The sequence below is a fragment of the Myiozetetes cayanensis genome, unplaced genomic scaffold, assembly GCF_022539395.1.
Source record: "Myiozetetes cayanensis isolate MyiCay16 unplaced genomic scaffold, myiCay2020 scf4, whole genome shotgun sequence".
Taxonomy (NCBI): domain Eukaryota; kingdom Metazoa; phylum Chordata; class Aves; order Passeriformes; family Tyrannidae; genus Myiozetetes; species Myiozetetes cayanensis.
The window spans coordinates 35,306,987-35,451,165 of record NW_026087631.1 but is presented as its reverse complement, the minus strand read 5'-3'; the positions used below and the strand labels follow the sequence as shown (position 1 = coordinate 35,451,165).

The 144,179-nt window shown below is 39.7% G+C and overlaps 2 protein-coding genes and 1 long non-coding RNA gene across 4 annotated transcripts in view; 2 read left to right on the top strand and 1 right to left on the bottom strand.

Annotated features, from left to right (window-relative positions):
* Positions 1-17,788: 17,788 nt before the first annotated feature.
* Positions 17,789-20,004, bottom strand: LOC126647493 (uncharacterized). The gene is made up of 2 exons (XR_007630618.1): positions 18,576-20,004; positions 17,789-18,144 (listed from the first exon to the last, which is right to left on the bottom strand). It is a non-coding gene; the product is annotated as an uncharacterized LOC126647493 (long non-coding RNA).
* Positions 20,005-24,662: 4,658 nt separating this feature from the next.
* On the top strand, positions 24,663-114,459 carry DAPK1 (death associated protein kinase 1). Its single transcript, XM_050329691.1, has 26 exons — positions 24,663-24,710; positions 25,125-25,271; positions 64,458-64,679; positions 75,312-75,450; positions 77,309-77,438; positions 77,720-77,768; positions 77,909-77,935; positions 78,358-78,510; positions 78,658-78,703; positions 80,408-80,497; positions 80,907-80,999; positions 82,509-82,628; positions 83,727-83,825; positions 84,635-84,733; positions 85,872-85,970; positions 87,378-87,575; positions 89,689-89,886; positions 91,516-91,614; positions 99,258-99,335; positions 101,437-101,659; positions 103,908-104,096; positions 105,908-106,105; positions 108,364-108,502; positions 109,761-109,881; positions 111,284-111,472; positions 112,070-114,459. The coding sequence occupies exons 2-26, from the start codon at positions 25,210-25,212 to the stop codon at positions 113,300-113,302; spliced, it is 4,293 nt and encodes a 1,430-aa protein (XP_050185648.1). The 5' UTR covers positions 24,663-24,710; positions 25,125-25,209; the 3' UTR covers positions 113,303-114,459.
* Positions 114,460-139,892: 25,433 nt separating this feature from the next.
* The window catches only part of CTSL (cathepsin L), a 5,232-nt gene continuing 945 nt past the window's right edge, over positions 139,893-144,179 (top strand). Inside the window, exons 1-8 of one of the 2 annotated variants that reach the window (XM_050329780.1) lie at positions 139,893-140,035; positions 140,373-140,508; positions 140,857-140,979; positions 141,063-141,218; positions 141,561-141,785; positions 143,375-143,543; positions 143,742-143,899; positions 143,950-144,179. The exon at positions 143,950-144,179 is cut by the window's right edge and continues 492 nt beyond it. In XM_050329780.1, coding sequence (XP_050185737.1) covers positions 140,383-140,508; positions 140,857-140,979; positions 141,063-141,218; positions 141,561-141,785; positions 143,375-143,543; positions 143,742-143,863 — 921 coding nt within the window. In that variant the 5' untranslated portion in view covers positions 139,893-140,035; positions 140,373-140,382 and the 3' untranslated portion in view covers positions 143,864-143,899; positions 143,950-144,179. The remainder of the gene's footprint in view (positions 140,036-140,372; positions 140,509-140,856; positions 140,980-141,062; positions 141,219-141,560; positions 141,786-143,374; positions 143,544-143,741; positions 143,900-143,949) is intronic. The other variant, XM_050329779.1, reaches the window with a different exon arrangement.

The following is a 144,179-nucleotide window of genomic DNA, read 5'->3' as shown; positions in this document are numbered from 1 at the left end:
GACAGGAGACAGTGATAAATACAGAAAGAATTCTTGGAAGAGAAGGATGTCAATGCTAGGAGTGCTGGTCCTGTCCTATGCAATAACATGCTACGTTTGTGGGCATACATTGCTGTACCAGTGGTATCTTATGCAGACATAAGCTGCTGACATACTTCTCGTGTGGAGAGTAAACTTACCTCTTGAAATTCTGTGAGAGTAAGAAAAGTGTCTCTGTCTGCTTTAATTGTGTATCTGAAAACAAGCTGATCATCTCTTTGATGACAGTACAGGATATTGTTTCCAGGAGGAAGAAAATAAAATATCTTGCCTATTTTCAAAATTGAAGGTGTGTGATAAAAAGGAATTACAAAAAACTCTAAATGAACCCCATTCCACTGTCACTTTTTGGAAAATACACCTGTATAGGAAATTTACCATCATTCTAATTGCGGAAAACTGTTTTTCTGGAGTGATAAAAAAATAAGCATGTTTTATGGGGAAAAGATGCTAACAGCTTCACTTATCTCAACAGAAAAAGAAAGTACATTGTCTCTCAAATATTTCACTTTTTGCTGCCAAACTGTGCTGAAAAATCTCAGTGGACAATACTTGAACCTATATAAAATGCCCCTAATAACAAATTTTAAAAACTGTGACTTGTGCTTTCCTGTATATATGTGGCACTCATTTTCTTAAAAAACAGAAATAAATAAGTATGCCTAAATACTGTCTCATATACAGTACTATTCCATTTCAAGTGTGACAATGAGTGTGCCAGAATTTAAGTATTTACTTAATTTGATAGGAGTATTGACTATGAATGCACAACATAGAAAACAGAAATAACATTTGGCTGAGTAACTCATTCTTTCTGAAAAGAAAAAGGATTAAACAATAAGTCAGAAGAGAAAATAAATTATCTAAATGTAAATTAACTCTGCCTCAGTCTCTTTTAAGTTTTAGAAACAAGTTTGACACAATTAATTGAATATTCATTCTCCAAAGCAAGGATCTGTGAAGGGATTGAAAGGATGCATGTCAATGAACACTAATGGAATTCCAGGCATCTTGTCTGATAGAAACTGATAATCCTGCCATCTTCAACGGCAGGGTTACATACAGAGCCAGAGTTGCACCACTGGCACCTTCTAATAACAGCCAAAATGAATGGCAAGGGATCAAATAACCTCCATCTGCAGTAGAGGGGCCTGAAAGTGAGGAAGAGTGTGGCTGGTGTCTTTCATGCTTGCAACAAGAAGCCTTAAGGCTGGTGGTTGTACAGACTCTTTGTCTCAAAAAAGAATGAGTGGAGGGTTGATTCTCCACATTATTTTCTTCCCTCCAGCAAAAAGGAATGTCCACAAGACAGATAGGGACCAAAGGGCTCATTCTGTCCAGGCAGCAAGAACTGTTTATTGTGAGCAGACAGAAGAAGGTAGAGTGAGTAGAAAAATACAGTAGGTTTAGATAGAAATAACTCTTCCTTGGTTGACAGAGTACTTAAAAACATGGGATTAGGAGTATTGCGGTCTCCTAATCTTTTGCATTTTTCTCATTTTTTAATGCATAAAGGTTAGAACATTGTTTTTTTAAAAGCAAATCCTCCATCTCCTGTGAGCTCTGATTCAGGCTAAGTTTCAGAATCTTACTAGTAATACGATTTTCTGAATTAAAACAGTATAAAATAAATCTGTATTTATATAAGAGTTTTCCACTTTTACATTAGGCTTATTAATTAAATGCTCAATTTGCCTAATGTGGCAATTATAGGGCAATAATTCACCACTTAGTAGGGACTGACCTGCCTTTATCCTTATGTTTCCTTTCTATTCATCCACTCTGACTTCCACTCAGGAAAAAGTGTTAAAACTATCTAATTTCATGTACCCATTTTCTTCAAATTAAATATTTATGTAATGAAATGCATAGAAATACAGTATTTGAAAATTTAGCTACTCAAAAATAACACTCAGTATCTTTAGGAAGAGCCCAGATAAGCACATAATAACAACTGACAATAACTATCTAGGTGATTGCTTTAATCTACTAAATAGTCATTCTATTCTGACAGTAGGCAGAATATTGTATCCATTGATTTTCAGTATGTAAAAGTATGTCTGAAGTTACTTGAATTGAATCTTGTTTCACTTTGAACTAATTCTGTCATTTTGGTAGAGCCTTGCTTTAGGTTTGGAAACAAATATTCAGTATGACATTATAGATTAAATAGTAACACAGTAGTTGCCATTTCATAATAGTCCAATAACTGTTTTCTGACTTTTGTATCAATAGTATTGTAGGGACTGTTTTGGACTTATATTCATTTTTCATGTGTTTTTTCTACTTTAGGAACAGTCAAACAGCATTAGCATGTACCTTTTCTTAACACTGCACATCAAGACAGAGAAGAAAATAACAGCTCTGAATCTCGAAGATAAATCCTCAGTCAAGAAGGTCGGGGACTTGTCCTGGACAGTTTCTCTATATATTTTGTTATCCATGTATCTTTTTTTGTGCCTGTTAATTCTGTAGTGGGACCCATAACCACCTTGCACAGCAGAGATCATTTACTAAGAGACTGAAACTTTCTGAAAGCTGCTCATATACCCAGCCTTAAAACTATTGTCAGGTTTCTACTCACAAAAGAAGATTTTCTCTCTTGTCATTGGCAAGACCTATGAGGAAAGGTAACATTAGCTACACTGCTGTGCTTTGCTTTCTGGGCACTGGACATGCAGGGCAGCAACCTTGCTCTTTGAGGCAGATACTTCTATCCCTTCCGTCCACAGAGACTCAGAAGTGCCTTTTTGCAAGCATCAAGGAAAACACACAGGCCGAACTTTTCACAGGGGTTTTCACTAACCAAGCAGTGCAGCTCTGATGGTCAGGGTTAACCACAGATAATCAAATACTGAATAATTTGCAAAATGCAAGTCTTGACCCACCTTAATTTGTGTCCTGAGCTACTAAACAAGAACACATTCAGAGTTCTTTTAGAAACAGGGAACAGTTTTTCCTAAAAGACATGCCTCAGTTTATCAGAAGATCTTAGAACACGGTAAGGAGACGGGGGTTTTGCCTCTGTACATAAAAGACCTGCATTTGATGCTATGCTTTACATTCTTTCAGACCCGTACAAGGACAGTGGGTTCTGAGGGTTTTTTTCTTATGAAAGAAAGCACAAATTCAACATCAGGCTTTAAGCCATGACAATTTTTGAAACATACTGTAAATTGCAACAACAAAAAAGATAATGCCTGTTCCTTCTGCAAACCTGAGTTCAAATCTCTCCCTAGGCTACAAGCAAACACAAACATGTGACTGATCCTGTTTTTCCTCTTTTGCACACATCGCAGGAGCTGTTGCAAACCAGCATGACTTGCAACTTCTATTAAAGCAACCAAATGATAGAAAGGAATGGCAGTTTGTTAAGGGTAAGATGCAGCTGTAGTGAAATGCCTGGAAATGGGAAAGTGAGTGGGCAAGGAGAGTGGAGCTACAGTGGGAGTGATGTAGAAAGTAGGTGTGTGTTTTTTGCCTTTCATAGGAAACATTTGGTCCTTTTCATCAGTTAATGATCAATTTTGTATAGCTTGTATTTTTTAATCCTTCAGTCAACATCCAAACCTGAACAATCTGTGCTGACAGCAAATGCTGCAAGCTCTTTTGAATTACAGGAGTTACAGAGAATTTCCTTTGAATTTCTGCCTGGTAGCATTTAACTTCTGGAAACATGAAGTCATGTGACCTTTCTGCATCTAGACACTAAAACAAACTTGTTAGCAGTTTGCCTGAGAGCACTGGTGTTTTACCTTGCTTCCTTATATCCTGGGCAAAGATTAAGACTTGTCTGGCCATCTGAAAGGTACATATGCATCAAAGCAGATGTGCACTGCTTTATAAGTGACTGTAGCGTATTAATAAAAATAAAGGGGAAAAGCTGCTAGATTCTGTACTCTGTAATTTATTTGACTTTTGGTTTCGTGTTCTGGAAAGAACTAAACCTGGGAACTTTTAGGCCTGATAGCACCTGAAATACATAGGAATGGGAATCTGGAACCCACCAGAGCAAAATAGTTCTAAAGAATAATAAATGGTATTTGCTAAGGAGTAAATGGTACTTCATGGGAAGTTTAGAGGGAAGAAAAAAATGAGCAATTTAGCCATTTGTCCACCACCAAAACTTTCTCAAAATTTTATATTCACCAGTGGAGAGCAGTCTGATCTCATTGAAATGGCTCTTCTCCTTACTTCTTTAATCCACCACGGTGGATTAAATGCTACTAGAAATATGTTTCATTCCTTTATAATGTTAAGTTTCCTTGTAAATAATCCCCACAAGTGTGGTATACAATGGTGAACAACAGAGATCCTTAGGTTCAGAAAGTAAAATGTCTTAGTAACACAAAAAGAGCAAGTCTGAAGACCAGGTTGTGCCTTTCCCATTGGTGCCACTTTTTTCTCTTTCGTATAAAAATGAAAAGCAACTTCAGGATTGCATCTTGTGTCAATAGCTAATGGTGAAGACAGAATATGATAAATATTTTCTTTAACAAGCTGTTATCCTGGACCAAGTAAACAAATCTGATAGTCTAACACTAAGAACTCAGAAGAAACAAATGAGAGCGGGATGACACACTTCATGGAGAAATTTTTCATATTGCACATTGCACAATCTCATCAAGACATATTTGGAGGATAGTTTCTTGGAAGTAAAACCAGCTCATGGTAGTCCCTTGAGCTGGACGGCAGTCATGTGCCCCAGACCAGCACTGACAAACCTTTGTTAGCCTGAAGGCCAGTGCCATGTCCAAACACGTTAATTGGGGATCTTTCCTTACCCTGCTATTAGGTCTTCAGACTGTGTTGCCACTTAGTGTATTTAACCTGGAAAAATATATAAATAACTCATTCATGGAACACAGCAGCATCTAGCAATACTCAAATGTATGTCTGGAAATGGTCAAGCCAGGTTGGATGTGGTTTTGAGCAACCTGGTGTAGTGGGAGGTGTCTCTGCCCATGGCAGGGATTGAAACTAAGTGTACTTTAAGGTCTCTTTCAACCCAAACCATTCTCGAATCTATGATACAGAGAGATGTAGAGGTCCTGGAGAGAGGGAAGGAATACAAAGATGGTTAGGTAACTAGAGCGTCTCTCTTCTGAGGGAGCTGGGCCTGTTCAGCCTCAAGAAGAGACAACAGAGAGAGTATCTCCTCAATATCTATAATTGTCTGAAGGGAGGGTGCCAAGATGATGGAGCCAGGCTCTTCTCAGTGGTGCCAAGCAATAGGACAATAGGCAACAAGCAGAAACTGATGCATAGGAAATTCCACCTGGACATGAGGAAGAACTTCTTTACTGTGCCATTGACTGCACACTGGAACAAGTTCCACAGAAAGGTTGTGAAATTTCCCTCACTGGAGATATTCAAGAATTGCCTGGACGCAATCCTGTGCCATGTGCTCCAGGAAAACCCTGCTTGAGCAGGGAGGTTGGACCGGATGACCCACTATGGTCCCATCCAACCTGTTCCATTCTGTGATTCTATGATATACAGGGTGTTGAACAAACCTCTAAACGAAATTGATAGATCCCACTGTCACTACAGCCTGAACAAGATTGTTTTCTGGTTCTCAGTGTTATTTTCCATTGTACACATTTAAATAGATCTCATGATACTCTGTAGCAGAGGTGTAGGCACTCCTTAATCACTGATAATTTCCTCAGCAGGAAGCAAAGCTTTTTTGGCATACAGAGTTATCAATGTTTACACAGTCATTCAATTTAATTATTGACCATGACAGCATTTCTTTCAAGACATTACCTTTCTTAGATGGACTTCCCTTCTCCAGCAGGATGATGTTATGCTGTGCATTAAGAGGCATTCTACTAATCTGGAACATAGGACTTCTTGAGTTTGGATAGTGAGAGGCTAATGAATGGCCCATTGCTTCTTAAGGCTTCAGAGTTCTTTTCACCTCCTTAGAAGAAAATGTATGTCTTAAACACCTCCATGTAGGAGTATTCCATTGCCCTTTTCTACCTCTCTGCTTCCTGTATCACACAGTTTTCTTAAGTTCTTTTTAACCCAGAAGGGTACAGTGCCATCCCCTGTGATTCTGTTAAGTTCAGATCTATCACAAGACAACAGAGTGTAGGACGTTTGCTGTAAATAGAAAGGCACTGAGTTCACTGCTAGTGAATAATTGCAGTTGTAAGGTATTTGTCCCAAAACAACAACTAAGATTAGCTTTCACAGGAGGGAAGAGCAGGGTGACTCACCACTAAAAGGCAAAGGTACTAATAAAGGCAACTTTAGCAGCCCTGAAATGCAGCTTCCTCAGTGAGAAATGTTCTCTCATGCTGGGGCAGAAGTATAGAACCTAACATAACCTAGCTCATTTGGAAGTGAAGTGCATCTCCCAGTCTGAGTTGCACAGAAAGTAGAAGAAAATACAGTGTAGAAAGTGTAGTCTAACTGAAGAGAGAAGAAAGCAAGAGTTGCGTGTTGGACTAAATGATCTCAATTGCATAACAGCTACACATGGTGGTGGTTCCCCCTCACTTTTGAGTACCCCAAATCAAATGATGAAAAGATTCAAGACTAACTACAAGGAGAGGTGCTGTCTTACTGCAGCCCTACGACCCCTACATCAGGAGTATTTTATCAGCGTACCTTCTCTAACAGGCTAACAGGCCTCATAGACTTCCAGGTTTGGAAACAGGCAACAACTATAGTCTCCTCCTGGACAAGAAAGACCTTTCCAGCTCCATTCTTTCTGCTCCTTCACCCTGCCTAATGAGTGAAAGGAAGACATTTGTTTTGGTGAGGCAAGCCTTGTCAACTCTTTTTGTAAGTGTTGAAACAAAATTAATTATTTCTCTTAGTATAGCCATTATCTACACTCTAGAGCAGCCAGTCACAACAGTCAAGAAGGTCAAATGTTTGAGTAGGAAAGAACTGAAAATGGACATTACTATCCTCCTTTGCTTACAGGAGGTCCACTGGGTCCTTTTAAGACCTGTGTAGGAGGCTTTGATGAGAAGCATGATGGTTAAAGGAGTCAAGAGGTAAACTGTAACAACTATGGGTACAACTTCTGTTATCTCATTCTTTTATTCAGGAACTATATGAAAAGGCCTTCTCTCCTTTATGGTCTCCAAATGAGACCATGTTGCAGAAACATCAGACGTAATCTCCTATGTTAAGAACATGGTATTAATCATTGATCTTTTCTATTCTTCTATTGGAGGCCCCAAATTCATTCTTTTATGAATGGTCACATGAAAATCTGATGCTCCATGTTTTGATTAATCTGCAAATAGTGAACTGAGGTTGCTCTTTTACAACAGAGGTTGTATCCTTTACATCTAAGGCAAGAGATTCTCCAAAAACTCTTTTGCTGTAAAAACATATATAACATGTATAACACATATATAACATATATAACCACAATGGAAATCTGCCTCATTTGATAGATTTGTTTTTGTTACTGACTTCCTGGATACTATCTACTTTATTCATGAGGCATCAATTTTTTTCCATGGCCTCATCATCATTATAAACACCTGTTTTTCTCATTCCCATTTATCTATCAGTGACATTGCTGCTGTGTTTCCCTTTAGATCCATAAAGAGCCAGGTGCTACAGTGTGCCCTCATTCTGTGATCAAGGACACCAGCTTCCTATGAGGCAAATAGGTTTCCACGAGCTGTAAACAGATTACACCTTCAGAGTGACTGATAAATGTCAGGAAGAAGAAAGGTCAGGTGTCTGGTACTGCAAGGTCACTCTAATGATCTCTGTTAACAGAGGAAATCAGAGATCATGAATTCATCATTGTGTTCTAGAAATAATGTCTGAAAAGCAGAATTAAAATAGGAAAGGGCTCAACATGCTTTGCATTAGGATTTTCACAGAAAATTCAGACAGATGCAGTCAGTGTACCTACTGATCTCTAGGATTACTGAAAAGAGGATCACAGGCCAAGGCTCCAAGTTCCTTGTTCCCAGATTTGATAGACCAAGAGCACTTCATAACTGATGGTCTAAGGCTAGAGGAAGAAAGCACAGGGCTGTACTAGGAAGCAGCTCTGGCCCTGGTCTGTGGGACCAGGCAGTGCACTGAGGCCTCGCTGCCTGAGACAGAGCCCAGGTACTGGGAAGTGGTCAAGGCAGAAGGAGCCTCTAGCAATCAAAAGTAGGAGGGTACAGGACAGGAAACCAAGCCAGATGAAGAAATACACAGGAAACAAACTGGATGAAAAGGAGATAAAAACAATATACTACAGAAATAAAAGAACAAATTTAAAAATAAGAGTTACACAGCATTAGACTATAGGTAGCGCACCTGTAATTCCAGAGCGAAGAAATCCCAGTGGAGTCATCAAGGGCACACTTGCTCCATGGAAGATGTCTATCACCTCTACCATTTCCTCAGGGTGCCCCTACCTTGTTGAGAACCAATAAAGATAGTTCAGACTGTAAGGAACTGTGACTTACATGCCACAACACTCTAAAATATTTAATAAATGTAATTGATATAGCAGATATAAAAGATACCCCCATGCAGATAAAACTGCATGAGAAAAATGTGTATTTTACCAGTTTCACATTGGGGTGAAGGGGAAAGAACTGCTAAAAAATCTAGAGCAATGACCACACCAGAATGCTCAACAGCAAAGTATGTTAGCATTTCCCTGGAATCAAAACACTTGGTTCAGGCACAATCACAGCATCTGACCTCTCTGTTAACAACAAAAATGAAAGTGTGAAGTGTGGACGTGGCTTGTACACTGTAGAATGTCAGGCCTAATGTTTAACTACCTGTAGCCCAGCTGGCCTGAAATCCTGGAAGTGAGGTTAATGTATGTACATGTGGAGCCACCACCTATCTCAGCACAAGAATGCACAGGGAAATCTTTCTTGTAGCACTGACAAGGACATTTACATTTCTTTCCAGGTTCTGCAGTTATGATCTGAAATACTTTTTTTCCCCTAGAATGATATTTTAGGTCTGATCTTCATCTTTACTCTCCATTTCTGGTTTTCTGTGGTGTTGCTCTACCTTCTGCAGTATTGAATTTAGGTTATTGTCAAAAGGTGCATTTTGAATCAAGATTACAAACATTCAGGCTCCTGGCAAATACACAACATTCTTCATCCAGACCCTGAGACTTTTTCTGTATCTACAGCACCTTTTGCCTGGTAAGGTGAGAAAGCTTTTAGGTTACCACTAGCTTTGTCTTTGCAGTAGCATCTATGTTGCCACATGTCAGAATCAGTAACTTCAATTTTAAAAGGCTCTACTCTCTCATGAAAATTTATAAGGTATTTAAAACATTATCTTTTATTTTACAAAATATTTACAAAAATTTCATTTTACAAAGTTTTATTTAACAAATGTTTTATTTTCCAAAAGTCAGTATATGTTTATTGCCCTACGCAGAACTCGAAGATTTTAATGTATGTTCTTGCTTTCCAGGCCAATACTGCCTAAACACAGAGGCTTTAAGAACTGGTGTCCTGCTTCTAGCCCAGATCAGCAGGATGGGGTGTGGCCAAGCCACATTACTGTTTCCAGTTAATTGTTGTTTTCAGTATATTGTTGTTTCCAGTAAATTGTTCTTATCTCAACCCATGATTTTCACCATTTTGTGCCTCCACGTCCCAGCTTCATCCCTAGATCAGGAAGGGAGAAGGGGACTGCAGGGGAGTGAGTGAGTAACTTCTGGTTTGGAACAGTCTTCGTGGGGGCAATGAATTAAGAAGTACTATCCCTAAACCACAACAGGTGGTTATTTTACACTTTGAACAAAAGCATGAACTAATACCAATGATAGCAGAGAAATTAAATAAATAGAAATTTATGGCTACTCCGTCTTGCCCTGCTTGTTGTCCTCTCCACGAAATAGTTGATATTGTGGTAGATTATTGTTTCATAGGGACTTATTAATGAAAGCATTTTCTCTTGCACAGAAGTTTCAGGGCCAAATGGAAACAGCTGGTTGACCGAAAGTTTTAAGACCAAGGACTCTACAGGGGCACTACAATTATTCTTCTATACAGCACTGTCTTCCTGTGTTGCTACATAAGACCAAATTCCAGCATCACCTTCTCTGTGTTTACCTGCCAAAGAGAGGGTAAAAAAAGCCTCACTATGCCAATATCACCCCTTTGCTTGCTTGGTAGTACTGATTTAAAGTCACATCTCTGTTCCCTAATCCTACTGCACTTGGGAGGGAGGAAGTGAAGCTCAGTGAGGAGTGTGTAGAAGTGAGGTTCCCTTCTCCAACCTGAGAAGCAAGACATGAGCATAAACAAAGGAAATAGCTCACTGTCAGGTGCTGAAGGAATTTACCTTCTCCTGAATTACATTCTCCTAAGTGGTGAATGCAGTGTGATCTGGTGAGCACAAAGAGGAAGAGTAGCCACATAGCATTACTGTGTGCAAACACAGTAATTCCTTAAATTCCTTCACATTCTTAGGAGAGCACATTTGGGAAGTAGTTTTAAGCAGTATTTCTTTATCTTCTGTACCATTGCAAAACTAAGCCTTTTCATTATTAAAACTCTGTGGGTGCTAATGGCTGTACAGACACCTCACACAAAGTGGTTCCCACCACGAAGAGCTGCCCCATGGCTCATGCTGAAGCTGGTGGGAACACTTCTGCAGTCTTTCTTTTCAGTGTGGTGAAGAAACCACTAGCAGTGGTTTTTATAAAACCAGTCTCAGAAACAAAGATCGTCACTCATGGATGTTGCTGTGATACTAGAATCTCACAGACCCCGGTCATTCTTGGGAGTGCAACCCCTGAACGTACACTAAGGTTTCCTTCTGCAGCCCACAGGTAGACACATTTCCAGCACTCACACCACAATATTTATTCAAACTCACCAATCTAACAGTATGTTCATTTGCTGAACCTTGAAAAAAGTCAATGCTGAAGTAGCATAGCTACACCTTATAATGTGGGTCATACCACTGATTTGGAGTGAAAGATTAGAGTGAACATCCATCCTATTTTTCCTCTTTCTACCAGGGTAAAGCCATAATGCCACACCCACCCACTCCTTCCCTACTTTCCCCCTCCCCATTACAGTGGTGCTGCTGGGTGAGTGCACAACCATAATTCAGGTTTTGTTTTGTGGTGCCAGAAAAATGACACTTATGTTAGGTAGACTAAATGATAATTTCTAATAGTCCAATAAAATGATAGTGCTTCCTCATGTTTAGAGTCTGCCTCCAGTCCAGCATTTAGGGGAAATTCCTATGGAGTTTAATAGGTAAGGACAAACTTTCTATAGAATGCTTAGAACAACCCAGAGAGCACTGCAACAGGGATGTAATTCTCCATTCATAGTTATTAGATGCTAAATTTCTATGGAATCTTACTGATTTTTTTTCCTTGTGCAATTCAATAAGACTTTTCCTGTGCCTTTACTGCAGCCTACACAGATACAAGGCAGAGTAAATCTGTATTGTTTAACAGGAAGTAAAATTGCTACTGTTCTGTTACATGTAAAGTGGGAGGTCTCTGCTGCATAAATTCCAAGCATTTGATACTCAACAAAAATCAGTTCATACTAAACACAGCTGGTTTCAAAGAAATATCATTATAAGTTAGGCTTAAGTAACAGCAACCTAGAAGTACTCCATGGTATTCACAGAGGTCTCTCTAATAACTATCAGCCTTGGTTAGTATTAAAAAAAAAAAAAAAAAAAAAGACAACTCTGAAAAAAACAGTGTGAAGTTAATGTACAAACACATAGGAGAGCCATGCCCATTTTAAGCTCCATTAGCAACACAAAGGGATAGAAGCTGATACTCCACTTGAGACTAGCAGCAGTGCCAAGGCTTCCTCACATCAGAGGGGTCTGGGGCTCATGCCAGAGGGCCTGCCAGCAGAAAAACTGGTAGTGATGTTGTGAGAACATGAAGAGCAAATAAATTTTAAAAGCAGATACCAGGCCAAAAAAGCACATGAGATTGTCCCTGTTCTTTGTGCAGCAAGAACTCCGAGACCAATATGCATTTCTTCTCTGTCGTGGAAATGTAATTCAGTCTCTCTCCATCCAGATACAACAGTTGCAACTACTGTGAGCATTAATTATGTGGTGGAATCTTTGTCTGCTGGACAGAGTCCTGTGGTTGAAAATTCATAATTTATAGGCAAGACACTTTAAGAGAGAGTAAAAATTGGTTTCGGAAAAATTTCTCAGCAGCACTGATCCTTACCGATGGTTTTTCCAGTCGAAGACTGCCAGAACTCAATACGCCCTAAGAAGACTTCCCTCTTTGTCCTATCTTCTAATCTCAGGCCACCCCACACATGCTAGGGTTTGTTTGCAGCCTTTTTTGAGAACAAAGATGAGGACGTGGGTGCTCCAGAGCCATTTGAGTAAGGTCAATGCCAAACACAGCTTCCTATATACAACACAGGTCCCCAGCCAGCTTTCCAAAATGGTCCAAAGGTGAGCGGTGACTGGCAATTTGATTTGCTATATATGAAAGGTAAATATAGTGAAAATATGGTACATCGTTATTTCAGCACCTTACAGCCTGGTAGGTGCTTCTAAATTGAATTTTAAACAGAACAGCATCCTTTCTTTTCCTATTGGCACATTGGAGGAAAAAACCCTTAGGATCCCATTGCTGTGTTTAGCTTTGTCTTCTCTCAGATTGAGTCCCTGCTTCTCATTTGTTTCTTTTCTGTTTCTTGTTTTGATTTTGAGTTTGTTTTGTTTGTGTTTTATACAAACTAGTCACATAGAGAGAAACTGCTTTGTTTGATTCAATGTTTCTTGCTGTGGGCATGCTACCTTTCTTCACTAAATCTGTATTTTGAACTATCAATATTATTGATGTTCCCAGACGTTTTTGTGCATGGAGTTCAGGGTATCTCACAACAGCAGATATCTCTTTTTCAAGTTCTATGTAAGAAAAAAGATGTGGAAAAAGATAATTTTCATATCATACGAAAACCAGATATTGCAAAATACATAATCAATATAATGAAAAAATATAATTATGCCTGGCGTAGAGCTAAAATAGTCTAAACATGAGTGTGCAATGGAAATTAACATCATATCTGAGCAAAGAAACAGCAAATGTGATTCCCATAGTGCAGACATTAGGAAAATGGTGGGATGAAGCCTAAAATTATGAAATGAAGATGTCTTCAAGGGAAAACAGGGAGCAGATCTCCAGTGCAGGATAATCCTTGGCTCATCTAGCTAGTAGCTCACAATGCTCATTCAAACCCTGAAGAGGGAAAGAACTCGTCACTCTTCCTTGTACCAGCAGCTTGTCTCCAGCAGACACAGAGTGGTGAACCCAGGGTTTTGGCAGGCAATTCCGGCACAGAGCCATGCAGTATTCATCTGGCCTTCTGACAAAAGGCTTTACTTCTTCCTGTAGAGGGTTGATTACCACTGCTTCTTCATTTAATGTTACTGCAAAGCTTTAACCTTTCTCACACAAAAAATGTAGAAAATTGCCTTCCCAAGCACCTATTCACCAGACCAAGGTGCTGCAATTCCTGAAGTGAAATGCTGCTGCCAGAGTGTCTTGTAATGACCATCAAAAGCTACTTCAGTAGCTTTAAGCAAAAGTAATTTCTTTTACAAAGGAAACAAAAAAAAATGTTCCAACCTTCATCTATATAAAATAGAAAATGGTGCAGGTTCAATCCTGACCTCAGGTAAGTTTTGTTAAATCTGAAGGAGCACTTCAATGGCTGTAAAAGGAATGTAAACTGCAAGTGGTCTGTAGCCTGAACAGGGTTTTTACTGGGACTTCACACCAAGTCAATAAAGCTAACACAACAATATTTTATTTCATTTAAGAAAAATGTCAGTGGCCACAAACATTTATTTTTCATACTCACAAATATTTCAGTAACAATACACTTGAATAAAATACAAGCAAAGACAAGAAAAGGTTTGTTAGAAATCTGATTTCTGCTTTTGTGATAATTTTGTATTGAACCCCATTAAAAAAAAAAAAAGAAAGAAAAATATCTCCTTTGTTGCCATAGCAATAGATTCCCAGGGTGAAATTATATCATACTGCCTTTCTTCTAGGTTTCTGCTATGTGCAATCACCACCCACTCTCGTTCATTACAGTCAATAATCAGCAAAACCTCCCCACCCCCAGCCTCTATTCATCTGCATGTTTTGGGGTGGAGGATGTAATAGTTATTGTTTTGACAGGTGTAGAGAAGCCAAGTGAATTCTCAGTGTGCTGAGGAAGCACAGGATGTGCTGCCTGAAATGTTTCCAGTCCGGTCCCCTCTGACAATGCCTGTGAGCACCCTTCCATCTGCAGTTCCCATCTCTTCTGCACAAGCACTAACTGCTGGTGTCAGCTCTACAGCACTGCACTGTGTCTGCTTGGAGGGGTGGGAACAAGAACCTACGCTAGCCTAGCACTGCCAAAGCAATGTCAAATTTGAAGTAGAACCCTGATTTTCTTACGTAAAGTGCTACTGCATTAACTCAGTGTGTCACCTCTCCCTTGCACCACAGCAGCTTCAAAATTGACACCTCCATAGCAGATCAGCAGGCCAAGCAGAGCTTACAGAACACATACCACAGTCTGAACACTGGAACACAATGTAATCTAACTTAACAGGCTTGTACCGGGGTGGGTGAAATAATAAATCCTGGCTTTCATGCAATTATTCTGAAAGAATGTGCAGTTACCACTCTCACAATAAGTATTTAGCCCTGCATTTAGCTTGATGGATATTTCTCCAAGGTTGGATTCACACATGCTTTTTTAACACTAAATGCACAAGTATAGTAAGAGGTAAAGAATTAATTCATGTCAAATATCTGACCTTGTTTAAGGTACCCTGATTCCATTACTTTTGGGGGACCAAACCAGATTATCATATTGATACACACCAGTTGAAGAACTAGCTCTGGATAACTTTCTGACATTTAATATTACAGAATAGTTTTCAATTCATTTGAAATAGAGGTTAGTGTTCTCTAGGGTTTCTTCATATTCTCACTACTCATAAAAAGCAATGTATCTGCAGATTTACCAAGAGCATTGAAGGGAGATAATTTTTCTCCTTCCTCCTCCTCCAATTTCAGTGCTTTTCCATTACCACTGTTTTTACTCCAGAGTCAGAGGTCCTGGATGTATAGCTGAGCCACCAATCCACCCACTTCCCTCACTTGGATTCAGGACTGCCTCTCCCCTTGAGCAATATTCACAAGATTTTAATAATAATTTCTTATATTTAATCTGAATCTCCTGGTATGTCTTTGTTGTTTCTTTCATGTATCCTGACTATATTTTTCTCTCATTGGACAGCTTGTAAAATACTTTTGTTTTCTAACTATTTGTAGGTTCTGATTAAAAAAAAAAAAGTGCTTTGAAAGTGCTTTGTATAGCATTATGCTTTAGGTCTTTGCAACAGCATGATAGCTGAAGGTCAAAAAAAAAAACAAAACAACTGCATGACAGAACTTGCTCCTTGCCTGTCAGTAAAATTAGTTGCTAAATATAGTTTCAGGTATAAGATACATCATTGTTAATGCATGTCTTTGTTAATTCAGGAATATGATATTTTAAATGCCTATTTCCCATTTAGTAATTCTCTGTAGATACAGTGATATCTATTTAATTAATATGCATATAAATAAAGTATGATTTTTGTAATGTGTTTAGGAATGAAACATGTCTGAGAATAGTAAAATAACATTCTGTATTTTAATAGTGGGCCCGTGCTGCTCCCTATGTCTTGAAGTCACAAGTGTGGCTTTGAAAAGGAGTCTCTTTATTTAAACACATGAGTAAGAATTTCACCCATCATTTATCAGGATGCTGCTTGCTCCGATGCTCACCCAGCAGAGTGATTGCAAACTCTCCAGCCTGTAAGCAGTGTTTTACTCCACCAGATTAGGAGTTTACAATGTTATGTCTAGCATCTAGACCTCCACATCTGCTTGGTGAATCTCAACTATATTTTCCTGAAAGAAGTTTCCCTCCTAATGGGAGACTGACAATCAAAAATAAACAATATATTGCTTTTTGTAATACATCAGTAAACCCACTTGTCACACTTGTTCTGTTTATAGCTCACAAGCCTCTAGGATATTTGGAGAAGGAAGGTCCTTGACTCAGGATGTAAAATTCTACAGGGACAGTTGAATGTGTAGGTATATGACCCCTGCTTTTCCTTTGAAAATTGCACAGAAAGAAAACAATCACTAATACATAGAACAAATAACCCATCATCCTAGAAGCTGAACTCATTAAGTCACTTGTTCAGCTTTATCTGTGAGACAACAATAAAGCAGTTTAAGGGATAGAACACTAAATTAATTGAAGAGATGCTGGGAAGAATTAATGAAACTAAGAAAAATGGTTTCTGCCCTCCTTTTAACACACCCTGAATCACATGACATGGAAGTGCTCACTATTGGCCCTCAACAAAAGTGCACTCTGTCTTACTTTAGAAATTATTGTTTTATGCCAGAGTGCTGCCTCCACCGTTTTCACTCCCAGCTTACCCCTAGCAAAGAGGTGCTGTCAGGTAAACTGTCATGACCCTCTGATCCTACACAGGTTGTTGTAGCCATTCATAGCAAGGTCAGACATACTTAGGTTGTGTTACCTTGAACTAACAGTGCAGCTAGGGGAAATAAAGTGGATGGGGAGGGTCAGGGAAACAAAATGCAGGAGATGATGGCTAAGCATCACAGCCAGCACTCTTAATGCCACATAAACTTAGAGATCAAACTCAGAAATTGGAATTTTATTAGGACAGATTTTTTTTCTATACCATAGGTAACTTAACTGACTGGATTACAGTACTTAAGCAATATGCAGCATCTCTTAATCAGCTCACCAAGGTTATGTGTCATTTACATAATATTTACATATTTTTTTTACATATCCTTTTGCTTGATGAATCCACCAGTTTAAAAAGTTGTGTTGTGTTTCTGCCTAGCTGTCTGCATGGCGCGCACACACACACACACACACACAAGCATTCTGCAGGATCAGAGTGTGTCGTGGGCAGTATCTTGGCAAAGGAATCACACACAAAGGAAACTGAGTGCAAACTTTCAATTTCTCTCATCAGAAATTACAGCACAATTGTTTCATTACCTGCTGTAAGCCAGATAGGCAGATGGAATGTATGGGCATGAAGCATGCCAAACATAATTACTTTATCTGCCTAACATCTAAATGACAATTCCATGCAACTCCTGTTTGTTTTAGATTCAAGCTTATAGTTGTTTTGTTTTCAGAAATGCCCAAATACACTGAGGAAATGCTGCAAAACAGTTGAACATACACCTTTTTTTTTATATGCCACTTATTTCACACATAGGCATTTCATGAATAGATGGAGAGTGCCACTCTTTAACACTCCACCTATAGCTAGTCAGGTGCCAGGCAGCTGATACATTCAGCCCATTTCATGATTTTTAAACGGTTGCCCGTGGTTCCCCAGTATATTGAGGAACCTGGATCATATACTCCAACTAAAGAAATCTCCCACACTTTTACCTTTAAATATCACCTGCTATATCTGTTCTGTTAAGTCTTCCATTATGAGCTATTCTCCAACAAAAATTGTGACAGGGACACCCAGGCACCAGTGTGAAGATAGAGTTTTGGATCTGTGTACGTATTTAGAGATTCCCTTGGCAAATGTTCTTTCAAAACAGAAGACATAATAATGTCTTCTAGTTGTAGTAACGAGGTATTTAATGTGGACTCCACAGCAGTATATCTGTCATGCCACACCTCCTGAGACAAGAAAAGTCTGGGGCGGCATGAAAAGCATTAATTTAATTAAAAGCATTAATGGCTTTACATCCAGATTTTCACAGTGCATTCTCAAAGAAAAGAAACATCATCATGTAGGTGTCTTGGCTCATAGAAGCTGACAGAGGCACTCTTAGAGTCTAACTGGAATAAGAAGTTAAGTGCTAGAATAACATCTTTTTCAGTCATCATCACTTATTTCGAGTCCAATACTGTGCAAATTAGACAGATCCTACAGACATGCATGTACGCTTTAGTCACATTTGGCTGACATGGAAAACAAAAATACTTCCTACCATTAAATACCGTCCATGGTTTTGGAGTTAAACCTCATATGCAGCCTTCACTTCCAATGCCTTATCTGTAAAAGGATTAGATTAAATACTAGTCAGCATTTGTTTCTCAGGATAAGGTTATAACAGCCATATTAGCGTACTATGCCAAAGGAATTTGAACCCACAGGTGGCTTCGGCAGGCAGTGAACCAAGGCCAAGTGTCAGCAAGCACGTTTTGCTTCTAACAGCTAACATCAGCAGGAAAGTGGTGAGAGAGGTTTGGCTGATTACAGCACCAAAAGATACTGCCACAGGCATTATCCTACCAACCTTCTCTGCCCTCCACGTGGCTTTCTCTAAAGCTGGTTCTCATCTCTGATGAGAGCACTGAGTACCTGTTCAGTATCTACTAGCATAATTACTTAACACCTTACTGTTATGGAGGTGTAGCAAAGGATAATTAAAGGAAACAATGTTAGCAAAGCATTCGGGAGAGTCATTAAATAAATTTAATTACCTTTCTTAACTTTTTTCTTCTGTACATATATACTTTGACAGTTTTCTTTGCCTTATGACTGGGACTGTAGAGCCTTCCTTAGAAAAATAAAAAAAAATATATAGGCTTAAAGATAGAACAGCAAGTGCTACCCCATGCTGTCATCCCTTACCCCTGGATACCTACTGATCTGAGTAAATATGTTTTTGTTGTATCATATATTACTGATAGACCTAATGAACCTCTACATTTCAAAGCTGAGTGGTAGGAAATACAGTGCATATTGCGCAAAAGCTAATGCAAAGCTTATTGTTTTATCATAGCAAATGTTATAAAACATTATTATTATACATGCATATCACAATATTGAGATGTCAACCAAGTTCAAGGTTTATAGTGCAATATACTGTACAAATATATCCTTCAATTTCCCTGTAAAATTCTTGAAGTAGCATGGGAATTATGAAGGATTTCCAGCAAGAACTTTCTTGATTTCTTTCTAATGCGGGTATAGAATATTCTTTGGTTTGACTGAAGAAAATTTACCAAACATGCAGTTACATATTTGATTGGTTTTGTTTTTGTATGAAAACGAACACTTTGAGCTCAGAATTAAAAAGTCAAAAAACCAAAGAACTTACTCGTGGTACTTCAGAACATATATTTTTGCCTCACAGAATATGTAATCCTATATGCAACAAAAAGATATACTATTAAAAGTAATATTTTAACTAAATGAAACAAAATATACATTTACCTTACTGAAATTACACATTAACACAATATTTGTCAAAATGTTTTGACTTGAAGTAAACCTTCTTTTCAGAAGTAAACAGTTCTGCCAAAAATGTAATCATTTGCAGTTTGTTTTCTATTAAATAAACATACAATAACACAAAGACCAAATCTACATGGGAAAATTATTATAAGTCAAATAAATGTAATTGCTATTTAACCCTGATTTTCTTTAGTGATTATTCTTGGGTCATTTGTCAGAGGCTTTCATAATCATAGTTTGGCTTCAGGAAAACACCCATCCACTGTAGACTTGAATCTTCCCTTTTCCATTGACAACTTGCATATTCCAGCGGAGAAGAGCTTCCCTGTGGAGGCAGCAGAAGGAATGGCATACATCTGCATAACCCAGACTCTGTGAGTGCTTTTGCCCATTACTCCAGACTTAGGCTTAGTTTCAGAAAGATGTTTGAACACATGCATTTAAGTAGTCAAGTAATTAATCTACTATTCACTGGTTCAAGATAAGCATTCAATTAATTGACTTGCCAAATACAGGCTTCACTGGGTTATGTACATGGGGTCCTGTACAATAAACAAATTAATTGACAGATCCTAGATTAGCTGTCAGTTTCGTGGGAGATGAAACACCTTTTCTCTTTTCTTCTTCTTTTCTCTTTTCTCTTTTCTCCTTTTCTTTTCTCCTTTTCTTTTCTTTTTTCTCTTTTCTCTCTTTTCTTTTCTTTTCTTTTCTTTTCTTTTCTTTTCTTTTCTTTTCTTTTCTTTTCTTTTCTTTTCTTTTCTTTTCTTTTCTTTTTTCTTTTTTCTTTTCTTTTCTTTTTTCTTTTTTTCTTTTCTTTTCTTTTTCTTTTCTCCTTTTCTTTTTTTTCTTTTCTCCTTTTCTTTTCTTTTCTTTTCTTTTCTTTTCTTTTCTTTTCTTTTCTTTTCTTTTCTTTTCTTTTCTTTTCTTTTCTTTTCTTTTCTCTTTTTCTTTTCTTTTTCTTTTCTTTTTTCTTTTCTTTTTTTTCTTTTCTTTTTCTTTTCTCCTTTTCTTTTCTTTTCTTTTTTCTTTTCTCTTTTCTTTTCTTTTCTTTTCTTTTCTTTTTCTTTTCTCCTTTTCTTTTCTTTTCTTTTCTTTTCTTTTCTTTTTCTTTTTCTTTTTCTTTTTCTTTTTCTTTTTCTTTTCTTTTCTTTTCTTTTCTTTTTCTTTTCTTTTCTTTTCTTTCTCTTTTCTTTTCTTTTTCTTTTTCTTTTTCTTTTCTTCTTTTCTTTTTCTTTTCTTTTCTTTTCTTTTCTTTTTCTTTTCTTTTCTTTTCTTTTCTTTTCTTTTCTTTTCTTTTCTTTTCTTTTCTTTTCTTTTCTTTTCTTTTCTCCTTTTCTTTTCTTTTTTCTTTTCTTTTTTCTTTTCTCCTTTTCTTTTTTTCTTTTCTTTTCTTTTTCTTTTTCTTTTCTTTTCTTTTCTTTTCTTTTCTTTTCTTTTCTTTTCTTTTCTTTTCTTTTCTTTTCTTTTCTTTTCTTTTCTTTTCTTTTTTCTTTTTTTCTTTTCTTTTCTTTTCTTTTCTTTTCTTTTCTTTTCTTTTCTTTTCTTTTCTTTTCTTTTCTTTTCTTTTTTCTTTTCTTTTTCTTTTCTCCTTTTCTTTTCTTTTCTTTTTTCTTTTCTTCTCTTTTCTTTTTTCTTTTTTTCTTTTCTTTTCTTTTTCCTTTTCTTCTCTTTTCTTTTCTTTTTTTTTTCTTTTCTCCTTTTCTTTCTTTTCTCCTTTTCTTTTCTTTTCTTTAAATTTTTTTTAGTGATGAACTGACACAAATACCTAGAGAAAAAAAGAAGCACTAATTATTCTGAGATGTTTTCATAAGAGTGATGTTGATAATTTTCTATGAACTTGACTTCTATGTGTCTTCCAAAATACAGCAATCCAATGAGTTTTTGCAATTTTAAACAAATTAATGTTTTGTTTATTGATTGAAAGGCTAGGAAATTATTTTCCTAGCCTGCAAAATTTACTCTCCACCACTTAGTTGAGTCTAGTTACAGTGCTAAAAGTATTGCCTTGTGAAGCCACAGGTCCTACCTTTTCAGTAGCTTCAGGTCTTTGTGAGAGAACTGATGTATTCAGTCTACTCTCTGAGGGATGCCAGACCTAATCACAGAAGTCACCGGCACATCTGGAGCTCCTTTTGTAGGAAAAGTGCTTTGAGTTTGCCAAAATTGAATGGCTCTGTGACACTAACAGTCATCTTCCAATTCTGGTGTCATCTCTGGTGTCTCTGATGGACAAGGAAGAGCAACTTTCAGAGGCAGTAACTAGACTGCATTGTGAGAAATTAAAATAGGAATGAAAAACCTACGAATCAGCACAGAGAACATCACACAGAACCCAGGAAACTGCTTCTATAGTCACGTAGAAAACAAATGCTGGTCTCTTAAAGAGAAAACCATACACAGAAGAAATAATAACCAGCCTAAGTAATTTATATTTGTTGCCATATTACTGTCTTACATTATCAGGAGAGACATCTTACCTGGATGTCAGAAACTAATCAGACAATGATTTTGAAAAGATTTATCCTGAAAAAATACCCTTAGTATTCCTCCTTGTCTGTTAACTTCAGATAGAAAAGGCTGTGAAGACTCAGGAGAAAAATGGATGAAAAGTGCTAGAATCACTTGACTTGAAGAAACAATGTAGCTTTCTTTTCACTTAACACTGGTTGAGGATACAGATACTCTCTGCAGATTTGAATTTTTTGTAATATTTACTAATGAACAAAATGCTTTTCTACACAGAAAAATGTGTATGAGCCACTTGGCGTAATAAGCTGACAAGCATAAATCACTCCTTGGAAAACACATCGTCGTTATTAGTCTTGCTCCTGAGCCTCTTTCACGCTGAAATAATCAGTATCACTCTTAATTTACAATGATGTAAGTAAGGAGTTAATCTTACTTTTATTATTTCTCTTCTATTAAAATAAGCAAAAAATACACATGAGCTTGAAATCCTGGAACCATGAAATCATGGAGATTTTGCTACTGAGTTTATTAGGGTTGGATTTCATCCATTGTACTATTAAACATGTAAGAGTAAACCACAACCACAATTGTTGTATTACATTGGACAGAAATTTAAAATTATTTATCCCATTTACTACATGTATAATACAGTATAATTCTCATGAAAGTTGATAAGCATTTTGATGGCATAGCAATAGCGCTGGGTTTTCACCTAGGCTAAGTGTTCTCAGACTGCAAGATGAGTGCCAACAGGAATCAGCAAGCACTTCAAAATCATACACAATGAGCTGAGTATTCCTCTGAAGAAACAGGAACAGTGCTTCATCTGGCAAACCTCTGCTTTTGTACCTGTGTGTACCATGGCATGGACATGCCATTGTGGCTGTCTTCATTGGAGTGGGCCATGACTCCTCCTCATGCATACAAAACAGTGGTGTGTCCTGTTGCTGCTGCCATAAGAGTATTCGAACATAACTCTCAGATCCACTCAAGGGCCTGAACAACAGAATTCAGGCATCCCAGACCTAGATGGACAGGTGACAGCTGCAAGATTTCCCCCTCCAGATACGGTTATTAAATAAAAGGGAAAAGAGAAACATTTTAAGCAATTCATTTTTCTGTTGTTCCTTTGCATCTTGGTAATTATCTCAGTTATAGTGTATTGATTCCAATGTGCAACTGCTTTACTTGAATCAATAGCAAAATTTCATTTGCTTCAGTTGCTTCAGAAGCAGGCTTGGGACATAAGGAGTAATACTGAATTGCATGTATGAGCAATCTTGCAATGCAAAATACATATAAGGTAAAGAATGTTTTAATCTTGATGAGGTCAGGACCACCATAAAACATACCAAAACAAAGTGAGAAACATCTGAAGATCAAGCAAGGCTGGAGTGCTGCAAATTCCATGGACTGGCTACAGTGGTTGTCCTCATTTTCAACAAAGGAACAATCTCCAAAACCAAAATGAACTTCTGAACGTGTATCCAGTGTTTGTTAAAAGCCTCGAGCTGTGTTGAAAATCTGACAGCCTAAAGTGAGTAATGACTTTAAAAACCTGTTAGAAATAAAAATGTAGAAGATGGGCTAAAGGAAAGGCAGAGTATCACACTCCTGCGTGTCTGGCTGTGAACGAAAGAGGGGCGTATAGTTCTTGATCTAAACTCAGCCTGAGGAGATGCCACTGTACTGCCCTCTTTGCAGGTGGCTTTATGTAACTTCACATCTAGCAATCCACCCAAATACTTTCCATTTTACAGATGACCTCAGTGGAGGCAAAAAAAAAATTTTGATGCTTGCCCAGGGTCATACTGTGACTCACTCAGAAAATACTGGGGATTCTGTGCTTGTTGCCCTGTACCTGCAGAAGGCCAGGTTCTCTGTAGAGCTAAGTCAAGTAAGTGTAAAATCATGAGTTCATCCTAACTTTTCACCTCAGATGAGCAATTCTTTTTTTGAGAGACTCAAGAGTTCAGGTGGAATTTAAAAGCTGCCCAGTTACCTGACATCATGTATTCTTTTGAGACTGAATAAAATGGATGGGAGGGAAATAGAGCAACTAGGAAAAAAATTGTCTCCAGAATGTAATCAGTAGTCAAAGCTACAACTTGGCATGGGTCCACTACACTACAGAAAACATCATGCACCGAGAAAGCTGAGCCGGAGCAGCAGTAGCAGCACATGTGACGACAGGAAACATTAACAAAAGCCAAATATAAGGTGTAACACTCTGCAGGAGAGTTGAATGTATCTTGTAAAAAAAAAAAAAAAAAAAAGTATCTTAAAAAAAGAGAAAAGGCTCATTATTGTGGCCTGGTAAGCCAATACCTGCAAACGGCACGTAAGCGTTCGCTTTCTGAGGTGCCCGAGCGGCGGCAGCGGCCGGGCCGCTCGGAGTGCCCTGCGCGAGTGCCTGTGCCAGCCTGCGCTGCCCTGCTGAGCTCGCTACTGCTGGCGATGGCCCGGTGGCTCCGGACGGGGCGGGAGGCGGGAGCGCTCTTGCGGTACAGCGTGGTGGCGGCAGCGGGAGGGCGGATAGCAGCGGCCGCCAGCCCCACGGCTGCCCCCGGGTGCCTCGGGCTGCGGGAGGGCGCGGCCGGCGGGCGCGCACACAATGGCCGTGGCGGGAGCCGCCCTCAGAGCCGCGCTGGGCGGGTCCTGCCGAGGCAGGCTCCCCGGGCCGTGCCGGGCGGGACGGGCGCCGGGCAGCGGGGCGGGCGCACCTGGCCGGGGCGCCCGGCGGCGGCGGCGGGGCAGGGCCGGGAGGCCGCGGCGAGGGGCGGGGGCGGCTCCTCATTGGCCGCGCTCGGAGCCGCGAGCTGCCTGCGCGCCGGCCGGGAGCGGCCGCGGCGCTGTCGCCGCTTCCCAGGTGGCGGAGCGGCGGGAGCCGCGGCAGGAGCGGCGAGAGGGTGAGCGGGAGGCGCCGCGGGAGGGGGGAGCCAGTGCCGCCAGCCCCAGCCCGGGGGCGCCCAGGGGACCCACCGCCTCGCCGAGGGTCAGGTGCGGGGATGCCCGGAGGGGGGACCTTCCCCTGCAGGCCCCGCAGCACGTCCCGGTTGACCGGGCAACGGAGCCACGGAGGAATGCGGCCGGCGGGCGGGCGGCTGGGCGCCGGCGGCCGCCGCAGCAGCTGGGCGGCTGCCGCTACTGGGGAAGGGGCGGGGGCGGGGAGACCGCTTTCTTCTCCCGGCACTCGGGCAGGGGCAGGGGAGGCGCCCTCCGCCCCGCGGGTGCCGCTTCCTCCGGGGGTAGGGAGGGCGGGGAGCGCCTTCAGTGCCGGGAGGCTCCGCGGGCAGGGCGTTCACCTCCGCGCTGCTCCGCAGGGCGCGCAGCCGAGCGCGGGGCGGCTCCGGGGCACTGGTGATGAGGGCGCCGAGCAGAGGCTGAAGCCAGCGGCGGGCGGCGACCATGACGGTGTTCCGGCAGGAAAACCTGGAGGAGCACTACGAGACGGGCGAGGACCTCGGCAGGTGGGTGCGGGCGGGAGAGCCGTGGCCGCTGATCGCGGCCGGGCGAGGGGCGAGGGCGGGCGCGCCCCTGCACTGCCTCCACGTCTCCTGAGATGCTGCTAAGGTGCCCGAAAACGCGAAATGGAGTGGGATTTGAAGTTACCGCGTGTTTCCTTTTTTAATACGGGTCCGATGAGATTTTTGGACCTGGACAGTTCCTAACCGATACCTTCTAAGCTTGATGCCCGCCGGGTGCTGTGCGGCACGTCCGGGCGTCCCTGCTGCCGCCGGGCAGCCGTGGCAGTGCGAGATTTGGTGCTATACACGCAGGTGACTGGAAACATGTTGGCTTTGAAGGAGTGAAGTTTGCATTGTTAGTAGTATGAAGGACGCCGTGTGTATTGCATGTTGGGTTTTGCTTTAATAACAGGATTAAAGAAGTGAGAGAAGCTCTGTATTTCATCGATAGTACTGTGGCAAAGACCACTGTCTGGGCATCACTGTTGGAGCTAGAAGTCAGATCACGGGATGTAGCAGAGCGCTGCAGATGCAGAGCTACCTGCTTGAACCTTGATTCTTGAATGCTGTGTGGCTGTGAGCTCCTCCGAGCTCACACTGTTAGTCGTCCCTTGCGTTTTTCGGAGCTTTCCATGTTTTAAACTATTACTTTAACACCGAATTGTGCTACATGCGAGTTCTTTTCATCTTCATTCCCCCATCTCTAAAAGGGAATCCAGTGAAGTTCTAAAACACCAGTATGGCAGAATCCTTTTCTAGTGTTCACCTTGGTGATTTCCAAGCTCAGGATCAGTGTTTAATTTAACATAGGGCATTCAGTGCACACGGGGCACATGCTCCCGTGTCTTCCTGTTCATATCTTTCCCGTGAAAGGTCCACTCCTAGCAAATGGTGTGAACAAGGTGCTTGAATAGGCAGGAACTTAAAAATACATTTCTTAAAGAACTCCTAAAAAAACCTCAAAAACCCAACCCAAATCCCCCCCCCCAAAACGCAGCCCCACCAAGACCGCAAACAACCAAAAAACCCCTCACACTGTAAGAAAGTTAATTGAACTGTAATTAAAATAAACTTGGTCTCATTTTTGTGCAAGCTTGTTGATGTGACTTGATGAATGTGTACTTTTATTTTCACAATAGTGTTCTGGGTTGACATTTTCATACACCTAGAATAACAGGCTGTGTTGGACAGTGAAGTCTTATTAACTTATTTTATAACTTGATGGATGTGTTGTGATGCTAAAGCATAAATTTGTATTGTGTAGTCTAAACATTTTTTTGTGGAGGCACCCAGAATTGTTTTATTTACCTTCCAGTCTTTTTTATAAGAACATATAGTGTTCCAAAATTCAGGTTTAGGATTCTGGACTCTTAGAAATAAAACCATTGTTGTGCTTACAGGTGCTGATTTATAGAAGTAAATAAAGACACAGATATATCATGGGTTTTTAAGGTTCTTCAGGGGAAAGACAATGTCACTATTCAAGTTTAGAAAGTGTAAAAAAAATACTTCTCTTGTATTTATTTTAAAGAGAAAGCATCAATGCAGAGTTTGGTCTCCAGTACGTATTTATGACACAGAACAATTGCCCTTAGGCCAATTACATAAGAAATGTTTAAATTTGTGGAGTTTTTTTCCAATGCCTGGAGACCAGGCATTTCATTTTTACAGTATGCAAATTGCAAACACTGAAAATGTTAGGTAGTAAAAGAACAACAAAAAAACAAAACACACAGAGTGTTTCAAATTGGTAGAGTATTAGGTAATGGTGCTGACTTTAAAACTGGTATATTAATATGATACAGACTGGGTATTACAGCACTAATCATTCATCCTAATGCTATTTAAGCTGGGCATGCAGTCTAAAAATGTAATATTTTACAACTTTTAAAGAATGTTAAAGTCTACTCTAGTTTTTACTTGCAAAAGAGTAAAGAAATCTAAGAACCTCATCAATTTTATCTACTTTTGTAAGAAAATACCAGTGGATGGCAAAACATTCTGAAATGTTTGAGAGGGTTTTTGCTTTAAAAATGGAATACAGTTATTTAAAAGGGCCAAAGCTTTCACTTCAACATCATTTTGGGAGACCAGGACTATTCCACTGTTTTTAACTTCTTTTTGAACCTAAATTTCTAGAGTTGCACAAAATACTTTTTTGTAAATCTGTCATTTTCCATTCCTCCTTTATGCCTCAGGTAGATTTTTGACTGTTAGATTTGCATATAAATGTAGTTGCCCTTAGGCTCAAAACTTAGAAAACAGTGAATATTAAAAACACCTTTGACTTTAAAATTTCCTGTATTCACTTGGGAACCCAAATTGTAATTTAATGCTTGAGCTAAGCAACGATGAAAGATTCATTTAGCAAAATCAAGCTATTTTCCCCTTCTTATGGAAGAATTGTTTTATTTTCCTCTTACTTAGCTGCAGGCATGCAGCAAACAAGGTGAATAAATTAACAGGTGACTTTTTATTGACAAAGTTGGGTTCAAATAAAAGGATCCTGAAGTTCCTAGGCTACCTTGCCTTTTGAGAGAGCTCAGTGAAGATGCAAATACTCAGGTATTTTAATAATTTTCACTCTTTTCCCTTGTAAATTTTTCAAGTCTTTATTACATTTTAATACTTCTTACATAGACTAAAAAAACCCATTTGAATAAGAAAGGTGTTTTGAAGAAAGCAAATGGGTTATGTAAGTGAAACTCTTGATTGAAAGTTATAAAGGAGGTTTAAGTATCACTTAGCATAAAATTTAGAGTTGTTGGAAACAAGGAGAAGAGATGATGATGTGTCTGGGCTATAAAAAAAGCATTTTCTACTTTTTTGGTATTTTGCAGTGCTTTTGCAGAAGAAGCAATAAACAGTCCTTGTCCTTTTACCAAACCGTTTGAGTTTAATTCCATTCTTTGGTTTGTTTTCTGTGCCTGGGGAGAGTAAGAAAAAAGAAACTTAGGATGGTGAATGCTGACAGGATCGCCCTTATTTATTTTTCTTGCCCATGTGTGATTTTTTTCCAGCATGTTTGTGGCTGTTCATGTTGGTTTGTCTTAAACTTTTGTACAAAAGCAGTCTTGTGAGACTTATGGATCCAGTGCTGTCTTTAGAACATGTAAGAAAATTGTGCTCTTGATCAGTGTATGGTACATTGCATACACTTTTTTTTTCCATCTTATAAATTTGAAATTATTGCTTGGATTGGTCAGATGCAGGCTATCTACAGATGTGTTTTGTAATCATCCTACCATGAAATTTCAAGCAGTGATAAATGTTATCATGGAAAGGCAAAAACATTACTAAAGCTATTTTGTCATTTTAATTCTGCCTGCAGTTGCAGGTGGAGTGACTGCATTTTAAATACCCTGCTGCAGTGCTTTTACTTCAGTCTGCCCAAAAGGCAGGAGTTCAAGTTGATCAGTTTTAATAACCTCACCACGGTGAGAATGCAAGTAAAGATCTTGAAACCACACCAAACTATTAAAAATATGGGGTTTTTTATTTTGTGTGAACTGGTCTTGAGAATTCATACAGTATTGTGAGAAATGTGATGTTGCTTAAATAATTTTAGGGAGAGGTACCCAATCAAAGCTATGGTATAAATATATACTGTGTTTGTCTATGTGGATTGAAAGGATTTAGTTCCTGTTTTTACAGACAGCTCCTTCTTTCTTCAGCCCTTACCACCACACTTTCTTTTTAGTTGTTTTCTTTTAAACTTTCATGTGCTTTCTAAAAGAGGTGCAGACTGTTGAAATTAAGTTTTGTAATTTAAGAATGGTATTTGCATTTCACTGTGATTTGTAATTTTTAGATTCGTGTTGATTCAGAAAGTAGGAAGAGGTATCTAACAGTTTTGAAGGTCGAGGTTGTTTGGACCTGTTGGACTCACTAGGGAAACACTTGCAACTTGTAGAATGAAAGCTACAATGAATCTTGCCATTTTTGGAGACCGCTTGCTTCTACTTGGATACCTTACTTAACAGGAGTTAGTAGTAAAAAGCAGTGAGTTAACCCTGCTATCTAATGGACCTAGTTGCTTTATCAGTTATGAGAGAAAAATGCATAGAAGATGTTGCTGAAGATGTTGATAGGAGAGAACAAAGCTGTGTGCAAATGTTTGTTTACATTCTGGAAAATGTTCTTTTATGTTTCAGAGTTGAGTGAAAAGGGATTTTTTTTTTAATTTTTTTTCCTAAATGCTGGAAAATTATTCCCATAGTAAGCAGGGAGCATATATGCTGAACATGCATACTTACGTGCATATATATATACACACATCTATGTTTATGCATGTATTATTTTTAATTCTTCACATACCAGTTCTCAATAACAGTGCTTTTTACAACTGTGGAGGCTGTCCGTCATCTATCCAAACACTGTAACTTAACTACATTGCAGTTCTCTATTGGGAGGAAAGTAAAAACATCGGGGGAGAGGGAACCAAACAAATTGAATGACAACTAGAATCTGACCTTCATGGCACTTTTCAGGCTTGACAACCTAAGCTAATCTTGCTAACTAGCCAATGTACTAAAATTATGTGAGTATTGTCAGGCATGTATTAACCTTTCTTCTCATACAGCAGTAGAATGGTGAAGCTCTGTAGAAGCAGAAGGTGCACACCTTTGCGGTGCCATTTCCTGTGTTATTCGTACAGACACAGTGATAAATACTGCAAGTGTGTGATTCACTGTTTTTATAACTACTTTGTGCAAATTCCAGTAGAACATGATAATTAATTAAATGAGTTTTGCAGGGACAAGGACCTGGAAAGGAACCCTAAAGATGTTGGCCACAAAGCTGCTGTTTGACTGGGAAACATGATTGGTTGATGTCCTTGTGTGCTCTTTTGTTTTTATTTGGAGAATTGAAAATTGTGAAATTCAAATTACAGTAAACAATAAATTCAAATTACTATAATGTTTATGAACCACATACATGTTTTATCAGTCTTGTTAACTCTCAGGGGAGAAGTTGGTTGTTCTGTGCTTGTCTTGTGCAATTCCTAGCCGTGGTGGTTGCATGGGTACTGAAAAGGAAGGTTTCTTAGCTGGAAAGCATGTTGGAAAAAAGAGGCATCTCAAGTCACTTTACCTCCCTCAAAATACCTTCTTTTCAAAAATGCGTGATAACCTAAAAGCTGGTGATGGCACAGGCTGCAATAGACTACTCACCATACAGTGCCAGTGGTGACAATTGCTGCCTTATAAAATGTGTCGAGAGGCTTGCTTCATGAAAAGCGTAAGAAGTGCTGATGCTTTTTTGGGTATAACTTGGTCCTGCTTACCTTATTTCTCACTCTGAGAGAGAATAATGACTGTTTTGTACGTCTTTTAAAACACGGTGTAATAAAAACTACAGCTTGCTGATTATTCTGTGCTTTCCATTTAAATGCACAAATCTTTGTAAATCTAAACTCATCAGGAAGCAGATAAAAATGCTCGTCTGATTTTTCTTCTGGCCAGGCTCAGTGATCAGTACCAGAGTAGGAATGTTAGGGGTGTGTTGAAACTTTGATTCAGTCTTTTCAGGCTGGGTTTTTTTTGGTGTTTGGTTTTTTTCCTCCCTATTATCTTCCTTTACGATATTTGAGTATGTTAGTTTCTCTGCTGGAGCTGTGCATACCAAACAGAAGTTGACCACTTTAGCCTAGGGAAAGGGAGGCTGACACTGTGCTTTCATGAGAGCTTTGTGCCAAGCTCAGGCAGCACTGTCAGTGGCTGAAAGGACCAGTATCACTTTCCTCTCCTCTGTGTTTCTGTGTAGGTTGGGTTTTTTTGATGTACTGCTGCTGTCGAAGGGAAGAAAAAACCCACCTTGTATTTAATTTATGGCAGCAGTACACTCTCAGATCAACTGAAACCACTGTGAAATCTCAGCCTGCTTGTAGTTGTGATTGCCTCCATAAATCTACCTCAAGTTAAATATTGCAGGAGGGACAGACATAAAGAGTCACTTTACTACAAAGGCAGAAGAACATAAACCGACAACAAGGAAGTTTAAGCTGGAAATTAGGAGAACTATGGGTGGTGCAATAGTTCTGTAATCTTCACAAATGGTTGTTGCAATTAGTCAGAGGTATTCAAATGTGTACCAAGTTTTTGAAGGACATTGCATATATCTTGCACAACTAGCCTAATGTCCAGGTGTCTTTTTGGTTTTAACTGACTTGGTTAGCAAACCTGTGCAACCTGAAGAAAAGTTGCCAGTTAAAGTGGTGGCTCAGTAGCTTGTTTGCTGGATGATTGTGGCTTGTGTAGGAGCTCTGTCTCAAATAAAACTGTTATTTCTCAAACTGTATTTTGACCCCCACACAGGAAGGTAGGTGATACAAAGGAGGATTATCCACCAAACCTGAAAAGCCTTGATTGACTGACCATGCAGTATATTAAATCTTACTTAACCATCATGAGTTCATGGCTAAGACAGCTGACAACTGAGAAAAGTATGGACAAAACCTAAAGATCTTCAAACCTGAACTGTTTTGTTGCATGTCTTCCTTATGCAGGGAACTTTGGCATAACATAAATGGTGTAAATTTAGCAGAAGTGGGTAGAGAGGCCTGTGCCAAGGAGTTTAATGCAATTGATGTTGTTAAACTGTGACATCTCATCATCTAGGAGGTGGTACAGTAAGAGCAGAGCCTGCATATTTTGGTCAATTGCTCGTTGACAATCCTGTTAGTTTTGGTGCAGTTATGGGACAGATTGTGAATTGACAGCCAGAGATGAATTGTAGGAGCGGGTATCTTGCCATATCCTGGTGCAAATCTTGCTGCATCCTTCTTTACGTGAGGCTTGCATCTCTTGACCCTCCATTGCTGCTGTTCCATTCTAAAGTGAAGAAGGCTAACAAGATGGTGAAACTATGGGGAGAAACTTCCTAAGAAAGAAGACTTAAGACTTCAGTACATTTAACCTTGCACCACTAAGCTTGGAGTGATATGATTTTTTTAACATACTGGAAGAATTAAAATGGTTGGTGAAACAAAGAAACTTTATAAACTAGATGTATATTTACAGTGTTGTAGTGGGTTTCTGTGGCTGGGTTTTGGTAGCAGGGGGGCTACAAGGGTGGCTTCTGTTAGAAGCTGCTAGAAGCTTCCCCTGTCCAATGGAGCTGATGCCAGTCGGCTCCAGGATGGACTTCCTGCTGCTGGCCAAGGCCGAGTCAATCAGGAGCAAAAGTAACACCTTTGTGATAACATATTTCATCATGGCTAGGCTTCCTGAAGGAAGATTTGAGAGGGGCTCTACCCATGCTTGCTACAAGCGCACTGACAGACGATTGTTGTGCAGAAGAAATTCCAGCCAGGGAAGAGAGGAGTGAGAACATGTGAACAACAATGCAGACACCAAGGTCAGTGCAGAAGGAGGGGCAGGAGGTGCTCCAGGTGCCATAGCTCAGGCCCTGCAGCCCGTGGGGCAGACTGTGGTGGGACAACTGTGCCCCTGCAGCCCATGGAGGAACTTCGGGGTGCAGAGACCCCCATGCAGCTCCATACTGGAGCAGGTGGATGCATGAAGGAGGCTGTGACCCCGTGGGAAGCCCAGGATGGAGTGGGGTCCTGCTGGAGACCTGCAGCCCATGGAGAGGGAAGCCCACGCTGGAGAAGGTTTCTCCCGAGTAGAACTTGTGGCCCCTGTGGGGGACCTACAGTAGAGCAGCTCATTCATGAAGGACTGCACCCCATGGGACAGCAGTTTAGGAAGAACTGCTGCCTGAGGGATGGGCTCAAGCTGGAGAGGTCTATCAAGGAGTGTCTCCTGTGGGAGGGACCCCACAGGAGCAGGGGAAGGACTCCTCTCCCTGACCAGTGGCAGAAATAACCCCCATTCCCATCCTCCTGCACTGCTGGGGGAGAGGAGGGAGAACATGGAAGGTGGGAAGGGTTGGGGGGAAGGTGTTTTTAAGACTGTTTTATTTCTCACTCTTTGGCTCTTATCCTGTTAGTAATAAATTTAAGTACTATCCCCATTTTGAGTCTGTTTTGCTCATGAAAGTAATCACCATGAAGGGTGACCTCTCTTAGCTGTTATCTCAACCTGTGAATCCTTAGCTGTTTTTTCTCTCTCCTCTGTCCAGTTGCAGAGGGACAGTGAGAGAGTGGCTTGAGTGGGTACCTGGTATCCGGCCAGGCTCAACCCACTACAACTGTTTGCAGAAGGTTCTGCAGGCTGGAAATTGAAAGGCTGCTTGCCTCAAGTTGATTCAAGGATAGTGGCCTTAGGGACTTGTTGAAATAAAATAAGTGTGAATGGGGAACCTAAACTGAATCAAGACTGAGTTTGTAAAATTAGAGGGAAGAATGATATTGTTCTGGAGAAGGAGAAAGCTGATAAGGATACAGTCATTGTGGATATCTTGAATCAGTTTTAACTCTTTCAGAGTTTCCACGCATATTGTAGGCCTTGAAGATGTTGTCCTGTTGTACTGAAAGTGCTATACTTCTGGTGTGTTGGAGCTTGGTGGGTTTTTTTGGTTATGGTGAATGTCTTGTAATAGGTGCTTTTCACCCAAATCCAGAATAGTTCACATTGTTTTAGATTGCTCTAAAACACTACACTGATTAATCCACATGATGGTCTGCAATCTTATTCTTTTGGTTTGACATGTTTTATTTCCTTCCCCTCATTCCCTCCTGTTGGAGCAAGCTAATGTGCCAGACAATTTCCTCTTCAAGAGGCAATACTACTGAGGAGGAAGCATCGTTGCATGGCTGCAACGATGTGTACGCCTTGACCAGCAGCAGGGTCCCTGCATTGTGGTGGGCCACTCTGCTAGAGCAAAGTCTTCTCCAATACCATCTGCTTGCAGGTGCAAATCTCTTTGTTATGAAGCTTAGATGGTCTTGCTTGTTTTTAACTGAAAGAAAATAGCCTGAAAGAAGAATAGCCTACTGGATGGTCACAAACATAAGAGGACATATCCAAAGCTTTGGAGAGTTCACAGTCAGTGTAAATTATAACTGTACATTAAGTGGATATTTTGCTGAATTATGCATAGGAGTGAGCTTTTGGAAAGGAATTAAATTGCTTGGGGTAGTAGCATTCTCTCTGTGCAATTCTTGCTGCTAAAAGCCTGTAACTGAACTGATGTGCTAAAAAAAAATTTATTTCCACTGTTACTTTATTTGTGAGCAATTAATACTATGTTTCTAAGTTTTCACAAGTTACTTGAGGAACCTTGCTTTCTGTCTGGGATGTAACTTGGCTTCTGCACTCTTGTACCTTTCCTCAGTCTTCTCTAAAGTATCAGTAAGTGGTTATTTTAAGACTTGAGGTACTGGGTGGGTGTGCCTGTAGAAGTGTTCACTTAGACTACCTGCTTATGAGCTATGAGAACTGATAAGCAGAGAGACATTTTTCCCAGGTCGCATAGTCTGTTGGGCCCTATCGTGTTTTGAAGTTGTTACTGTTACATGACAGAGAAAAGCTATTCATTTTCTAAAGTCTGGTGAGTTTTAACTGTCTCATGATTATAGAGAAGTGCTATGGATCCTCTCATCTCTTCTTTCCTATCTTTTTCTGATGTTTTTAGACTCATTGACTGTTGAAGAGCTGTCTGTAGCTTAAGAGGATTGGACTTCATTGCTGAGATAGTACTTTGTAATCCTGTATTTTTAAATGAGACTAAGAGGGCCAATGCTTAAAACTTAAAATCATGTGTACTCTTGGTGGTGTCTGTTATTTGGTACCCTCCTTACTTTGCCCAGCTATATAGTTATAACTGGGTGGAGCTAACTTTTATGTTAATTGACAATGTTATATTCTATCCTGGCATGATTTACAGTTAAGTTATTCTACCAAGTATAATGCATTTTGAGGTGTGGGTTTTCCCCTTTTTCCACAGGGGAAAATAGTACTAGTGGGTATGTTACTTGGGTCCAACAACTTTGAGGCTGAGAACTCAGCACTTACAATAACTTCATCAACAAAACTGGCAGTTTATTATTTTATAAGAAAAAAAAAAGTTCATGGGAGTCTTGAATTGTAACAAATTTTAACTTTCTTTCAATACCTTTCTTCCTGCTGACGCAGACTCCTTTATTGGGACACTTGGCTCCTGTTACCTTTAATGAGGGTGATGTAGTTGTAATCTCAGAGACAGATATTTCATTTTGTCTCTTCAGCTTGCTTTATCTTTTGAGAGTTTTAAATTGGTTTGGGGTTGGTTTTGTTGTTTTTGTTTGGTTGTTTTTGTTGTTGTTGTTTTGGGTTTTTTTATGGTGGGGAGGTGTTTTGTTATGGTTTTTTTTCCCCTTCATACATAGACTTCAAACACTTTGGTATGGGAGTTTGAACTCTGTTGGTATACTGTATGTCTGGCAGTATTTTCTCATCTCCATGAGCAGGGCCATCTGGATAGAATTGCCATTGATTCCATGGGAAACAAAAGCGCATCAGGGAATAGGTTAGTTCCTTGTGTATCACCTTTTCTCCTTGCTTTTTATTTGAGAGGGCCTTCTGATACTATTTAATTCACATTCTTGTCTAAAAGAAGGATCTCTTTTCCTGGTTTTGTTGCTAGTTATAACATTAATTGAAAAACAAATCGTTCCAGACTCTATCTTACAAAATTGGTCTAATTCTGCTGCCCCTTTTGTCCCTCTAGAGAGAAACCTTTACATTACTGTTTCTTCCAAGGGTGTGTTAGTTCCTGGTCAGTGCTGCCCTAGCTGCCTGCCAGCCCACCTGGTTGTTTTTAGGGTAGCTAAGCTAGCCTAATGTAAGGGTCAGTGAGTGGGATGGTCCTGTTCCTCACCTGCTGAGCTGCATTCTCTTGCTGCTTCTCCACTGCTAGTGCTGGCACCATCCTGAGTGCAGCCTGGAAGTAGGAGGAGATTACAGACTGAGCTCTCTGAACTGGGTCACCATGGGCATGTCAGGCAAGGCTCAGTGCCAGCTGCCAGTATAGGAGTGCACAACCAGCGGGATGGGGAAGCCTTTGTTTGGGGTAGATGCTGGCTCAGCCTACTGTAGCACACTGTGTGCTCTACCTCAGTGCCATGCAGGTGTGACTGGCTGAGACCTCATGGAAGAGCCACTCTGAAATGGGAAGCAAAACCTGACAGGGATTAACCCTGGACAACAAGACTGGTTACAGCACAGTCTGAGTATGTTTTCCTGTGGCAGCAGCCGTAGGGTAGCCAGACAAGCGCTCCTTTGCACAGCTGTCATAGGAACAACTAAGTGCCCAAGCTTGTATATGGGAGTGAATAGTTGTGAATGAAAGCTGAAGATCTGGGGAAGCAGACAATTTGGCTTTAAATAGCAGCTCCTAAAATGTATATGGACAGTTACTAAGGCACTTGGTGTGAGATTTGTGTTTGTGACAAAAACTGCTTTGTTTGTAATGCTGTGTCGTCTTAAAAAGCTGCCCTTAAGTCAAGAAAAAGGAGTATTTTCATCAGTGGTTTAAATTATATGTTTATAGTGTGGTGAGTTTCTTATGTATTTAACTAACATCGGATTAATAATTGAAGGAGAAAACCTAGAATTTTTCTACCCAAAAAATTATTCCACCATCTTCTGTGGAGCATAAGTTTGAGGTTGTTTGTTTCTACTTGTGCACTCATACTGAAGCGTTAGTAATACCTGTGAATTTTACAGTGGTTCTTTGTACATGGAAGACATAGAAAGTAATGAAATACTGTGAAATCTGTTCCACACCTTTAATTTGTACCATTTCTTGGGAAAGCTGAGTCATAATCTGTTTGGGGCTTTGCAATCCATCCTTACTTCTGCTTTCAGTGATTAGGTTTCACCCTTTTTTCTGTTAGGTGTTTGAATGTTACATACCCTGTGACTTAAAACATTAAATGATTTTTCAAGTATACAGAAAAAGCAGCATTTTCTTACATTAACATTGTTTAATGTATCTAACAGGTGCAGCTGTGCTGCAAATGTCATGCATTTGTGTGTTTTTATATGTGGCCATTCAACGTATCTTCTCGAGTCAAAATCTGAGTAGGAATGCTGCTTATAGACATAATGTTATTGCTTGTTAAGATCATAGGTCATGTGCTATAAAACAGGGAGTTTCTGAAGGGGTGAAATAAATCACCTTTTCATTATGATAAAAAAGTGGATCGTGTAAGTGAGAACTGATAAGCATTGTCGCTAGAGTCTTCCTCCTCAAGCTGAAGGACAAATACGCACTCAGGCATGCTTCAGAACCCATTGCTAAAATGAGAAGCGTGAAACTCAAAACACTGTTTATGAAATAGCAGCCAGAACAATCTTTAGCATCACCAAAATCAAATGTTTGTTCTGCTCATATGTTTTAATTTTCACCCCAGGCTCCTGTTTAAAATCTTATGAGCAAGTGATGACTGAGCTTTTATATTCAGTTTTGAGTCAGATGTATGTCACACGTGTCTTTTAACATTTAGCTAGATTAGCTTATGATTTAATGTTAATTGCTGAGCTGGTTTAAAAATTTAATGAAAAGTCCAAAAGAAGGGAAAAATTAATAACTAAAGAGCAGTAGAAGCATGAAGACTCTACCTCTGGTATTAAATACTTGTATATCGTGTCCTTTATTTATATGGATGTGTACATAGGCTTTGATTCTTTAAGTACCTATATGTGTACATGTAATTTTTAATACTATACATGGCAGTAAGTGTGGTGCTTTTGCTGTTTATAAGTGCAAATACTCTGCTTTTCATATTATAAGATTATTTCTGAAAAGGTTTTAGCAGATGTACATGTATTTAGAACAAAGAGGTTTCTACAAGCTCTAGCCCAGGCATTGTTAATAGGAAATGGCTGACATCCAACTGCCTTGGAAGTTTTACAGCCATACACATTCCCCCAGCTTATACATTAAATACCACTACATTTCAGCACAGACATCACATTGGTATTTTAAACTACCGTGTCTACATGTAGATTTCTGTCAGAAGTATTTTCTAAAGTACTGTCTAGCTCTTTGCATTCTGTGGTTTGATAATCGCTTAAGTGCTTGTAGTTAAGGCATTTGAGGCATGAGACCGTCTCACATTTTTACTTTTTTGTGGTGTTTACCATCCCCAAATTTTACCAGAATCATACGTGTGTGTTTAGACTGAGTTCACTCTCATACTGGTTGTGTTCATCTTGTATTTGTCATGTCATCACATTCAGTGAATTATTTTTGTTCTCACTGTTACTGCAAAGGAGCAGCTTCTAAGTCCTCTATAACAGGTCAGTTATTTTTGCCTTTTAATGATGCACATGTCAAAGATTAGTGTCCATTGAGAGAGAACCACAAAGTATCAAGATTCAGTCAGTCTAACACTACATTGCTTTTTGTGAACTGTGAGAGAGACAGTATGGATGTGAAAGTGTGGTTTAGCACAGCTATTGTTGACACATTAGGAAGCTAAGAACTCTTGAGCTTTGCAGTATGGCTTAATCTCATACAAAAAGAAAAATTAAAAAAAGTCTGAACTTACCATGGAGAAGGCTGTTTAAAAACTCCCAGGCTTTCAATCTGTCTGTGTGATAGCTGTGCATTTATCTGACATTGAATTATATTAGACAAATTTTAAGAGTGAAACATAATCATATGGTAAAATGAATTCTCAATAAGGAACTGTGAAAAATATTTTATTTACTCAGCAGTGAGAAGTTTTACAGCTCCTAAAATGCAGAAGTCACAGTATTTCGTTATTATGCTTTTGCTTACAGAGGAATAACCAGCAATTTGGTTTTTTCATTTTCCCTGTTAATGTAATTGCTGTTCCTGCTAGGCAATAGCTGGATTGGAGAGCAGAAAAATACTGTCTGACCAATGTTCAGTCTTTTGTATAAAGTTTCAGTGACGTTGATAACTTGCATTTCTTGTCTTGTCTCCTGGCACGGTGGCAAGCATGCATGTCTGGTGTTACCCAGATTGTACAAGAGTATTGCTGGGTAGATAATATGAAACTGAAGACAGAGCTGAATTGTTTATATACATGCAGGAAGAAGGGCAGGTTTTGTCTATGCCTGTCAGTGTTTGCCTCTCACCCACCTATTCTAACCATTCAAAGCACTAGAAAAAGCAGGAAAGAGAATTTAGTCTTTGTTGGGCTACGTTCAGAAAAATAATTCAGTCAACTTCTTATAGCAATCTGTAAAGCTCTTAGTATGCCTCTGTTTTGTATCTGCGGTAATTCATGGGTTTCCAGGAGGACAGAATCATCAAACCTTCAGGAATGCTTCCAGCTTTTTCAGTGTGCCTTTTTTTCTGAACATCTGCTGCCAACATAGACCCAGAGTACTTTTCACATTAAAATTTGCATTCCAAAACCCAAATGTGAATATAAGAAAAAGAATCTGACATCAGAATTCCAGCTTATGCAAGAGAATCCATTCTTAAAAAAAGAATTACAGAACTCTGTAAAAGCATGTAATCTCTTTGTTCTGGTTAACAGAAATGAAAATATACTTATTTACCTGATGTCTAAGCCACATCAATCTGTTGACAAAAGTGTAATTTAGAATGAACAAGACAGTACTGGTGAGCCCATTGATGTGCTTTTTGTTTCTGTATACAGCTTGTAACTTGGAAAAACACTTTTCGTACACAGATGCCAGTTTTTCAGTGCCAAGAATGTTCCTTTCATACACTAAAGTTCTAACAGCAGTGTACCTCCTCTTTCTGGTAAGGGTTTTATATGTGCTTGAGAGTTAAATCCTTCTACTTCTTTTCTGCTTCATCTCCTACCCCACATACTTTCATTCCTTGACCTTCAGTTGCGCTAAACTAATTTTCAAGAGCACAGTTTGACCTAATTGCTTAGCAGAGTATGATCATGGAGAAATCTCATATATTGTCTGATAACCCTGTGGTCATAACTTCTTTAAAGTCATGTGCTCCTTTGAAAGAAGACCGCATTGACGGGAGGGAGGGCTGTGTGCTGGTGCTGTCTGTGGAGGATTTAGCTGCTGCAAGACTTCTCCTTTCTTTTTCTTTCATTGTCTGAAGTACCATTGTCAGTGCTACCTTTTCTTCTTGAAAACCCATATCCTTCATGCTTCATAGCACTTCAGAAAGACAGAAGCTCTTGAATCTGTGCTTGATTGAATCATGAATCCATGCCTTCCCCAAATAAAATTTACCTAGGTGAGTGTTTCTGCACATCGTTCCTTAGAAGGCTTATGTTCAGGGGTAGTGTACATTTGAAATACTCTGATTTGGAAGCAGGTAACTAATAAGAGACTAGAAGACAAAATAAAGCAGGAGACACAATGACAGCTGTTAGCCCCCTGGTTCTAAAAATCTTCAAAGCACGGCAGGAAGCAAATGTGGGGGGAATGTGATTGGCTTATGCCAGCAGTGCCCTCCTTACCTGCACCTCGCTGCAAACCTTCAGGCAGCGTTTCAATACTGGTGGTACTTTCCTACTAATTTATCAGAGCCATCTCTAAAAAAACTGAAGCTGTATGCTGGTGCAAAGTGAATCCTTCACCTGTGTTACCTACTGTTCATTACAGTCATGAATGTGGAGCTACATTGTGAAGACTCTCTTCTGGTTTAAGCTGTGTATAATAGTAACATAAATGAGAGTCAAGTGAAAAAAAATGTTTTCTCTGGCTCCTTTGTAAAGCAGATGGAAATTACTTTCGAGTTCCTTGTATATGTCTATCTGTACTAAAACAAGTCCCAAATTAAGTGGGGGTGCAGGACTTTTTCAAGCTTATGGAGTAGCCTAGTGACAGGAAAAATAATTGGCTAAAACAAGACCTTCACTGTCAAATTGAAGTGTTTAAGGATTATTGAAGATGATGATCTGCAAAGTACGGTAAAATGAAGAACATAGTTTTTTCCTAGCTTCTATTGGATTCATTAGCTAGATGAAATAATTGTAAGTCAGTAATTTTTTTATTTTTCTTAAGCAATGATTGTACCTCTGTGGGAGATTATCGTTGTGTAAATCCTCCTGATTTCAAAGAAGGAGCTTTAGATTGTGTTGAATTGTATTTGAATTTAGCAGTTAGTACTATCCTTTATGCTGTCATCATGCCTGTGTTTTGCTGAGAAAAAGAAAGCTGAGGTGGGATAACTCTTCTGACTGTCACTTTCAGTTGAAAATTAGTACGGAAACTATACTGATTTTTTTTGCTTGTGAGTTCCAGTATTAGCCAATTTTTCTGTCTTTTTTTGTAACTTCCTTGGAGATTAGAAGGTGACTGCATTTTTGAGTGTCATATGTGTACTCCGTGCCATGTGTTGTCAAGATTATCTTTTCAAATTAATATTATTCACTTTGTGCAATTCTTTTAGTCTCTAATTTGTTCTGTACAGTTTTACAGCCCACAGCTCTTAACCATATAACCTAAAGTACTTCTGTAGCACGTGTTTTAGAGGTAAGGATAATATAATTTAGAGGGAGCTTACTCACTTCTTTTCTTAAAAATAAGGGTGGAGGGGAAGAGGAAAAAGACTGTGCCCATTTGTGGAGGCATACAGGATGTATGGTTTTTGTGTTTTTGTGCTTGTTTTTTCTTCCATTTTTACCTCATGGGCTGTGCTGTAATTGACATGTTTTGAGAGGTCTTGTGTTTAGTCAGCTGCATTAAATTACTTAATAATAAAGTTCTGTTCCTTCACTCAATTCTCTTGTTCATTTCAGGGGTGACTATGAATTTTTAAAAGACTTTTAAGATGTTTCATTTGAAAACAACTTTCTTCTGTCTACTAAGTAATGTTTTCTTTAATAATGCTCATGTTCTGGTGCTCCTTCATACATTCTGTTAAACAGCTGACACAGAGAAAAAAGAGGTTTTTTGAAACAGTTTGCAGCTTGACCTGAAGCACTTCAAAAATCAAGATAACATAATGTGATGCTCATTGAACTGAGAACTGAATCTATGCTTTAGGGGAAATGATGAGCTGTATGGATATGGTTACTGTTACCCTGTTGGTGGTTATAAAGTGTGTGTGAGTGGGTTACAGGTACCTACATAGAAATGGTAGTTAATACACACTTATCATATGCACCATGTAGCCTTATGGTGGCATAAGAGTAGGTTTATTCTAGTTTTACAATATATATTTGTAATGGCTTTGTCCTTGTGCCCTGTAGAACAGGGTGCTTAGTTTAGCAAAAGTGAAGAAGAGCTGCAAGTTTCAGATGCTGCCTCTGGGGTTCTGGTCTTCACCTTATCTTTTCAATAGCTTCCCCATATTTCAGATTTGCACAGGGTGAGACTGGTTAATCTTCGTAAAGCTCAGACCAGGTTGTTGAGTACATTTGACAGCTTGCTTATATGTGTAGCTTTGTTTAAATCAATTGTGTTCTACCCATTGTTCTCCTTTCTCTTTCTTCCTCCTTGTACTAAGTATCAGTTGTTTCTGTATGCCACCAGAAGAAACACATCACTGCCTTCTGGTCTGTCTTGGATGTTGTCTTTGCTTATATTTGCTTTTTGTCCTTTACACTTTGGCAGCTATTCAATCTCAACACAATATTCACTTCCTGCTGCCTGTTGGATATTTTCCTTGACTTTATCTCCAAGTGTCAAAATGCACCATGCTGTCATTAATCACTCAAAACACAGACAGAAGTTGGGATTCAGGATGCTTATAGTTATGAAAGGTTGGAAACCTCTTCAGTATTTTAGTCTGAAAGCATCTCCTTTGCCTGTGATATGCTCTCAGGCTGTCTTTGTCCAGCATCCTGACTGTATTATCTGCCTCAGAAAGTTGTCTTCTGTGATAACAAGCTCACTTTGCTACACCGTGAATTCTTGTCAGTTGCTTTTTGTGGTTGCTTTTTTCTAAAAGCAGTCATAAATGTTTTTACCCAAAAGTTATTTGTAATATTTATTAAAAACAAAACAAAACAAACAAACAAACTTCATCTTTCAAATCAGTCACAAAACAATGGTGAGGCTGGGATCATTAGAATCAGAAGACATCTCACAGTGAATTCTTATATCTGTATTAATTTAAACATTGCTAATTATTAATATTCATCTTGGTTATTCATATGTAACTGTGATGGAAAATTTAATTTCTCAGTAGCCATTTAGAATTTTCATTCTGAAAATTGGAAGGTAACTTTTTTTAAATAGAGTAGCAAGATATTCAGGCAAGAATTAATTTAAATATCAAGATTTTTCACATGCATATGCTTTTGAGAGGTTTTTAAAGGTTAGTGTACTGTCTCTTCCTTGCCATTTGCAATAGCTGCATTGCTTTTAACCAATGTAGCTTTATGTGTTTAGGATGAGCATTCCATTTCTTATTTAGTTAAAGGAGGTCATAAACTCTGAATCTGAATGAAGAACTATTTCAGAAATGGGGCTATAAAGTGTCCTTTTTATCTGTTCATAATGAAACAACAGTTGAGTTAATCACTTTTTTGTTTGGAGACACCAAAGTTGGTCTTTCATACAACTTCATTGTTGTCTGTACAAGCCTTCCTGCGGAAGTTCCCAACCATCCAAGCTGCACATCAATACTTTCCTGGGATAATGATGACATAGTAAAGGAACGTCTTTATTCTGTTATGCATTTCTATTGGATTGTAAGCTATAGGGACATTTGTGGGTTTTGACCATTCTGCTCACTTGAAATGGCCTCTACAACTATTGCAAGGTGGCTCCTTTGCTTGTTTTCTGTGGAATTTGAGTGTAGCTTGTCAACAGTGAAAACTGATGAAAATATTTGGAGTTAACTTTGCACTTTTCAACATAGATGGTTTGGTATTTCTTCTGGAAAGTAGAGTAACAAAGTGTAATCTTTTCAGTTCTGTCTTCTCAACTTCATAATTCAGGGAATAAATTTTCTGGCTTGTTTTGCGTATTCTCTCTGTCTTAAATCAGTGAGCTTATATTTAAGTTTAGGTGATCCATCTCTGTAACTGCCCTGTATAAAAATCGAATTTAATATTTCCTAAATAGTACCCCAAATGTAGCAAGTAACTGTAATTTATTTCAGTTTTGTTTCTTAACCTGAAGTAATTAATTTTCTGAGGTTGGAAGAAACTGAGCACTGTGGAAAAGTACCCCCAGGTATGTCCTAGTAAATCTCTCCTCAGTTACACTGTAATGCATGGCAAATAGCCTTATCTTTGTCTTTGGTGGAAATCTTAAAGGAATTGAATGTTCAGAAAATTATGCTGTATAAGATTGGAGGCAGCCAGGGCTGAAGTGATCATGCACTGGTGGAGTTTGCGGTCCTGAGAGATATGGGTCAGGTAAGCAGTAAAGTTAGGACCCTGAACTTCAGAAAAGCAAACTGCCCTTTCTTCAGGGAGATTGTCTATGGGATCCTGTGAGAGACCACCCTCAGGAGCAGGGGAGTAGAACAGAGCTGGTAGATCTTTAAGGAAGTCTTACAGAGAGCACAAGTGCTAGAAACTCCCAGGAGCAACAAGTCAGACAAGGAAACCAAGAGACAGACTTGGCTGAGTAGGGACATGCTGGTCAAACTAAGCTGGTCAAACAAGTGGTTGACCTGGGAAAGGCATAGAGATGAAGTTTGGTTGTGTAGGGATAGGGTGAGGATGGCCAAGGTGTCCCTCCCTGATAAACCGTGCTGGAAAACTGGTAACAATGAATGAGGAGAAGGCTGAGTTCACTCAACAGCTTTTTTGCCTCAGCCTTCAGTGGCAACTACTCTTCCTAAACCTCTCAAGTAGATGAGCAGCAGGATGAAGGCTGAGGGAGCAAAGTACCTCCCACTGTAAGTAAAGATCAGATTCTGGACCACCTGAGGAACCTACATGTACAAAAGTCTATAGGACCTGATGAGATGCATCCCAGAGTCTTGAGTGTCACTTGTGCTCATGTAATTGCAGCGCCCCTGTACTTACAGTGATGAGAATGCTGCGTTTGTGCTTGGGTAGTGCAAGTGGTTGGCACCTACAGCCTGAGCAGGGCATATTATCGTTCACGTTGGTGCTGCTTCAAGGCCTTCTGTCACCTAGTTTGATCATATTATGTTCCCATGTCTGATAAACTCTCTTCTTTTAGCACCATGGTGAAATGGTTGTGTGCGGGGGTGGTCTACAGCTGCATGGTAACTTCTCTTTTCCCATGTGTTGCGTCTTCCAGAGGGACTGGACTGCTGAGGAACCTTTGCTGGGTGGAGTTTATACTCACTGTGAAGTCAGTTTGTATTTGCATTCCTGACATAGGTTATGTTTGGCTCTTTGCAGCAATGCCTGTACTTACCCTGTTCATTCTCAAGGAGAAGCCTGGACCTACACACATATTGGGATTTCATCTTGTTTACTCTGAAGTTATTTGATGCAAAGTTTGAAAAAAAACTTTCTCTGATGCTGAAGTTTTTTGTTTGGTTTGTTTTTTTTTTAATTTCATGCTTTGAGAAAGCTTTCAAAAAGAGCAATAAATATCTTCAGTTGTACCTAGTGAGTGTATTGAGAATGGAAGTGAATTTAAACCTGAAAGCTGTTTATAAAAGAGCTGAGACTCGCTGTTGTTGTTGCCAAGATAATGAAAATTGATTCAGAAGCTTTTGTGACTTTTTGGGTGTAACTGTACAGCTTCAGTCAGGAAGATGTTGAGGGATTCCCTGTTCCATTTGACACATTTTTATGTCAAGCCTACAAGCTGACTTTTGACTGCCAACCTTGCAGTAGTTACTGTGCTTCTGTGTCAGCTGAGCTCAGCTTCCTTTTTCTGTCACCACCAACACACTATCACTTCTGCCAGCAAGGCAGTCTTATGGTTACACTTGAGTAACACCTGTGCAAACTGATTAATTACTAGAAAAAATTCACTGGTGTCACTCTAGGAAACAGGAAGAGAGCAATCTTTTTTTGTTTTGCCTCAAAACTCATTTTCCTTCTGCTACCTTGTCAGCATTCAGCCATGGTGAAGCTGAGAGGACAAAGCAGCTCTTGCTGTGAATATCAAAACCATCTGACCTAGGAGGGAAAGGGGACTTTGACATGTGACTGTTGCTCTGCAGATGCAAACTTGGTTGCTACCCCATTTTCTGGACAGGCTGCTAAGATCATGAGTGTCTGTTACGGTATGCTTTCAGTATATAAAAGGATGCAGAAGTTTTAATGTTGTTTAAAGTGAGCATGCTTCCAAAATGGCTTTGTAACTCTTTGTGTAAAACCTTTCTTCTTCCCAAGGTTCCTTTAGTCTTACCTATACCTTTGGAATGTCTAAGAGAAAGCTGAGAGCTCACCTATTGGTTGTTAACCCCTTATTGTCACTGGTTGGTTGTGAGACCTCCTGGACTCCCGATAGTCATCTTGTAATCCCCCCAAGAGCTATTTAGGTTGTTACCCAGAACAATAAACTCTCTCTGCCTTCTCTCCCTGCCTGCTTGCTGCTGCTGTGTCCTGTGGTCTCTGTGGGGGCCATGGGACACCACATGGAGGGGGAGGGGGAGGGAGCACTGCTCTCCTCCAGAGCTAGAGGTAAAAGGAAAGCCTCTAGACTGGAGTTCCCCTCCCTGTCCACCCTCAACGTTCATCAAATATCTTCCATCATTTTTTTTGTGACTGCCAAGAAGTATACAGTTGCTCACACTTGGTCAGAATGTTGTACTCTACAAGTTGCCACGACAGCCAGTCCATCCTGAATGCTATTTGCATACCAGCACATTGGCCTTCCTAACACGTTGTGAGGAGCTTCACTTCCAAGTGCAAGGCAGTCAAGGGCAGTGTAAGAAACCAAGATGTTCTGAAAGCCTGATCTTACTTTCTTTGGGTAAATGGGATTTGGTTTTTGGCTCTATACTCTGAAACTACATAGCAATAAAGACATTGCCCCTGCTCCGGGAGGTGGCACCTGGCACCAAGGGCCATGGTCTCAATAGGGTGGCAGTGCCTGTGGAGTGCTACCCTGCTGGACACTTGGCTCTTGCTGGCCAAATGCTTTGTTGCATTCCTTGGTGCCTGCTGGACTCTCAGCAGTTGCCCCAGCAGGAGGGAGTGATCCAGAGGTGGTACTGACCCCATCTACAAGCTGTCTCCCTTCTATTAGCAGAGGGGCTTGCCTCAAGACTCCCAAGTCTGTCAGGGGTGGTCTGTAAGCAGGCTTCACCAGCTCCTCATGAGTGCAGGAAAGAAACAATGATTTCTGGCATCCAGTGTTTCAGAACTTGGTGAAACTGACTGAGCAACTAAAATAGTTTCCAAAATACAGTAGGGTAGAGGGATAGCAGGAGTCCAGTTTGACTTTTGCATGCTGAACAACTGAGAAGCAGAAATACATAATGGACTTAAAGCAAGTTACTGAGACGTTTTTAATAGGGAGGTAGCCCTCCTGAAAAACACCCTATGCTTCATGGAGCCATGTTTGAGTGTTGACTTCCTAAGGAGCAGCTACTGCTGCCTTCTGTGGCTCGGCATGATACCTTTATGGGAGGTAAAACAAGAAAATGCTACTTGTCCCACTCTGGCAGCACAGGTTTTCTTACCTGGGACAATTTTAAAGACCTCTTTCCCTAGAACAAAAAAGGACAATTAAAATTTGCTGTTCTTCATCAAACTATTTTGCAAAGTCATTTGTAGCAAATGCATTGCCACACTGGTCTCTTTCTCTATTGTAGTTCCTCATTGACATTTCCCTGTGTGAAAAGCCAAGAAGAGACCGCATCAGAGCAATTTTTCTTTGTCTGACACTTTAACATGAAAAAAGAACAAAAATGAAGCATATGGTTGGGGGAGAAGCACATTGTGCTGGCTTCCCTGAGACAATTTGTATTAGCCTGAAAAGCTGGTGGCTGACAATAGGAAACACAGGCTACTTACAGTTTCACGGGCAGAGGAGGTCCATGCAGAAAGCAGTTGAGAGGCATATGGTCATCTGAAAACATTGTTTTTATTAGAGATTTGTGCTTCTGTGAAAGAAGCAATAGCAGTCCCTGCTAAGAGAAACCTTGCTTCGGGTATTATTTCAAGTAATATAACTTATGCAGATAAATGGTGCTTTATGACAGAAAAAAGGGAAAGAAATGCATGAGAGGCATTTGTGTTCTTTAGGCAAAAATAAAGTGCCTTTGTGAACTGGATTTGTAAGAAAAAATGCAGCAAATATTAGTTACACCTGTGCTTGCACTGCTGGAGCTGTCATTTCTATTTGTTTCCTTTATCAAGAAGGCAAAAGATACAAGAAAATTTAAGGAGTTTTTGCTGTTTATGCAGACTTGAAAAGTCTGTATCTAGAAAGTCAAAGACCAAAGTAGGCTGTGGTTTGTGGAGTGAAATATTTCAGGATTGTCGTTCACTTATTTCTTTGTGCAGAAGTATGTAGTAACTACTACAACAAATATATCTTCCATAAGGCAGACTGTCAATTGTGGGCAAATTCTTTTTGTTGGAATACCATATAATACAGAAAAGCCTGACCAAACCTTTCCAAAACCACCTTCAATGCAGAGTTAAAATCAACCAAAAGGCCTTTGTACCCTTCCAGCATGTCAAGACTCCTCATGCCTAAGCCCATGACATCTGTTACAAAAAGAGTTAATGCTTTTAGGAAGTGAATTTCTGGTTATTTTTTGAGGAAGTCATGGCAGCAAAGAGGGTGCAATAAAATACCTCTTGAAGGATGGAGAGGGAACTGATGTGCAGAGAAGGTTCATTGGAAATACTGAAATGCCACTGAGTGACTGGTTCTGCTTTTTTTGTTTCCAGGGCCCTGCTCATCTTCAGTTTGGAGGTCCTTTGCTAGGGAGGTCCTAAGTAGAGGCAAGATGAGGAACTGAATTTAGAGACTCACTGGGGATGGCAGCAATGGGGAAGAAGCTCAGATCTCCTCCTTGCTTATATAAAACTCTAAAGAGCAGAGCACAGCTGAGGGATGGGCTTGTATACTGCTCTCTGGAGAGGTACTATGTTCTTGTTTGACAACTGTGATGAAAATACCAGCTTTCTGGAAAAATACACTTGTTGAAGCTCCATTTAGAAAGTAATTTATGAATTCAGAAATGGTTGCTTATTTTGGAGATGTGTTGAGACACTTCATTTCTCCACCAAGTGTTCCCAAGTTACCTCACTTGTTTTATCTCTGGTGTAGTTACATAGCCATAATATATAAAGCAAAAGGGTGGAGAGCGCCAAGGCCAGGTTATGTAAGACAGTTCCAATTCTGCAGTGCAAAAGTTTACAGAAGTGCCCCTTGATTCAAACTGTAATTTCCAAAGAGATTCCTGTACTTTGTACACTGCTTTTTTCTCAACCCTTGTAATGGGAAGAAGGAATTTCAATTGCAGTTTGCAGTGACTGTTAAGCTGATATCTACATTAGAATAAAATTGCATGGAATTTAGTTAAAAACAAACCTAGAAAAAATCCCTCTGTTTTGACACAGAAGCAGAATTTTAGGAAACTACTCTTTTTGGCAGTGCTGATATGGACTTGTAACTAATTTTTTTCCTTTTTTTAGTTGTATCTATCATCACTGTTAATATTTATTGAGCATCTTGCTTGCATTAAAAATCTGCATTGGTTATAACAGTCTCCAACCTTTCCTTCAATGTAATAGTTTTCATAGCTTTCATAGAAATCATTGAAGTAGGCATGTGGACTTTGAACTGCTTCAAAATACTGACTTCTGAAGTCAGAAATCAAGGTGGCGTTAGGTCAAAGCTTACACACAGGAGAGAGTTTCTGTGCACAGCATCCAGTTGCAGAAGTGAAGTGGTTTATACAAAGTATAAAACTAGAACATGACACCTCTAGAAATTACTTAATCCGTTTCTCTGCTATAAAAGAAAATCAACTCAACTGCCTATAAGTATAAAAAAAATTAATGGTATTCTCTCTATAGCTGATACGAAAAAGTCAGAGAAGAAACTCTCTATACTTGTTTTGTGTATAGAAAGCCAAAAAACACACACATTTATGTCAGTGCTGGGTGCATTGAAAAAAATCTCAGAGAATGCACCCGGAATCACACAGGTTTCATAACTTTATACAACTCTAATTACAGATTCAAGGATTATCTCACCTGTTTCACCTGCTTTCCACCCACTGTACACCACCTTTCGAATTGCTTTGGAAGTCATAAATCAACCCTGGTCCCAGGCATCAGTCTCTTTCTTGCTATGTTCTTCTCTTCACTCCTTGGTTCTGGCATGGTTTCCTGCCTTCTGGAACTAGTTCAAGTTCTAAACCTAGTCTTGTGGATTGCCTATTGCTGTTTTTTTCATGATGGATCAAAGTGCTTATAGGTAGAAAATGTGTTAAAAACCATGCAAGGAAAATTTGATGATTTTTGAGAGAAGGTACGTCCCACCAAGAATCTGGAACACTAATGAATGGAATCCCAAGAGATGGTGGTAGTGTTGCTATTTTATTTCAAGTAATGAAAGAGATCCAATAGATGAATAAGATGATGTTGCACCTATTTGTCATATTAATTTGATACAAGATTTTTAGTGGTCTGTTCTTGTTTCTCATTTAAGTTCTGAAAAAGTTAGCTAATCAACCCTCCAAAAACTTTATGTGTCCCCTCTTCTCAAATTCCATCTGGAAATCTAACTGGAAATCTCATTTGTGTTCCGCAAGGAGCACTTATGCAAATAAAATGCATGCTTAATCTGAGCTGATGTAATTATTCAGAAGTCATGCTCCAAATTTGCTGCCTCTAGTGCCATACAACTTTCAAATCCTACCAGAGGAAGAGAACACTGTTTTTAATGAAGTGAGCTGTTTTTGTCATCAGTGATTTTCATCCATTACTTTCACAAGTGCAGTGTGATTGTTATTGTAGCACAAAGTTCTAATACAACATATTTGTTGTATTTGTGTTAGACAAAACCAATATCAAAGTAATAACGAGCAGACATGTTCAGTTCAGCGTATTTTAAGATAAAGATTCATAGATTTAATTGCTATGTCACAGGCTCTATTTCCCCTGTAAGGAAGGAAGTTAGAGAGTTATGTTAGAGAGTTAGAGGAATTTGGGTAGAAATTGGTTTTGTAAAAAGAGAAATTAAAATGCTTGTCACTGTCTTTTCCTTCCTCCAGCTTTTAAATCTTTACTGTGCTCTCAGATTGGAGAGCATACAAATGCTACAGCCCTTTCTATCTTTGGAGTAACTTTTTAAAAAAATTTAAAGGCTCCAAGTTAGAGCTACGTGCATGCAGAAAGCCAAAGAAAAATTATTTTACTGTGTTTTTGAATAATTTTTTCCTTTTAATTCAGTTGTGGTGAGACTGTTGATACCAATAGAATAATTTGGTGCAGGAGAGAGAAGAGGTAAAAAATCTAAAGCAAACCTAAAGGAATTATATTTACATCTTGGATTATTGAATAGTGGATTGAATAGTGGATTATTATTAGAAAAGAGATGTGAAACTTTATACATAGTAAAATTTCTGTTGGCAAATACAGGAGCTTCAGATGGTTTGTACTTTAAATGGGGCAGTGCTTAAAATGCCTGGACCCAAATGCAAATGGGTAGGTAAATGTCCAAGAATTTCCTACTGAAATACTATTGCCTAAGGAACAGAATTATTTTTTTAATATACATGTGAGATGGGGAGGACATGGGGGAGGGAAAGGCAGATAGTTTCTGTATTGATACTTGTTATATAGCAAGATTTGTAGTTAATCCTTTTGGCAGTGTTCCAGATTGATGGGTAACTGTCTGATGTGCCATCTGCCACTTAACTGCTAAGTTAAACTTAGTGTTCTTTCATGCATGTATTTTTTTACTTTTTATTTATCCTTAAAGGACTTGCTACAAATGTCCTCCGGCTATCTAAATAAAAGAGAGTAAATAACTTAGAAAGTAGTAGATTTATATTTTTAATGAGGTAGGTAGAAGCTTCAAGTTATTAACTTAGTTTACTGTTTATTCCTTTTTCGTAGATTATAGTAAAGAATGTGTAAGACTGGGTGTATTAGCTTGGACATGCTATGAATCCATATGTCCACAGTTGAGAACTTAATAGGTTCTGAAGAATTGTTTTTGTCTACGTAATGAATTAACTCTACTGAGCGTTAAAGGTGCTGGGTAGGTGTCAGTGTCGTTTTTGAGGCAGTACTCTGATTAATCCAGATCAGAAGCATAATTGTCAGGGTGGTTTGGAGGTTTTTTCAAGTTATGTTTCTGATATACTTCGCCATTTTATTGTGAAAGTTAGCTAGGTAAGTTGGAAGGAAATGAAGTGTCATGCTCAGGCAGAAAGAGGGTGATTTGGAGAAGCATTTATCCTAGGGAGACTTTGTGGAGAGTACTGATTCGTTTCTTTAGATCTGAGTGCCTGGCTATCCCATTGGAGTCAGGTGAATGTGTAAGGATGGGGAAGAGCAGTAAAGAAGAGGGCAGGGGTGGAAGTAGTGAGGAGGAATTTGTAATTTTTTGCAAGTTTTGAACACAATGGCTTAAATGCCTAAATTTAGGTACAAGAGTCTTGCAAGTGCTGAGGCTGGAGGTAAAGGTAGAGATCATAAAAATCTGGAATTAAGAGGGCTGAGTGAGGGAAATAAATGCACTGGACTGACAGTGCTGAAAATCATGAGAAGGAAACCTTTCAGTTGTATTAAAAGAACACAGTGAATAGGATGAAGAGGGCTGAAGGTGGTAAACACCACAGATAAACAGCCTATGAAACCATTCAGCTTATTCAAAAGTTAGTGTTTAAAAAAAGGTGAAAGACAAATGAGTGGTATTTCATTAGCGTTGCAGAACTTTGACCAAGAGAGACTATTAACTGTCCAAAAAAAAAAAAAAGTGGTGCATATTTCACTCTGTCTCATCATTTTGTTACCACAGACCACCAGGTGAGAGAGAACAAGGCTGGTGTATCCAATGTCCTGTAACCAGGAAAACCAGTCACCACTGGAGCGAGAGTGAGTAGTAGAAGGTGGCATGCTCCAAACTGTTTTGGACTTGCCAGGTTTATTGCCCCTGCCATTATTCTAATCAAGAGGTGCAGTAAACTCATCACATGGTTGCAGCTGTATGCTTAAAGGAATAAAATACTTTATTCAAAGGTCTTCTTTGGAAAGCAGATACAGTATTACATTTAACAGATGGGAACTATTTCCGTGAATCTTCAAGTGCTTTCCAAAATAATTCCATTGTATTGGTGTGAAAAGAGAAATCTACCCAGAGAAATGGTTTGAAGACTTCTGAATGATTGCTTAAATCTTCTAATTTGTCCATTAGCATTGTCTTAGATATTTAGATAACATTTTGTGTGAGATTGTTATGTCATATCTTGATCATAAAGTAATGATTTCATGTGTGGGGTTTTTTTCATTTATTTCTCACATAAGTTGTATAGTTCCCTCTTTTATTGGCTATGAAAAAGAAAATTGTAAGGGTTATTTTTAATGTCCTAAGAAATTTGAAGACAACTTGGGAGAACAGAACTTAAATTCACTTTACAGTTATCTAAATTAAGGGCAATTGAGCCTTTGGAAGTTTTTGTTGCTCTTAGAAAAGTTGAAAAATCAATAAAAATGTTAAGCTCAATTTAAGACTAAGTAATTTATTATATAGAAGCACATGATTTAGACAGCATCTGAGGTTGAGCTTGAGGACTGTGCAGAGGCTTTAAGATGTATCTTTCTTGCAAAGTGTTTTCTTCTGAGAAGGCAGCTTCCAAAGGGCGTGGTGAAATATCTGTTACATTATTGAGTCATCTGCCAATTTGAGTTTACGGATATTAACTCTTTTAAAGTCTGAGGTAAACTTAGTTGTTTAATATTTTTAAACAATTATGAAATGCCTTCATAAGCCTTGACTGTCTCACAATTACATGCTTTGTGTGGCAGCTCAGTTTAGGTAATAAATATTTGTTGAGCTAATGTATATACAAAGATCCTTATTTGGTTTGTACAGAGCTTTCCATTCTTTGCTATAACTCCCATATTCTTCTTCCTCATTATTTTGAACAATGGTATCTTTAAAGAGAGATAAATTTGAGTTCAATGCAGATAAAGTCATCAGAGGTGATGTTCTTCATGGGATTTGTTTATATTACATTTGTGATACATATTTCTGGTTTAATGCTTGGTTGTAATTTATTCTCTTTACCTTTATTTTGGCAATTAAAATGGCCTTGAACATTAATAATGTTCATAGAATCACAGAATATGCTGAGTTGGAAGGCACCAAACCAGATCACAGAGTCCAACTCCTGGCCCTGCACAGTCATCCCAAGAATAACTCCATGTGCCCGAGAACATTGTCCAAATGCTTCTTGAGATCTGTCAGGCTTGGTGTTATGACCACTTCTCTGGGGAGCCTGTTCCAGTGCCTAATCACCCTCTGGGTGAGGAACTTCTTCCGTAATATTTTAATGGGTTTATGTGGCTGAGTTGTGATATCGGGGGAGGCTACAGAGGGGTGGCTTCTGTTAGAAGCTGCTAGAAACTTCCACTGTCCTATGAGGAGCCAATGATAGCCAGCTCCAGAAGGGATTTCCTGCTGCTGGCCAAGGGAGAGCCAATGAAGTGTGCAGAAGAAATTCCAGCCCAGAGAAAAGTAGAGGAGAACACGAGATAACACGCAGACTCCAAGGTCAGTGCAGCAGAGCAGGGGGGGGAGGAGGGGTCCAGGGACCCCCCTCTTCCCCTCCAGCAGGGGTGAGACTGAGAGCTGAGGCCCCTGCCACTGTGGAAGACTACCGGGGTGCAGAGACCCCCCCCGCAGCCCATGCTGGAGCAGGTGGATGTATAAAAGGAGGCTGTGACCCCTGGTGGGAGGCCTAAGGTGGAACGAGGTCCTGCAGGAGACCTGTGGCCCCCTGGAGAGAGAAACCCATGCTGGAGCAAGTTGTCCTGGATAGGACTTGTGGCCACGGCAGGGGGACCCACGTCACTAAAACTCAGGCCATGAAGGGCTGCACTCCCTTGAAGAAGTGACCCACAGCACTGCAGGTTGGGAAGAACTGTTGCCCGAGGGATAGACTCACACTGGGGAGGTCCATCAAGGACTGTCTCCTGAGGGAAGGGACCCCACAGAAGCAGGAGAAGGGACCCCACAGAAGAAGGGCTGTGGCCGCCTTGTAGCCCGTGGTGAAGACCATGGTGAAGCAAGTTGTCCCTTTGCAGCCCATAGAGGACCATCAGAGTGCAGAGAACCCCTGCAGCCCATGGAAAACAGCAACTGATCCCCCGTCCCTGTCCCCCTGCACCGCTGGTGGAGGAGGGGAGGAGGGAGGACATGCAAGAGAGAGGGGTGGAGTGGAAAGTGTTCTAAGACTGTTTTATTTCTCACTCTGTAGCTTTTATCCTTTTAGCAATAAATTGAAGTTCTATTCTCTATGTTGAGTCTGTTTTGCCTGTCAGCAAATGACTGTCTCCCAGTTCTTATCTCTGCTCAGAAATTCTTTAGCTGTTTTTTTTACCTCCTCTGTGGAGCAGCAGGGCCAGGGGGAATCAGTGTAGCAGCTTTTGGTGGGTATTTGACCCCGGCCAGGGTCAAAACCACCACAAATATGCAAACTAAATCTCCCCAAGGTCAGCTTCATGTTGTTTCCTTGAGTCCTATCACTGGTCACAAGAATGAAGAGATTGGTATTTGTCCCTCAGCTTCCTCTCATAAGGAAGTTGTAGACTGCAATGAGATCTCTCCTCAGTCTTCTCCAGGCTGAACAAACCACGTGACCTCAGCTGCTTTTCTTAAGGCTTCCCCTCCATACTCTTCACCATGCTTGAGGCCCTCCTTTGGATGCTCCCTAACAGCCCAATGTCTTTTTTATGTTGTGGTTGAACAACATTTACTTGTTCCTATGCTGTAATGGCAGGCTGAAGTACTATACTGTACTGACAGACTGAGAAAGTTGGGGCTGTTCAGGGTGGAGAAGAGAAAGCCCTGGAGGGACCTTTAGCAGCCTTTCAGTACCTGAAGGGGGCCTACAGGAAGGCTGGAGAGGGACAAGGTTATGTAATGAAGGACAAGAGTAGTGGCTTTAAGCTGAAAGAAGATAGGTTTAGATTAGATATCAGGAGGAAATTCTTTATTGTGAGGATGGTGAAGCACTGGAACAGGTTGTGCAGAGAAGCTGTGAATGCCCCTCACTGGAAGTGTTCAAGACAAGTTGGATGGGACTTTGAGCAAACCTGGTCTGGTGGAAGATGTCCCTGCCCACGGTAGGGAGGTTGAAACTATGTGATCTGTAAGCTCCCTTCCAACGCAAACCATTCCATGATTCTGTTAATGTGTGGTGCATTGTTACTCAAGTACTTATCTAAACATCCCTTTAAAGTGGTGAAGCAAACCACAGTTCAGTCATGTCTGATCAAATATGAAAGATGTGGACTACATAAGGAAAATACAAATGACGCAAATGGCCTCTGTTTCAAACAGAACTTATGCCACCATTCGTTCAAGTGTTTTCATAACTGTTTTCACATTGAGTTACATATTAAAGTATCTCTAACTTTTCATAATTCCTTCCACCCTTCTCCCCACTCCAAGATCATACTCCAAGTCTTAGGAATCACGTGGAGCAGAACTATTTGCAGCTCCATGGGGATAATAGGTGTAACCCAGTCAGAACACACTTCACTGAAATCCTGTTCAATTTTGAGCCCTGAATTGAAACAAAACCATCCTTAAAGGGAAAAAAATTTGAAGGTGCTCTCGTTGGATGAAAGAGAGGGCTGCACTCTCATCTGGTTACACAGCAGCTGTACTAGACAAGGGCTATGCATTAGCCTTCAGACAAAGTACATCAGCAGAATGCAAATATTGTAAGTTTTTTGACTCTTAATTTCTTTTTCAGGGTGCTATGTTTCTAATTAAAACCCTTTTCAAAGACAGAAACTCACCGCTTATGATAAAATAGATATCGTTTGTATAAAATAAACTAAAAACAAAATATAATCTCTTTGCTTATCCTGTTTTTACAACGCTCATTGCAATGTATAGGGAGATACTGTACATATTTATATGTACACAGAGAGTAGCTGAAACTTGTCCTTTGTTCCACTTCATGAAATTCAGTCTAATCGTCATGAGATTATATTTTTTCTAAGCTTCTTGTTTCTAAATGTGAACAGTTCTTCGGTCATCTGCTGTGGATGTTTATTGCCGAATTGCTGATACCTATGATCCACTTCCCATCATCTCTGCATGGTGGACTGTACTAGTTAATAAGTGCTTTTCACCTCAGCAAATGTATGCACAGATGTGTGCATGCACTCACGCTTCAACAGTTTAACTTGTTTGACATTTAACTATGTTGGAAACACTTTATTGTGATTCTCTGAGTAGAATAAGAAAATCCCAAGCAGATCAACCCCTTTCCTTTAGGTGAGCGTGTTGTGGAAGGCACATGGAAAGGAGTACAGGTGTACTTGGTCTTACTTAAAACATACAGGCACAATACAGTAGTTGTCTTTCTTCATCCCCTTTTCCATGAGCCAGGCAGAGCCATCTGATTAATCTGCTCATGATTAACAGTAATTAGTGTACTGGGGAGCTATGTTCAGTGAGATGTGTTCTTGACCCAATCTGTAAATGGATAAATGGTCTGTGCAGTGGGCCTTGGAAGTGGCTGTCACTTGTCTTTTTAAATGTGCGGCCCAGAAAGTGGCTTAATTCTATAATAAACATGAAAACACTCTGTAGCATAGTCTTCCATTCAGTGTTGGATACACATGCATACCTGTACACAGATGAAGTAGTAGTCTTCTGTCTTTTCATCTCTCTGTTTCCTTCCCCAACCACCTCCCCCCCCGCAATATAGTTATTTCCCTAAAATTTTTCATACACTACTTGTGGTAATATGAAGCACTTAAGAAATAAAAATAAACAGTAAACAGTGTGTATCTTTCTGAGATACCTTACTTAGATCTGTCATAAAATTTTTTATGATGCTCTTACATCCTTCCTTAGGGCTAGTGGCTCCTCTGGGTTTCTAGGAAAACAGTGAAGAAAATCACTTTTCTGCAAGCTAGAAAACATCTAGAGAAGTCTGTTAGCAGCCTAATGAAATTGCAGAAAACAGCAGAGCAACAGAGACCTCCAGTTTCATCAGTGTTATGTGCAGAGGTTGACAGCACAAGGGGATTTCTACGGGAGATAAATACATAGCGAAAAGGCATGATGAGTAACCAAACCACAAAAGTATGAGGGAAGAGCTTATAAAATGCTGGAGAAAAGAACACATGGGACAAATTGCCTGCTTCAGTGTGTCTGTTCTCAGCTGTGATAGTTTTCTTCTTAGTATCTAACAGTGATCTCTGTGGTACACCATCAGATTTCAGCTGGCTTATTCTCCTGCTTAATCACTCATATATCATTTGAGGACTATTTTCTCTTTAGCTTAAGTGCTGTATCATGTTTAACTCCTCTTTTGCCTATTTTTCTTTAGGACTGCATTTTTCATGTGTCTCCCAAAGTTGTTAAGTATTGTTATGCTATGGCCACTGTGCCCCTTCCTGTAACAAGATTTTATGTACAGCTGAAACAAGTTTATGGTGGTCTATAAGCTTTAGGTGCTTGCAGCTCTATCTTCTACCAGAAATACCATACTGTTCCTTTAAGTTACCAAGGGGTCAAGTACTTTGAGTGCTGCCAGTTGTACTCACTGCAGACTGTAAAAAAAGCATTTGTCCGCCATGAACACAAAGCAGACAGTTGCACTAGCAACTGAAAGTTGTATGTCTCTATGTCTGTGTCATCACTGAAAGAGTGAAATTGTTGCTTACATGGAAAGAAAAATATGTATATAAATAGACTAATCATCTGTTCAGCATCCATTTATCTTTCAGATACAGCTGTGATGTTCTAATCTTCATGTTCTTTGCCATTTCTTGCCAAAGCTCTCCAGTACTTGGAGAGCTGGCAGCTAAAGAATTCTTTTGGCATTCTCTCAGCTTCCATGCTAGACAATTAAGCATTGCAGGGCAAGGGGAGGAGCACAAAAATGGTGAGCACTGTACTCTGACTTTTGAACTTTCGGAGTCTAAACAAGTATGGTGGGAGCTTATCAGTTAGTCCTGCATTCATTCCCTATCTTCCTGTACTGTTAAGTTGGCTGCAAAATTAAAAATCTGATTTGGGAAAAGGGCCCTTACATTCCCTAACGTGTCCTCTGTGGGGAAAAGAAGAGATGTGCATACACACTTAGAGAAACTACCTGACGAGATACCTTGCTTTGGGTTTCTTTATCTGTCAATATAAATGGAAGTTCTTTTCTTCCAGGCGTAATCTTGGTAGCTAGCACTAAAGCTGCTATTCCATGAAACAGATTGTCTTCTGAGTGTGTTCTGCATGAAATGTAATTACTTCCCAGTTGCATTGCATGGAGTGCTCTATTAGTCTGTTAACCAAGACTTACCCCACTTTTGCAAGACCATAAAGATAGAGGAAGGAGGGGGAGAAGTTTGTTGCCAGTTTGACTTTGCAGCTGAACTGAAAATGCTATTTTGCTTGGTTTAGAAGGGACTTAATATAGCTATGACCCTTCACAGTTTGTGGAGAAACCTTCCTTTTCTTTGGATAAGACTTGGATACTGCTGCCTCACCAGCAAGTTTTGTGAAAGTTAACCTTATTAGTAGAAGTGGCTCATAAAATTTGTCATGAAATGACAAATGTACTGTCTTGGAGACAGTACATGGATAACAGTGGGGACTGTAGAGCTGACTGAGCCTGGGATGCTGCTGGGGCTGGAAATCCCCTGCTTGGTTGGCCTTCCCTGCAGCAGATCTCTGAGGAAAGACAAAAGTGTCCACAGTATGCTATTAAGTATTCTACTGGAGAAAACAAATCACTCTATGGTTGAGTTGCAATTGCTTTCACAGGCTAATCTAATAGTATTATGTAAATCTCTCTCTGTTGGATTAGTGTAATTTTAAAAAGAAAAGTAGTCAAACAAATAGTGAAAGCAGTTGGATCTGTATTTTCACAGTTGTGTAGTGAATACCAAATTTTTAAAATAGAAAAAAAAGGTGTCAGAAAAATACCAAGACATCTTACTACTCTGATAATGGCTTTTCTTTATTCCTATTTCCTGCTTCTGTTAAACTTTGTCTTTGGAATGCAGTCCTTAGAAGATGGCATGGAAAATTACCTCATTCTTGACCTGCTGTGGCAATAAATACTAGATAATTTGTCCTTGGGGATTACTTGAGCACCTCTTTGTCCAGCTTGGACCTCGTTCAGAGGGTTCTTGGGGCAAGAGTTTTACTCCTCACAGAAGGAACTAGCTGGGAAGAGCTGGTGCAGATGGCTGGGATTGGGAAGGAATACAGGTCTGCCACCCCCAATCACTGTGATCATCCTTGTGGAAAAAATGAAGGGACTTTTTTGTGTTTTCCCTTTGATTCTGAAACAACTTTCCTTATTTAAAACTCTCCTTAATTCATGCTAATGAGTAGTTGTTTTGTGATGCCACTAAGCCAGGACCAATAAAGGTAGACATATAAGGGCTTTGTTGGTGTTTCCATCCCCTAACTGCATAACTTCTGCATATACATATATGTATTGTAAGGAGCAGTGTGTGTAATCTTATGGTGTAAAAAGGATGCAGAAATGTCATGATTTGGTAATGGGTTAGTACTTGTTTTGAAGTGGGTCTGAATGTGGATGTGGAGGTATGCCAAATGTCCTAAAAAGAGTGGGTTTCAGATAGTAATTAAATGCTAGTTGAGTAAGAATTACAAGATCACAAAACAAATTACTGTTATTAGCAGAAGTATTTGTTCTCATGTCAAACTGTCGTCCTGCTTTGCTGCTTAACCTGATTCTGCCATGTGGGAAAAAATGATGTCAGATAATACTTTATGAAATGTGAATTTGTAATTTACTTTGGGGGAGGGGAAGGTTGTGGAGGGTACAGGGAGGTTGGGGGTTATTGTCTCCTTAAACAGTAATAATTTTTTTACTCTATACACTTTAAATCAAATCTACAAAAGCAAAGGAACTTAAAAAACTAAAGGGCTTTTCTGGCTTTGAAGATGCAGTATGAATGAATGCTGAATCTGAAACTGTAGGATCTGTGGGAGGATATTACTGGATATTCGATGAGTGTTAGACCATACAGAGCTGACTTATAACAGCTGCAGTTCTACAGGGAAAGCCTGGTAAATACCTTTGATTTACACATCCCCTCTGCTTTAAAAAAGGAGTTTAGAGAGAGTTGTAAAATGGTATGGCTTAGGGATCCCAGGCATGAAATAGCCCCTTTGATTGCAGCTTAAGTGTGATCTTTGTGTACAGCATTTAATAACGAACAACTAATTGTGCAATTAGGTGCTGAATACCACAACAACAACAATAAGAAGGTTATCTGGTGTATAACTGGCACTTACTCTAGATAATTGTTAGTTGATAACTTTCTTACAGTCTTGAGCAACGTCAAAGATTTTTGGAGCCTCACATCCTATAAATGGTGGATGAGACCAATCTATAAAGTCATGTGCTTTTACGTAACGTATTGGTCCTCTGATAATACTTCTATGTTGAATTGTGATAGATCAGGACATCCTTCAAACATCTTGTTGTGGATGGAGAAAAAAAGTAAAAGACTGAAAGATAAATTACATAGCTCAGAAGTGGAAAGAGATCTGCTTGTCTTATGTGGTCCCCTTTGTTTCAGTAGGTCAGCCTCATACTGTAACATCATAGTTGACCCATTGCCAAAATAAGATTAAACAGCCTTAGCCTTAAAGGCTTTGGAAGCATGAAGTGGCTTTGGGGAATGATGTAATTCAAATATGAATAATATTATGGAAAAATCATCATGTCAGTGAAACACAGACAACTCTTAATCTCCACCAACTTTTATAATTAAATCTTCTTGGATATCAAAATATGTTGTATGTTTGTGTAGTTCAGAGTTACCTTTTTACTTTTTTACTCCAGAGCTATTGTTAGAATTAATTTTGGGTTTAATATTTTGGGGTTTGTGGCTGCTGGATTTGTGTAATTTGCATTGTGGGGATTTGGGGGTTTTAGGGGCAGGGAAGTTTTTGATTTTGTGTTGGGGGGGTTCTTTTTTGGGGTTTTTTGGGTTTTTTTGGTTGGTTTTTCATAATGAGGCAGTGGCTTTTGCTAAACTTACAGGATAAGCATTGATAAGAAGGTAATTTGCCACTCAGCATTCAAGCCTATCGATGAGCAGAAATATTTTTCTTCCTCTGTCAGGCAGTTTAGACTTCTAGGCTAAAAGCTTGTCAGGTGGTCAAAAGACAAAGAGCAGCTTTTTTCTTCCTTGTGGTCTATGAGCTTCAGTAGCAGTTCAGAGTTGTGATGATGCCTGTGTCTGTCTACTGCCCAACTTTGTTGTTTCTCTGAAACTGTGAACTTTCTGCAGAGCTGGCTGCTTTTTAAATAAAGCTTTATATCTCTCTGGAGGTGCACCTACTGTGGGGACGAGTGTGAGAGAACCACTACTTTCTCACAGTAAGCAAGGGCCAGAAAGACTGTGTTTTCACTTCTGAGCAGCAGTGCAAATACCTCTATTCTGACTGACTATCCCACAGTGCAAAATTGCTCAGACCTTGGAGATCAAACCCAGAAGTGCTGTTGCAGGAAGATTTTTTGTGAAGTTGAATTGAACCAAGCAGAGAAGGCTGATGTATCTTAGGTTATCTTGTCTATCTCTTTGCTACCAGTTCAGGATGACACAGGTATTCCAGAGATCTATACCATCTCTGCCAGTCACCTATGAATGTCTTAGGTGTCTAAGAGCATCTCTAATAACACTAGCAGACCAAGTCTGGGCAAGTGAAGCAGGTCTTCCAGCCTACATGTGATAGAGAAGAGAATACAGTGTGGTCTAAAGCATGTTCTGTCCACTGCGGTTTGTAATAATGTGTGGATCCCTGTATGGTAAATCTGACCGTTGACAACTTTTTGCAGAATTGTTGGAGGGTGGAATTTAAGGCAGGGATTTTTATTATGCAACATAACATCATCTCAGGTTCATGAACTGATATCATTAAATAATGAATAATGAAACTTGAGTGGTGATGATAACATTGAAATAAAACCAAACCTCATCTTAAGACTGTTGACTGCTTCTCTTTGAGTTTACTTCCCACGGCTGCCTTCAAGGATTTCTCAACTGGTCGTGGCTACTCTAGAGTCCCTTTCTAGGAATTCATAGGGGTCAGCATAGTAATGATGTCATGAAATGTGTAGCTTAGAGGGATGTCCACTTGGCACTTCGTCATTATGTGATGCCCTTTTTGTATGTGATGCCTCTTCCTAGAGATCTCTCTGACAACTGTAATTAGTTAACCACTAATACAGCTTAGCTCCTCTTCCAGATGTAGGTTGCAATTATACATACCTAAAGTTGTTCAGGTAATAAAGCCTACTGGGGTCAGCTTTTACTTAACTGCTGTTCTAAATCTGCTTTAGAGAACAGCACTTCCTCAGTTAACAGGGTAGGCTAATCTAAGAAAATCTTCTCATTACTGTAATTCAGTAATTCTACCTTTTCTTTGTATGGTGAAAAAACCAAGAACAGAATTTCTAGAGAATCTTCAAAAAGGGATTAGGGAAACATAAGATCAAAACTCAGCAGTATTAGAAATCCTATTCTGGCTTTAGTTCAACATTAGATTCCTAGAGATTTCTGATCTAAATCAGTGTGTATGTTTAGCAACAGTAGGCATAGACGTCAGTGATAATAATCTGGAGTTAGAAGCTTCCTTGAGTTTCTTCTGTTTTGTAATAGGAACATAGGTTTTTGCTTCTCAGCATCTTGGTATTTTTCTTATCTTCAAACTCATTGTCCTTAACAACATGATGCAATAACTGTAATTATTGATATTACTGTATTTAGTCAGTGCTTTTGAAACTAAAAACCAAAACAGTGTCCTGAAATGCAATGTTGTTTTAAAAACTTTTTAAAAAACAAACTTGAGGATAGAATGAAGTGAATATTGACAGATCATACTGTAAGAAACTAAAATTGTAAGAAAGTAAGAACTGTCTGACTTGCAGCACACAAAAAAACCTCAACATGCATATGGAAGGAGAAATCCAGAAAATATTCTTTTGCCCAGTAATTCCCAGTGCAAACATTTGTCAAAAATCCAGTGATCCTTACAGATATTGTCTTTTACTTGCAGACATGCTGAAATGTGTACATTTGTGTGATACAAAAGCCATAAGTTAACTTTTCTGCCTCTTCTATGAGTTTTTTTAAGTATTACTCTAGATTGCATAAAAAGCAGTAATATACTTTAGTCAAGCAGAGTTAACAGCTAGTTTTCCCCACCACAGTAAACAGAGGCTGCTCTTAACTCTGAATTTTCTTTATCAAATATCCATTTTTTATATTTTTTTCTATTTTAGTGGGCAATTTGCTGTAGTGAAAAAATGCCGCGAGAAAAGCACTGGACAGCAGTTTGCAGCTAAATTCATCAAGAAAAGGAGAACGAAATCCAGCCGGCGTGGAGTAAGCCGGGAAGATATTGAGCGAGAAGTTGGCATACTAAAAGAGATTCGACATCCTAATGTGATTACGCTTCATGATGTTTATGAGAACAAAACAGATGTCATTCTTATTCTGGAACTGTAAGTAGCTTTTGAGACCTGTGGAGACATAGCAGCATATTTGTTTCTTTGGGTTTTTTTTTTTTTAAAACAGATACTTTGAAAATTGAGTGATTTAATGGAAGTTCTTTATTGCCCCAAAAGAAGATAGGTAATAGCCTTAGAATTCTTTATTTCTAAGTCAGTGTTGTAGCCTCCTGATTTGTACACATATTTTTCACTCTAAATGCACTACAAGGTTTAAAAAAGAAAAATCTATGTATTTAGGATTTTACTCTGCTTGTTACTTTAATCATTGTTGATGTTACGGATCCAGAAGAATACTCTGGAACTAAATAAACTAATTTGAAGGTAAGATCAGAAGGAAAGAGATTCTAAGTGGAGGTTAGTTTCACAAATTTTCCTGTGTTTCGTGTTGGTGGCCTCAGTGAATATTTTTTCTCTTTTTTTTAACCTACATTAAACAGAACAGAATTTTTCCAGTTCTGTCTTGTTGAAATGTGAACTGCACTTTCACACTGTTTTGTATTGTCTTAGTTCCCAATTTTACATCCAATGTCATTGCTAGATTGAGGTAAATATGTCTGGAGGGACTATTTCTGCATTTTTTCTGGCTTCCGGTTTCTCACAGACTGCGAGTGTAGACCCAAGCATTATTCACCTTTAAGAGTTTATGAATGCCTGCTGGTGGCATGTGCGTGTCTTTGCATAGGTTGAATGCCTGACATTGTATTATTGCCATGCTTGCCCTGTGTCAGTTAAGTATGGTTGAGAGTATTTTGTGCAAGCAAAATATTTGGTACCAGAGTCTTGGGCAGAACTTGTGTCTTTTCCTTGTTCATGTATTTTTTTGTTATGTAGGTTATGTTTTCCTGTTTATTAGCTTTGGTAAATGGTATTTCTACTTACCTTATAAAGATACTTCAGTGTTGCGTGCTTTCAGTAGCATGTTTGCAGTACAGATTTAAAAACAAAACTGGTATGTTCTTCTTTTCTATGGTATACACATCCAAGATACTGCATTTTTATGTTTATATAAACGCATTTTTGCACTTCTAGTTCAGCACATGATGGTTTGTTGTAATACTTAGAGTCTGGATTGGTTCTTCTAGTTCCAGAAGTATACAGTTCCATTAGTTTGTCCAATTTGAATACTTTAAAGTACTTTTTTAAAAGATAAATTATCCTGTATAAATTAGAAATTCTTTATATTCTTACTACTTTTGATATTTATTCAGAACTCCTTTAAATGTGTTGTGCATACACAGCAAAATTAACATGATGCTTCTTCCTCCCTCCAGCTGATACTAACTCTCTCATTCTTTTGGTCTATACCCTTATTGTCAGTGTATTATTCTGCAGCACTTTTCGCTCTATAATCTGTCCAGATGAGATCAGGCCAGTGTCTGTACTTGAAAGCCATGGGGAAGACTTGGTAATCGTGGACAGTGGAAAGAGTAATGGAACTGTTCCACCCTCCTCACTTTGTACGTGGAATAGGACCACTTTTGGCAGCAAGATTGCTGTGTGTGTCAGTGTGTACCCACTACTGTCTATTAAATAGAACATATTGCTTCTGACAACCAGTGTTAGTATTTCATGAGCTTGATGGCATGAAGATCAGCAAACTATTTACATTACAATTTAGCTAATTATTTTGCCTAGTTAACAATCCCTGTATCATTTCAGTTTGGAGATTTTTTTTTTTTCCACTTTTCCAAACTGCTTTGTGAGTCTTTCAAGTTGAAGAAGTGCTATTTTGGATTTCACAAAGGTAATACATTCATTTGTTTAGACGGTTGAAGAGGAAAAGATGAGGTTAGCAAACCTTTTGTAAACTGAACATACTAATTGCTACAAAGCTTTGTAGCTCTCAAAATCACTGTGATACTATGTAAAGCTATTGAAAAGACAAGACTGTCATTTTAATCTGAGGCTTAGACACTTAAATATGTAATCCCTTTTCTCTGATATTCTAAATTCGTATTTTGCTTAGGGATCTACCCTCTTGACAGTCTTTGTTCTTACGGAAGAATTTTGTACAAACAGAAATAAAGCTCAAAGCTCATTGAATAACCTGTTCTAAGAATCCATCCTAAGTGTCCATTTCCCCTTGTAATTAGAACATAGGATATTTTTGGGAATTGTGTTCCTTTCTGACTACAATATTGAAGCAGTATACCACATAGAGACACCATTTTGTGTAACTGAGTCACTGCGGCTGCCCTTTTCTTACCAGATGTCAACATGCATGGTCCCAGGACAACAGGGTCTGTGGGCTATTCACGACTGGTTTTAATTTCCTGCTTCAGCAAAAGGTTTGCTGTTTTGTGCACGGCCTTCAAATTTGTTCTGCCTTATTAATCTGCTGTTTCTCAGAGATGAGCAACTGACTGGACAAGGGGGAATGGCTTCAAAGTGAAAGCGGGTAGATTCAGATTGGATAATAGGAAGAAATACTTCACTGTGAGGGTGGTGAGGCACTGGAACCGGTTGCCCAGAGAACTATGGATGCCCCAACCCTGAAAGTGTTCAAGGCCAAGCTGGATGGGGCTTTGAGCAACCTAGTCTAGTAGAAGGTGTTCCTGCCAGTGGCAGGGGGTTTGGAGCTAGATGATCTTGAGGGTCCCTTCCAACCCAGGCTATTCTATGATTCTGTTCAAGGTCATGATTTACATGCAAAATATGTGGGCAGCTAGTTAATTATTGCAGTGGCAAGGTAGGTCCTCACAACACTGAATGCAAAGCAGAGCTACATATCAGAAATTATATCCACATAGGTGTTTGAAGGTTTTTCTTTCAACTACGTTATGTCAGGAAACTGATCTACCAAAAAAAACAAATTCTGTGGACCATTCAATTTCTGAAACTTTTAAAATCAAATCCTTCCTTAAAATATTCAGCAGTCCCACGCAAGGATGAGATATCCTTCAAGGACCTTACTTTACTTCATAATTCTGGGTCTTAGTGGCAGGTGTCTCCTTCTGTGATTTAGAAATAACCTTTGAAATTCCCACTCTGTGGACTATTTCATCGTCTTGAAAGGAATGTTATACATATTACATACAAACTGGAAGACACTGTATTTTCCTCATCTAACTTAAAACCTTAATAGTTTTCTTTTTTTTTGTTTTATCGCACAAGTAAATGAATTAGTAGTACTTTTTTCTGTCTGACTGCAGCAATTAAGAGTCTGTTATATGTTAGCAATACTTAGCTATTTCTAGTGAGCTCTGCTGAAACCATCATTTTATCAGTCTTCACAGACTAGAAAACAGATGTCTCTGAACAGTGATAATTATTTTCTCTCCTTAGGCATGTTTTGCACCTACTTGGTTCCCCTTTTCCTGGCCATAGATGCATAATTTCTCTCTTCAATTTTGTGTTCCCTTTCACTTTATTATGTCTTTATTTAGACTGCAGACCTGCGAAATATACTCAGTTGGTGGTGCCTTGTAGAGCCTTCATTATAGTTTCTTGATGCAACACAAAGAAAAAATGCTTTCATCCTAAATTATATAGTAATTCCTTAGAATGTGCAAAAGCGATACAGTTTTTCTTACCTTTTAAAATGGCTTGATAGCAATAACTGACTCCTTTCACTTGCACACTGTGGATGGAGTTAGGCATTCGTATTTTTCTCTCCAAAAACCATACCTTCGTTTCTGAATTTGAAATCTTAATTTAAAGGTGATTAGCTCTTGTAGCATGGTTTTGAGTGATGAGTATTTAAAAGTAAAAAAACAAAATAGAAACCTTTGAAAGCATTAACTCAGAAAGAGAGGAATAACATTAACTTACAAGTGATTGTGCATTAAATACTGGGATTTATGCTTTATTTAAAAACATTAACTTTCTTTAAAACTTAGTCCTGTGCATCCCAGTGTCCCAGAGAGTGTTTCCACTTCATTGGTACCTTCATAATATTAGCTAAAACAGAACAGTGCAAGGAGAGGATGATAGATCCCTGTATAAAAATTATGACAAAATCATGAGTTTCTCATTGAGTGAAGAGTAAATAAAAGCAAATATAATGATGAACTCTGAATTCCTCTTCTGTCTTATTAGGGTGTTAATTTAACCTGATACACTTATACGCTGGAGGACAGTAATAATTTGTTTTCCACAGAAGCTTGAAGTCTTCATAGTGTTTCTTTAATTTTTAGTTGTCTTTTGATAGACATAACTCTTAGATTTTTGTTAATTTTACCTATAAGTAAATAAGAAAGTTGTTTTCAAGTGGCTTTGCACTAAAATTTGAGAGGAAGATTAAATATTTGTTGCTTTCTGGGATGTATCAGCAGATTAGCAAACTCTGTGACACTAATTTGTAGATCTTGTGTCACCATTAGATTTCAAAATTCTGAATTCCAAGCCCACAGGCAGATGTTCAGGGGACATGTAGAAAGATAAAAACAAAGGCTTGACAGGGCTGAAAAGAGCCGGTGTGACTATGCCACACAGTGAGCACAGAGAGGAGAGAATTGGTTTCTGTGCTCTGCAGTCCCTGTGCAAAAGGCTCTTGTGTACTAAACCGGAATGCTCTTCATACATTAAATTTAAATGTTGTAGATGGCATCAAAATACTAAGGCACTCTGCTGGGCCAAAGTGTCAGTAACCATGTGCTTTATCCAGATTAAGGGTACTAAAGAAACTTCAGTGATGGAAACCTAAATACCACTTGTGTTTGGTGCGGGAAATATTTACAGGATCATTCAGTCTCCCCCTTAGAGGGATTTAACTGCTTAAATCATAGTTCAGGTTTTGGTGCCTATATTCTGGCTAGCCATGTTTCTTATGCACTATAATTGAAGAATATAGGCCCACTAAAGAGAGGATTTAATGACAGTTAGTGTCTCTAATAGACGCTGGACAAATAAAAATGACAAAGTGTAGTGATGCTGTAGTATTCCTTCTTTACCTTCATCCTGGATAAAGAAAAATTGAAGTGCAATGTTTTTCAGCCAGTAGGTAATATGAAAAAGCAACCCTTATTGTGTTCCTTTAAAACATTTGGTACACTCTGTACTTCTGAGGAGTGGATTGATAACTGCACAATTCATGAAGTGAAATTAAGTGCCTGTAAAACCCCTTATCCTTACATAAAACAGTAATAGTAATATATGAGTCTAGTCTTGGCCTGACAACTTCAATTTCAAAATAATATAAAGAGTCATACAAGACACATTTGATCACAGAATCTATGGGGAAGACATTTCTTTTAGAAGTTGACAGAAGAAATGCTTGGACTAGAGAAAAATGTGGATAATTTATCAAATTGAATCTGCTTTAAAAATGGAAAAAACTGATGGAATTTTTCTTTAACTTAGTTTATGTTGTTTTGAAATCTTAAGCAAGATAAATGTTTTTTCAAGGGGTTTGGGCCTAGATTTTGGGGCTTGTTTGTGGATTTTTAAATTCATTAGAAATCCTTAGATAATCATTAATTATAATTTAAGGTGCTATTACATTAAAGCAATGTGATCATAGCATATGACTGAGTCATTATGAGGTGACCATGCTAAATTTGAAGGTTAATTGTTTCCAAGTTCCCCAAGCAGGTTTCCATAATTACTTCCTCTGAGATCTGGTGATCAGTTCTATTTCATAGTTAAGAAAGCCTGGCAGCTTGCAAAAGCACTGTCCAGAAATCGTTTTTCTATGGGTGTGATGTATTTTCTTTCCCAGAGGGAGATATGTGGGTTGCAGTCACATCTGTCATCCTTCCTTTTGGGAAGGCTGGGAAATGCTTTTACCACTACTGCATTTTTTAAAAAAGAATGTAGTTGACCGAAAGCTTTAATTTACTTGTCTCATTTCAGGAAAACTAGCACTTCTGCCTAGAAGTACAAGTGAAATAACACATACCGGCTTTGCTCTTAGTGAAAATGTTTATACAAAATATTTCTAAAAACATGTGCTCTGCTACTTGAAAAGATTATAAGAGGTAGTCATGTTATAAACATGAAAATAGATTTACTTAGCCTTTCTGACTTTCTCTGTTGTAACATGGTCAATAATGTAACAAGTCTTTTAGGATTAAGATGTGACTGTCATAAAGGACAAATTCATATTTTATTGAGCCAGATATTTGAACAACCTATTATGACTGCAAAACTATTACTTAATTTAAACGTAAACAGAAAGGTTTTATACAGAAACATTAAAAAAGTAACACTTTAAAGGAAAACAGTACATGAAGGTGAACAGATGCAACCATAAAGGAATTTAGCTGTGACTTGGCTTGCAATCAAGCTTCTATGTTAATCTGAAGAGGTATAGGTTGTTGTCTATCACCTTAGGGCACAGAAGAAGAGACTGGGAAACTGTTTGGTAATTCCTACTAGCAAACAGAGATATTGAACAGAGAGGAGCTCTGTGCTTCTGGAGGATACCAGGTACAGATACTCCGAAGTGCTCTACAGGATGAAGCCATAGTGCTTGGTCAACCTCTTGCATCTACTCCCTCCAGGAAGCCATCTTTATCCAGCCAGTGGTTGGGGCAACAGTCTTTAAGGTGCTGGCTGCATGTGCCTCTCTGTAGAGCACCAAGAGCAGGCTGGGAGCAAGTTTCTGTGGCTCAGAAAACTCGTGGACTGGTCTGGTTTCAGTCAGATTTCAGCAGGGTGTTTGTGCACCTGCAACCCCAAAGCTAACTTAGAAAGAAGACTCCATTGTAATGGAGGTGGAAACAGTGTACTTCTTGGGAGAAGATGACATTCAAAAAGATCCATGAAAGGGGCTGTTGTCCCTGGCACCTTCTTTAGATTAACAGTGCTTCTGTGTGTGAGATGGGATATACACAGGTACAGTGGTGGAATGGGACTCTCTACTTGGCTTCTGGCTCCTCTTCTGAAGGTGACTAAGGGCTAATAAAATGTGCAGAGTTTATATATAATTTGGGACTGTGTTGCCCTGGCTGAGGCACAGGACTAGACTTGAAAACCCAAGAGCATTTTAGGAGGTTTGTGAAGACTGCAATAACTTATATAGCCAGTGTCTTTACTGGCTTCTTAAAACCCATTTTTGATCTGCAATATCTGGAAGTCCAGTCAAGGTCATTTAGTTATTCTAGATATATAATCTGATTAGGAAATCTCTGAAATGAGGCTCTGTTGATAAATCTGAGAATACTGTAATTCGGTGAATTAATTCTGGAAGTTAAACTCGTGACATATGTGGAGTGTGGACCTGTATTAACACTCCGTGACTCACTTGATGTATTTGCCTTGCAGTGATACTATGGTTTTCTGTGTATCTGTGATAGTACAGCTTAATATTAGACCTGGCAGAGTCAGCAAAAGGGTAGGGAATAAGCAATCTCTTGATGAGTGTGAAGAGCAAGCTAAGAAACACAATCACCATTACTGAGCTCTCATGGAGATGTGGGTCGCAGCCCCTACATGGTGAGAAAGGGAGGTTGCCTGGAGCAGAGGGACCTTTCTGGGAAGCCAGGCTTTTCTGAGCTTCCAGGTGAAGCTTCTCATGCATGTTAGTTTAACATTTTAGTCATCATTGCTATAGAAACCCTTTTCTCTTATGCCTTATGTCCCTACCAGTAGAAGTAAGCAGCAGGCACAGCTGGATGTGCACTGTGCTTGCCAGCAGTGGCAGCACCCAGAGGGAGAACACAGGTTGCTGAACTTGCCCTGCACCCCAGTTCAGGAGTTACCAGCAGGAGAATTCACAGTGGCTCGCTCTCTGAGGTCAGCCTGCACAGAATCTCAACTGAGACATTAAGGGCGAGATGCGTAACATGAAGGGGCACACCAAAGTCCTGTAGACCTGAGGTACAGGTGCTTCTGGAACAAAGCTTTAAAGGCTTACAGGCAGGCCCTCCTCACTCACCTACTCATTAAGCAAGGGCTGTCAAGTCACTTAGGGTGACAGTACTCAGGCATCTAAAGAAGCACACAACATTTTGGAAAAATCTACTGCTTTTACTAATGAACTTCCAGTTTTAAGAAAAAAAAAGCATTTCAAGCCTTTTAGCTTCTCTGGCTTCAGTTTCATGATTTGCAAGTACTAGGTATATTACCTGTGAAATACAGATAACATTTTATTTCATGCTACTATAAAGCTTATGGTATAATTATTAAAGAAATGTCACAACAACTAACCTGTGGTAAAGACAGAAGGATGATATTCAGCAATGCTGAAGAAAAGCTATATGTGACCTGATGCAATTAACTTCACAAATGCCATGTGTTTGAAAAGTGTAAAAATGCACATACATCAAACTTGTAATGTCACGCAAACTTTTAGGGTATGAAATTGCACAAATCAGAATAATTGCAGATATGAAGAAGCTGAAGATGAAGAGGCTCTTCCCATTTTGCACAAATGCAGTTAAGTTTCATTTACTAGCTATCTTGAAAAGCTATAAACCTTGGGAATTATGTCTTTCTTTTGGGGTCTAAAAGCAATATGTATAATCAGTGCTACTGTTCGTAGGTGACTAATAAGTTTCACAGACTGCATATCTTTAAAATACCAACAGGAGTAAGAGCAATCTTGACCAGCCATTAAACATGTCAATACCTGCGTGACTCTGTCACAGTCTGAGACTGCAGAGTGGACAGTATGGTGCTTTGAGCTGGCATTGCTGCAAATGCCTGTCCTGAGTACTTCTCTTGTATCTGTAATGGCTGATGAAGGCTTTAGGCATCAGCTGTTTTAGGCACTTTTGCTGTTTAATAAGTGGGCAATCTATGTGAAAAGTGATCTGGATGCAGTCTTTTGGTGCAGTCTTCCAGGCTTTTCCTCTGCTGAGGATCCAACTTTGCTGGTTTCCCAGACTGGTGGCTAGCTCAGTGCCTAACCATGCTGAGTGCATACAGGCGCTGGTGCCCGCAGCTGGGGCAGTAGCCACAGTGAGTCTGCCTGCTCCACCTGGTGTGGCTGTGCTCCGGTTTACATCCTCCCGGCATCTGCAGCAAGCATCCACTTGTAAACATGTGGAAGCAAGTTTCACATAATGCATAAATCCTTCAGTACAATAATTGGAAAGGAGGAGAAATGCCAGCACTGTGTCACCATCCAGTGCTATGTTCATCATCATGAAGTACTGCAGAGATACAGGCCTTAGCCTGAAATCGTTTTCTTATTTTTTTCAGTCAGAAGCAAAGAATGAGAGAATATACATGTGTGTCCATTTCTAAGATGCTTCTGACCAGCCTCTTTAAAATAACAAGTTGTATTTAATCATTAGGAAAAAAAAATTATTGAAATGACCCTTCGTCCTTCCAGTCTATAATTCTTATATTTTAATGACACTTCATTTCAATAATTGCTTTCATGCAGAAAATATTACAACACAAATAATACCCAAAACAGTACTCTCATTATTGTCTAGGCAGTTCAATGAGAGCTCCAAAAACTCATTAAAATGCACTTTTCATGCAATTTGCATTACAATAGTGCCGATTAAGTCTCTTAAAAAGTAGACATGACAAAGAAGTCAAATGTGTTTCCAGAAATCTGCCCCAGCTGTTTAGCTGTTGTCACATGTGAATCCCATCATGTTTCATAATCAGTTTTAAATTGTGAACTTATTTTAAAGTTTAAAAAAATATAAATTTAAAAATTTAAAACTTTAAATTGTGAAATTATTTTTTCCCTAGAGAAAAACAATGTAAGTTAGGTTGCATTTTCTGAATTTAATATCAATAAAATGCAAAATATAGGGGGTATTATGACAATCTTTGCAGTTTCTAACACATTTCTAGGTAATAGTGCTGCTTTTATAGATGGGGAAAATAGTTTCCCACAGTGGGAAGTTATCTTCTTATATGTCCTTAAACAAGGTTATTGTCTGTTATTTAAGAATAGCTGTGCTTCCTGTTTCCTATCACTTCAGTATCTCTCATGCTGTTGAATGAGTCAACAGCTGCTTGACTGAGCTGAGAAGAGAGTCATCTGCAGTTTATTCTTCTCTCTCTCACATGCAAAATCTAGATGTGCTTATGTACCCTCTCTTACCTCTTTCCTTTCTGTCTATGCAGCTAGTACACATGCTGGAAATAGTCTTAAGGGCTTTTCCTTGTAGAAAAGCTGTGGTAATGTTAGAGTACAAATACAACATAGGTATTGAATGTAATACACTACTTCAAAGAACAGAATATATTTTCAAAGATTTAAATGCTTTGAGGAGTTTAGAAACTGAATAGTAGAACAGCTGCCAGTAATTATTTCAAAGTAAGCTCTAAATTTGTATCTTGAATTGAATGAGGGTGTGGAAATCTGATGTTTTACTGATATGAGCCAATTCATGTTTTATTTTCTAGATAATGTCCCATTACATTAGTATATTTTGAGTATAGTTGCTTCACATTTGATCTTATTCTTTTAAATGTGCATACAGAGAGGAGGGGTTTACTTAATTTGAATTTAGATCCTGTCAACCATTGTGGGTTTTAAACTTTTTTTTGTCTGAAAATAAAACTCTTTTTAATGTATTCTTTTCAGGGAGAGGAAGGGGGATTACTAACTATTTTGTTTATTGAATTAAGTAATTTTCATCATTTTTTCTGGTATTGACAGCCTTTAAAGTATATGGATTCTTTTTTCAAGGCTGGTTTGAGAACAGTCATGCTAAAAGGAACCCTTTAGTTAAAACAAGCTTGTCAGTAACTCTGCTTCTGCTCTCCAAGAGTTGCAGGGGGAGAGCTCTTCGACTTCTTAGCCGAGAAAGAATCTCTCACGGAGGAAGAAGCCACAGAATTTCTCAAACAGATACTTAATGGCGTTCAGTATCTCCACTCTCTGCAAATCGCCCACTTTGATCTTAAGGTATGTTGAGTTGATATGAACTTCAACAACTGTAAGCAACATCCGTTAAAATCCTTTGTAATGCTCACTGCAAATCAGCCGTCAGGCAGATCTTGGGTGTAGCTTTGTTTTGTTAGCTTTTATGTAGACAGGGGAAAGCTCAGCCAGTGGAAAGAAGTTACTGAACTGTAAATAGTTCCCGTCTGTTTTTAATGTAAGATTCTTCAGGGGAAATGGCGGCTTCTCACGAAATTAAACTATTCTGAGAAAACAAACCTGAAATAAAAATGAGAACTATGTTTTTGTTAGTGGTTTTTTGGTTTTTTTTTTAAGGAGAACAGGATGCCTTTTTTAACTGATGGGTTTGTTTGGGGTTTTTTTACTGTTCATGTGGACATTTATGTTCACATGAATATTATTTGTAGGCACTAAATTAAAACTATACAAAGTTAAGTAAAAAGATTTTTGTGGAGAAGACAGCAAATAATTTCCTCTTCTGTTTTTTTTCTTTTGGGGGCTTTTATGTTTGTTTCAGAAAAGCTGTTAAATGTATCCTTTTGGTAATGAAAGCAGAGCTTTTCCTATCTAAACTCAGCTGCTGCTTTTTAATGTTTCAGAATCTTTTTCTCTGTAAGATCTCTTCCAGATGCAGGCAACTAAACTTTCCCTGAAGTCTGCTGAAATTGGCAGTTATATCTATAATAGGAAAAGGAGTGATGATATTACATTGCAGTATAGTTCTGAAAGGTTTGCAGTGTTTTGGGGGTGAGGTAGGGAAAGGAATGGATTTCATGGTAAGCACACCTTTTCCAGTTTCCTCTACATTACCTCAGTAGTGTATTTGGTCTTTGTGTGACAGTCAGCAAGAGAAAAGAATCGTAAAGCTAGTAAGGAATGTATTTCTTACAATGTGAAATGTTAATTTTTCCAAGGTGTTTGTAATAAAACAAGTCATCCTTGCACTGGATACCAAAAATTTGTAAATTAAAAGAGGCAGCAAAAATTAAAATGTGCAGAACAATAAAAGTATGCAATAGAAATACAAGGAGGAAATGAAGAAAATTGCATTTGCACATATCTGCTCCTGTATTTGGGACAGAGAGGTAAAAGAAGAGTGATGAGGAAGAGCTGTCCTTATTGACTTCAGAAACCCTTAAAAACGTGAACAAGATGGATGTAGCTCAAGGACCTCTTCAGAGTACACCACCTTATACACGTGACAGGATATGGAGATTAAATAGCTGGTTCTGTATGGTAGTTAAAGTGAGGCAGTGTAGAAGCAGGTTCTGTTGCTGATAATCTTGATGTTTTATCTTCTTTATCCTGGTTTTGCATATTTCAAAATAAGGTGGAAAAGAAAGGACATCCTGCTCTTTTTCCTTTTTTCGAAAGTATGTTGTGCCTTAAAATCTGGGAGTCAGACCACTCCAAAAGTTTCCCTGAGAGATCCAAAGGCAACAAGATGCACCTCCCTGATTGCTTATGTGTGTGAAAGAAAACTCTTTCAGGGGCTAATATAAACCTAGCCCGGTAACTAGGTCTTTGTTTCTTGCAAGCTCCCAACACTGCTGGAATGGCTGTAGTACAGGGGCTGTGCTCTTTACTGAAGGCTGTGTATTTCACTTAGGGTCAGTCCACATGGAAACTGCAACTGTGGTATCTACAGGCAGTAAAGTCATGGCTCTGTAGAAATCATAGCACTCCAGCATCAGCATGAAACCCTATTTTACCGTAGTAATTTTTAGCATATGTTAGATCATAATAGGAAAAGACAGGATTTTTCTGAGGTCTAAAGGAGGTAAAGAGAAGTGTTCAGTGCTGACAAATACTGATACCTATGTGTAATCTCTCTTTCTTTCCCCCTTCCTCCTTCTCAAAGCCTGAAAATATAATGTTGTTGGACAGGAATGTACCAAAGCCTCGAATCAAGATTATTGACTTTGGCTTAGCCCACAAAATTGACTTTGGAAATGAATTCAAAAATATCTTTGGAACTCCAGAGTTTGTTGGTGAGAAAACTGTCTTTTTTTCAAACTATTCATTCTCAGTCTCTGAAGCAGAATTTGTGGCTTAGCTTGGTTTACTGATTTACAGATTATGTAATTTATATGTAATTCATGACATTTTTAAATTTAAATAAGCAATTTGCAGAATTTGGTTTCAACTTAGGCTTGCATTAAGATGTTTATCTATCAGTATCTTAGCTTATTAACTCTGACATACATAGGCTCAGAGTCAGACCTAGATCTGTTCTTTGACTAGGTACTGATCTTCCTGCTTTTTCCTTTAGCTCCTGAAATAGTAAATTATGAACCTCTTGGTCTTGAAGCAGATATGTGGTAAGTTATTGGACCTTACCTGAAACAAGTCTCTTGTGGTTATTCTTATGTTCTAACCTCTTTTTTTCTCTCCTCTCTCTCTCATCTGTTTCTCTCTCCTCTCCCTCATCCTTTTTTTGTTTGTTTTTCCTTCAATCCAGGAGCATTGGTGTAATAACTTATATTCTGTAAGTACAAAAATCTATGGGTGCTTCTTGCAAATGCTGGGTTTTTTTAATTCTCATTCTGTCATCTGGGATTTTGGTGGTGTCTGTACAAGTCAAGCCATTTTAATTGCACATCCTGATTCAAATTGTATGATGATAAAAGCAATAGTGTAATTATTGGAAGAATTGCCACTGAGCAGCATTGAGATAGCACTGAAAACTCCTCAAATCTGTAGGTAACTGTCCTACATCTTTATCTTGACCAGTATTCTTTGAAATTACAGCAAAGTTTTTACCCTGCTAGTTCACATCTTCCTGAAAGCACGTTTGCAGCCTTAAAGTGGAAAATAGAAATGTTCACTTCCTACTGTTATTTGATATCAGAGGGTTGAAGCAGTAATGCTACAACACGTAATGAGAGAAATGTTCTGCCTGTCTTGCAGTCTAAGTGGTGCATCTCCATTTCTTGGAGAAACCAAACAGGAAACATTAGCAAATGTGTCTGCTGTGAATTATGAATTTGAAGAAGAATTCTTCAGTAATACCAGTGCCCTAGCTAAAGATTTCATACGAAGACTTCTAGTCAAGGATCCAAAGTGAGTTGTTTTACATGTGTATGCACTGTTGCAGCATATATATCTAGTATTTTAAATTACATGATATTTTGAGATGTTAGTTTAATGAACATAAGGCAGTATATATTTTTTGGTATCTGAGCAGTTCTGTCTTTTATTGTCTTAAAGGAAGAGAATGACTATTCAAGACAGTTTGCTGCATCCTTGGATCAAGGTTAGCATTTAATTCATTCTCTTTTGTCCTGTTTTTAATCATTCCTCATTTCATACTATGTGTTCACTTTTCAAGTTCCTTAACAAGGAAAATTGGCATAATTATTTAATATAACTTACTGTTTTGGAAAGCTGTCTGTATGAAAATTAACACATGCAGAATGTGGACTTCCTTAATATATACTCTGTTAACTTAGCAATAGTAGTCTACCACTGGGTTTAAAAACATGCTCAGGCAGAGAAGCTAACCTTCAGAGGACATTGCATTGACAAAGATACATTCTCTGAATCCAGTCCAATTTCCTCTAATTTTTCATCTTCTAAACCTCTTATTTAGCTTGGGGAAAAAAGAGCAATCTCTCTTTTGTCCTTCCCCTTTAGACTGAAGAAAGCAGTTGATGCGGGTTGGTGACCCACTTCTTCAGTGTTTTAGTGTTTGGTTTGGAGCAAGCTGATGTGGTGCTACTAGGTTGAGAGGGAGAAAATGGCACCTATCATCCTTTTCAAGGGGTAACCTGGCAGTTAATTTTTTTTATTCCGTATCCCACCCTGATTGTGAGTAGTAAACCCCTTCAGGTAGTAAACCCCTTTCCCAAGTCTTGGAGATGCACAGTGGGTATTTGACCCTATTCCACTTCCTAGAGAACCAGTTAGCAGAATATTTATCTGTGTCACAGCTGCTCCAGTTCACAGTACAACATCCTAGGGCAGGCATTTCTACATCAGTATGCCAAACACTACATTTTTCTGAATTTTTGTTTAGGTAATCTTTAATAGTTGAAATGTGTTGAACATACTGAAATGATATTTTAAACCACTGCAGCAGGAATTGTCCGGGTTTGTCTCTCAGGGACCAAGGCTAACACTCCTGCAAAGAGACGGATTGTTTTGTACTCTGTTATTTTGCTTTATACCTTAACTTTCCAAGCATTCTGTTACCACCCCACTGGTCTTATCATCTTTTCCCCTTTCCCATCACTATCTTTACCTGCATTTCTGTGGCAGGGGAGGTTAAAACTAGATGATCTTTAAGGTTCATTTCAACCCAAGCCTTTCCATGATTTCCCCATAAAAATGACGTCAAATATGGGATCATAAAATGGAAAATTTTGTACGCTCCATTAGTCATTGGTTCTTAGCATTAGCCATCAGAAAGTTCAAAGGATGCAGCCCTAGAGCTTGCTGCACTGGTCGGGGTGATGATGATGTTGTTGTTGTTGTTGTTTTACTGGGGGGAGTTGTTCAGCAGCGTCCAGGTCATTGAGCTGAAACTGTAACAAAATTTGACTGCATTTAAAATCAGCCAGGAAACCTTCCCAGAAGACAAGATTTATCTTAGAAATCAAATGCCTCCATCAGAGAAGGAGGTAAAGGACAAAGCTGAATGTTCTGATGGGGGGTTTTTTGTTGTATTTAAAATGAACAAAAACATTATGTATTTAAAATGATCAAAACACATTTGTGTTTTGTATTGCATAGAATATTCTTAGGTCTGGATTTCCTTTGGGGCATTTTCTCAAGAAATTCTATATGTATGCCACACTATACTGTGGATGTTAAAATTATGTGCTTACAATTACTTTATTATTATAGTATGATTAGGGTACTATTATAATATGAGTGGAAACCATCACTGAAGGACAGAGTTTTACATACAGAAAATAAGGGATATTTTAGAACAGCTTCATTTTTCTTTTGCTCATAGCCTAAAGACACCCAGCAAGCACTTAGCAGAAAAGCTTCTGCAGTGAATATGGAGAAGTTCAAAAAGTTTGCAGCACGACGAAAATGGAAAGTAAGTCATTCAATAATGCATCAAAATGTTGCACATACAAATGCAGTAGCATTGCCTGCTCCAGGGAAACATCAGTGCATGTAGGACTGGAGAAGATGGAAGAAGCAGCACATTCCTCTGTCATTTGGAATAAATTGTTTGAGCATGGTGGTATGGGAGAAGGCTTCTTTGTAAATGATCTGCATACAAATGCTTGTGTGCATGTGGACTGTTTGTTTTGTGCTTCTGTTTGGATTATAAATGCCAAAAGAAGTTGAAGTTTCAAATGCAATATACAAAGCAGATGGGGGTTTTGAAATCAAACTTCGGTTTGTTTTGCTAAGTCCTTTAAAATCTCTGCAATAGCATTTTATCACCAGTATCTGTTTTAATTTTTTACATACTTTTTTTTCTTATTGTTTTTACAAAGCAATCAGTGCGCTTAATATCCTTGTGCCAAAGATTATCAAGATCTTTTTTGTCCAGAAGTAACATGAGTGTCGCTAGAAGTGATGATACTCTGGTAAGTGTGTTCTTATATGTTTAGAACATTTTACTGCAGATGAAATTTACAAGTTTCCAATTAGTTGAAATATTGGGCTATTGAAAATGTAAATAATTAATTAATCTCGTATGCAGGAAGAAATCGATTTTAAGGCTACAGAGGTCATTTACCCATAGTTTGATCTTCTGCATAGCACAAACCTTGAAATTTTCCTCATTAATTACCATGCTGAGGCCGATAGCTAGTGTCAAAAATTCATCTGTCTTGGTTTTGAAATTTGATTCAGGAGGATTTTTTGTACTGTAGCAACTGTAATGTGAAAAAGTGGCATTTGAATTTACTCACTGTGTACAGTAAAATAATATTCCTTATATTTCCTTTTTTTTAAACTGAATATTCAAAATCATCAAGTCCCTCTTAAATCCACTGAATGCTAGACAGCAGTATCACAACAAGCAGTTATTTAAGGAAGAAATTTTAAAGTTGACCAGTATTCAGTTTCTGGTTTTATATATGACTACTAGTGTTGAGTAGTTGAGAGCAATTGCTGTATGTTTTGCAATTGCAAATGCTTGTAAATCCAAAAGCATTCTTTTTAGCTTACTCCACAAGTTCTAATACATACTTCATAAATTTTCTGTGCATTAACAGGATCAAACTTCAAAAATTCTTCAGAGCCCTTTTTATGCATATTATCTTCCCTGTGTCCCTTCTGTGTAACTTGGTGTTCATGTTTCCACTTTTCCTTCTCTTTCTGCTTCTGTACTCTTTGTTCTATCTTCTTGCCTTCCTTTCCCTACCCTCTCCCCCACCTCAGCTATCTGTATGTCTTTTAACACTGGATCAGCATTTCACTCCTGTGTTCCAGCAGAAAGGATTGTAGCCTAATGTTAGTGTCCTAAAAAAATCTGAAACCTCAGGAGAGAGGAGGTAAGAGCAATCCAAATAATGGGCTCTCTGAATTTCAGTTCTTTTAGTGTATAGGATAAAAATAAAGTTAAACCTGCAGAGGTATCTACATTCTAGATTTTTAACTGATCCCTTGGAATAGATGAAAGTTTGGTCCAAAGTACCTCTTCTGTGTCATATTTGTGGATGGCACAAAACCTGACGCTTCAGTTGGTATTTGTGTACCTCTTGGTTTTTTTAATGTTCACATATATGCATGGAATTAGTTTCCTGTCATGCAAGTATTCCATCTATTCAAAGTCCTAGGAGGAAAAAAGAATACACCTAATAAAAGAACCTATTTGGAATCTCAGTGAGTAATGGGGATTTGTGTGAAAAAGAGGGAAGTAAATTGTACTAGAAGAAGTGTGGGGGTTTTTGGTGTGGGTTTTCGAATAACATATGTACATGTTAGCCATATGTTTCATGAAGGATTACAACTTGCAGCTGAAGCACTCTTTTATAAAAAAATACTTTGAAAATTTTAGGGTTTAATTTTTTTAGATGTCTTGGCAACTGTTGAGATAGGGATTTTTTCTTGAAGCTGATAATTTTTCTTCTTTCTCATTTAATTGCAAGGATGAAGAAGATTCTTTTGTGATGAAAGCTATTATTCATGCCATCAATGATGACAATGTACCTGGATTGCAGCACCTTCTGGGATCTCTGACAAATTACGATGTCAATCAACCCAACAAGGTAGTGTGGGTCTGTGTTGAGGTGCGTGGGGACTAGCTATAATCCTGTTGGATAGAGCCACATGGTTGTAAAATAGAAATGTAACACCTGAACTGAAAAGACAAGGGGATGGAAAATAATTCTGCCTTTTTTTAGGAGAAATTTAACGTGCTGTGTGTTCAGTCTTCTTAAGCTACATTAAAATGGAGCCTAAAATGGCCTCAAAGGCCTTTTTGCCTAGGCCTTTGAAAGGTTTTACTTAAATCTATTGTCAAGAATTGTAGTATATCAGATATCAGCTTTGCTTTCTTCTGCAGTTGCTGTTTCTTGTGGCAGATGAAGATGGCAGAATATATAGGAATAACCAGGCTGCCAAAACTGATTTTGTAAAGTGTTGTTAGAAACAGAAGTTCTAAATTGCAGAAAAAGGTTATGTGAACCTAATGTTAGATGGTGGTGTTCATTTTCAGTAAAGAAATTGCTTGCCCACTACAGTATTTCAGTGCACTGCTGCTGCACTAACAGTAGTCCTGGAGCTGAGGCCAGGAGACCAAATTTCTTGTGCTGGCTCAGCTGTTTAACCTTGGATAAATCACCTCTGCTCTAATTTTCACTTTTTTGAATGCTTACATTGGCCTTCATTACAAATTACTTTGAGAAATATTCATAAAGAGCAATATAAAAGTAAAGTGTCTGTTATTTTATTGTGGTGGGGTCTTGAACCATTTAAGAAATCACTGTATTTTTTGTTTTAATGGTGAAGTCCCATTTAACTTTCCTAGATGTTGCTGGTGGCTTTGTGGTGGTGTGGTAGCTACAAGGATGCAAAGAGGAGTGTTCTTGCCAAACTAGTATTAACATTAATAGTCCTAATTTGAAAAGCATACATTTAGTGTGTGATACCTCGTATAATGTGAACTCAGCTCAAAAATATGGAAAATTGCTGTGCAATAATTTTTTTTTTAATAAAGGGATAAATTATTCTCATATAATATTTCCTGAAGACTTAATTTGAAAGTAGAAATCCAGAGATAACATTCAATACCTGACTTCTCTTACGCTCTTTCCTTAATCCTTCAAAAATTAATTATGTCATTCTTGCTTGTATTTTGTTATTAGCATGGAACACCTCCACTACTGATTGCTGCTGGCTGTGGAAACATTCAGATGCTTCAGTTGCTTTTAAAGCGTGGATCTCGTATTGATGTTCAAGATAAGGTTGGGGTTCTGCTTTGTCAACTGTTCTTTATAAGATTTTCAGTACAGTTAGCAGGAGACAAGCAGTTTGTATTTCCAAGTTATATTGGAAATTAAAAAATCTGAGCTGTAGATCCTGTTTTTTGTCTTCCACAGCAAAAACATAAAGACAAATCTTTAGTAATGTCGTTTGTTATGAGTGCATATCCTCTGTTTTTAATCACTTAATTAGCTGAAGTAATTAAAATAATACTAATCTTAAAATGTAGTTCATGCTTACAAAACTGCCTCAATTAGTTCAAATTAGTGATTGCCCTAAAATACAAATGTGAACTCTATTTAATATGAAATGATAAATACACACTTTAGCCATGGGGAATATCACAACTAAAACTCATATTTGATGGAGGATATGCTTTGCAACTAGCTTTTTTTTCAAAATGTGCTGTAACATCCTAGTTTTCATTTAAAGCAAACTTGAACAACTGTCTGCTTCTCCGTCTAGTAGATGGCAAAGTAAGCAGAAGAAAGGTTTTTTTCTCATGACTGTTTGTTCTAAAAAATTCCCTAACAAGGGAGAAGAGGATTATCCTTGCTAACAGTTAGTAATCCTGTTAATCATCCTTGCATAGAGGTTTTTGTTGTCACTGTCAGTATGTGGGGTTGTTAAACCAATTTGAAATTTTTTTCAGAAGTGAATGTGTTCATATAAGCTTGAATAGCTTTTCAGTGTATCTGTGTACATCTACGTGCATGTATACCTCCGCTGAACATCTAGAATTGGGATTCTAAATTGATTAATAACTTTTCAAATCAAATATTTTTGGCAGGCTGGATCTAATGCAATCTATTGGGCTTCTCGACATGGTCATGTAGAAACACTGAAATTTCTCAATGATAATGAATGTCCTTTGGATGTTAAGGATAAGGTAAGCCTTTTTCTATAATTTTATCTTAGCAAAGAGAGAGGTTTTTCAGTTGGAATGATTTTCAGCTGGGCCGTAATTCCAAGAAGGTAACTGGCCTTTTGAGTGTGGTTTTCTGAGCTGACATAGAGGACTGTTATAACAGAACTTTATAGGAGCTGGATGTACTGATTATTTTCCTGACAAATGTTAGCCAAGCGTGCATGTTAAATGTGGTGAGTACATGGTGGGTAGGTGGGGAAGTACAAATCTAAATTAATTTTCACTTGAAGACTAGATTTCTCATTGGAACTAAGGGTGAAATCGTGATTCTGTTTTTCACTCTTTTTGATTGAAAATCACTTTTGTCTGACAAGTAAATTTGACTGTTATTAAGTTGAGTATAAGGAAGCCTAACAATTTATAGCTGATGAGCACTTACCTTGTCTTCAGCAGTGTTATTTGAGCAACATTTGCCCTAGAAACTAGTTGCTGTTAGTCTTATACCATAGCACTGTTTTTATACTAGCCAAAGCTCCAGTACAGAAGCAATTTTACTTGTGAAACAGTTTGCTTTTTTGAGGAAACTAGTGCAAGGCAAGGTACATTAGGAAAATTAGTGTGACCCCTGATAGGGCTACTATGAAAGAGGTTACTCTCTTAATAAAAATATCGTTTCTTTTTCATATAATTTAAAAAAAGTGTTGTAAATAATTAGACAGAATGACCAATATGCACCAGGATATACCCAGGTGTGTCAGGCCAGTTCCTTACATTTGAATATGCAGGAGGGGGTGGCGTTGCATATGGAAATAGTATGAATAGAAATAGGACATCCGTTTCAACAACAATTGCACACACAGGTTCCTCCTCATATTGCTCAGAAATCCCATTGTGGCTGTGATTTGGAACAAATAATGTAGGAAAATAGGTTCTGAAAAAAGAAAACCTTTGAAGAAATAACTGTTTGTCAGGTGGTGGTATATATATACTTCATGTACAACTGGTTTGTAAGCTCTGCTGACCAGAGCTGCGCATCTATGTTGTGGAGGGGGAGGAGTATCCCGTGCAGCACACAGGCACTCAGGTTGTACGTGGTGTACAGGCAGTGTATATCTAGACGTGACATACAAAATTACACTGGCACGTTCTGTAATTGCAGTCTGGGGAGACCGCTCTCCATGTTGCAGCTCGGTATGGGCACGTGGATGTGGTTCAGTTTCTCTGTAGCGTTGGATCCAATCCAGACTTTCAAGACAAGGTGAGTCATGAACGCTGTTTGGGTTTTTTCAATAAATAAGGCTTTATACGAGTGGTCAAAACTCTGACTCTTGCCTTGTAGCCTCTGGCATGTTTGCATTTGAAAAAAAAAATTAACAGAATTATGGAGGTTTTGATGGTTCTTAATAGATAAAGACTATGCAAAAAACCTGTGAGAAGCTACTACTGTTATGAAACAAGTTCTCTAAAAAATGAAAGCTTAAAGGTGGAGAAACTCATTATCACAAAGGAATAGAGAGTGGTATGTGCTCTGTCAGTTCAGCTAGAGATTTTTATTAGTTTTCACCTTGATTTCTGCTTGGTTTTAGCTGCCATGGGATTTTTCTGCAGTGTCAAGCTCATTTTTGAAAATCAGGGGAGGGCTTGGTAGAGTTTCTTTAAAGCTCTGAACTGTTGTCAAAAAAACAAGAAGGAAGAGGCTTAATAGAAAAAGAAAATCCACTTGACCCAAATTTAACTGTGTGAGTTCCACAAGCCTCCCCAAGTGCTGCATCCTCTAGGACTACCTTTATATTTTTCAAACAACCCTAGGCCAAAGAAGCACAGGACATGCTCTTTGTCTATTTCTTTATCCTTGATTTTTACAGAAACCTTGAGTACAGTGCAAGTCCTCTGCTAATATCAGCATCAATTGTCTCCTTATTGGTACTTGCCAGGTAGAGAAAGGAGATCCCACTTCTTAGAATTTGATCCAGATACTTCTTTGGTGGGTTTTAATCCTCTCTGCTTTTCAGTGGGCTACTTTTAGCATATTTTTTGTGAAACATTTGAGTTTCTTAATAGTTCCACCTAGCCATTCTGATGTACAATGAGATTGCACGTGAACATTTTGAAGTTTCCTGTGTTAAAGCAAAAAGCAAAATAGTACTTCAGTCGCAACTGAACTCAAAAGGCAGACATTTTGAAGAATTGTTGTGATGTGTGTTTAAAGAACTCAGGTTTCCAAGTACCTACGTTCCTAGATCATTGGGATGTGCTTTCTGAACACAGTAAGCAAGATGATCTACCTCATACTGCAAGTCTAGTGGGATTTGCATCTCCTTGCTGATCAGTCTGTTTTAAATACTGGATTACTCTCAGCACACAGGATGTAGAAGTTGCTTGTGAATTAGGATCGGTTTTCAAGTGAGAGACCAAGACAGTTAGCTTCAGGACCATGGATACATTTAAAGTTTGCTGACATGGAAGGTATCATAATCACTTGGTATGTCAGCTGAAGTTATTCTTGCTTTGAGAATGTCAATATTAGAAATTACAACATCTTTTTATAGGGCTTACTTAGCAGACTGTCTTTTTTTTCATGTCATCTTTCTGTATTTTAAAGTTGGGAATTGTTCTCCCTCGAGTCTGGTTCAGCTCTGTTTTTTTTAATTTTCCATGTTGGCAGGAAGAAGAAACCCCACTGCATTGTGCTGCTTGGCACGGCTACTACTCTGTTGCCAAAGCACTCTGTGAAGCAGGTTGCAATGTAAACATTAAAAACAAAGAAGGGGAGACTCCGCTCTTGACAGCATCTGCTAGGGGCTACCATGATATTGTGGAATGCTTGGCAGAACACAGGGCTGACCTTCATGCAACAGACAAGGTTAGTTACGTCCAAGGTCACAGGTGTCACAGAGACATATCTCTGAATTGCCTCAAGTGTGCCAGTCAGCATTGTTTCTGTGACGTGAATTTCCTTTCTTAGTAGTTCACACAGAGACTGTTGATGACTGCAGTAGTTTTTATGGTTGTCCACTGATTATTTTTCTGCGCTTCAGTTTCTGCAGATTGTAATGGGTTTCTGTGTCTGGGATTTGGTAGCAGGGGGGCTACAGGGGTGGCTTCTGTTAGAAGCTGCTAGAAGCTTCCCCTGTCCAATAGAGCCAATGCCAACCGGCTCCAGGACGGACTTCCAGCTGCTGGCCAAGGCTGAGTCAATTAGTAGTAACAATAACACCTCTGTGATAACATATTTAAGAACAAGGTTGTGGCATAGAAAGAATTCCAGCCAGGGGAGAGCAGAGTGAGAATATGTGAACAGCAAGGTAGACACCAAGGTCAATGCAGAAGGAGGGGCAGGAGGTGCTCCAGCCACTGGAGCTGAGGCCCTGCAGCCCGTGGTGCAGACCATGGTGGGGCAGCTGTGCCCCTGCAGCCAATGGAGGACCATCGAGGTGCAGACACCCACCTGCAGCCCATGGAGGAGCCCGTCCTGGAGCAGGTGGATGCATGAAGGAGGCTAAGATGGAGCAGGCCCTGCAGCCCATGGAGAAAGCAGCCCACTCTGGAGCAGTCTTCAGGTTTTCCCTGGGTAGGACTTGTGGCCCCTGTGGGGGACCCACAGTAGAGCAGCTCATTCCTGAAGGACTGCACCCCATGGAGGAGTGACCCACAGGACAACAGTTTGGGAAGAACTGCTGCCTGAGGGATGGACTCCTGCTGGAGAGGTCCATCAAGGACTGTCTCCTGTGGGAGGGACCCCACAGGAGCAGGGGAAGGACTCCTCTCCCTGAGCAGCAGCAGAAACAACTGACCATAACCCCTATTCCCCATCCCCCTGCACTGCTGGGGGGGAGGAGGGAGAACATAGAAGGAAGGAGAGGTGGGGGGAAAGTGGCTTTAAGATTGTTTTATATCTCACTCTTTGGCTCTTATCCTGTTAGTAATAAATTTAAGTACTATCCTCACTTTGATCTGTTTTGCCTGTGAAGGTAATCATTAAGTGACTTCTCCCAGCTGTTAACTCATGAATCCTTAGCTGTTTTTTCTCTCTCCTCTGTCCAGTTGCAGAGGGAGAGTGAGGGAGCAGCTTTAGTACCTGGGTACGTGGCTTCTAGACAGGGTCAGCCCACTACAATGATTCATTAGCTCCTTATCAGTAACCACTTCATGAGTTACACTCTTTGAAAAACGGTGGGAACATTGGGTTCTGTAATTGGCAACAAACTGTCAACTTAAAAGAGATGGATTTGCTGGTTGCATTTGATGCATTTAATTGCATTTGATGCATTTGATTGCATTTGATGCATTTGATTCCTATGGATTTGACAGATCATACCCATTTCCAATAAGAACTATTTAAAAATATGACTTCATTTGATTCAGAATAAGTTTTTGTCTTTCATGGTATAATCCCAACAAATAAATTTGAAATTTCATTGCTTATATTTTTGGTATGGTTGTCCTTTTAGCTACCTTTATTGCTAATATTAACTACATAGTTATTAAAGTAAGTTCAGAAAACAGTTTTTGCTTCTAAAACAATTAAATTGTTTTTTCCAGTTACGTTGTCTCTTTAAGTTGTTACACAGTTGTCTGTCTCTAAATTTACTGATTACTAAGCAGATTGCATGACTTTTGCATCACTAACTTCTATCAGTAAACACTAGAGTTTTCAATAAAATTTACAATATTCAGCTAGTTGTTACAGTTGGTCACTATCTCCTAGGAAAACTGTTAGTAAAGAATGTGTATTTGCATTTCATCCATTCCACTGCATAGCCTAGTGGCTTAATAGAAATTTGCTTTTATCCCATGGCTTATTTGTTCCAACAGATACTATATCTGATCTCCCTGCCTCACCTTCAAATTAAAAACATTGTATTTCTTGAGGCAAGGTGATGCATCCAGTGACATAAGATTGATTTGCAATTTACTAATTTACTTTGATTTTTAGCATTATTAGATTTCACTCACAAGCTGTCTTGTGATTTCAGGATGGTCATATAGCCCTGCATCTTGCTGTGAGAAGATGTCAAACAGAAGTAGTTAAAACTCTCATCAGTCAAGGATGTTTTGTAGATTTCCAGGACAGACATGGCAACACTCCCTTGCATGTGGCCTGCAAAGATGGGAATGTGCCTATTGTGATGGCACTCTGTGAAGCAAATTGCAGTTTGGATGTCACTAATAAGGTAAATGGAATATGGGTGCTGTACTACATTGTTTAATAGCTCATGTATTGCATTAGATGACCTTGTAAAGTTCTCTAGTATGAAAAAGTCTTTCGTTTGATTTTTCTGTCTCTTGAAATGGCCAAATGCAGGAACATTAAATGACTTGCCTCACAAATTTACCTAAGTTGTTTCAGTTGAATAAATTATTAAAGATCCACGAAGAAAGAACCCACGTGAATTATCACAGTATATTTTGCCACTCAGCTCTTAGCTCTGAAGGATATGCCAACTTTCTTTCCTAGCTGTATAGCTTTGCGTTATGCAGATTGCATCTAGGTGCTGAAGAACAGATGATGAAATGCGTTGCTGCTGGTCTTGATTTCATATGTAACAGTAATTTATACACAAAATTGAAGACTGGTACATTTTTATGAAAAATCCGCTAAATGTTGGAAGTCTAAAAATATTGATTGCAGTGATTATTGGTCAGACTGCCAGCTTGAAGTGCAAGCAATCCATAATTGTTGTAACGCTTCCCAAAAAGAATGTTTAATTACGTGCCCCTTAACTTCGAGACGCTAGTGCCTTGTTTGCTGCTTCTGTTGTGCTCATGCTGCAGTGTATGAGATTAACTAAATGTGACGCTTTACAGGTTTAACATTGTGGCTTTTCTTCTAGAGATCTTTAAGCGAAAAGTAAGCTATTTCAGGAAAGTTTTGTTTGAATAGGTCAACGTCAGCCACTGAGCTCTGCTGACAGGCTATGGTGCTTAGGGCTTGATATTTAGGTCTAAATGTCTTTCTCTACCCTCTTTAAATTTTATGTGTGCTTCAAAGTTCAAAAGTTACTTGTAGGAATCTTTATGTTGCTATCTGGAAAAGTACATGTTCTGGCAATAATACTTTGCTAGTTAACACTTCTATTTATTTCCAAAGCACTGGCAGTTTATTAGCCAGGTAAAAAGAGTAATAAGGCTTTTGGCTTGATGATTGTCCAGTGCAGTCACTTTCAGTTTTAATAATTAAAATCATCAGCTGTCAAATGAAAAAAGTTAAAACCAGAAGTGGATGTTGTGAAGACCTGCTGTGAGTGAAGAAAGTAATGAAAAAAAAAATTTGGGAAAGCAATACTTTACAGCACTCTCCCTCTGTCACCAAAAAACCCATAATTTTTCAGGCTACCTTCTTTCATTCATTCTTTTTATTCCTTTGAATAGAAGGGAGAGACTGCAGATATGTAATCTTCAGTAATACTTGGACTGAAACAGAACCTAGAGTTTTAAAGGTTAAGGAATTAGTGTTGTTTAAGTGGTTAGTATTTAATTAAGAAAAATGCAATTAAATTTTCTTGAATTAAAAAGAGAATCTCAAATATAGCCAAAAAACTTCTAAAGGATTCCTCCACAGTTGTGAGGGATTTAGCTGTAAAGTTGTTCCCCATGTTTTAAATAGTCATTTTATCCTTTGTTTTTAATTGCACTTTAGGCAGTTATCCTTAAGCTGTAATCAAAAGTACTTTTTCTTGCAGTTTTGCAAGACCTTTGCTATGTATCAGTATGTACAATTGTATAATATCTTTGATTATTAGTAATAAAATTTGAAATGAAGTTCTTTAACTAATATAATGACACTTCTTTCCCCACATTAGTATGGAAGAACACCTTTACATCTGTCAGCAAACAATGGCATTCTTGATGTTGTCCGGTTCCTTTGTGTTACCGGTGCCAATGTAGAAGCATTAACCTCTGTAAGTATTGAGTGTTGTTGTTATTCTTGCTTTTTTATGCATGATAGTAGGAAATGAGTGGAGCCCCTGGTGGTCTAGGGGGTAAAGGCGCCGCGCTATCACCGCGGAGACCCGGGTTCGATTCCCGGTCAGGGCCACTCCCGGGTAGGTGGGGCTCGTTAGCCCTTAAAGGCAACCCACCTACGTCCTAAGGACCTCGCTGCCACCGTCCAAGCTTTCGCTTGGCCCCGGCAGATGAACCTTAGGATTAAAGGGTGGGCTCAGTTCCGCGCACACTGTGTCTCACCTAAAAAATCCAATGCGCAGGCTGGAAGGTGGAAAGACCTTCCCCGGATCTTCGCTCGCGAAGACTGGCCATTATTATTTATTATTAGTAGGAAATGAACTAATAGAGAGATGTAGGAAAAGGACGATATATTTAGAAACTAAAAAAAAAGTCTTTTGAACGTCATACAACATGAGTAGTATATGTTATATCTCTGTTGTCTACTTTTTCCCTTCTTACAACTGAATTTGGAACTGATTATGGTACAGTACAGCTACTACTTTGTCTACACATAATAATTTCTTCACTTAAGAATTACTTTTATGTATCATTGTGTTTTCTGTAAGTACAGTGGGCAACTGCCATTAATATGTACATCATTTCACATCATATTTAAAATACATACAAATGCATTGTATGTATCTTAAATACGATCCTTGCTTTCATGCACTTAAAAAGATCTATTTTTATGATGGAAGATGTGTGGTTGCATGGATAAGTTAACTAGCCTGCAAGTATCCTTGTAAAACAAATAGTTCATGTCAGATCATCCAGCGCCACTGCTTCCAATTAGTATCACTGAAGGTATTTTTGATTCTCGGTAAGGTGAGAAACGTCCTCTTAATTGACATATCCACAGCAGTAATGAAGTGTCCTTCATCATGCATAACTCATAAATGCGTGATACATTATAGACATCGTACATTATGTGTGTTTTGAACAAAGTAGCCGTATTTTATTTTCAGATCCATTGGATCACATTACATTGCTACTTATCATAACCAATATATTCTGCTCAGAAATAACTTTTGCTCTATATGTTGAAAACATGTTGTCATTAGATTTTAGTTGAGTCCAACATTTTCAAAGTTCTTTTTCTAACAAATTATTCCTGAGACAGCTGCAATGGAGGTGAAAAAGGAGAAAACTTTTGTATCATTTGGTAGAAAATACAACATTTTTTGTTGTTTTTCTCTAGATTTAGCACTGCAATCTTTTTCCTCTAAGCATGTATCTTACATAGCAGGAGAACACCAATGCACTTGGAATTGTGGCTTAAACAAGTTTAGCACCTAATTAGTTTTTGATAACTACTGGGTTGTAATTGCCATATCACCTATTAATCGATAGTAGTAAAATGTGCATGCAGTGGACTTGGTGAGATGTTCTACAGATTTCCTTTGTCACCTGTTTTTATCTTGTTTGTTTGTTTGTTTGTTTCGGACCATTGTGTATATGTATTTTCACTACTACATACTGTAGGGATGAGATAAAAAGGCGATTGGGGAATTCTTGAGCTGTTGCACTTCATTTATGTCATGACAGCTATGTTGGTTTGGTATAATTGCCTGTATCTCTTCCAAGATAAAAATACTCTTTATCTCTTTAGATTAGATCAGTTTGAAGGATATTACAAAGTAAATATTGCTGATACTAAATCTAGCAGGAGAAGCAGACTGAATATACATAACGATGCATTATTCCAGGAGCGTGGTGGCAGAGAGAAGGCAAAAGAAAGAGAGGATGAGAGGAACTTGCATGTTGTGATTTTAAGATTTCAGTTTTGAATAAGTTTGCTAGGTGGATGTTAAACTGTTCTGAAAAGCTTACTAACAATTCTTTCTCAGCCAGTGCAGTAGAATTAATTACCTTTTTCTTCTCTCAGTGTGCCATTTCTCAGGATTTCATTTTTCTGGCACTGTTAAGTAATTCAGCTGTATTATGAATTCCCTGCTCCTTCCTAGGCTAAGGCCTATTTTGGGACTACTTTGATTTTGAATTTGATTGCATGAACATTGTCAGTGACCTTAGAAAATCATAGAATCATACAATCCTGCAATCAACCAGGTTGGAAAAGACCTCTGAGATCATCAAGTCCAACCCTTGATCCAACACTGCCATGGTTACCAGGCCAAGTGCCACATCCAGTCCCATCTTAAAAACCTCCAGGAATGGTGAATTCACCACCTCCCTGGGCAGCCCATTCCAATGCCTGATTACCCTCTCTGTAAAAAATTTCTTCCTAAAATCCAACCTAAACCTCCCCTGGCAGAGCTTAAGATTGTGCCCTCTTGTCCTACTTCTGGTTGCCTGGGAGAAGAGACCGACCCCCACCTGGCAACAGCCTTCTTTCCGGGAGTTGTAGAGAGTGATGAGGTCACCCCTGAGCCTCCTCTTCTCCAGACTAAACAACCCCAGCTCCCTCAGCCTCTCCTCATAGAACTTGTGCTCGAGTCCCTTCACCAGCCTGGTTGCTCTTCTCTGGACCTGCTCCAGCACCTCAATATCCTTCCTGAACTGAGGGGCCCAGAACTGGACACAGCACTCCAGCTGTGGCCTCACCAGTGCTGAGTACAGGGGAGGGATCACTTCTCTACTCCTGCTGGCCACACCATTCCTGATCCAGGCCAGGATGCCATTGGCCTTCTTGGCCACCTGGGCTGCTGATTTCACTTCTAACTCTGGCTTTCCACCCTCAGGCTCATCTCTGAGAGCCCGGTTTCAACCCCTTCCCCCTTCAAATCTCATTTAAAGCCCTCCTGATCAGCCTCAACAACTTATGTGCCAGAGTCCTTTTGCCCTTGCTAGACAGATGAAGCCCATCTGACATCAGCAGGCTTGGTACCATAGATCATAGCCCCATGGTTAAAAAAAAATTCTGCTGATGGCACCAATCCTTTAGCCACCTATTGATAAAATGGGGTTTCCTCTTCTTCTCCTCATTCATCTCTGCTACTGCAGGAACTGAGGCGAACACCAGCTGTGCTCCTGTCCCATCAGCTAATCAACCCAGCACCTTGAAGTCCTGTTTAATTACCCTGGCACCTTTGTCATTAATGTCATCACTGCCAGCCCAGACCACCAGCAGTGGACAATAACCAGAGGGTTTGATTAGCTCAGGGAGTCTCCTACTAATGTCCCTACCTGGGCCCCAGGAAGACAGCAAACCTCCCTATGGGATGGATCCGGTTGGCACAAAGGCCCCTCAGTTCCCCTCAGAAGGGAGTCACTGACTACAACTACCCTTCTTTTTTTCTTTATAGCTGTGGTTGTAATCCATCTGGTAGATGGGGTGCAACCGGGAAACCCTCCAGACAGACCCTCTTCTTAACTGCCCTCCGCCTGACTCTCTGAGTCCAGGGCCTCATACCTGTTCTTTAAGGGAACCATGAGAGGTGATGGGGGTCAAGAGGGAATTCTTTTACCTCTTCAATCAGGGACCTGTTCCATTCCCCCATCTACTTGATTTGCTCCGTCTGCCTGATGGCAGGAGGGGCAGAGCTTCACTGTCTCCTGCTGGACTTCTTTTGGGGTCTAAAGCGTATGACTCCACCAGTCTATTTCCCTTTCATTCTCACTAATAATTCTTAGCCTCTCCACTTCTTCGTTGAGCTCTGCCACTGAGCACAGCAAATCATTCACCTGCTCTCATTGTACACATACGTCTCTCTCACTGCGCTCTGGTACTAACACCAGGCTCAGACACTCCATACAGGCAGTGGCCTGAACAGCTGCATCCTTCCTGCGAGTTTCTGTCTGGGTTAGGACACTACTTCTGATAGCAGCAGCAACAGCTTTTGCTCTTTGGAAACCATTGCTGGGTCTAGTTGACTTGCAGAAAAAAAAAATAAATAAAAACAAAGCAAAACAACAATGACAAAAAAAAGCCACAGCCACACACCTACCTCATAACACACCAGAGCTGGGAGGGTGGCTGTGCCCTTCCTGCTCGCCCTGCCTGTGCAAACTGCCGTGCAACAACCTCACTGACCTCACTGACGTTCCACACCCCTGTTTGCCCGCTCTGGGTCACTTGAGCTCCCTGGAGCAGTTTAGGTCTCCTGGCAATGACCTCAGCTCCACCCCGGTCAGCTGATTAGGCCTCACAGGGCATCTTCCTCTCCTGGCATATACAATCATTTCAAATGCTTGAAAATTGCCCCCAAAAATTTAGCTCATTTGCTAACTGGCTTGGTGTTCTCAGCTTCTCCTTATGGGAGTTTTAAAATTATCAGATTGCTTACTAATTTTCCATGAAGATGCTTGCAAATGACAGTTGAATTCAGATCCAGCTTTTGCAGGCATAGCTGTCTGATTTGCAACGTAGGAGCTAGTCAGCAATTGCAATGAAATATGATCACCAGGTGTAAAATATGCTTTCATGGATCCTGTAACCAACCGTTTTTAGATATCAGCTTTGCTTACATGTTGCCATTGCAATGCATAGATACTTTATACTTTTCAGGAAACCTTGAATAGGAAAATAACTTGTTATTTTGCTTGTGGATGTATTTTCTAAATCTTGTTGTGCTCTATAGTTGACATTCATCCTGCAGTAGACATGCAGAGAATTAAACAGCCTCATCTTGTTCACAGTTTTGGACAAAATAAGGAAACTTTGTTCTGTTAATTTCTTTTCCTTTCTTCCTGTCCTGTTTACTGTGTGGACTGCTGACCATGTACTTCAAAAATCATGGTTGTCAGGCAATGCCCCTGTTATGGTATTACTCCATAAGGGAAGGTGAACTCATCATGGCTAGGCTTCGCGAACAAAGATTTGAGAAGGGCTCTACCCACACTTGCTGCAAGCGCGCTGATGGCTAAAAAGGCCAATGCGAGATAGACAAGTCCGGTTGCAGAAGGCACAGCAGAAAGACTCCCCAGGTGATATCGACGAGACGCGATTCTTTCTGCGTCTCTTTTCTCCTCGAGAGTGATCCTGCGTGTGTTCTCAAAAGCAGCAGCAGCGTTATAGATGGTGTGTCTCCAGGCCTCCCGATTGGAGGCCAGGGTAGACCAATGGTGGTGATCAATATGGCCAAGGCTGAGGGATTGTTTCAGGCAGTCCTTGTATCTCTAGGAACCAGGAGTAAACAACAAGGCAAGTTTCCTCAAGGCAAGTGACCTCACCAGTGAGGGCCCCACCCCACAGAACTTGACCAAGGCAAGCAAAGATGACAACCAGCTTCAACAAAGAGTCTGGGTGACCAGACAAGTCCATAACAATGAGGCGGTCTGCAGTTAAGTCAAGGTTAGGAATTGGGCTCAGTGACCATGGTCAGCTAAAGCTGTCAGGCAAATCTATAGTGAAGAGACAGGTTCAAGGTCAAACCCAGAAGTTAGGTGCCAGTCAGAGGGATACATGGCCACACAGGCATATAGCTGTAGTGTTGCTCAGGTAAGAACCAGAGGCAAAAGCCTCAACCTACAAGCAAAGTCTGAGCAAAAGGTTTTGTGAAAGCCCCTGATGGGTGATCTTTTAAGGTTTTCTTCCTTCGCAACAGTCTGAAACAAGATTAGTCTTTAGTTCAGATACTGTTACAAAGTGTAGGAGAGCTCTGCCTCATGGCCATACCATCCTACTGGTACAGGTAGGCTTAGTCTGTGCACACATCTACTTAGATGTTTAGCAATTGGAACCATTCCTGTTGCCATTGTTCCAGTTTTGGGAGCAGTCACCTCCACCCCTTTATAACCCTGCTCATCGATCAGGCTCTGGCTGAGCTGCTACCACCCACACTTTGCCAGATACCACCAGATGGTTACTTGCACTGTGTTTGTGTCCAAACAGCTGTGCCTGAGCTAACCAAATGACGTACCAGAGTACAGCCGTTTAGCCAAAGTCAGGCTTGAAGCCAGAACAAATACCCATAGACCAATGAGACAGAGCAAACAAGGGTGTGAAGTTACCCAAGCCATTCCAAGGCAGTTGTGGTGCACCAATCAGAAGGTGTGGGACGTTATCTGAGTCAAAGGGACAATGCCCATGCAGGTATCTGGCACTGCATATGTGCTTCGTGCTGGAGTTTGCCAGGCTCTCTCCAACCTTATGTCACAACAGGAATATATTGCACTCTGGAAGAGTGCAGTGCCAAGGTTGTGATAGTCCAGCTTTGGGGACTTCCTCCTAAGAGGAAGCCAAAAATTTGGGGATTGGGATAAAATTCACACTTTAGTTGGTGTAGGCTGCATCCTTTTACCATACAGATTCCCGAGAAGGGGACTGTGGTTACTCTTCTGTTTAAAGGTTTTTAATTCCCTGGCACATGCCCAAGACTGAAAACTTGGGAAACACCACAAGTATTGAAGCAGTTCTGCTGCTGGCAGGCGAGATGCCAAACCACTAGACCACTCTTCCTCACATACATCAGGCACTCAGGATTAACTGGCATTTGGAGGTTAGAGTCAGCACAGACAAAAAGATTCCTCTCCTTTGATACATCTTCGCTAAATTAATTAATTAAAAAAATATGTTGAGATGTTTCTTTACTAAAGTTGCAATAACACATCAACTATGGTAGAAATTTAAGGGTAAGGTATCGGTGCAAATTTAGTCAGTTCATGCCACCAACTACAGTTTTGACTTTTTTTTTTGCTAAAGCTCTGGTCCTATTCTCACTGCACTATCTGAAGTGCCTAACAGATTTTATGCAACTCTGAAAATGGCTTCTGAGGGTATTGAAGATACTTATTTCATATGTAGAGATAATAGCTAAAGTAACCTCAGGAACTTCTTAAGACAATGCAGGTTTTGCAAGAAAAATTAGTAAAATCAAAGATGGAAAACAAAAAAAGAAATCTTAATTTTACAGTAATGCTACTTAATTATTGAGAGTTCTTATCTGAGAAAGGGAAATAAGCAAAGTGCTCCTAAATTACTCATCTCTAAGCAAAATTTAAAACAATAGCATTAATGTATCAGTAAGAGTCAAAGTAGTGAACAATTTTTTTTCAGTCTTTTTAATATTAAACTTCTGATCTGTGAAACATAGGTAATTAATTGGCAAGACCAGAATACTGAAGGCAACTTTTCTTCTCCTTTTAAGTTTGCTGTTGCAATTTAAACTGCATCCCTTGCAAAGTTCTTGCTTTCTGGAATCCTCCAGTGACTGATGTGCCACTGTCATTCTTTATCCATTGGTAAACAAGCATTGACCTGCTGTTCGTGTGAGTGAATATGCTGATGTGTCCCCCCTTTCTGAACTTCTATATTGTTCAGTGGGTAATATCTAGAAATCACTATCATCCTGTAACGGATGTGCAGAGAAGAGGAATGCACAGGGAGGAGCATTGATTTTGCTGCAAGGCTCTGGATTCAGAGTATCTTGTTACAGTGGCATCCAGATGCCAATCTGTAAAAGAAATGTTATTGTTCTGCATTGCACCCAGGTTTTTTTGATAAATTAAAAAAACATGGGGAGTTCTGGTGGGGCTTAATCATTACTGGCTGTTGATTAGGTTTTTTTTTCTTGCCCCTGTTTCATCTGCATCTGACAGCAGGTCTGTTACTGTGTGGAACAGTTACAGGATGTTGTACATAATTTTTTTATCGTGGGCAAAAGGAAGGAACTGCTGCTAATAATTTGTGTTTTAACAGGATGGGAAAACAGCAGAAGATCTCGCCAGAGCAGAGCAGCATGAACATGTAGCCAGTCTGCTTGCAAGACTTAAAAAGGTTGGGAATGCATGAATTTTAACTGAGGTTTTCATGTTTTTAAGATACTAATGAAAATTATGGGAAATCATACAGTAAATATTCATCAAAGTCATTCCTAAAAGCTATTGCAAAATTCCTTACTGGAATGGTGTCTTTTTTTTAAATCCTTTTCATATTTTTAATAATTGAAGTGTGTATGCCTGTATTAAAGAAGGTGACTAAGCAAGTCTGCACCACTGATCTATATCTATTTGTCTCTGACAGTGCCTAGCAAAGCATCTAAGGTGTTTAGTAGAAAATAAACTCTTAAGAATTAGCACATCCCACAAGATGACTTATTTCCCCACCATCACCATTGCACTTAGATTAGGTTTATGAAGCATAAGGGTTTGTGCCCCTTATGAAAACTCTAATATCATATGGAATAGTTGCATAAGTTCTCAATGTCATGTTTTAATTCTACAGTTTCAGTATATCCAAATCTTCTGACAACTAGAACAGAAAGCTGACCTGGGCTTGTTGTCAGGCAGTATATCTGCCACATCTGATATGCACTGATTATTTGGATAGGTGGCATCATTCATGCTGGAAAGGTTCAGAATCAAAACCTTGTCTGGAGATTACAGGCAAGAGCCAGATCAATCAAAATAATCGTGTTATAATTATGCTGGTAGGTCTGTGGAAAACTGAAATAAATGACGATTTCAGAGTAGCAATAGAAGATGGTGGTGCACCAGGCATTACCAAGGTGGAAGCAGAATCCTTTATGGCTGCCGGCAAATCTATACTTGATAGGATTGTAAAATATATATCCATGAAAATGTGAGAAAGTGCAAAGTTCAGGCTTCCTTTGCAATGATAACTTCTGTAAATATTTGTTATAACAGGCTACATTTTGCATAGTTGTATCCTCACACCAAACTCTTACCTGTGTCTGCATGCAGGGGCATAAATTTGTGGTTTAGTCATGGTGTAAATATGGAAATAATAGAAACTGACCTAGAACAAAGAGAGAAGGTCAGTTAAATCTCTTTTGAAAGAGACATTAGTAACTGTAATTCTCTTCTTGATAAGATAAGGTAAGATTATATTATATTATAGTGGAGTATATTATTGAAGGCCTGTCTGTATATATGTGGGAAAAATATATGATAACCATATACTTCATTAGACTATACTTTGCAACAGAGAATCTGATCAATTGAAATTAATGGATTACATCAAACCACTGAAAATATCATAGTACTACACAGAATGGTCAATATTATCTAGTACGGAGTATACCTGACACTTATTTAATTTTCAGTGCTTGTGAAGAGCTTTGTCTCTACTAGCACACACATGAGGAACCTACTGTCATAGTGGCTCTTGTGGAGGATTCAGTATTAGCTGTGGGGGTACAGTATTCACATTGCACTATTTGCATTTAGTTTGCATTAGCAAACTAAATTGTATGCACTACTGTCTCTGTCAAATTTCTCAGCTCAGTTGCAGCATGCTTATAATTCAGGGGGGCTGTAGGCTCTTGTTTAATGATTCATCCTACATGTTAAATTCAGTACAAATGCAAGCAACAGAGCCTCTCTCTCAGCTCCCAATTGTGAGTAAAGAAAGGAGAGATGAAGCTAGTTCCTTTGCTCTTCCACCTTTCTACTTTCTCCCTGTTTCCTTAAAATTCTTCCAAATAGGAGAAGAATAGAAAAAGGTAAAGAAGAGGAGAAATGCATATCAAGTTTTCAGATTACTCAGGTGGTAGAGATCACGGCAAAATCCTTCATTGCTGCATGTATATTATATAAGATTATGGATATTGGTTATGCTCTTAAGGCTGATGGTAAGGAGAGTGGGTACTGAAAGTTGCTACTTTTTCCTCCTTTGACCTCTCTATGAGAGGTCTAAGTGATCCCATTCACTGATGTCGAGGTGGCTCTTGAGAGAGATCATTAAGCTGTGTCTTGTCTACCTGTCGTTGCCCTTCTGCCACTAACTGATTGCTTGCGTGATGAACCAGATGAACATCAGTCTGGCAAGAAAGTATCTAAACCCTGTATTTTGAGTATGGTGGGAGGTAGAAGTTCCCTGCCACATATTCTGATTTCTTCTCTATGTTAAATTTTAGGATACACACCGGGTGCTTTTTATCCAGCAGTTGAGGCACACACAGAATCCACAGCCTCGAATCAAACTGAAGTTGTTTGGACACTCTGGTGCTGGGAAAACCACTCTTGTGGAGTCTCTCAAGTGTGGCCTGATACGAAGCTTTTTCCGAAGACGCAGACCGAGGCTTTCCTCCGCAAGCTCAAGCAGATTCCCACCATCTCCTTTGTCTTCCAAACCTTCAGGTATGGTTTTGATGAGAAAACATTTGCATGAGAAAACATTTTCCTTTGTCTTTTGTAGCTCCTAAGGAAGAACTGTTGGCTGCACTGCAAAAGGCAGGACAGCCTAAGTATGTAAGAAACCAAAACAAAGTAGAGAGGGGACAGACTTCTCTGTACATAGGCTTGTACCTAAAATAAGAGGGAGAGGACAAGCGTGTAGGATACATGAGCAGTTAAGGTTCTGTTTGCTTACATGCTGCGTAAGTGACCTTGGAGAGTGAAGGGCAGGACTTGTAAACATGGTGTTTATTTTTCACAAAAAGTCCCAGGCTGCAGCCGCCCATGTCATAACCAGATTCCTTTTTCTTGGAGGAGCTTCAATAAATGCTGTGCAAAATTGAAACAATTGTTGCATCTTTGTGATTTTTTAGTAATAAGAGGATTCAGACCTGCCTCTGATGCTTTGGAGTGCTTTTCCATAAGGTACAGGATTGAATTAGCCTGGTTAGAGGTGTCTAAAGCTATCTCCAAACCAGGTGAAGATGAACATTTTCTAAACTGAAATAAATGCAAATATTAGGAAATATATTGTCTGTGTAGCACCAGTTGGCCTGTGCTAAGTGGGGAGACCTACAAGATGAGGAGGAACTAGCTAGGTTTACACTTAAGCATGTACCCTGCTTTGGAAAAATCCACATAAGGGCAGTGGAAAGAGCAGTGAACTATTTGTCCAGGTCCCTTTTTTAATCTGAGAGGCTGTGCAATGTATACAAGCTAAGCGTGTCGAGGAGCTCAAATTTAAACTGATGTTTAGAAGTAGTCTTATTATATGTGTTACTTTAGTTGCCTTTAAAAAAAAGCACTTGTGGATAATACTTGGTTTCATTCATCATTTTTAAGTCATGTTAGAAAAGTGGTAACAGTAGATTTCATCTCTGCTTTCTTTCTAGTCACCTAAGGAAGCTATAAGACACTCACAGAGTGACTTAACAAGACAAGATCCTTGGCACAGAGATTTCTATTGCACTTGGTGTTCACTTAACACAAGGGGCTCACATCTGTAATAGCAGAATAAGGAACTTGCGGGAAGATTTTGACTGAAGATTTTATTTTTTTTTTAATGTTGATTGGTACTATCAAAGGGGAGGTGTTGTGTGCTCACGCCATTATAAAATCCGAAAGGCTGCCAGTAGCATTGGCAAATCAGTGTAGAAATAATGGTCAGTTTTAAGCATGGACTTGAAAATAGCCTACCCAGATACAAAGCCAGAATGTTGATCAGTTCTATACAAACAAATCTACTATGGTGTTATTTTAACATTTGGAGGTTTCTTTTTTGCTTTTTACAGTAGATATTCTTTTTGGATGTAAATAATTACATAACATGTAAATGATGTTATGTGTTAAATGGCATAATCAGATAAATATTTAAGTCAGCACAGCTTGGTCTATACTTGATCACGTTATTTATTTATGTGTTTGTTTAAATTTTGTAAAAATAAGTGTGTGAATTCACCATGTATTTATTTACAAGAGCCAGAATATTTTAAATATTACAGTAGGAGATCAAACATGAAAGAACAGTTTTACTGCTAACAGGTAATGTCTTTCTATAGTAAAACCCAAATATTAGAAATTGCCATCTAGTGGAGGAAAGAAATCTTTACCTTATCCACTAGATGGTGCAGGTCAGTTAAAAAGCCCTTTCACTTCTCATTTACACTCTGGGATTCTGAACTAAGCATGAACTAAAAATATTGCCTATTAGTAAAATAATTTTGGTTAGGGGCCTGCTTTTCTCTTTCACCTCCCAAGAAACAGTTGTTACACAGTGATATTTTTTATCATTACTTACAGAAATCAACTATATGAATGTATAAATGTATAAATTTCTATGTCAATAATAATAGCCCATGCTATGAAATTGCAGCCCTTAGCTAAAAAATCCCCACCAGTATATCTTTGCAACATAGAACTTTAACTATTGAAACCTTTCATACATATATAATTCAGGTTTTTCTATCCTTCCCACTCAGTGGTATATCTGCTAATGGACATAAGTGCTGTATGGGATCATTCTAATATTTTTCTTTTAATCATTCAGAATAAGGATGTAGTTGTGTATGCTCACAGCTTCACAGTCATCTCCTTTCTTTGAAGAGCACTTTGGGGTTTTTAATCTGCTTTTATGTCTTGCATACTTGTTTTGAAGTGATCTGGTTGTGATTTTCACATGGTTTGTAATCTCATTTTCTTTTCCCTGACCTAGTTTCAGTAAGTATTACGAATCTTTATCCTGGTTGTGAAAATGTCAGCGTGAGAAGCCGTAGTATGATGTTTGAGCCAGGCCTGACCAAAGGAGTATTAGGAACTTTCGTTTCACCTGCTCATCACTCTCACTTCTCTGCTGATGACCAGTCCACCAAGGCCATTGACATTCAAAATGCATGCTTGCATGGTAAGCAGAGTCCTGGGCTGGGGTGCCTTAATGCTGCAGAATAGTTTATGCCATTTTGCTTGTTAAAAAAAAAAAAAAAAGGAAAAAAAATCTGACCTTGTATAGTAGTGTTTGATAATCCAACACTGTAAGGATTTGATTTGTTTGAGAAAGTAAATCTGCCTGAAATTCTGTAGCTCTAGTATGCATAGTAATCACTCGTGTCATATCTTTATGGTATCACATAGAAACATTTCTGAGGTGAGTAAGTGAGGGAGAAGAAAGGAGGGATCTGGTATAACAGGAGCAGGTTGGCAAAGTGGCTACTAGTTTGAAGGCTCCTTCGCCTCTGTGTCCTTTGGGAATTTTATCAGATTTAATCTGGTCCCATAAAGCCAAGTGTCCTCACCATTTAAGTGGTTACCAGCTATACAAAGGACCTACTGTTCTCACCCCATGACAGGGCTGGAGCATGTTTGGTGAGCCCTGAAGCCCATCAATCATGGTGAGTGGAGCTTCTGATTTCATTTCTTTTTTCCAAGGAAGCTAGCTACTTTGCAGTTGAAACCAGTTAGCAGGTTTCAACTAAAGAAAGATTAGTCAAAGAAGTTGTCATAAGTCCTTACATGGGTTTGGACTCTGACCACAAAAATGGTGCTTATCCTCCACCAGCCATACCACTTGTTATTTATATAGGTGCTAATATCTCTCCCAGTAGGATCTCTTCATCATAAGGAAAATGTTTTGCATATCATAGCAGCTATAATTTTGATACTGAGTTAGTATTAATCAAGATTTTTACTTTGGAGAGAGAAACCTGTTTGTGAATACAGTGTATACACAGTAACAAATGCAGTGACAAAACATTTATCCTAGATGCTGAAGAGTTTGTCATGTAGCTAAAGCTTGTTCTTTGTCCAGGCTAATTTCTTCTTTTGTTATAATTTGAAACCATGCCAAATTCTGCAGGGAAACAGAATTGTGACACAGACTGTGGGAAGGGGTTTCTTGTATCTTTCTCTGTGTTATCTTGATATAGAACAAAAGAGTACACATGAGGTGAATTCTGAATATCTGTACTCATAACAGCACATTCTGAAGGCAGCTTCTTTCCTTCTAGAGGTTTGAGGCACATCTTAATGAGCATTTATTTAACTAGAGGTAGTACAAGTGCATCAGACTTCACCGTGATGTGAAGTGTATCTGGGAAGTGCCATAGAGTGGAAGACACTAATACTTTTATCACCTGAAACTAAAGGAAATGGCAAAAAGAGGCATGGGAGTTTTGGGATTTTTAGCATGGTGATTCTTCAGTCCTGATTTATCAATGCACTGAGAATTGTACAATTCTGTAAAGCAACGTGGCTCCTTTGAGAACATGCTTCAGCTGTTTTTAACATCAGCAGTGGCATGTTAAGAAGAAAAATTATTAAAAATATTGAGCTTTTTAGGGGTGATCAGGAAAAGAATAGGAGCTGTTATTCTTGGTTTTCAAGGCAATTACAACATCTGTTGCTGTTGTGCAAGGCAAAGACTGATTTAATGCATAAGACTGCAAGCATGTAACACAGGTGCTTCCATGTGGCATCCAGCTGAATGTCCTAGAGAAGTGAATGTGAGAGAGGAACAGATTGTGAGGACCCAGAATCTAAGCCTCTGAAACTCTACTCCCTTTGTTCATGATTGCTTTTGCAGTCTTGTTTTCTCACGTGCATCCGGTTTATCTTTGTAAAAGTTTAAATCAGATTAACTCTTTTGTTTATCTTTCCCTGTCTAGAAGATGTTTCTTGTTGATGAAGTGTCATCTCTTTATCTATGTGTCTGTTTTTCAGGAGTTGGTGACTTCAGCATCTGGGAATTCTCTGGGAATCCTGTGTACTTCTGCTGTTACGATTACTTTGCTGCAAATGATCACACTGCAATTCACATTGTGCTTTTTAGCCTTGAGGAGCCTTATGAAATCCAATTAAACCAAGTGACCTTTTGGCTCAATTTCCTGAAATCATTGGTCCCAGTTGAGGAGCCGATAGGTATGTTCTTCTGCCTGCTAATGAAGTATTAAATGACTGTAGAATAAAGCTTCTTGTATTTCTCTGCAACTTTACACATCATCCATGTTGAGTTGCTGTTATGTATCTTCATCCCTATGTATTCAAACAAACTTTACATAATGTTTCTTACAAAAAGCTAATTTTACCTGTGGAAGGAGCTGGAATAGTTGTACACCCCACTTAGTCCAATTATAAAGGGTCATGAGGTACAATGCAACTTCTTGTGGCACTGGGATTTAGACCTGTACATAGCGGATGAAGTTTTATATCAGATAAGCTGTATGGAAGAGTGTTTCAGAGGGTTGGAACCATTTAAAGCAATGTTTAGACCATTACTTAAATTCTACTTATATCTGGCCCCACTTAATGTTGTTTTCAGCATAAATTCATTACTCTTGTCAGGGAGAACAGGACAGAACAGCATTGTGGAATAGCATTACCCCTCAGTATGTGCAACTTTAATGTGTTTAACTAGAATTGCATTTGGACTTCAAATATGATAACTTCTTGGTGCATCCAGGTGTACAGAAATAAGTATTTCTTGTAAATTTCAACTTCACCTGTTCTTCAATTTTGCACAGTGTTTAAGTAATTTTACTTGGTTTATATTCAGGCTTTCTAACACATCACTTGACAGGCAAACCACTTAACTTTTTTCTTAAAACAGCTGTTAGTCTAGGTGTACATATATACACTTTGTAACTTGTTTGCAGCTGAGTATTGGTCAGCAGAATCTGAAAGATTATTGCAAACAGTGAATCTAACTCAGCACTCATGGACATTTGTAACACTGCTAGGGATTCACCAGGCAAGTGTATTAAATACTTACACAGTGCAAAGAGTTATTTTCTCTCTCTTTCTGTGTTCTGCTCAAAGCTGTGTGCATCATCGCAGCCAGATAATGATTATGAGCCAAGCTCAACCTTCAGTTTTCAGTTCAGGCACTGTATTATTTTATTTTCTCTTTTAGATCAAATCCAAGGTTCACAGTATGAGCATTTGGATCTAACTAGCAATCAGTTGACTCTGGAAGTAAAAGCTCAGAAATTTGCAGAAAAGTGTCAAAGCTGCAAGTAAAGTTAATTTGCAGTTGCTGAAAGTTTTTCATGGTTCCTCAATCTAGCAAGGAAATGCAGTTCTTCAGAGTCAGAATTTCAGTTAATTTTTTCTTCTTGCTGATCTGACTATCAGGATTATTTAGATGCTTTGCTTAAATCTGTGTTCATACTGATGAGCTCAATTTGGGTACCCATGCAGCTTTGTATTGTTACAGATCTCTCAAGTAATATCTATTAACTGATGTTAGCAGAAAAGTTAAAACCTTTGGAATTATTTTCTAGTTATTTTGTCTAAGTCCTTTAACTGCCCCCCAAAAAAAATAAATTACAAAATACTCACCTGGAAGTGCTATGCAGAGATTTGGGGAAATGTGGCTTTTTAAGAAAGAGTCAAGATTATGTAGCTCTTAGTTGATGAGAACTGAGCAGTGATGTAAGCATATTTCTCCCATGTGAAGTTTATTTCAGGCTAAAACAGCAGGATTGGGTGTATTGTCTCTTTTAAAAATAGTCTAGTGATGTCTTCTCTTCTCTGGAAAATCAGTTTGAGAAAAGATTGAAAACTCTGTGTTCCATACTGTCACCTCATTCATGCCATTTGTATCTTTCTTTCTTTCTCATTCTTTTTCATGGTTTCTGCCAGACTTTCCTACTTAACTCTCACGTAAGTGAGAGGTCATTGTTTGTGTAAGTACTGCAAAGTAGCATTCATATCAACATATGAATGTTGTAGACATTTTGTGTTCTACTTACAGTCCTCTACTCTACAACCTGTAGTATTAAGGACCATCCAAAGATTATGCAAAACGCTTTCAAGAGGCTGTTATTTCTAATTATTTTTTCCTCACACTATCATAGTTTGTAGTTAATAGATGTATCATTAGTGCTATTGACTACTGGTTTTGTGAAAAAAAAAAAAAAACCAACTAATGTAATATAACTGTATTTGATGTTATTCAAATAGTCTAGCTATTAATATATAGACAGTCCTATAAGCAGATAATAGCCAAAGCACCAGTGGTTACACTATTAACGGCTGTGCTTAGAGTTGGTAAATCCACCATAAAAGTGGCTTGATATGAAGAATGTAAAAATGTATTTCTACTTTTCTGGCTCAGTAAGACAGCCATCTCTATAGGCATGTCTCACAGTGAGAGAGTCCTCTTGTTTCTCTTCTAGCATTTGGTGGAAAGCTGAAAAGTCCCCTGCGTGTTGTTTTGGTTGCCACACATGCTGACATAGTGAATCTTCCTCGGCCTATTGGAGGAGAGTTCTGGTATGACAAAGACATGTCATTGCTGAAAGAAATCAGAAACAGGTAAGTGGGGAGTGTATTTAAATGTAGTGTTTAAACATGTTAATTGGAAAGAAAAAATACCAAAATGCATATGTAAAAGGTTTTTATATAGCTTAGGATTTATGATATTATGATATTTTGAGTATATTCAGGAAGCCTGTATTGTGCTAAAATTGAAATATCTACTACAAAAATGAGCCAAGTGTTGTCAAAATGAATTGTGGGTTAGGAAATCTCACCCTGTAAACACTAGGGTGCATCCAAAGGCCCTTTTCAGCTTTCTTTCTAATGTGCTGGTGTTCAGGTTTTGCACAGTCTCAGAAAAGTGGGCAGTTCTCAGCTAAAAATTCTGGATGCATAAGAGGCAACTTTACAAGAGAACCACACTTTGCTCTGAAGTGATTTAGGGATAGGTATGAAAAAAACCTAAAGGAGGCCTGGAAGTACTCACTACAGAGTTCGCAAAAAGCTGGACATTGTAGAGTCACACAGGTGACAAGATCATCCAAGAGGTGCCTAGAAGTTAGGGAAACTTCTAGTATTCTTCAGCAAATATCTGGAGCACATGCTAATAGTAGATGGAAATAGGGAATTCTTCATGAACATGTTGTTTAAAGTAACAATAACTTGTGTTCACAGTTAGCACATAAGTAGCACATGCCATGAGAAACCCTTCATACCTGCGAGCACAGACACTTGTCTGGACTGTACAAGAAACAGATGTAGGAATTCCAGCACAATACTGGTAGAGCAGTATCTTGCTCTGTTGAAATAAACTGATAGAAAGTACCTGTGTATAGTCTTTGGCATTGGAATTTTTTTAATGCAAATCTCTCCAGAACTCAAAAAACAGATTTGTGTGGTTGAAAAGTCAAAAGCAAGTGAGAAAGAGAACTGGTGTCAACAGCAATGACAACTGGACTATTTAAAGTAAGAAGAAAGAAAGCAACAAAAACTAAGACCTTAAAATTAATTAATTCCTGTAATCCCTTCTCTAGTAAAATGTCTCGGTTTGTAATTCCAAATCATGTGATGCAGTTATAATTTTCTTCCACATATTCAGCCATCATCATGAGAGAAAACAATTTTCTCTCAGTATCCGCTTATTTTTAAGACAATTAGAGAGCAGCTATGCTGTCTGTGATTATAAAATATCTTAGCACAATTATTATCATTCCTTGAAGAAAAATATCTCTTGGGTAATTTAAGAGTGAAGTCTAACTGTATGAAGAAATAAACTGGATTTGGGACTAAGTAAACACTAATTTTTGTCTTTTAGATTTGGAAATGATTTGCAAATTTCAGAAAAGTTATTTGTCTTGGATGCTGGAGCATCGGGGTCTAAAGATATGAAGCTTCTCCGAAATCACTTACAAGAAATAAGAAGCCAAATAATTTCTGTGAGTAATATCATGTGTCCTGTGTTGGATCAGCCAAAATGTGAACATCATGTTTAATAATTTACTGTAAATTTTGAAGTTACATTATGAAGCATCTAGAAATAAGTGCTCTTCCAATATTTTTAGCAGTGTACTTGACAGGTGTGGTGATGAACAAACTCCTGACATCAAAGATTCAATCATTATTTTAAAAGTTGTAGCTGTTTTGAGCAGGTCACCAAAATGCTCTCTATTGAAAGAAAACAATTTGAGATTTTCAAAGTCATAGTTTTGTATTTTAATTGGCAGTGAGTGGATTCCAGTATTGGCCCTTTTTGATCTTTTTTTTTGATCAGCATTGTATTACAGAGAAACAGAGAAATATTATATAAATATATTTCAGGAAAATTTCTTCTGAAATTAAACACCAGAGTAGGACAGTTTCCTTAACTGTTAGAAAGATAATGAATATATATTAATTTTTAAGTGCCTTTTTCAAATGAAAAATACTGCAGTTGTATATGTATGTGTAGGTATATGTATATGAGACTAAAAGTAACCATGGTTTGCTGTTAGCATCATAAATCCAAAGATGCTTCCATACTAAGGGTAACCAAGTCAAATTTTTATATAGCCTGTGCTAAATGGATTTCTATTTCTTCATACCAAGGGCCTTCTTAGTTGTGTTACAGACCAACAAGATTTTCTGCAACTACTTCTGATAGGTATTTTTTAAAGTTAATTGAAAGTGAATGTATTACAGAGTTCATTCTGTGGATTGAGCAAAATACTTAGTTTTATGCAAAATTCAGCCTATTTTACATTCCCAATGGTCTCTTGATTTAACAGTCTTTCCTTCTCTGAAAAAACCTTATTGTAGCTGTGATCACTAGCTTGAAATCTGAAGGGGTTTGCTGCATAAGAAGTGCATGCTGTAGCTCAAGAGTGTAGGAAGAAGGTATCAGTGAAGCCTAAGACAGTCAATACCTGAAAGTACCATTTTTGCTTCTTGTCTGGTACCCTGCTGTCTCACCTTTTGAAGTAAATTGGTCCTGCACAGGTATTTATGACTACAGATTTTAAATAAATTTTGATAATTTCAGAAATAAGATCAACTTAAAAGTGCATGAAGGTAACTCATTGTGATATTAGGAAAGTTTGCTTATTTCACTGAAAAAGTGGTTTCTGGAATTCACTTTTTTAAGAAGAGGTAAATTGATCTTATGGAAAATGAATGCCAGATGATAGAGTAGAGGTCCAGCACAAGGGCAACTCTTTAGATCTAAATATAAATTATGAGTGCATTAGACCACCATAAAAAAAAACAAACCCAAAGCCAACATCATCAACAACAACAAAACCACCAGTACCAAAACAATAGTACCATTATTCTCAAATGGATGTTTTCTGTGCTTCATTTAAGACTTGCCCACCTATGACTCATCTCTGTGAAAAAATAATCTCCACACTGCCTTCATGGAGAAAAATTAATGGACCCAATCAGCTGATGTCCTTGCAGCAGTTTGTGTATGATGTACAGGAACATCTTAATCCCCTAGCAAGTGAAAACGACCTACGGCATATTGCACAGCAGCTGCATAGCATAGGAGAGGTAAGTGTTTTTATCTAATTGTATCTCTTCATTAGCAAGGTACTTTTCTGGTAGAACATTGCTTTGGGAGTTTAAGCAAATGTCTAAAGTTGGGGTTTTTTCTCTCCCTCTTAAGACATCATAAGAAGTAGAGACTGTCTGTTAATGCTTTTTGTTATTGTCTTCTGGCTTCTATTTCATTCAGCATAATCTCTTTGAGACAGGAAGAATTACAGTTTATAGCTACAGCTGTAAATGCCCAGAAAGGTCCATATGCTGCCACCTTCAGTGAAGTGTTCAATGTATATGAGAAATTTATATATGTCCATTAGAAATTGAATCGTAGAATAACACCTTTGCCTAAACAGCTTGCAGGGTATGACTATACTTTCTAGCTGCTGGGCTCTAATCATTCCATTACTAGTGGAAATCAAAAACCAAGTCTGTTTTTTTTGTTCTGAGCACTTGCCAGGTATTAAAATGCACTGTTTGTTTTTCTCCTGTGAGCAGTGTTAATCAAATTATTGGGTTATGTTAGGAAGGAGAGAATATGGGCTATCACCTTGTAATACAGTATGTAATACAGATGTAAATAGTAACTTTCATATTTATAAACAGATAAACATTATGCAGAGTGAAACTGTCCAAGATGTTGTGCTTCTGGATCCTCGCTGGCTCTGTTCAAATGTCCTTGGAAAAATCCTGTCAGTGGAGAACCCAAAAGCCCTCCATCACTACAGAGGCCGATATACTATAGAGGACATCCAGCGTCTGGTGACAGATAGTGACGTGGAAGAACTGATACAGATTTTGGATGCCATGGATATTTGTGCAAGGGACCTTAGCAGTGGAGCAATGGTGGATATTCCTGCTCTCATAAAGACTGACAATCTCCATAGGTCTTGGACAGATGAGGAGGACGAAGTGCTCATTTATGGTGGTGTTAGAATCGTTCCTGTGGAACATCTTACCCCATTTCCTTGTGGAATTTTTCATAAAGTTCAGGTGAATCTCTGCCGGTGGATTCATCAGCAGAGCACAGAGGGAGATGCTGATATACGTTTGTGGGTAAACGGATCAAAGATTATGAATCGTGGAACTGAGCTTTTAGTGCTGCTGGTCAATCACGGTCAGGGTATAGAGGTCCAAGTTAGAGGACTGGAAACAGAGAAGATCAAGTGCTGTTTACTTCTGGATTCTGTGTGCAGCACCATTGATAACTTAATAGCCACAACCTTACCAGGTCTTCTGACTGGGAAATACTACCTTAGTCCTCAGCAGCTGAGGGAACATCATGAGCCAGTAATGGTCTACCAGCCTAGAGACTTTTTCCGTGCACAGAGTCAAAAAGAGACATCGCTAACTAACACTATGGGGGGATATAAAGAGAGCTTTAGCAGTATATTGTGTTTTGGGTGTCTTGATGTCTACTCCCAGGGAAGTCTAGGAATGGATATTCATGTTTCTGATCTGAATCTACTTACCAGGAGAAAACTAAGTCGACTTTTGGATCCACCTGATCCTATGGGCAAAGATTGGTGCCTTCTGGCCATGAACCTGGGCCTCCCTGATCTTGTTGCAAAGTACAATACAAATAATGGAACACAAAATTACTTTCTTTCAAGCCCAGTTCATGCCCTTCTGCAGGAATGGAGTAATGCACCTGAGAGTACTGTAGGTATCCTAATGTCTAAGCTGAGGGAATTAGGTCGCAGAGATGCAGCAGATTTTTTACTGAAGGCATCTTCTGTATTCAAAATTAATTTAGATGCTAATGGTCAAGAGGCTTATGCTTCCAGTTGCAACAGTGGCACATCTTATAACTCAATTAGCTCTGTAGTGTCACGGTAAGAGGAAGTGTTTTGCATGGACATCCTTTCAAACTGCTGAAAGGATAAAAGATAACAGTATAAGAGTTACAGTGCATACTAATGTATGAGATTTTTACATCAAAGGATCCTTCTCTAGCGCCACCTGTTATGTGCATAACCTTTCTGCTCCTAACTGTGAATAGTTGCTCTTTATTAAAAAGACTGGTGTACTTCTGGTGGTTTAAAATTATTCCTGATACAGAATGTGCTGCTTAATACTGCCATTTCAACTGGAAAGTCTTAACTTTTGGATTATGTACTGCAATTGTTTTATATAATTCTCCCCATAAAAGGTACGGGGAGAAAAATAGCACATATTACCTTAAATGTGTATTTCTTACACCTTTTATTTCTTTTCACTGTGTCCTCTGCTTGACATTTTTTATATTTTTATGGAGTGAAATCCACCATTTGTGATCAATCTGACCAAATTTAAGCGCATTATTTTTAGCTGAAAAAGCGAGTGCCTTTTGCAGAAGGGAGGGTGCAGTTGATTTGAATGACCCTGCTGGAGTTACAAGAACATGCTACCTCTGTTTCACTTAAATTGTCTGCATGCTTATCATTGCAAGTGGTGCTTGCCTGTTAATTTTTCCTGCACTTCTAAGACATTGGTGATGATTCACACAGAGCATTCTTGTGCCAGTACTGTGGTTATAGACATGTGATACCTAATCAATTTCAATTACAGTCAAATCATAATGTGAAAATCTCTTAAACTTGCCAATTATCATGCTTCATTATTTCCATGCACCTCAGGTAAAAGTTCATATCATTATAGAGTTCAAAAAACGCAAGTGTTGGATACTGCAGAATAATACTGTCTAGCTGTCAGTTGTAATTTGTGTATAACAAAGGTTTTCTACTATTAGATCCTGCATTACTTACTTCCTGTACTTGAAAATTTTGATGGGGATAAAAAAAAAAGGAAGCAAGGTTTCTTGCAGTGATAACTTTAAAATTGATATGAGGGAATATGACCCATTCTCTGTTATAAAAAGCATGTAATTTTAATGGTGCGATATGTGTTTGTTTATATATATTGTATGTACATACATTAAGACTATTTTTTCCTTAATCTTACAATGTAGTAAAATTTTAAAGGATTTTTCTACAAATAAACTGTTGCTTGTTGCATCTTAGTTGATCATATTCTGTTGCCAAAGAGTATCAAACCTTTTTTCCTTAGAGTCATGACTGTGGAGAGGCAATGCCTGTCTTCTGAAGCTCTGAGAACCTCCTGTTTCACTTCAAAGGGATATCTCAATACACTGCAGGGATAATTATTTATTTATTTGTTTACTGCAGAGGTGGTCCCTGTGCAGCATAGGGATTTGCATTCATTTTGGCAAATGGCAAGCCAAAGTAGATTGGTACATAGCCTTTTCCTTTGTCTTTTACAAAGGAAGCTAAAATAGCAGATGCGACATTGTTATCGGGAATCCTCCAGATTATGCTGTGCTGCGGAGGGAGAGAACACTGCATTAAAGCCTGTGCTGCAGTAATGGTCCTTTACATTAAAGATCCCCTTATCACACAAGAGGCTGTGCTGATGCTGCTTATTTAAACTCCCAGCATCAGTCCCTGGTAGCTGCACAGTCTCAGGATGGCACTTTATGCAGGGAGCTCTGACAGTACCTCTGCCCTGTGTACGATGCAAAGGAATTAAGTGGACCCTTCTTAAAATGCAAGTTGCTGTTTCCCAGTGCCTTTCTTTGCGTATTTTTCCCTTGCTTTATTAAATACTCCCCTGGGTATCGCTGGGCTCCTTAGTTAAACTTTTTTTTTAAAGTCTAGTCCTCAGTAAGGTTAATGAGAAGTCCTACCCTGAGGTATCTGTGCTTTGATATTCTGCCTCTAACACAGCATCTCCCACTGCTGCTCAAAGTGGCTCTGGGCAGAGCCCAGCTCTATGCAGCCCGTATTTGCCTGTCAATTCATGGCCACCACCATGCTTCCCCTACCAGCTGTGGACACGTTCTGTACTTCTGTCAGATTCTGGTATGTGGTGGGTTCTTCTTCATGTCATAAAACTTTCTGCTTTTCAGCCAGAAAAGTTTTCCTCTTCTGCCCGCCTCCCCAGATGCTTTATGTGCGCTCAAGATGCATGGTTGACTTACCAACACTGATTCATTACTTCTTTTACATTTTTTTTGTTTTGTTTTACCACTCCCAACAGCATGTTCCTGACAGTTCTTTGCTTTCATTTACTGTTAAATGCAGCCCTGGGAATATGAATGACTTAGTGGATGCTATGATGGATCTTTGACTAGCAGTAATAGCATCTTGCATCATTTCCAGTTTTCATGGTAATTGGCTCAGGAAAGTGAGTCATAGTCATAGGATAGCTTTGGATTGCTTTCTTATAAATCCTGTGCCACTGACTAATAATAAATATTTTGTTTCCTAAATTACAGTTAAAAAAAAAATTAAAAAGCTGGCAATGTGATACAAGTGGGCATCCCTTCATTTGCTTCACTTTTATTGATTCTCTGTTTAGTTATGTGGATGCAGCTAGGAGCAGAGCTGCATTCCAGGACTGTGTTTAAAAAATACAGTGATCCTCTCTGACTCACTCCAGAAATGGGGAAAATGCAGGTCTTTGCAAAATCAAAAAGTTTAGCCATAAATGTACAGAATGTATAGTTTATGCAAAAAGGATGCTAAGCTCAGCTCCTGATAGTGAAATAACTGAAGCTAGATACTAATCATCCTTGTAGCTTCAGAGCAGAGCTGCTGAAATACAACTTTGAGGATAAAGCAGATGAGGCCGAACTTTCATTTTGTCTTCAAAATCCATAATACAGACAAACTCAATCTTGCAACACAGCTGCTCAAGGCCAAGGTGCATTACAGGTTGTCTTGCAGTTTAGAAATGTATTCTATTGATACCTATACTCAAATTCTGAAGAAATTTTCTGAAGAAGATAGGGAGGGAGCAAGCATTTTGGTGCAAATCAGTTTTCCAGTCTTTTCTCGCTGGCATGCAGCAGGATAGGAAAGTATTGCTATTTGTATTGGGTTTTACTTGTTGTACTGTCTTTGGGAGTTCTGCTGTTGGCCAGACTGCTGAGTTTGGAAAGACACAAGAGATCACTGGCAAATGATCTTGAGGGTGAGACAAGGGCATCCAGATGTGGCCGTGGGTAGAGGTAGGTATATATGATTCTTCTTACCTTAAAAGGGTGTAAACTGGAGACAGCCACAGTTTTTAGGATTCTTTGGGATTCAAGTGATTGAGAAAGAATTATGAGACTATGGGGATATAGAAACTCCCAAATGTCAAGAGATTGACAGAGCCAGGAGGCTTAGAAAGGAGCCAGAGCACAGTTTCCTAAATGGTCAGGTCTTTACAGAGAGCAACAGTGAAGCTGTGCTGGAACCAGTTCCAGGTCCTAAACTCTGCTCTCTGCATTCCTCACTCTAAGGAGTTAATATAAGGCAACCTTTTTATTGCAGAGATGCTGTGTTGCTACATCATTGTTTAAAATGGATGCCTCAGCTTGAATCACATCACTATTTCAGCTTTGCCAATGAAATGGAGGAGTAATGCCCAAGCTGTAGCTCCAAAGAAAGTAAATGAAGCATGCTGTTGGCTGAAACCTCTCTTTAAGTCAGAGGAAATGCAGCAGTGCAATACCTTCTTTGAAGGTGGCCTGAAAGCACTCTGCACAATATGAAAATTTATTTCTATTTGACTTTTTGTTGTTAAACTCATTCCAGCAGGTCACCAAAAAAATTCAGTTTCTAACAGTGCCTAGGGTACATGGTTTCCAAAAGATTTACAGCCAAGCCATTCAGACTTTTCATGTAGAACTGTTTGGGTCTCCAAGAGTCAGATGAGCTGTATATAGAAGAAGACTGATTGTGTTCCTCTGTGTGGCTATACCATTTATCATAACAAGCTCTACAGGAACAGTGGGACCAGTAGCTAATGCTGCCTCAAGCCAGATGAAGATCTTGGTGGACCTGGTTCAGTTTTGCATCAACCAAACTGACCCAGCATTTCTGCACCAGCCAGAGTACTTTGGGTGAGGTCCAAATACAACACGTGCATATTTAAAGATCGTTCTTCAGAATGCTGCTGAGTCGGTTGTAAGCTAAAAATCACGGGCCTACCCTGAGACAGGGCAAACCTGGACCATCTTGTCTAAACTCTGGGTCCTGCTGTCACCAAGCCTAGCACACCTACACTGCTAATACACACTTGCATCGCCTAGAGAGAGAGGAAGACTGAGATGACTCTAGGGCAGGGTGATAAGGAGTTTCTAACAGGAGTGAATGCTGGGACATGCTGCATCTTACATGGATTTCTTGGCAAAGAGATGCTGACAGCCTGGGCCCACACTTACTTCTCCCGCAGAAATGTTACACCTGCTGCAGTGGTGAAGACATTTCTGGTGGCTATGTGTCCAGGCTCATAGATATGTATTCTGTTGTATCTGCACAGGATCCAGAGTGCAGCTTGGTGAGGCATCTTCCCTGTGGACTCGGGCAAGATCACAGCTGAGTGTAACAACCCAGCAGGAGCTCTGGGCATTATGTGTTGGAAGTATAGTCAGGATGCTTCTGCTGCACCTCGGCAGATTGGGAGGAGCGGGGAAGAGGATTGGAATTTGCATGCTGTGTGAAACACCAGCATGTTGTGCCCAGGGAGGGGAGGGTAAAGTTGTACTGTTCAAAACTTCTGTGAGGGAAATATGGGAAAGAGGGGAGGACTCTTGCATTAGGGGGTTAGACTGCTGATGTTAAAAGATGGTGTGTATATGAGTCTTTGAGTCATCTTATGCTTGACTTTTTGAGCTAAGCTTCTCATTGCATTGCAAAATCTGCTATTTTAGCCTGGCCATAAAGATAAGTATAATTTGATTAGTCTGTTTTCTCCCTAAAGACGAATCAGTCTCACTTGTACACCTGCTACACAGGACTGCTTACAACTCAAAATGTATGTAGCAATCAACTAGGCAAAGGGAATGCAAAGAAAAGGTCAGCAGCAAATCCTGCTATCACTAAATTTATCTAAAAAGGACTCTAACTTTGTAGCATTTAGCATATTTTTTTAGTTCTTTCTATTGGTTGCAAATGTGAGAAAAAATATTCTGTGAAGTGTTGAGTGTAATCAATTACTGCTAAGCCAAAGATTCTGTTACTGGAAAAATAGAGGGTACAGGTCTGGAATTTTGTGCTAAAGGCAATGTGTCAGTGCATGTGAAATCCAGTGCCAAGCCCAGGACAGAAGCAGATCCTGCTTTCCTAAACCTAGAGTGTAGCTTATGTCATCATTCCTAAGGTACGTATCTGCAGAGGCAGCAGGAAAGATATTACCTTGGAAGCGTTTTTCATTAAAGGCTTTGAAAGCTAGGATTAGACACTGATTTGGTTATACATAAGGAATTAACCACCATCCTCTACAATTAGAACAATTTGAATAAAGATTTTCTACAGACCCCTGGGACTGTGTTGGCAGCTGGAGGATATTGTAGCAACTTAACCTGGAAAACATGGAATGAGGTGGGTCACCATAACCAACTTAGCATCAGATAGGATGAGATAAATTTCCTCAGTTGTTTATGGTCAGAAGGAAATATCACTTGCAGCTGCTACACCTGGTTGTCAAGTGCCAGTAAAGATTCTGGAAGAAGCTTAAGGCATGACCTGCAGTATCGGTCTGATTATAGAGGTTTAGAAAGCAGCTGTATGAATATTTAAACTGATGGATTAACACAGTTTCTGTGTATGTTTCAGGAATTGAATCAAGGCCCAGAAGCTTGCAAGTGCTACTGGGAAAAGAAGGATTTCCATACCATTTTACCCCAGGTAATCAGACACAGCTGAGAAGTGTTTTGCAAAGCACTTGTTGCTGCCTTCCCAGGAAAATATGAAACCCAATCTACTGGTGCCAATTTGGGTGTAGAGGACAGATATAAAGACAGAATACAAAGTCACCACATTTGCCATTCCCATTTGCCATTCATTCTCCAAGACCCAGTGTTGGTTTGTACTTGGCAAAACAGGAGTGTTACAGGAAGAAGTACTTCCACAGTCGTGACCATGCAGTTATCCTATTTGTTACCATCATGGCTAGGAAAGCACTATAGGAACACCCACAGCCACCAAAGAAAAGCATATCAGGTGAGAAATTCTGGCTTGTTTTATTCATTCTTCTTCAGTAAGGATATTCAGTTCTTTAAACAGAGCACAGTCTTCTGTGCTGGTGCAGCAGTTTCACAATTCCCTTATGGGACCCAGCTTTCTGCTTTAAATTACTCGCTGCAGGAAAGAGTGCTTTATCACTCATGAGAAGTGCTGTCCATGGCACCTGGTGAGCCAGGGGTTGTACAGAGGAAGAGCAAATGGATGGCATGGCTGTTGTCACTGGCCAGATAAAGACAAAGGTCTCAGGGCCTCTCTCTACCATCAGTTCAACCATGGTCTCAACTCCAACAAAATTCAGCTGTGCAGTGTGGATGTGATCTCTGAATTTCCTGTGGCTTTACCTGTGAATACAAAATACCACATCCATTGGAGGGAATAGAGGGGCAACTGCTTTATACTTTTCTTCATGGTGTGATTGACTTAATGCAATCTTTCACATTCCACCAGTAAGCTCAGGAACAGACTTCATAAGCACAAAGGGATCTCACTAAACTCAGGTTTGATCATTTGTAGCTGTGTAAAGCCCAGTACCACTTCATTAAGCAGTAAAGGGAACATTCTGCTTCTTTTAGTGTTCATTGTACTCCATTTTTTCATTCCCAGAAGTGAAACTGATTTCTATAAAAGTCCTGGAAGCCACTTGTTTTCACCAAATATTTATCATATTCGTCTCTGATCCAAATTGATTTTAGGATGTGGCTTCAGTGAAATCTCTAAAAGAAAAGTTTTCTCCAATGGAGAAACATAATGTTTGGCAGCAATTTTCTATAAGCTATTAATAGAGACTGCTGCCAACTATTCACTTTGACTGGTAAGTGAAATAATGTGCAAATTGTTTCTGTCATTAGAAGAATTAGTTTCAAAACCTGATAGGAAAAAAACTCCTTTAATCCACTATCAATCTGGAACCACAACTCCCTGTTACACATCTACACAGTGACTGCCACAGCAGGCGCATGACTTGGGTATGCTTTTGTATAACAGATAGAAGTGAACAAAGACTACCTTCCCAAACAGGTCTTTAGAGTCTTGTGGATTCACACATACATAGTAAGCACGAAGCTTATGGTTCTTGTACAGTGGTTAGACCTACAAGGACCACTTATGCCACTGCAACCTTATTCTTAATATCCAACAGGCTCAGAGCCACATTTTGCATAAGCTGAAGCCAATTTCCCACTGTAACTTGGAGGAACTGTCCTGCAGACCGAGTCTGAGTCCTACTCAAGGGCTTACATTTCTCTCCCTATCCTTTTACTGCTGTTATCTGCCCACAGCTCCATATGTTTATCCAGCTGAGGTTAACCTCAGAAAGTAAAGTGTGCAAACAATGCTAATGACAATTTTGGGAAGCAGTAAGGTCATGCAAATATGGTCATTTCTGACGGGACAAAAAGCTGTTTGTGTCCTCTTTCTGCAACTTCCAGTTTTAAAACCTACCTGCCAAGTAAATTCAGTAGCCCTTTTCAAATCTAGAAAATGTAGTGAAGTATAGAAAGCTTGTCGTATAAGTGATTTGGGCTATATTCTGAAATAGGATTAATAAATTCAGCTGGAATTGCTCATTGGAAACATTGTCCAAGAGCTGTCTCACACAAAGACAAAGTCTGACTTCTGCTTTTTCTGCTGATAGAAGTGTTTCCTGTATCTGCCCAGCAGAAGACTCCCTACTGTGGGCCAGAGGGTGCTTCCCAACACTTAAAAATCCCACCTGGAGACATACTACATCACATTTGTAATTCAGGCAGGGCCTCCATTAGCATGGCCAACAACAGGGATTTCTTGAGTGTTCTGTTGACATCAGGCAGGGTGTGGTGCAAGTTACTAAACTACCTCTGCCACTTAGTTTTCATCTGACACATGCTTAATTGTGAGGATGTCCTTCCTCTTATTAGTGTTTGAATCAGTCCCACTGTTGATGAGAGATGTTGTCCAAATCACGTTATACAGTAAAAAGTATTTAAAGCCACAGCCATAATATTATGGTAGACACAAGTTCAGATGACATGTTGACATGTTGTCTCCTCACATTTCCCATCATTAGCCATGGACGGCACTATCTTATTCCTGATGGGCAGAGATGCAGTAGTTGACATGACTAAGGGACTGGCCTGGACACCCCTGTGGAGAAAGGAGGGCTGCAGCATAGCCATAAGTGAGAGAGGAACTTTATTCAATGTTCTCTGTCATCTCCTGCTATTTCTATTAATTAAATGAAAGGAGGATGGTGATGAAGATACAGAAGAATGTGAAAAAGAAGGAAATGTGTGAAACAAGAGGCTTCTTGACCTGGTTGAATGGTTGAGGATGTTATACACTAGTAACTGTTGATCAAAGGTGCAGCGCTCAGTTGCCAAGGACTGAAATTAGAGTCTCAGGTCAAAAAATGTTGATGTTCTTGCATGAGGAACAAATTTCACAATCTGTGTAGCTTTCCTATATCATAAATAGCTATAGTCCTTCCTTTCAGCTTTTAGTCCATCAGGGCACCAAACTGCAGGAACAGTTTCAAATCAGGGAAGCCAGATGTGCTCCTCCTAACCTCTGCAGCCTACTTGTGATTGCCAGCTCCAAGGAGCAAAGTAAATAAAGCACCTTGGGGAGTGGGAACGGAATAATTAAGTGTTGAAATAACCAGACTGGAAAACATATTGATGGCATTCACCTTTGCAAAACATCTACTCTGCTTTCTGTAGGGAGCAGAGGCAGTTTTGGATGACAGCTGGAGGCAATGACAAATCCTCTTCATTACTCCCCATGATGCAGCCAGGGTCTTGGGAGAGGAAGGCCTTGGTTCATCCACAGTTCTGGTAAACAAGGCACATGGAAAATAAGATAAGCCATTTTTTCTAAAGCCAGCCCATGTTCTGGTACAGGTTCCTGGAGAGCCCTGTACATCCTGTTCTGGCAGAGTCCCTTTACATTAATTCCAAGAGGCAGTCTAATTTTGCCAGCTTAGTAAGTGCTGTGTTCAGCTTTATCTAAACTCTCTTGTAAAAGAAGCACGGTTAGAGGTTAGTGGGAAACAGTAAACAAAAATAAGCATGCAGCAGCTAACATAATTACACGTTTTCAGCAGAGATGAGCAGGTGCTCTTCTGGATGATAGCCACAGTTCAAAGCCTTAGTCCATGTATTTTGTTGGGAGACTGCTGGCAGATGATCAACAAATCTGACCAGTGCTGACGACTCTTATTTGGAGAGTAGTTGGCATGTGAGAGTGCATTTATGTTTGTAACTACAGTCAGGACAGCTAACAGGGTTAGTACTCTATTGCAGCAACTTCTGCGTTTCTCATGTTTTGCTTTTTCTGTTTTTACTTTAGTCTACAATATTTTGGCGAAAATGGAGAGAGATAGAGATTATGTATGTGTCTGTAAGCATAGGCATATGTGATTCTGGCTGCTGTGAATCTCTGCTTGGCTTGGCACAGAAGAGTCTTTAACCAACTTCTGCCATATCTCAAGTTAGCACTCTAGTCTCAACACTAAGTTTTGATGGTCCATTTTTCCCAAGTATCTTTCACTAATCTAAAGCTGTGTTGCACTAAAAGAGGGGAGACCTGCCCTCTTCACCTTTGCTTTGCAACCTTTTGGGCTCACACTAGTACCTGCATGTTCAGCCAGTTCAGCTCACTAATCCAGCAAGAACCTGTCACTTGGCTTTGAAGGCTTTGTCTGCAGCCCAATGAGCTTGCTTCTACAGCTTAGAGAAGGAATTAGAAGTGACAGGACAGGGAAGGGTCAGAATGTCTTTTTTCAGCAGTAATGCTGGTTCAATTCAGCTAAGCTGCTTCATAAACCACACACAAAAATAGTTTCAAACTCTGTGAAGGTTTGAGTGCAATATTTGTTTTAGCTAAAAGCATTTCCGTAAGCTCTGGTAAAACTCTGTCTAGGTACCTGTGGCCCTTGGCAGGAACTAAAACAGTCCTCTACCTGCTTATAGGGAAACAGCAGCTATCCCAAACCTAGAAACACTGGCAAATGTGAGCTGGGAGAGCCTGTACCCTGGCAAATGTTTAACCATGAAGGCAAGCCCTGAGCACCAAGTACTTCTGCTCTGCTGTGGAGGAAAGGGCAGCATGGCAAATGCACCACTGTAGGATTGACCTCTCCTGACTCAGGACCCTCTCTCCTGACTCAGGACCCTCTCTCCTGACTCAGGACCCTCTCTCTTCAGAACTAGGTTACTCCAGTTAGCAAATGCAGGAGCGATATCCCTAGGCCTTTTCTTCTTTTCTCAAGCTCCTTTGGTACAGCTAATTCTGGTCCATCTCATGATGAAGACAGGGTTAGGACTGAAGCAAGGAAAAGGAAGTTTGCTGTGCTCCTGCCTGCACTACAGGATTCCTGTGGCACCGCTGAAGTCACAGAATCCATCCTTGACCCAACCCTCTGGTGTGCAGGCAGATAATAGTCCTACCCTGCCTGTGAGGGCTGGGCTGCAGCTCAGCACAGGGAGTGTTTCTAAAACTGTCTCAAGTCTTGGTGCTGCGGGAGCTCTCATTCTTCAAGAGACCATTACTTTTGCTAAACTCCTGAGAGCTGTACGGGTGTGACGTGCTCCTGCAGCACTATGACAGATGTGGATCATACTACCCCACCTCTACAGAACCTAGGCTTGACACGCTGCAACAAAACAAGCATTGGGAGGAGAGAGGCTAGCTGGAAATGTGGATCGAAAGGCACAGAACATGAAGAAGAAATACAGTATTACTCACCATTAAACATTTTTGAGCAAAAACTCATCTGTGTGTCATCTGACCCCTTTCATCTCTTTCATTATACACATTGGATATTTTTAGTCTATTGATGTTTGGATTTGTTGCTTTCCTTTCAGTTTGAAAAGAAGGGGGAAAAAATCCCTGATTTTACAGATATGCAGCAGCTGCTGCAATGTTGCTTCCTAAACCAAAATAATAAGCAAATTTAATTTAAAGTACTGTTACAAAGCAAGGCTCAGTTTTCCATTTCTTGTGCACAAAATACCACTGGTGGTTTCAAGACCTTAATCTAGATCACTCTGACTGGGAAAGCATTAAAAAAACAAGCCAACAAATCATACTGTTTCTGTAAGTGAATCAGAAAGCATTTTCCCTAGTATTTTAACAAATCCTATGAATTTAAAGGATTCCCTGTGATCCTGCTTTTGAAGAACAGTCTTCATTTAATCTGTTCACTGTGCACCCTCAAAGCAGCAGGACTGCCGTGCTGTGGCTGAAAAATGGCCCAGGTTGTCTGCAGGGGCCATGCTCCAGGGCAAACCTTCCCAAGAAGGCACCACTCTTGAGAGCTAGAGCAGAGGTCAACTTGGACCCTGATAACAGGTCAGGTGTGACCAAGGATCAGGGCATTGCATGTTGGGTTTTCCAGATATTGCAGCTGAATACCAGAGTGTAGACAGTAGCACAGCTATACTTACTATAGATCAGGGTGAACTTTTCTCCGACTGGTCCATGTTTTCTCCCCAAAGAAATTACAGCACCCCTTGACCCTGCTTGCAAGGAAGAGGTCCTGTGTAACAGCATCAGCTGCTGACTTACCAATGATGCAGCATCCTCACAATTCCCTGTACTGTTTTCTGCACTGGCAGGGAAGATGTGCAGATTGGGAAGTTATGTTTCATGTGAATGGAAAATGACGTTCATTTGTACAACTTCCAGAGTCTTTGTCACTCTAAGTAGTCAGTAGACGTAATAAAAGGGAGTACAGAAAGCTATTTGTAATTCTGTTTACCTGTATGTTTTGTCTTTTATTTACTATGTATGGAAAACCCCATTAATTTATCAGGGCTTTGGAAATCTGTATTTGTGAATTGTTTCCTCTTCACATATAAAGCAAATGTAGTAGGAAGGGCAGGACTGTGCTGTGGGGAGAAGCTGTCCAGTACAGGTAAGGGATTTGTCACTGCTTCGAATGTGGATAAGATTGGTTTTCACGTCTGCCTCCAAAGTACAGTTTTGGAAGTACAACTTTTACCTTTCCAACAATAAAATAATACACTGGTTGGGATCTGCATTGACTTAGAAGGCAGAAAATCAGCTTTATTGTCTGAAATGGAAAGGAAAAGAAACAAAAATTCCTTCAAGTGGAAGACAGGTGAGAAGGGCAAAACATGAGTAAGCAAATTTCCCAAAATAAACAGTTCTTCCAGGTTTTTGGATAGGCATTTGCATATTTGAACAACTGGTTTATTCTTATTTCCCCTCTCCCCCTTAAGTGTTTGAACGTGTTTTCATTAAAGTATTCCAAACTAACTCCAGTAGTTGAGTAGAGGGAAAAAACAAAAGAACGTGTGTAGTGCTAAGCAGAGGAGTCATTCAACCAGTCTGTTTGAAGACTCTTCCCTGCATCTTCAAGTATTTTATGCACTTGTAGGAAAAAAACATCAAGTACCTTTGAGGACTGAACTGAGAAGTCTGAATGTTGATGATTTTGTTGGAAGCAAAGATCTTCTCAGAGTAAATAATCTGCAGACACTTTTTTTCCTGATCTCATTCTCTTCTGCTAATACGGCCAGTAAGCCAGGCATTTTCACTAGCGATATTATTAGGGCAGGAGAGGGAGTGCAGTCTCACATTGTGAAGCCTAGTTTCTGTAAACTAACAGGAACCTGACTGTTTGATTCCCCAGGAAGAGCTGTTTTTGCAGTGTTACCACATGCAGCTCCCGCTAGTAGCCACTGGAATTTGATGAGTTTCTAAAAGCTGCCTTCCAACATCAACAACCAGGCATACAAAGCACTGACAACCTCTGACCTCTTCCTGACTGTAGCGTTTTGTTTATCAGTAGTGCTGAAAGAATACCATGTATGTCTGTCTGCAAGGACTGCTGTAAGGAGGCTGCTAGTAGCTGCCTGGAACCTAGAGAGAGAGACAGACATTGTCGCCAACAATCTAGCAGATAAGAAAGTTCAGTCTTGTCATCAAGGAGGAGTGGAAGGCAGTGTAAGGGACTTTCTGAGGACATCCTCAAAGAGCTCTGATGTTGTCAGATATATACCACCTAAGAGTTTCTTGTAATTGCAATGGTCACATAAAAAAAAAAAAAAAAAAAAAAAAGAAAAGAAACTGCAAGTGCATACAGAGAGAGAGACAACTGTGTGAACCCCTGGCTGCTGAGAGTCAGTTACAAGAAACAGGCATCTGGCAGTGGAAAGATGCTTCCAGACACCTCTTACACAAGTCCTACTTTAAAAAACCAGAGCCAAGAGCAGCCTTAATGCTTAATCTCATCATTAAATGTTAGAATAGAATTTGCTGCTGCTTCTATCCCAAAAGCCATCCAGGCTAAAACTGCAGGTGCTGCACTTTGGAATGAATCATAGCGTAAATATTGCCACAGTCACTGCCTGTCACAAACAGGTTTATTTCAAAATGACTGTTGCAACATTCTTCCTTTGTTTGGCTGTTTTACAATTTTTCCTCGACTCCTGTCAGCACACTTGCTGTTTGGAGGTGAGAGAGATGGTCTTGTTTTGTCCCATGTCACCTTTGGAGGTACAATCTGTACAACTCACCCATGAAAGGAGGTGAGAGCTCTTCCACACAGTCATTTTTTTTTCTCAGTATAACCAGATATTTATTACATCCAATTTCCCGCACAGCCTACATGTGATGCATTCTGGTAAAATAAGGGGAGGTGTCTGGTGCAGGGAGACACTGGAGTGCACTGCTTCACTGACTTAAGTCTCTGCCTGGGGACACAGCATTGCACAATCACCAACCTGCATAACACAGTGTGCCCTGACCACAACTTCTCCCCTCGCTGCCCTCCTGTCAGTCTGTACAGGGGCTTCGGTAGAGATACAAAGGGTATTGCAACAGGGGGGATACATCTCATCAGAGGTCCTTCAGCCATCCCACTGTCCGTTGTTTGCAACACCTTGCCTTCAGGCTATCTGTCAGCCAGAGTAAGAATCCGGTAAACAAGAGCACAAATCAAAAAACAATGCTGTGACCTATTTAATGGGGGAAAGACTATGTGGACCCAAGCTACTGGCAAAACTTGTTTCATTGCTGTAGCTGCCAGCCAAGTAAGTCATGTGTGGACACATGCATTTGAAGTCACCATGCTAGCAGGGCTCCTGCTCCTCACATTTAAACCTCTCTGGAAATGCGTGGTTGGACGGGAATGTGTCTAGACACATGCTACTTCTGCCACAGCAAAAAGAGTCTGAGAGTTGTTTCATCTTTCAAAGGGAAAGCATAATGCCTTTCTTGGTCAAGCACTGAGTGCCACATCCAATCATGTTTGTGGTGTGTGAATTTACCCCATTCTGACCAGACACCATAATGAAGAATGTCCTCCACACCACCTTCTGCCTCATGTTTTTAGTTACCTCCTCTGTGTAGACAGGTAGCTGGGCAACAACTTGAGAAGAAGGAAAGCAGAAGTTTTCACGTATGTTTACAGCATAGGGGATGACTTTTTAGTCAAAAGGAAAGGGGGATGTGGAACAAAGCAAACACATCTATTCCAGTCTGAGGAAACTCAGAAGAAATCAAGTCATTTCAGTGACAAAAGAAAACTCTACAGAGGCTGTAGGACAAGCAAGCATACAAAGCAAGGCCTAAAGACAAATGAAAAACAGGCTGCAACAAAGTCTATGTAAAACAGCAGCTCTGATCTTCTGCCCTCATTCTGCCTCTTTCCATGTACAAGTAATGTGAGTGACTGCTAATCTCATCTGTGAGTGGCGTAGCTTCATCAACTCTGCCTACAGAAAATGCTCAGCTTGTGATGCTCAGAGCATTCTCCTCCACACCTCAGTACAAATAATCTCTGAGGGAAGAAAACCAGGAAGGTTTGGAAAAGAATGAGAAGCATCCCTCTAGCACGAAACAATTGTGCACAAACAGCAACACCATCACCATATTCACCATATTCAAGCCCTAAGTTTGGACTTTTTGGACACTGGATATATGTAACTATGAAATATTGCTGTAACACTTGTACAGGCTGAAACAAAACATGAATGATCCTTATATTCTTCACTGCAGAGAGTAACACCAGCCAAAACTACTGTGTGATTTTCACAGCAGCTTTGGGGCAGAGAGAAAATTTCTTCTCAACAGTTTCACTTGTCCTCCATAGCATACAATTTACTTACACAACTTTTAGAAAGTTGTTAATTTCTCAAATTAGGTGTCAAAAAATGTCAGGTTACTCTCCATTTAGTCCTCTGAGAAATACTGTCTTAAATGAAACACTCTCCAAAATACACTTTATTCAGTAGACCACGTATGTGTGCCCTATAATTATTTTTAATCTTTATGAAATTTAGTGCTACAGTGCTCAAAAAAAAAAAATTCACACAGTGCATTATAAGTGCACAGAAGGCTTAGTATTATCAGCATTCCCTGAGCAGAAAGAATCAATTCTTCCATGCCACTGAAGCAGCCAGCTTAGGTGTTTAGGGCTCAGACCTGCAAACATGTAAAAGTGTGTATGTAGTTTATTCATGTGAGTGAATTCACAGAATTACATGAAACCACCTCTGTGGATAATAATACAGGGCACAGTTTTTCACTGTTTCTGTCTTCAGAACTGGGATTGCTGGACGTTCCTGCCAAGTGTTTCAGATACGGCACCTACGGAAATGGGAAAGTGTTCTATTTTTAAAAAATAATGGATTCCTCATGAAATATGTTGACCTTTAGTGATGATTCTTTCAGAATCTGATGGACTACAGTAAAGACACAGAGGTAGCTGTGGGATCTTCTGCAGGCAAATGAGAAAACCAGCTGTGGAGACAGGTGGCCAGCATGGATGGCATAAAAAGTAGTGGAAGGGCAGAACCAATGAATTTTCATTATTGTTGGAGCTCTGTTTTGTCTCCTGTTCATTCTTTCCATATCTCTTCCCACCCCCACTGAGCAAAAGAGAACTGCGCCAGTCTGGAGCTGTAGGTGCTCAAATGGGGGAACACTGCAGTGCAGATGCCAAGCACATTTTGTGGCAGCTGTGGTTTCCCTGGCTTTTCTCTAGCAGAGGAGCTGGTTCGGTTTTCTTCTCTCCTATCAAACTGCTGCCTTCCAGAGAGATTTCTCCCTTTCACAGCTGACTTGCAATGGCCAATGTCCTCAAAAGATATAGGAGGGAAATAGACATCTGGATGATGGGATGCCCTAGGTCTCATATTCTTAAGGGAAGAAAAACAAAGAGAAGGTACTGATGGTCTGACTAAGGAGTGGGGCAAGGCAAGTATAAATCTCACCACTTATCCTGCATTGCCTACCTAGCAAAACTCTTACTCCCCCAATTTCAGCTCAGCCTATGAAAGGATGCACAATAAGATGGTGTGTGCTTCACTATGATTCATGTGAAACTTGAGTATTTTCCAATTTCCATAACAAGAATATGGAAAAAACTAGTTATGCTGAATTTCTTGCATATGGCAGCTTGCACTGTCTATTAGAAGTCCCTGTTTTGTGGCACACTCATTAATTTAGTGAGAAAACACTGGAGTTAACTTCAAAAAGCTGTTTGAGAAATGTGAAGTAATTCTGGTGGTTCCCAGAACCAGTGGGACGGAGGAGCAAAATGGAAACACAGAGGAAAACAACATGCATCTGCACATGAATTACGCAGATACACAACTGCCAGTACATAACTGAAGGAAAGGATAAGGTTGTCCAAGGACTTGAGGATAAAACTGTTCCCATATGATATATCTCACCTGCTTAGCATTCACAGGGCCATAGCCTGACTATCTGCAGTTCTTATCAGAAAAAAAAAAAAAAACAAATCAACTGCACTCTGCAGCCAAGTTCCCGTGAATGTACCTTTGCTCTAGTATGTGAGAACAAGTAACCAGCATCCACCATCCTTTTGAATTCCTCTGCTTGAGGAGGAGAACAGCAGTAAGTCAGCCAAGACCTCACTGGGCCACAGACTGTTGCTTTCTCCTCTGAGCCTGTAGTGAATTCAAGATGCAGAACTACATCTGAGTTAATGAATTACAAACCCAGCTGATGAATTCTTGTTGTCTTTCAAGTGTTTTGCATAAAACAAATGGTTTAGGGCCTTTTCAAAGAATGTACTAACAATTTATCTTAAAAAGAGAGGGGAAAAAAAAGTCAGCTTGAGAATTGGCTTTCATCTTCTCCCCCTAAAGTTTAAATAGTGATGCAGTGACACATATGCTGATTTGTCAGCCCAAGGAATTTGCCTCTGTAACCAGGCTTTAGTTAGGAAAATGTGTAGAAATCAGTCCTGACTGCTTGTGTGGAGGATTTATAGAGACACTAGTCCTGAATTATTCTCAGGATTGATCCCTTATTCTCTCACAGGACTTAATTAACAAAGCACGTTAGTTAATGTTGGTGGAAGAGGAAGGTATTCAATCAATGCAAATAATTACCTTTAGTAGTGATACCATTACAGTGAGGTATTTTATTATCTCCTTTTTATTTTGTTTTGATTATCTTCAATCAAGATCTAGTTGAAAACATACAATGTGCATTAACACAAAATCTAGGGTGCTGCTGACCTCTACTTTTCTCAAAAGATAGTGATAATGACACTTAATAAAATCAAATTTTAAAGAGTGAATGGTCTTGCTGTAAAAGCTTGGGGACAGGAAGGAGGAAGAGATTATTTCTGCTTCTTTTTGTTTTGAAGAATTTGAGGCATAAAGTGCATTATAAAGGCCTATGAACTGATTTGATGGGTGGTAAAGTCAGGGAAAATGTTAAAAAATCCCATGTACTCTGCTTAAACAAACTGCCAGTCACTTCTGGCAACTCTGCCTTTGCCTTCATTTTCACTCTGCATGAGGTGCCATCAGCACACAACCTTTGTCATGTGAGAGAAGGTTAAGAGAAAGATCACTGGTAGCAGAGGGGACTGTGGCTGAGGAAATGGACTTCCACCTCACGAGGTTACCACGGGAGGAGTAAACAACCTTGGTGGCACTGGATTTGACAGGATCATCAGCAAGGCACAAAATTCACCCCAGGTCCAGGTGAAAAGGGCACTTTAAAGCCAGAACTAAAACAAGCAGACATCCATGCTAGCCATTCTGCTATCATTTAAAAACATGTTTGTATTGATTCCAGTTTGCAAAGCTAACATGAAAAGCCAGACAGTTATCTGAGTCAGAATTTTCTAAACTGATTTTATGTTTCCAGACCTCTTCAAACAAACAAGACTTGAATACTGGGCAATAGCCAATGTTTTATATGTAGTTTTTGACTGTAGCCAAATACAGAAAGAAATATGGGCCAGTCCCAACTGGATTTTGCCACTTCTGCTTTGCTTGTCTTTCAGTGAGAATAAAGAAGAGGAGGAGAAAACAGCTTTCTATATATTATTGGGAATCTTACAAGTCAGCTCAACCAAGTCTAATCCAGTATTTGATTAGAGAATTCTGTAGTTTTAGTTTTAACTTCTGCATCAAGGGGAGAAACTTTTAATACGATCATGAAGGACCATTTTAATTTAAATGATCATAGTACACTAAATGCAGAACATCACTAAAGTATATTTTTCTGTTAATAATTTACCCTTCTTTTTAGGCATTTTGATTTAAAATCTGTGAATTAATTAACAGTACAAATTCAGTCCGTCAAAGAACAGATGAAACAATGTTTGTGATCCTCTATTTGAGTTACAGATATATTATTCCATGAAACAATTCCTGGTAACACAAAAGAATCCCACACTACAAAGCCAATTCCAAAAATACTCTTCTTCTAGGAAAAATGAATAATTATAAAAAATATTTTAATATTTACATTGATATTTACCACTGTACAATTAGTCAAAATAGTCATGAAATAAGGTCTTATAAACTCTTAGACTTCTAGTGTGTTGTTTTATATATTTCTTCCTCCCTTTCTTCCTTTCTCTCTGTCTTCATCATAGTATTTGAAGATTAACTTTTTGAGGACAGACTGTGAATGTACCTAGCTCCAGATCCAAGTGTCAGGACTAAGGGCCTCCGAAAATTTACACTGAAACATGCAGCAAGAAAAGCCTCTGTCAGCAGACATGGTAGCTGGAGCAGACTGTGTTCACCCTGGCAAACTAATTCTCATAGTGAATAGGAGTGGCACATTTGTCAGCAGCTCTCCCCAACCCCCCCACCCGCCCCCCAGAAGGACTGCCCTAGGTTTTGCCAATTAAAGAGAACTGAAAGGAGTCCAAACTCTTCTCCCTTAAACATAGCCTCTGTTTTGAACAGTTTTGAACATCAAACACAAAATCCTTAAAAAAAAAGTCAGCTGGGGAAGAGGAAACACCCTCTGCTATGTTTGAATTTCAGTGTGTGCTCAACTGTCTGCCCTTTATGCTAATGGAAGGGTTTGGAACCTCTATCAGGAGGCAGGAGAGCACAAGGCAACCTGGATACACAGCATCCTCACAGCCTCTGAACTAAAGGGTTTCATCAAAAACTTTTCCAGCCATGGGCAAAGGCCAAATATTTGCACTAAATTGTGGATATTGTAGGTAATGAGTTGATTGCAAGCCAGTGTGTAAAATAGCTTACTTGGCTGATATCCAAGTCTTACTTTGAGTGATATAGCTCAGGCATGGAGGAATCTGCAAGTAAAGGACTCTGAGATGTGAATAGTGAGGCTTGGCTTGAGCAGGTCTGACTATTAGGCAGCTGAGCCACAGTCTAGCACAGCTGTATGGTGCTGTAGGCACAACAGTGAATACCCCATGCCAGCCCACTTTTCTGATTATGCATAACCACACACCAAGCAATAGCCTGTTAAGAACAGAGGAAGGCTCTGGGGACAAAATGAGAAGTGATCGTATGACTGTTGTGTCAGTCACTCACTGTGCTTTTCTACAAGCCCAAGGGCAAGTTCTAGTGAAATCCCTGTGGATGTTTCTCTATGGAGCAAGAGGAAATTGCAAAGGCTTATATATAGCTGTTCATAGACAAGTCAGAGAAGCAGCGTTCAGCTCTTGGCCTTGCAGCTGCTGCACTATTTTTTGGCCTTGTCATGGGATCATCAAACCACTGCTGAGATGTGAAACAGTTTCCTAAAATACCTTGTTTCATGCCAGCCACTAACTGAAACAGCTTCATCTCACAACCAGATGAATGTCCTCTTGCACACACTCACTTTCAGTGGCTCATGGAGAACCATCACAGAAGTCCTTTACCTTCACTGTACTGTCCTGTAGCTTGGGGTGTACATTTAGGATGCTTCACAGGTTGAGGGTGATCAAAGAAGGAAAGATCAAAAGAAACGCTGCTCTACTGATAGTGGGAAGATTCAAATCAAGTAGGTCCTTGGTGGCCAGAAAGACCTGGTGTAGTGGGTGACTGTAGTCACCGGCCACAGTGACTAAACAGTTAGTAAAATATTTGAAATTATTATGTAAATCTGACAGCAATTGACAGCATCCTGGGGGTCAATGGAATGAGAATGCTTCAACTGAGTCTCAGAGACTGGCAGATGCGCTTTTCACTGATTTATATAATGTATTTGCATTCTGCAAACTAGGTAATCCTTGCATTTATCTTGATTAGCAGAAATAGGAAAAAAATGAATTATGATTTAACATGGCTAATCTCAGTGTTGAAGACCCTGGAGTTAAATCTCCATAGGCAATTCATTTGATTTCAGTGGCCACAACAGCACGGTACTGCTCCTTTTTTCCTCAGTCCTGCTGTTTGTAAAGTAGGAATGAAGCAGTTGCAAGTCACCACTGCTCTTACCCCAAAAGCACATGCACTCATTTTCCTCTTACCTGATTTTCAGGAAAACAAACTTAAGACCCATATTTGATTGTTTCAATTGCCTCTCTCCTCTTCTGCAAGAGCCTTTGTTTAACCTTCTCTCACATGATCTGTTAATGGAGCCCAGCCTGTAACTTCAAAGTTTAAAAATAATTCCTCACCTCACTCCCAGTCTCTAACCTTATCATGGGAAATGCTTTCCAGCATGTCAGCTTGCCCTTTCAACACTACTGCTCCAAGAGCAACAGGAGACAGACAGATTTGTCTTTCATGCTCTGCAACTGTTTACAATGACTTGCAAAAGCATGAACATTTAACCCGAGCACTTAAAGATTTATAATTCTCTAACTTTACTACTGTTCTATTTCAAAAAAGAAATGTTGGATCATTGTTTAAACCAAATGTGATTTCATATATGAAACAGTATATGAAATCCTCATGAAACCTTTGAAATCTGCTAAAACACCTTCACTCTGATCTCTAGAGTACATACGTAAAAAAATAGTCTTGGTCAGAGAAACTTTACAATACAGACAAGATTTGCGATTTCCAACTTGTTACAATAAAATTTTAAATTAGGAGAGTCAGGAAATGGTAACCACTTCAGAGTAAAAATTATCTCTAAGTAGAATATATCCTCCTTAGTATAACAAGGAAAAGATCACCAATGTCCTTTAAATTGTAGAGAAACATCAATACAATGTGGACATTGTTCTGTATTTGTGGGCTCCTACATCAGCACTTCAAGACAGTATTTCCCCACATCCTCCCACTATTTCCCTTGGTTAGCTTTCAAAATCACAAATCTCCCAAAACACAGAAATTACTACCTGCCAGAAATCAGGAGGAAACACTGAGTAATGAATGAGGAATCAATCAAATTGAAGTTTAAAATTTTAAGTATGTGAGTTACACCACGGTCAAAGCTTCAAAGCTGACTTCAAATATTACTCAGTATCAAAGCTCTATTAAAAAAAATAAGGTAAAAAAAAAAAAAAAGAAACCAAAAGAACTCATTTTTTCCAGGCATACAAAAAAATACCTTCATCAGAAAACCTCACAGGAAAGTAATACTGCTATTGAGAAGTCCTAACCCTGAAGTAGAGGTGGTACTAGGACCCCCACACGATTTTTCCTGCAGGGCAAGAAATCCGTTTCATCATTCCTCAACTCCTGTGACCAGGTAAGACATTGAGATGCAAACGAAGTCGTCTTTGCCTCGTGGGCCAGCAAAGAAGCTGGAATGCGGTTTCTTATCTAGCACTTGGGTGAGGAAATGGTTATTCTGGGAGATCACAAGACCTGAAAACAAAGAGGTGTTTCAGAAGGATTGTGTCACTGCTCCCCAGCCATCTCCCAGGTTTTCAGAACACTTACAGAACCCTATCTGTGTTCCCTCCAAACAAATGCTGCTTCCTTTCCTAACCTAATAATGATGGAAGTAACTTCATTATGGGTGCTCCAGCTGAAGCACAGCTTGAATCTGATATTTCATTTGGGAGAATCCAAAACAAAGATTCTTAAGTAGGTACTTATGAACGAACCTTGTTAATGCCAGAGGGACATTATAAACTCCAGAGCCATATGAGATCTCTAATGAGAAATAGCTAAGTTGTGGAGGTAGGCTGGTTATTTTCATGGAGCTGCAAGGAAGAAGAGAAACTCGTAGTTTTTTGGTAGCCTTTTCAACAGACATGTTCAAATCAATTTAGGTAAAAACATATCTGCAGTTCCTAATACTTTTCTGAACATGCCACTAAGTACTTAAGTGAGGAGCATTTCTTATGGAAATGGAAGTTGCACAGTCAAAGCTTGCTGTGAAATACAGTAATTTGCATTTGGGGCTAGACAACACTTTAAGATGCATCTTGACTGAGATGATTCTGCTGTAGAAGTCCATTCTTAAGCTATACTGTAGTGAGGTTAAATGACAGAAACCAGATTTAAGGCAGAGGACTTAAATCTGGTATAAAAAAACATGTTCACAGTCACAGCTTTTTCAGAGATCGATTGTTTCACAGAATATTCAGAGCTGGAAGGCACCTGCAAGGCTCATCGAGTCCAACTCTTAAGTAAATGGCCCGTGTCATACGGGGTTCCTGTATGGGGTTATTAGCATCATGCTCTAACTAACTGAGCTAATTTCTTGTTATCTCTTGTTTTAAGTAAGCCAGTTCAATATTTTAATTCCATCAATAAAAATCCCGAATTTTGTCTTCATAGTAATACAAAAATCCACGTTTGGCTAAACAAAATGTCCTTCCTTTGCTGTTTAGATAAGATGGCATACAAACAATCACCTTGTTTTTACTACATTAAGGATCATGGCTCACAAGTTACCTTGAGATTGCTGGTCCGTTGCAGCTGCTTGTGCACACAGACTTGTCACAGCTGAGTGTAACATAGCTTATTCTGTTTACATTGCTCAGATGTTTTTCACATATTGCCAGCCTCCTCTAGTTTTGCAAGTCAACTGCCATTGCAAAGGAGCTTAACTTCTCTGATTTCTGGGTCATTTTCTGGCATATGCAGATTGGCTCTCTCCTCTGTGCATTTGTACCAGGACAACAAAGAAGAGCAAGGATTTAAAAATACAAAACAAATTTCAAAATCCTGGACTCTAATAAGTAGAGAAGTTCCAAAGTGGGAGGATTGTGCTGGACACCTGCAATGTGCAGTGGTACATCTCATATTGATGTGATGTGTCCTTGGAGATGAAGCTAAAGTAACTCCTCCAACTGCAGAGGCAACACACTGCTACACTAAGTTCTTGGGACTATTTAGAAATGCATGTCCTCTGTTATCTGGTAACTTGAAAGGCCTGATAGCTACGGGGAAATTGGCAAACTTTCAGCTGCTGCAATGATCAGTTATAAAAAGGTGTTGTTCCTATGTTTTAGAAGAGTGGTATGCCTTTGGCAAAACAGCTAGAGGTTTGCATATACAGACTGCTGTTTTCAGAGCAATTTGGAAAGTTACCCTCCAAAAGGAAGAGATCTAAAGTAATGGGCAAGTGTCTTCTTATTTCAAAGTTTTGATCCTTAGATTACTGCAGACTCTGACTACTGTGAATCACATGGCTAGCTAGGTCTCCTCTGGACTGGATGGTGTGGCTTCAGCTGAGCTTTTAAGCAAAGGAACTAAAGGAGCTCTTGATTTCACCCCTTCTTTCTGCTAACCTGGGAGGTGTGCATTGCTCAGTCCCCACAGAGATGTCTTCACTAGAGCAAAGGCTGCTACAGTTGGTGTGACTGCAGCATGTTGTCACAAGGTTGCAGTTTGATAGAAAATTATTTCTAGAAGCATCTGCCCAGTTACCTGTAACTGCTGCCACGGACCCTCTTCTATGCACTTCAGCGGACCACCATCACCCTGGAATTGCAGTTTGGCTTGTGAACACATCATGATGCACAGGCAGGAGCAGTAGGGACAGTGACAGGGCTATGTCTAATAGCTGCGTAATAACAGCATTTTTGCCTTGGCTGAAATAAATGAACAGCTGCTGCAACATGACTGGCAGCCTGTATGTTGATAACAATATAATACAATTCTCCTAGAGGAAATGTGCATCCAGGAGTTGGAGGTAGTCCTAAGCCAGTTTCTTATCATAGGTTTCTAAGTGGCACTCTTGTGATGACCAAGTTCTGACCATGGCTGTTGCTGTGCAGATTTCCCTTGCATATGCTTATATGGTTCTGCACTTGGGCTCCCAGGCTTCCTTAGAAAATACCTGGGGAATTGATATATCCACACAACAGTTATGACTCAGTGCATGCCTACGTAAACATGCTGAAGGTGAAAGCATTCCTGTCGCCTTCAAGGATTTCAACAAATTCTCAGCTAAGATTTCCTTAGGTACAGCTGTTAAATAAATTTGTACAGTGAACATACCTTCAGAGTAAAAATGGACTTGTGTGTGCATGTGTATGTGTGTGTGCCCATGAACTGAAAATATTCAGTAGGAGAGGTAGCACAGTGGTATCACATGCTAACTGACTGTATGATAACTTCCCCATAGAGAGGACGTCATACCATCCAGAAGAACATCAGTTTGTCTTGGTGCATCTTAGGATGCATTACAGAGCAGCAGACATGTGACTTATGGTGCAAGACCTTCTGCAACTTAGACCTTACCTCCTGTCATGCCAGCTAAACATCTTGTCCTTTTAGAAAAGAATTCCTTGTCCCTAGTTCATTGATAATGTACCTGTAGCCTCTCAATGCTCATTTGAAACTGTATACAATTGCAGAAACAAAGCTAACCTAAATAGTACTGAGAAATCTTAGACAACAGAAGATGTCAGCAAAAAACTAAGTAAAAAATTTGAAATGCCACAGATCTCAAAAAAACCCAAATCAAAACAAAAAACAACCACACAAAAAAAAAACCCTAAAAAAACATAATTATGAGTTAATCAAACTACATGAAGTTCATCTAACTCTCCTGGGGTATTTAAATGTGTATTGATTACGCAGTAAAAAATTTCATGGTGGAAAGATACTAACAAAAGGGAGACTTGTACAAGTACTTTGAAAAGACAAGACAAAGCCCTCCAACATATCTTTATGTATTTGGCTTTGTGGCGCTTCCTTGGCCCAAACACTGCTACTGAGATAATCTGGCAAAGGAAATGTATTGCTTGTTTTAGGAACACAGCTCTGTGTATTGAGACATCAGAAAAGGCAGAAGCTCATATCATATGTTTTTTTGCTGTTGTGCAACAGCCTACAAACCCTGTTTCTTTCTCTAAATACGTGCCCTCAAGTTTGTAAGCTAAAGCCATCAGCAATGCTGGCTTTACAAGAGCTCAAGGATGAACCTCACATAGCTCTTGCAGTTATTCTACTACTAGAGACTGTTAAACATCAAAACTTGTTTACTACTGCTTACTGCAATGCTGCGTATTGCTACAAGTTCATGTGTAACCCTTTTAATATCTCACCAGTGCTCTTGGTGTCATAGTGTTTTCCAGCAGGCATTAGTGGACGCTATGCACACAAGCATTAGCCACATGGCAAAATACTTCTTACGGACCTTGGATCCAGAGGCAGGGGAAAAAAAAAAGAAAAAAAAAAGAAAAAGGAAAAAAAAAAAAAAAAAAAAAAAAAAAAAGAAGAGCAGTTTTCAGATATTAAATCACGGGGGAATAAAAAGGACTTTCCTGGAAATGTTTCTGTTACCAGTGCCAAGCCACTGGGACCGTGCCCTCACCCCTGCGGGGTGCCATCCTCAGGGAAATGGCCCTGCCTGCCGCGTTGCCCAAGGCCTGCGGTGCAGCTGCAGGGGCAGCAGCTCTGCCAGGGAGGAGGAGGGGGCTCGGCTGCCGGAGGAACCGAGGGCCAGGGACAACCGGGGCAGCATGGGAGCCGCCTCGCCAGCCTTCCCCCAGCAGAAGCCATTACCGGGAGCATGGGGACGGGGCTGGGGCTGCCAGCATCCACCATTCGTGTCTCTTTGCCTCCAGACTTTGTTTTTCCTTGGCTCTGGCAGCTGCCCGCTTTAAGTTCCCCAGGGTTAAATTCCAGCAGGCTTAGCGTGCTGCCACTATCTCCGGTCCGACAGCGCTCGGAATAAATACTTAGACAAACACTGCCCAAAGTAGCGGCCCTGGCGCTGCGGGATGGCACCGGGGCTGCCACGCACGGCCCGCCGGAGCCCCCGGGGCGCTGTGGGGGGAGCCCCGGCCGCCCCCGCCCCCGCCCCGGACCCGGCGGGAGGCGCGGCCCGGCGCGGCCTGGCCGCCAATGGGCGCGGCGGGGCGGGCACGGCCGCGGTGGGGATAAGAGGGGCCGCGGAGACCGGGCGTCGTCGGGTCGGGCAGTCGGTAGAGTAGTGGACATTGTTGAACAAGGTGAGACGGGGCTGCGAGAAGGGGGAGGGGCGCGTAGGGGGCTGGCCTCGGCTGTGTCCTTGTCTCGGCTGTGTCCTTGTTTCGGGGTGGGGGCCTTGTCCTGCCGGGAAGGGGCCGCCATTCCAGCCGCCTCCCCGGGAGGCTGCCGGCTCCCCGCCCCGCATCGCGGCCCCGCCGCCCGAGCTTGTTTACAGCCGCGGCGCGGGGCGCGGGTGCTCGGCCCCGCCGACCGGGTGGTGGGGGCGCGGTGCGGCCGCAGATCCGGGCACCCCGTCCGTGCTCGGGGCTGCAGAGCTCAGAGAGCTCTGGCTGACCGACCTTCCTCCGTCCCCGGCAGATCTACCAGCATGAACCCGTTCCTGACCGCGCTCGGCCTCTGCTTGGGCCTGGCTCTCGGTGCGCCGAGGCTGGACCCCGATCTGGACGGGCACTGGCAGCTGTGGAAGTCGTGGCACAACAAGGACTACCACGAGGTGAGCCCCGGGGCTTGTCTCGGCTGGCCATTGCCGAACGCACGCAGCTGGACTCGCCAGCTGAGTCATGTCTGCTTTGTTGCGGCACCGGCTGCGGGCTGCGCGTGGGAAGGACAGTCCCCCTCTTCCCAGGTCCCTTCCCTGTGCTTGTGCATCGACTCAGCTGCACTGTACTCCTTGTTTTTGTTACGAGTGCGGCAAAAAGGCCACCTCTTAAATAGCGTTCAGGCTTCCCATTCGAGTAGTCTACATTTGCCCGAGTATGGGAGCCTTAACAAAGCTCGTTGTCATAGAAGTGACCTTTTTTTAAACTGCCTCTCTGAACTATGATGGTTTTTTGCCCCTCAGAGAGAGGAAGGCTGGAGGAGAGTGGTGTGGGAGAAGAATCTGAAAATGATTGAACTCCATAATCTGGATCACACATTAGGAAAACACAGCTACAAGCTGGGAATGAATCAGTTTGGTGACATGGTATGTATAGAGGCATGAAATGTAATTGTTCTAAATAGTGATGTGTAATAGGTGGTGAATGCATATATTGAATTGTTTTTCAGACAACTGAGGAGTTCAGACAGCTGATGAATGGTTATATACACAAGAAGACAGAAAAAAGGTACAGAGGATCCCTGTTTCTTGAGCCCAACTTCCTTGAAGTACCACGATCAGTAGACTGGCGAGAGAAGGGATATGTAACTCCAGTTAAAGACCAGGTACTATCCGTTGGTGGATTTCTAAACAGTTACAGGTCGAGTTTCCTGAATGCTACATCCACTTCCATAGAGGAAAAACACTGTCTACCTGTTTAATGAAGCCTAGTACAAGCTTACTAGATTAAGTACCACTTTGTTGAAACTGCTGTACCTCTTTAAGACATCTTAGGACTTCTGTACTAAATGTCTCACAACTCAGCAGTATCTTCACTTGTACATGTTAGGAGTGTGCAAGCAAATTTCTTTCTTTTTTTTGTCTTTCTTGCTTAGATAAGTGATAAGAGAAATGTAATTGCCTAGTTTGTCTGGGTTTGCAACTTGTGATTTCACTTTATACTTCAGGGTCAGTGTGGCTCTTGCTGGGCTTTCAGCACAACAGGAGCTCTTGAAGGGCAGCACTTCAGAAAAACTGGCAAACTTGTTTCACTGAGCGAGCAGAATCTGGTGGACTGTTCTCGCCCTGAAGGGAATCAAGGCTGCAATGGTGGTCTCATGGACCAGGCTTTCCAGTATGTGCAGGATAATGGGGGCATTGATTCTGAGGAATCGTACCCATACACTGCAAAGGTAAGTGTAATAGCTGAACTTCTATTGCAAGTCTTGTCTGTCATGTCTTTCGCGTGGAGAAACTGTGTTGGAAAACTCATACTTAGAAAGGAAAATGGTTTTATAGTGATCAGTAAATCTGTTCTTCCTGTTGCATCTTTGCTAAGATAACTTAGCGCAACTGCTAGCCTCAGTAGGAATCACATACTGTGCTGGTCTTTGTGGTCAAAATCTAGCCAGACCAGTTAGAAAAACTGGAGCAAATATTTTTATTCCTCCCCCTCATTGTTGCCCTCCTATCAGACATCATGCCTTATCTTGGTTGCCACACCAAACCAGGAACCCAGCCCTTCTCAGTGGTGCTACTTAGTTGTAGGAAAACAAATTTTTTTTCCCATAGTTGACCTATTACAGAGTTGATACCTATAGATCACCTAATTCTTGTTGCTAGTGTCATTTTTTTTGTAACAGTTGTTGGCAATGCTTTAAGTTCTTCTGGACTAAGTGCACATAAATGAAGGTAATGGACAGACTTTTAAAATATCTCTAGTGATTCATCAAATATTAAACTGATATAAGAGGAGGAAAGAGCAGTAGTAAATCAGGGTATCACTTGAGAGCCCATGGTTTGGCTTTTTTGCCACTTAGGAGTTATGTTCACAATAGAGGATATATTCTTGTAGCTTCTTTTGTGCTGTCTGAATGGGCAATAGCAATGCCATTTGTTGTGAACAACACAGAAGCCTTTGGATTGGGTTTCCTGTTCATCTGTGTCCTGAAATCTCAACTTTTCCTAATCTTAGCTATTCTAGAGATTATAGTTCATTATAGAAAATTCCTGAATTGCTGAGTACAAAAAGCAAGCAACTGAGCTGTACTCTGTTCCTCTAGTTGGAGAAAGAATTTTAGTACTCTACAATGCAGGTAAGGGAGGGATGTGCTTGCTTCAATCGGTTTCAGTTTCACATGACCTGACTTCCAAACTAGGCCTCGCCTCTCTCCTGAGGTAAATGCGTTTGGCACCAACAGTTCAGGTTTACTGTAAAACCAAACAAACAAAAAAAAAAAGGCAATGTGAAGAAGCACAAAATACACAAATGTGTTTTTGGTATGTAAGGTCATGTAATTCAAATTACTAGCATTTGAATCATTCTGTACATTATTTCAAACTCTGATAGCATAAAATTGTCGATTTTACTGCTTGCTCAACAAGCAGTAATGGGATTGCTTTGTAATTAATGAATACTTGGCTCTCTTCCATTGGCCATTAGTGCATTCTGGGCTTCTTTCCTCCCTGGAAAGATATGTCCTGCCCACCAAAGAGGGCGGAGTTCCTGAATATTATGGTTCTTTGCATCCCAGTAAAACTTTTTTTTTTTTTCTGGAGGTGGAGGGGGGCTCTGCTGTCCTTTATTTTTCTGTACTTTTGAGAAACTCAGAAGCAGCTTCTGTATCCCCCCTCTGTTTTCCTTTGAAAGCACTGCTGAAGCAATTGGATCCTTTTCAGTCCCATGTTTTCAAGGTAGGAAAGTCTCAGAATGCCTGATAGTTCTGTGCTCACCTGTGTGTTAAGTGAAGAACTGGTAATACCTACATCTTTTTCTATTTAGGATGATGAAGACTGTCGCTACAAGGCAGAATACAATGCTGCTAATGACACTGGCTTTGTTGACATCCCTCAAGGACACGAAAGAGCTCTCATGAAAGCAGTTGCAGCTGTGGGTCCAGTGTCTGTTGCTATTGATGCAGGCCATACTTCATTCCAGTTCTATCAGTCAGGTGAGGATTTAATAACTTGCATTTCTCTTACATATGTGTGTACTTGTCCCTCAGTTTCTGCCATGATACACTTAGGACTCCTTGCTCTAACTTTCAAGAGGCTGTGCAACATTTAATTGGATATATGCAAAGCTTCTGGTGAGAGCAAAGGGTTTTCTGCTAATGAGCTTGTTCACATGTGAACTTATACCTTCACAGGTATCTACTATGAACCAGATTGCAGCAGTGAAGACTTGGACCATGGTGTTCTGGTTGTAGGTTATGGCTTTGAGGGGGAAGATGTAGATGGGAAGAAATACTGGATTGTTAAGAACAGGTAAGATCTGTCTGTCATGTACCCAGGAGAGAAGGGGAAGGTAGTTTGTGGTAAGATCTGTCTGTCATGTACCCAGGAGAGAAGGGGAAGGTAGTTTGTCACGTGTAGTCTCCCTACTTCCCCCCCTTACAACAGTTAAAATCTATGTGTGGGAAATCTGGAGACTGTTTTCAGATTGTATTCCATAACAAAGGTTAAATCCAACTCGTGCTGATGGCAGCCTAATAAAGTAAGCCCAAAGCAGCAAATTCAGTCTTCTGCTTTTTCAGTTAACTCTACTCAGTTCTGAAACAACCTGTGCAGCTTGTAGATATTAAAGG

Coding starts and splice junctions, on each gene's coding strand:
- DAPK1 (XM_050329691.1), top strand. CDS start 25,210: ATGACGGTGTTCCGGCAGGAAAACCTGGAGGAGCACTACGAGACGGGC. Junction 64,680..75,311: donor GTCATTCTTATTCTGGAACT/GTAAGTAGCTTT, acceptor CTGCTCTCCAAG/AGTTGCAGGGGGAGAGCTCT. Junction 89,887..91,515: donor GTTTGGATGTCACTAATAAG/GTAAATGGAATA, acceptor TCCCCACATTAG/TATGGAAGAACACCTTTACA.